A 135,452-nucleotide genomic window follows, 5' to 3' on the forward strand; every position below is an offset into this window, starting at 1 on the left:
TTCTGTAGCAGCAATGTATATGTGAATATCTTGGCTGGGTCTACAGTAATGATACCCAGAGAATGTTGTTTACTTTGAGCTGGATGGTACCTATCTCCTCCCTTGTTTGATGTCTCCTTCTTGAAAAATAGAGGCAATTTTGGTTAGGTCATCTGTAAATTTGGAGTAAAGATAATATGCCATCCAGCCTCAGCAAGAACCCTGCAGTAGACCAGAATATAAGGTAGACAGCAGAGTTCAAGCACCATGTTCTCCTGATCCACTAAAAGTATGGAGGAGGTATCCATGGTTAGCCATAGATGGCCTCCCTCTCCACTTAGCTTCATGAGGAAACCAAAGCAAGAATCAAGGATGCCTACAGGACTAATGGACAAGATGGCAGATCCCTGGAATCTTGCCCTGTCTACCCTCTTCCCAACAATTGGGAGAAAGCAGAGACTCTGGGGGAGACATGAAAGGATGATAAACACGACAATCTAGAGAGAAACATCTATCTCTCCTCCTTTCAGCTGGTACTCTGCCTTAAAAATTCCCCAGACGTGTGTTGGAAAGAAGGGAGGAGAGTCAGCATCATAAGTGTGGGAGCTGCACAGTCGTTGGGGTCCTTGGACTTCAAAAGATGTCATGCTTGGTTTAATCCTCTGCTATCATGATCTTGAAATTGTTACTTATTTCATTTTTCGCTGGACCAGTCCTGGAGGCGGAAGTCAGCAACAATCAGGCTTCATGGAAAGCAAGCTCAAGTCTGACTCTCCTAGGCCTTAACCTGACCTTCTCCCCCAGAGTATAACCACTGTCAGAGCAAAGGGAACCTCAAATTTACTAACCTGGGTCTGAGGGAGGAACACGAAGCAGCTCTTCCCAACTAAGACATTCCTTTGAAGACACATAGTTCAATGTAAAATATATATATATAATGTTCTGTTCTATGATATAACTGTTGATTATATTTCTAATATAAGGTATGTTTTTCTACTAAAAACAATCTGTAAGTAACACGGATGCTTCAAGAAGACACAGTCTTATCCAAAGTCCTTCTGGCCCCCAAAATAACCTCAAATGCTGCAGTGGCGGCGGGGCAGCCGGGCAGAGAAGAAGGTCCAGGTCAGCAAATACTCATGGGATTTCAACTTCCTCTCTCTCCTCACATGGTCTCCCCATGGTGTTCACGGCACATTGTGTAAGTCATGGCATTCAGCTCCCTTTTTTTCTACCCTTCTTCTTCTCCTTTTCTTATAAAGTCATACTGACTTGCTAGAACACAGCCCTAAAGTAGGTTTGTATTTGTGCTCCCAGCCTAGGGGTGCTCTCATGGGAAATCTGGCTGGCTCCTGGTGAGGCCTCCTGGCTCCTGTTGGTGCTCTGCTCTCCCAGGCTCTGCTGTCTCTCAATTACCACCACTTCTCCCTGCTCTGGACATAAGATCCATTGGTGGTGGGAGATGGCATGGCCAGGATTTGCTGGTGCAAATGCTGTGCTGCCTGAACTCTAACAACCATGAGAAACATCAGGCTTTCTTCCCTCTCAGATTGGATTGCACAATGCCCTCTTCCTACAATGAAGGAGGAAGACTCCCACCTGTCCTCAGGTCCCAGACATAAAAGGCCACATATGAATGATTCCATTTGTATGAAATGCCCAGAAGAGGCAAATCCGTGGAGACAAAAAAACAGATTCATCCTTAAGAGCAGCAGAGTTACAATCTGTCCTTGTCCTCAAAAAGCTAACAAGTTGGTCTGTGTGGATAACCACTGTCATTCAACACCTGGATGTAAAAGGTACTCTGTCAATACTAGTGAACAAATGAATCTATTCAAAATAGAGAAAGAAACTGCATGGTGGCTCATGCCTGCAATTCCAGCAGCTTGGGAGGCTGAGGAGAATCACAAGTTTCAAGGCAGCCTCAACAAAAAGTGAGGCGTGAAGCAATTTAGTGAGACCCTGTCTCTTAATAAAATACAAAAAAGGACTAGGGGTGTGGCTTAGTGGTCAAGTGCCCCTGAGTTCAATCTCCAGTACCACCACTACTCTCTGCCAAAAAAAAAATAGACAAAGATAAATTTATCCAATACACAGTAGATGTGTGATAACATTTTAGAGTATGTTACCAAGCAGACAGGAAAATCATGAACAAAAGGATATAAGATGAGGACTGGACTAGACATGGTAGCACATACCTATAATCCCAGCAGTTTAGGAGGCTGAGGCAGGAAGATTGAAATTTCAAAGCCAGCCTAAGCAACTTAGCAAGGCCCTAAGCAATTTAGTGAGAACCTGTCTTAAAATTAAAAATTTTAAAAAGGGCTATGGATGTAGCTCAAGTGTTAAGCATACCTGGGTTCAATCCCAGGTGCAAAAAAAAAAAAAAAAAATGAGGACTATGAGCTTGTTATCCGCCTATGCATGGAGTAGGTGGCATCATAGTTAAATGATTCTTCATGGCCAAGGACCTTTAGGTTTTCCATCTCTGTGTTTGGTGGGACAGGAAACCCAGAGAGTTAGGATAAGTTATTTCTGTCCTCCGGAGTCCCAGAGTCCATTGGGAGTCACACATTCACACATGACAAGTTGGGTCAAGATAGAATGTGACCAAATGCCCAGAGAGAGGCCCAGGGACCACGGGTACTGAAGGCGGTCTGGCAGGATCTGAAGGGGATGCTGCCCCATGCCAACCAGATGAACCAGTAGAGAAGTGACAATGGACACAGCTGCAATGGCTCTGGTGCCCTGCACTGATCTTCTGAGCATAAATAGAATAAGTGCTTCACTCCCATCTTCCAAACTGTGGGTAAAGTGTCTCTCCTGACCCAGTCAACCTGCTGCTATGCAGGGAAAGGAATTCTGGGAAACCAGTTCCAGCTTAGCTAAATCGACACAATGTAAATCTACGTGGCTCCTCTCTGTTGTTTTACTGTTACAAGTTACAAAATAAGATTTCCATTCCCTAAAACCTAATGTTCATAACATGAACATAGGGCATGTTGTAGTACATAAATGCCCCAGAGAATTATTTCCATTACCAATTTTTTCCCCATAAATCTCAAGGGAGAAGGGAGTTTACCTAGGTCAGTTCTCTGATCTTTTGTCTAGTTTTTCTGGGGCCCCTATTCCCAGAAAACAACTTGGAGGAGTTGTTCCAACTGAATTGGCTATCAAAAGCCATTGTCTACGTCCTTGGGAACTTGGATCTTAACAAAGAGGACCATGCCCTCCCTCACAGCCTTGCAATCAGGAATTTGGACTTGTGAAAAGCTAGAGGAAAGTAACAGGCTGCTATCTTTCTCTACACACTAGTTATTTACCTTTTTCTACAATTTGTTCCTCAGTGTGCCCTTCCTCCACTCTTAGTCCATCTGGTTTGGAAATAACTATCCCCTCCATCCACTCTAGGGGTGAACCCAAGCCAGTGAGTGCAGTGCCCCCACGGCCACAGCAATGGGCTCAAGCCCATGCACAGAGTCCCTAGTGTTCAAGCCAGTAAGACCCAGCTCCTGATCACTGAGTTGACCTGGAGGGAAGCAAAACCTTTCATCCAGGTTTTGGGCCTGGGGAGGACAGCTTGCCTAAGAATGAAGCTAACTTACCAAAGGCAGAGCCAGGACTGGAGGTAAAAATAGGAAGATCAGCTGAGCCCCTGGTGAGCTGTCCAGAGCCAGCCTTCCACGGAATTTTCAGGTGCTGTGCTTACCTGTGTTCTTTTGCCTGAGCTCCAGCAGCATGTTCAATAATTAAACAAGTGGATACAATTTTCTTGAGCACTTGCTGCACAAACCCTACTAATAATAGCCAGGCACACTGTTGAGTGCTTCATGTGGACAATTGCATTCAATCCTCACAACATCCTTATGAGACTGATGCTATCAGTTATCTCCTTTTCTACCGGAGAAAACTGAAATGTAGAGGATTAAAATCAAGGTAGCAGATGAAGGTGGAATATGTTTTAAGTGGTAAATATGTAATTACGACTCTATATACTGAACCCACAGTGTGTCCAGGTCTTAGGATTTGAAAACCTTACCTCTTTGACTCTAGAACCTGTACTCACAACTCCCGTAATATCTTCCAGTCTGTGCCCCAAGTGGGGTGCTTTTACCTCCCCTCAAAACTGCCTCTGGCTGCTGCACCATGACTCCAAGGTTTGGCCGTAATATTTGGCCGTAATGTCAGCTTACTTAGTTGTGTGGCAGCAATGAACAGACCCTGAACCAAAAGATGTGAGAGGGGCTGGGGATGTGGCTCAAGCGGTATCGTGCTCGCCTGGCATGCGTGCTGCCCGGGTTCGATCCTCAGCACCACAAACAAACAAAGATGTTGTGTCCGCCAAGAACTAAAAATAAATAAATATTAAAAAAAAAAAAAAGATGTGAGATTTGGGCAATACCATTTTACTTCTGGAGTGACTCCAGGCTTCCCACTCATTCCTGAATTACCCTGCGTTGCAATTCCTCTTGTTACTGAGATGTTGAGAGTCGAATCACTAACACTGTTTGCTACTAGCTCTGCTGCCGCATACCGGGAAACAAAACTTTATTCAGGTTGGGAATTACACTTCCTCAGATTGCAAAGCCAAATTCTGAAGTTCAAGAGAGAAAGTAGAACCGGGGTTGCAGCTCAGTGGTAGCATGCTTGCCTAGCACATGTGAGGTACTGGGTCTGTTCCTCGGCACCACATAAAAAATAAATAAATAAAATAAAGGCTGATATCTTTATTTTAAAAGATACTTTATTTTTAAAGGTATTGTGTCCATCTACAACTAAAAAAAAAATTTAAAGAGAGAAAGTAAACTTGGTAGAGCACCCCCATAGACCCATACACACACAATCCCAAAACATGGAAAATTTTCCCAACTCTCTATATACCCTAAAAGATAGCCATTAGAAACTAAATAATTGGGTGGGCTTGTCAATAATCCACTGGTTTTTTATTCTGAATATTTTCCAGTTCCTTTCTTGTGCCAGCCATTCATGTCAAAAATCTTTTCCAGTGTAGTGGTGAGCCCCAACTACTTGGGGAGGGGGCAAGGCAGAAGGATCCCCTGGGCCCCAGAGTTCAAAGCTGGCTTGGGCAACATGGCAAGACGCTATCTTAAAAGCAAAAAACATTTAAATTCTCATCTTGCTAAGGCCTACAAAATTACCCCATTGGGTTCTCTTCTATCTCCCATACCCTGCTACTTCCATATTCCCCAGTGAAGGATCAATCATTTAAGATCATAAAACAGTTTCACACTTTCTGTGTAAACTCTAGGAAACAAACCTTTACAAGTATCTATGTGATCCCTATATTCTAGCTGTTATAGAGAGATAATAAAATCCAGGGTGCTTGGAAACTCAGTCAAGGGCAAACTCATAAACTTGAGTTTCAAAGTTTCTGTTGATTCTGAAAAGGTGAAACTGAAATAGTTCATCTGTTGTCTGATGATTGTTCCCCAGAAGGAATCAAATTAAGGTCCACCTCAGCAAAGCTTAAAGTCCCTGGAGGGGTTGGTCTGTTAATGCTTTGGGATAGAAGGGCCACGAGATTTGTTTGGAGAATGAGAATGTTAGAAGACAACTAAAAATATTGCATTAGTATAAATCTATTTTAAAATGAAATTATCCCTTGTCTTTATATTGTTTCTAATATGTATGAAGAAATATAACAAAAATTGTATGAATGTATAAAAAAAGCATATTATCTGCTCTGCCTTGATCCTCCATTTCTCCATTCTATAAGTTTTCACTTTCAACAGATACATCTTCAAGAAGCTTCTATGACCTACTCTTAGGCCCACCTGATCCCCTAAGGGCTTTCTGTTAGGGGATCCTAACAGATTCTGTCTCCTGATGTCCTGAAATTCCCTTTCTGTAATGTGTATCAAAATGATACCTGAATGCTTGTGTATCTCAGTCTTCCCACAGAATACTTACTCTATTAGAATGACATCTGTTTCTCTTTTTCACCATCATATCCACAGTGCTTAGTATATTATTAAATGCTCAACAAATAATTTTGAACAGATTGAATGAATCACTCACAATTCATCCAAATTCACAAGAGAATTTGTTTTGAGTGTTATCTAAGTATATTAACAATTTGATATGTCATGATACTGACAATAAGCAAGGTCATTGTTAAATAGACATGATTTAGGCTGTTTTCAAAAGGGTCATTGAAAAGTAAATGATTAGCTGGGTACAGTGGCAGAGCCCTGTAATCCCAGCTACTCAGGAGGCTGAGAAGCAGGAGGATTGCAAGTTTGAGGCCAGACTTGACAATTTAGTAAGACCATGGGTTGGGGATGTAACTCAATGGTAGAGCACTCCCCTAGCATGAGCAAGGGCCCCAGGTTTAATCCCCCGCACTACATACACACACACACACAAAAAAAATTGTAAATGATTAGATGAGTTTACAAATATCAACAATATTCAAATAGTCTGGTTTTTGTCATTCTTCTACCCTAATTTTAAAATGAAATTTTCTTTTCCTTCATTCCTACCCTATTTCTTCTTGCTGTAGGTATGGGATATTAACAAGGTGGTAGATCCTTTCTCAAATTGAGAGATTTGAAAAAAAAATTGCCATTTCTCAACATTTAAGGCAAAGCTAGAGCAGAAATGCAATTCAGTGATTACCTGTTTTCTAAAGAGACAAGGGTATATTTTTTCATACTCTTATGCCAAATAGGTTGATGTCCACATGATCCAGTGATCCTTTATAATGCTGCTAAATATTACTGCCTTGACTTTGCAAATTTGCCTTCTGAAGTTCAGGAAGCTCTCAAATCCATCGTACATATAATGTACAGCAGGAAAAGTGGGAATTACTTTTATACTTGAAGACCATGCATAAAGAGAAAAGGTCACTATTTTAATGTTTGCTTCCTATTGGCAATTTATCACAATTTATTATCAATAATGCTCTATTCCACCTTGGGAATATATTGGAAGGAGCTAGAATATAGAAATAAAATAAATAGAAGCATATACCATCAATTGTATCCCTTTCTGTCTTATTCATTTTCGTTATGTTGTGTTAAAAAAATAATCATTGTATAAGTTTGGGACTTATAAAACATTATGTCAGGCACTATATGTTCTAAGCTTTTCCTATATATTAACTCATTTAATACATTCAGTCCTATATGATTCCTGCAACTCAATAAGTTCTATGCCATGATTTAGTCCTAATTTATAGATAGGACATGAAAGCACAGAGACACTAAGTAACTTGCTCAAGGCCCCTGTGAGTGACAGGTAGGGTTAAAACTATTCCAGTGGAGAACCCTAGACTTTGCTTCCAGCAATATTCTACTTCAGTTTTTATGTATAGTCTATTGAAGTCCCATCATTCCTAGAGTAACAATTTTTTTAGTAATGTGCTTGTTGGCTTAAACACTAATCTGTGCCTAGGAAAGTTTATAGTGAAATAAGAGAACTCTAAAAGAATGTGATAATGAAGGAAATGGAGAGTGGGAGCTGGGCACTTCCCTTATCTCCAATCTGTAGGAGAGGATCTAAACAGAGTCACCTTGGTTATAAAGCAAAAGAATGTACTCATAAAACATCTGAGGAAATCCACCTGCACAGTGCGCATGCAAACTGTATTCACTACTTACTCAGTGATGGTGGGCCACTGAGGAGTAAGTACTAAAGTGTCTAAGACCTCTCCATTGAGTACTCTAAGCTCTTCCTTTGAGATTGGTAAGCAGTATGCTTGGGGCATTTGCAGCCCTGAGGTTACACAGCACTCTTTTAGTATCCATGCTATATCCTTCCCATAGTACAACTATAAACTAGCAAGCTCTGACCTAGAGGTCCTGGGGGAAACAAAACAATATAATGTGATGCTTTACTCAATTTGGGATATCTTCCTGAATGAAATTAAATTTTACATTTGTTTAGATTTTTCCTGGCAGTGGTTTTAGGACTACCTGTCAGATCAAACTTGGATCTGGTGAAACATCAATTTTGCTTCACCATTGGTAGATAGAACGTTGAATTAAGGTCATGCAAGGCAGCCTATAATGTGGTGCAAACCATTGAGAATAGACATAAGAGGCAGAAGGTCATGTTACACCAGCATTCTCCCCACAAGAAAGATTGCAGATGTCTTAGAACATGTGAGATTCTCCAGTGGAGGATTTTGGCTCTTGTGGAATATAAGCCATATGAGGGCAGAGATTTGGCCTCTTTTGTTCACAGTTGTATTGCCTGTGAGCTAGTGCAGAGCCTGCACAGAGTAAGCAATAAATAATGGATTCATGAATGAATGAATAAAAATAAGAGAGTGGGGCACAGCAGAAATAGCATTACTCCCACAGCGACACAGTAACAGAAGAGGGGTAATAGAAAAGTCATAATGACAATTGCTTTTACAGTCACTGATACATACTGTTATTTTCTTCCAGGAACTATGGTTGTGCATTTTGATGACTTCGATAGTATTTTTTTTTTTACCCTCTTTTAATTCTTCCTGTGTGCTATCAAAAATTCTAGGGGGCTGAGGCTGTAGCTCAGTGGTAGAGTGCCCGCCTTGCATGTGTGAGGCACTGGGTTCGATCCTCAGCACCACATAAAAAGAAATAAAGATATAAAATTTTAAAAAATAAATTAGATGTTTAAAAAAATTCTAGGATTTAGTTCATCAAGAGCATGAATGTGAGGGCTGGGGTTGTGGCTCAGCAGTAAAGCACTCACCTCGCACGTGCGAGACCCTGGGTTCAATCCTCAGCACCACATAAAAATAAATAAGTGAAATAAAGGTATTGTGTCCAATTGCAACTAAAAAAAATATATAATTTTTTTTTAAAAAAAAGAGCACAAATGTGTCCATGAATACTTTTTGAATCCCCCAATGGAATGTTAACATAGTTGTAGTTGTAGACCCAAAATAAAAGAACTATTCTGTTTGGATTTTGATGGACAATTTGCAAAACAAACAGAAAATACAGTCGTAGTTTCTAGAGAAAGGCTTATGAAAAAGACATACAATTCTAAGAAACAAGGACTATTAATGTTTTAAAAAAGGACAATTTTTTAAAAGATGTACAAAGTAGACTACAGAGTTCTTGTTTTAAACAAAGAGTGCTTGAGTTGAACCATGTTCTTTAAATTTCTGGGTTCCACTGCTTAGCTATCAGTCTGGAATAGTCTAGAGAAAGGTTAAAATCTTGGACCTTAATGAAAAATTTGTAGCTTTTCACTAACAATTTCCATATCCCTGGCTAAAAAACAGCAATCTTTCCATTATTTAGCATTATGAAATTAATTTCTTCTTTCATCTTTATGAAGAATTAAAAAAAACTAATTTTTGTGGAAGTATAGATCTGACTTGGGAGAACTAGTTTGGAAGAAGTAGATAAAGTAATGAAGGTGGTACCAGGTGAGACAGGCTTAAGATCAATACCCAGCTGCTCTCAGATATGTGGAAGCAGTTGGTGATAGAATTGTTGAGCAAAATTACAGGCATAGTGATCTGCATCTGAAACTTCAAGGCACTTGTCTGTTTTTTAAAAAAAGGAAAATACAACTTTAAAAAGTTTTCTTATTATTCCTGAACAATAGGTTTTAAAATTTGACAAGCCTGGGTTTCCATCCTGACTACCATTTTCTCACTGAGTGATCATGGGCAAGTTATTGAAGCTCTCTGAGCTTCACTTTTTTCATCTGTAGAAGGGAAGTAGTAATCTTTACTTTCTAAGGTTATTAAAAAGATTCTATAAGATACATCTGCAAATCACTTTTCACCTGACATTCATTCAACAAGTACTCATTAAGCACCCAGTGTACATCAGGCACTCTGCTGTATTCTCAACACACAAGAGAGAAGAAGACAGTTAAGTTCCTTTTCTTGCAGGGCTTTGGAATCTAGTAGAACACTGACAAATAAGCAGGCTACTTCTTTGTCATGGCATGAGATTTCACCCTACTTGCAAGCTAGTAAATTTCTGTGTCACAGATGCTGGCAGAAGATATGAGTTTCCTGGGACACCAGACAGAGGACTTTACTAATCATTCCATGATAAGAAGCACGAACTTCATGTTTTCTTTGGCTTCCCTTGGTCCCCAAGACCTGAAGGGGCAACGTGGATGTGCCCACGTGGATATTGCAATGTGGCAGGTTTGTATAGTAGCTGAGAAGCACTGAGCTTGGGAATTCACTGCCTTTATCATAAGCAGAAACTGGATTGTTCTTTGTACTAACCATGTTATCTCATCTCAAGGCTGATCATGCAAATATAACCCTGGCAGTCAGGGCCTTGCATTCTTGACATACTCAGTAAGGACATGCAGTATTATGGTTGGGATATGAGGTGTGCCCCAACAGCTCCTGTGCTAATGCAGGAATGTTCAGAGGTGAAATGATTAGATTATGAGAGTAGTAACCTAACCAGTCAATTCTAGGCCAATTTGTCCCAGACATTGAATATAATAATCAAGCAAAATTTCCTCCTCACCTTCTGAATTCTTGAAATGGGAAACAGCCATAGGGTTTTTACTACCATTTTATTAAATGTGGGCCTCACAACTACTATACTAGTCATTAAAAGTCTCTCTCATACTATATTAGCCAAAGCAATCAATTCAATGTAATCACTATCAAAATCCCAATGGTATTTTTCTTAGAAATAAAAAATTATCTTAAATCCAAATAGGTAAAACAATCTTGCTAAAGAAAAAACAAAGCTGGAGACTTCCTGACTTCAAAACATACTACAAACCTATAATAATCAAAACAGCATGAGACTGGCATAAACACAGACATAGAGATCAATGGAACAGAATAGAGAACTCAGAAAGAAACCCCTGTGTATATGGTCAAATGATCTGTGGCAAGGCTATACAGTTGGAAAAGGAAAGTCCTTTCACAACTGATGTTGGGAAAAATGGATATACACACACACACACACACACAAAAAAAAAAATGAAGTTAAACCCCTATTATGCCATATAAAAAAATTTACTCAAAATGGATTGAAGGCCTAAATCTAAGACCTGAAACTGGAAAGTTAAGGGGAAAAAATAGGGGAAAGCTTCATAGCACTGGATTTGCAAGGATTTCTTGTATAGGACACCAAAAGAATAATCAGCAAAAGCAAACATAGGTGAATGGGCTACATTAAATTTAAGAACTTCTGTGCAGCAAAGGAACAATCATCAGAGTGAAAAGGGACATATGGTACCAGAGGAAAGATTCACAAACCATATATCTGACAGGGGGTCAATATCCACAATATATAAAGAACTTCTACAATTCAACACCGACAAAAAAATAGAAATAAATAACCTGATTAAAATATGGGCAAAGGACTTGACTAGACATTTATTTAAGGAAGATATACAAATAGCCAGCAAACATATGAAATGATATTCAACATAACTAGCTACTGAGAAAATGCAAATCAAAACCATATTGAGATAACATCTCTCAGCCATTAGGATGGCCAGTATTAAAAAACAAAAACAAACAAACAAACAGAAAATAACACGTTTGTGAGGACCTGGAGAATTTGGAAACTGTATGCGCTGTTGGTAGAAATGTAAAATGGCACAGCTATTATAGAAAACAGCATGTAATGTCTTCAAATAATTAAGAATAAAATTATCATATGACCCACCAATCCCACTTTAGCTGTGTGTCCCAAAGAGTTGAAAACAGGATATTAAAAAGGTATTCAGACATGTATGTTCATTGAAACATGAATCACAATTGTCAAGAGGTAGAAACAACCTAAATGTCCATTGGTGGATAAATGGATAAAGAAAATGTGGTATATGCATACAATGGAATAATATCCAGATTTAAAAAGAAGGAACTCCTGTCACATGCTACAATATGGATGAGTCTTTAGGACATCATACTAAACAAAATATTTATCCCCAAAAGACAAAAACTTCATGATCCCACTTATATCAAGTATCTAAGTAGTTAAACTCTTAGAAACAGAAAGCTGACTGATGTCGGCTAGGTACGGGATGGGGGAAGAGAAAAAGAGAAAGATGGGTATACAGTTTCAGTTTTGCAAGAGGTGAAAAAGTTCTGGAGGTCTATTTCAAACAATGCGCATAGAGTTAACATTCTTATACTGTTAAGATAGTAAATTTATGTATTTTATGCCACAATAATCTTAAAACAATATTAAGAAGGGTATGCTTTCAGAATATAGAGCAGACTTTTCTAAGAACAATTTACAATCCAATTTCAACATAGTATTAAAGTGGTCTCCTCTTATTTCATTGTAAACTACTAAAAGTGTCAATCTTAGTGCCTTGAAACGTCTTATATAAGTAAGAAGAACCTCAGAATGCCAACGCCCCCAGCACTGCTCATTTGGGCAATGGTCCACTTGAGGGTTTGGAGATTGAAGTCCCACCGGTAATAAGGAAGCTGTGTTGCCTTGCCTGGTGCTCTGGAACATGTTCTCAGGACAACCTTTAGTGGATAAGGGTCAAGGGTTTGGAATCCTGGATCCCAACAGAAGCATGTCATCACACAAATCACATATACCTTACACACAACATGAAAATAAATTCTAAATGGATTAAGAATAGAAACGTAGCCAGGTGCAGTGGCATGCACCTATAGTTCTAGTCACTTGGGAATCTGAGGCAGGAGGAGTGCTTAAGTTTAGGAGTTCATGGCTAGTCTGGGCAACATAGTAAGACACCCCCCCCATTTAATTAAATAAGTAAATAAATGTTGGGAAGGGAGTGAAAGATGAGCAGGTAGAACACAGGGGATTTTTAGGGCAGTGAAATTATTCTGTATGATATTGTAATGGAGGATACATGTCATTATATATTAACCAAAGCCAATAGCTTATATAACAAAAAGTTAACCATAAACTATGGATTTAGTAAATAATTATAATGGTTAATCTGATTTGGCAACTTGATTGAATTAAGAGATGCCTAAAATTAAATGGCTTCTGGGTGTGTCCGGGAATAAATGTCAAGTGAGATAGTCAACTGAAGTGGAGTCAGTCCCCTGAGTGTGGGCAGCACCATCCAATAAGCTGGAGGCTTAGGTAGAATAAAAGTTGAAAGAACAAGGAAGCAACAGCAGATGAAGGCTCAATTCTTCTTGAAAGGGTTCTTTTTTTGGGAGGGGGGGCAGATTGTAGCTTTATTTTACATAATACAGAATAAAGCATGCAAAGACAATTTTAGGAATGCAATATTTTGTTTTGTGACATCAAAGTCATGTTAGTGGATAAATTACAGTTCTCATGCTTACATGTAGATATTTACTTTGGAGAAAGTACACACACGCACACACATACACACATACACACACATATCCTTAGCTAATTTTTTGTTCTTTTTAATTATACATCACAGTACAATGTATTTTGACATATCATACATACATAGAATACAACTTCTCATTCTTGTGGTTACGCATGATGTGGAATTACACTGGTCATGTATTCACATATGAATATAGGAAAGTTATGTCTAATTCATTCTACTGTCTTTTCCATTCCCACTCCCCTCCTTTCCCCCATTTCCCCCTGTCCAGTCACATGAATATCCACTTCCCACTCCCCACTGTGAGTCACATCTGCTCTCAGAGAGAACATTTGGTCTTTGGTTTTTTGGGATTGGCTTATTTCACTTAGCATGATAGTCTCCAGTTCCATCCATTTACCAGCAAATGCCATAATTTGAAAGGGTTCTTGGCTGCTATGATCCCTTGAGGACATCAGATTCCAGCTCCTTCACTCTTCAAAAGTGGACTCTACCAGTGATTCTCCAGGGAATTTCCAGAAGCCTTTGATCACGCACTGGGGTAACAGTATTGATTCCTCTAGTTCTGAGGCTTCGGCATCTTGTATTGCACAGTTACTGGTTCCTCCAACTCCCCAACCTGCAGAAGGCCATTGTGGGGCTATCCAACTTCTGGTTGTGTAAGCCAAGCTAATAATACCTTTTTTATAATAAATATATAAATATATATACACACACATGCATATATATGTGTGATTTATATATATATGTATATAATCCTATTGGTTCTGTTCCTCTATAGAACCCTAATACAATAATAATGTATCAATATAACAAGTGTACCACACTAATTCAAGATATTAAAAATAGTGGAACCAGTGTGTGAGGATGGGGTTTGTAAAGGGGTATACGGGAACTCTGGACTTTTCACTCAATTTTTCTGCAAACCTAAAAAATTACACTTAAAAAGTTAATTTTTGAGCAAATTTCATCATATGTATATATTGTTATAAGAAATAAGAATTAGAAAAAAAAATGAATATTTAAAATATCTCCTTGTGTGTCTGGAATTTTCTCCAAACAGTTCAATGTTAGGGTATAAAAATAAAGTTAATAATTACTGGGAAAAAAAGTTAACTTAAACAATGAAACAGAGAAGATGTGGGGGAGTAAATGTGAAACATAATGTCAAAGAACTAGAAGGAAATATAGACTAATAAATACAAAATTAAGTAAGAATGAAGTTTATACAATATATTTAAAAACTATAAGAAGGAAGAAACTATACACTGCTAGAAAAATGAGCAAAAACTATAGACTATTTTTTATTTTATTTTTTTAGACTATTTTTTAAAGAAGAGTAACAAATTGTCAATAGACATTTGAGATAATTCATCTTAAAATGATGAGATTCTATCTATCATCTATGAAATTGGCAAATTTTAAAAAAGAGATAATAGGAATGGTGAGGAATCAAACAGGCACTTCCAGATATCACTGTAAGGACTATAAAGGAGATAAACTTCAATAAGAAAAAATGATCCAGACCTCGGCAAACCAAAACATAATTTCGAAGTTTTTGTTTTCATGTTAGGACACCCCCTAACAAGTACACCCAAGGGCCAATTGAAAATAAATAAAATAAACAAAACTTGAACTTGCTAGTTATTATTGATTTACATATTTTTACCAGATTAAATGTAGACATTAACTTGTATAAAATTGATAATACTCTTGTTCAAGAGAATATAAATAATTTTTGTCTTGCATAGTTGAAAATTTTTTCTGCTCTGCAAATAAGATAGCACCAAAGGCTATGGTTTATTGTCCTATAGGACATTAACCAGGTTTACACCTAGTTTAACAATGGTTTAGAATAATTATGGTATTCTCTTTTTTCCTTATACTTTTTCATATCTTTCTTTGAACCAGTTTCTTATTCTAGTTTCTTCATTATAAATAAAATAAAAACTTAACCTGGGTTTACTCAGGGTTTGTATGAGAATTATTTGTTAAAAATCTGAATATTACACAGGAGTATGATTTGGCCAGTTATTTTAAGTCTTTAAAATGTACATCTTGTGGCTGGGGTTGTTGCTCAGTGGTGGAGTACTTGGCTAGCACATGTGAGGTACTGGATTCTATCCTCAGCACCACACAAAAAATAAATAAATAAATAAATAAAGGTATTGTGTCCATCTACAACTAAAGAATATACATTAAAAAATGTACATGCTCTTTTACAAGTGGATTTTATATGTAAGAATTGCTTGGGTTAGGGCTGTGGCTCAGAGGTAGAATGCTCGCCTATCATGCATGAGGCACTGGGTTCAATCCCCAGCACCACATATAAATAAAATAAAGATATTGTATCCACCTATAACTAAAAAATAAATATTGAAAAAAAAAAAAGAATTGCTCCTAATGGGCTGGGCTATAACTTAGTGGTAGAGTGCTTTCCTTGCACAAATGAGGCATTGGGTTTGATCCTCAGCATCACATAAAAATAAATAAATAAAGATATTGTGTCTATCTACAACTTAAAAAAAATAATAAAAAAAGAATTGCTCCTAAGAAGATAAAAATGTACTCAAAAATTTAGCTCTAAGAATGTTAATGAACACACTATATCCATTAATAGTGAAAAAAATCAGAAAGAAATGTGCAACATTAGGGGATCACTTAATCCCTAAATGTGATCTTGGAAATGACTTTGTTTCCAAGTAAGTAAAATTTTTAGATTTTTAAATTTCCTTTCATCTTTCATATTTCTTGTGACACTTTTGAAAGAAATAAAACAGAGTTTGAAAGTTACAAAGCCTAGTAATGTTGTTTTTTCCATTCTTGTTAAAGTCTGTAGAGATAATTTTTAGCCTCTGGCTGTAGAATTTCCCTCTGTTGCTATCTCAGGGAACTTCAGAGTCTTTAAGCAGAAGTTAACAATGCAACACCTTACTTTTCAATGACCTAATATCCCATTTTTCCATTAAAAAGAAATGGGGTCACTTCCAAATGTTTTAGATTCTGTCTTCATTCATAACTTTGCATCTCCAATGGTTCTGTGGCTTTTGCTCTGCTTTGCTTTTAGATTAGAATGCCTTCATTGCTTTTTCTTTCATTTTTTTTATTAAAAAGTAACATATTTATTGGAAAAACTATTCAGAAAATACATAAATATTTCTTAATTGCAAACCAAAGATTGACACTCAGCATTTTTATAACTTTTGAAACTTTATGCTGGGAATATTTTTTTTATCTGCTGTACCTAAATGGGATCCCGCTATTCATTTTACTTTCTTTTTATATACCTTTACTTTATTTGTTTATTTTTATATAGTGCTGAGGATCAAAACCAGGACCTCACACGTGCTAGATGTGTGCACTACCACTGAGCCACAACCCCAGCCCTACTCATTTTACTTTTATTATCTGTTTTTTTTACCAAATGATTTATCTTACCAAGTTGATTAATACCATTCTTATAGGGTATTGATTTAACATTTAGCCATCTTATAAGATAAGTTTTTACTTTCCTGTACTTTCTCCAAACTCTCCCCACCCCTTAGTGACCTGCCCCATGGTACCATAATCCTAAACCAAACCCATGCTATTCCCCACCCACCTATGTCTGCCACAAGCACCCACGAAGCTATCCCATAGCACCACAACTATAACTCAAACCCTTACCAAACAAAAGCTGAACACCCGAATATCTCAGGCGCCTCTCTCCAAATAAGTCTTTGTGTGGATCTCTGCCTGTCTCTGTCCTTCATTTCTCACTCGCCCGTCTCTCACTTTCTCATTTTCCTTTCAATTCTACATCATCATTATTATAGCTGAAAAACAACGTATTATATGGCTACAATTTTTTTTTTATCTAATTCAGGATGTGTCAACATTGACGACGGACATTTTGGGCTGGATAATTCTTTGTTGTGGGAAGCAATGTTATACTTTGTAGGGTGTTTAGTAGCCTCTCTGTCCTCTGTATCTGTACTAGATACCAGCAGCACCTTCTCCCAAGTCCTGACAATGGAAAGTATCTCCAGATGTCTCACAGTGGACAATATTTCCCCAGCTGAGAACCAATGATCTAACCGATCTGCTACTGTTTGACTTTTAGGTTTTTATCTATTTTGTTGCAATTTAAAACAGCAACACTTGAAGTTCCTGACATAAAGAGCATAAACCCAGCACATCTTTCAATGATTTCTATACTTATTCTTATTAAAGAATAGGACATTTAAAATTTTTATGTCTATTCCCAGATTGCCCACCAGAAAGATTGTATCAATTTACAGTACCACTGAAAGAACATAAATGTCATTTCTCCTGTTTTAGTCAGCTTTTTCGATAGTGTGACTAAAGGATCTGGCCAGCACTACAGAGGAGGAAGAGTTTATTTGAGGGCTCGTGGTTTCAGAGGTCTTAGTCCATAGAAGGCTGGCTCCATTTCTCAGGGCTCAAGGTGAGGCTGAACATCATGGTAGCATGTGTGGCAGAGGGAAGCAGCTCATATCACCGTGATCAAGAAGCAGTCTCTACTCACCAGAAAATTTATATACCCAAAAGCCACACCTCACTTTCCATCTCCTCTAGCCACACTCTACCACTTCAGTTAATCCCATCAGAGATTAATTCACTGATTAAGTTAAAGGTATGACCCAATCATTTCTCCTCCAAATCTTCTTGCATTGTCTCACACATGAGCTTTTGGGGGATACCACATCTAAACCATAACACCCTGATCCTATAAATCTAGGTATTATCAATCTTTTTAATCATTCTTAGTAATAAAACAAAATATTACTTTGCCCTTTCAATTTGCAATTCTTTAATTGCTATCAAGGTTGATAACTTTTACTATGTTTATTGGCTATTTATATTACTGCACTTATGAACTAATAATGTCCTTTGCCCATTCTTGATTTCTAAGAGCTATTAATTCTGTCCTTCAATTTATTTTCTTGTAACTTTCATGCTGTGTTTTCCTGTGCAGAAAGCATACATTTTTATGTTGTCAGATTATTAGCCTTTTGTTATGGTTTTACCTTTAATGGTGTAATATTTAGAAAGAACACCTCTGAAATCTTAAACTTATGTTTCACTCTATTGGCCCTCTATTTTCCTATGTCTTCCACACTCTGACATTGAACCTTTTTTTTTCTATTTCCTTTTCCCATAATATCTAGACAAGAGCATCCTAACTGTATGGATGCATCTTCTGAAAAATCTTTTGGAGATGCAGGCTTGGAAGGGAAAAAAGAGATTTTGCATTTCCAACAAGGTATTGTCAATATCCCTGGACCCCAGTTTGGGTCACAAGGTCCTAAATCTTCAGATCTCAATCTTCTGTTTTCCTTATTCCATTCTTTGTCTGTCTCTGAATTTGCTTCCCTTTCTACCTATTATGTGCAACCCAAGGGCAACAATATCAACTCTAATTCACCCCTTTGTTTTTCTGGAACAACAATTCTGGCACTCTCTACCCCAGTGAAGCCATCATATCTCCTAGTTGCTAGTCACAGCAAGTCACAGAGGTTCCACTTGCTTCTGTTATAAACATATGATTTCTAAAGTCCATCAGCAACCCTTTCCTGTGTTCCCAGCCACTTCCCTTTCTCATTCTTTATAGTAACTTTGCCTAAATAACTAATCTCTTCAAGACCTATGCCCCCTCTCAGGGCTCTTAGTCAATGAACAATGAAAAGGGAACTTCTTCAAATCATCTGGTGAAAGTCATAAGCATACTAAGTACTGCATATCCCAAAAAGTCCACTCAAAAACAGTGTCATATAAGATTTTCCAACAATTAGAAAATTACTTTTAAAAAAAAGAAAATTACCTTTAAAGATTTATGAACTAAACTGGATTATTTATTTAATAAACACCTATATTTTTACAATGGGCCTGCCAACCTTATTTAGGTAATTACAATTTCCATTTTACAGACCAGGAAACCAAGACACAGTGAGTTGACAATGCCACTGAGGTGTCAGAGCAAGGACCTGTATCAGCCTGAGACTCCATGGTTTTAGTTCTTAAAACTACTTGTGTTGCCTCAGAAGAGTACCAGGGGAGCTCAGGGATCCCTAGAGCTCAGTTCCAGGAACAGCCTCTTTATCTGCAACAAAGGGCCAGGCAATCACTCTGGCAGTTCTCAACTCTGGAAGGCACATTGGACTCACTCATCACTGTCTTAAATTATCGTTTCTTAAGCCTCCCCAAGAGAGATTCTGCTCATCCAATTGAGGTGGGACCCTAGGATCTTCATTTTAACCTCTTAGAGAGGAACGTTATCTCAAATCAGTGGCTTTCAAACTTTCTGCATTCCCCTGACCCTTCCACATGTCCATAATACCCTAACAGGGCTCCTAAGATCCATCAGATACATTGTGAAGTCTGTGGCCCCTGCCACAAACCACCTCTCAGGTTCCAGTGGCCTTTATTTTCCTTAGTGCAAAAAGATCACCCCCCATCCTTCTAGAAAGCAGAGTTTTTAGAAAGAGAGAACTGAAAACAGCCTAAGGAATACAGGGGAGTCGGATTTGTGACAGTGGCTCTATATTTTTCAATGCGCGTTTTAAACTTAACTCTGATTTGGTCAGACCCCATCCAAATAAATTTGTCCGAAACTTCTGTATTCCACACTTGATGGCACTTCAAACTCCTACACACATACAAACTAGTTCTTCCTTTTTACAGTCTAGGCACTTGCAGAACCGGGCTGGAGAGCCTGGCGCGATTTCCGGCCGCGGTCCGGATTCCAGGTGGGCCGAGCGCCGCTAACCCCAGGGAAACTCGCCACAGCCGTCTACACTGGATGGAGCGCCCTGGGACCTGCCCTGAGGCGCAGCCATGGCCGAGGACCGGGCAGACTTCCAGCCCTGGCGCGGGAAAGGGCGAGTCCGCGAGCCGGAGCTGGGTTTCCAGCTGCCCTGCGACGCCCACCTGCGCTAGTCGCCGCGCCTTAAAAGCCCAAGAGGTTCGGGAACCGGCTCTCCGAGGTGCGAAGGCGCCCAGGCCCCGCCCAGGAGAGACCTGCGCGGCACCCAAGTGGGCCGGCGGGACGTCCGGGGGGCGGGTCCCGGGTGCGACCGCCCCCTGACCGCGCTATAACTTCGGGCCCCGCCGGGCCACCGCGGGAGGTTGGAGATGTGCGCCTGAGCCCTGGTGAGACACGGTGCGCGGGGCTGAGCGCAGCTGCTGCAGCTGCTGGACGGCGGCGGGAGGTGGAGACGCCCGGAGGAGGAGCGGGAGGGGCGGGCGATTGGGTGGAAGGCAGCGGGGGGCTGTCTGTGCTCCCGGTCACCGGTTGCACTGCTAAGCCGGAGGGTGTTGCTTCCAACTTTTACCTCCCTAGGAAGCAGGGAGCGTGTCAGGAGCCCCTGAGAGTAGGAGGCTGAGCCGGGGCTCTTCATCTGTTCTCAGCTTTATTCTTATTCATCTCTAGAACATGGACTTCGCGTGCCTGTGGCTAGGGCTTCTGCTGCCTTTGGTAGCTGCGCTGGATTTCAGCTACCACCACCAGGAAAGGATGGAAGCGTTTTTGAAGAGCGTTGCCCAAAACTACAGTTCTATCACTTACTTACACAGTATTGGGAAATCTGTGAAAGGTATGACTCGTCTCCTGCACACTTTCCCAAACCCTCAGCCCTCCCTTTTATTCATTAAATATGCCTCCCCTTCCTGTCCCCTCTCTACGAAGTTACTCGGATGGGCTCCCAACAGGTAAACCAGTGCCTTGCAAGTTGGTGGGTTTCTGGTTTCGGTTTTTTTTTTTTTTTTTTTTTTTTGGTCGATGGAGTAGTGGGAAGAACTGAATGTTACTGAGCTTCTTCATTGTAATTTAGTGTCATTGAGTCCTTTGCATTTTTGGTGCTACGTCGTTTTGAATCATTCAGACATTGTTTATCTAGAATATCTAGGTTATGGGTTTTATTTATATATGGGTCTTAGTTCCTTTTCAGGATAAAACGTCCGCCATAGGAGTCCGTTTATTCATCCCCGTTTTCCTTTTTGTTGGGTTCTTTAAATATGATTTGGACTGTTAGTACTATTTCTTCAAATCCCTTAAATTAAATTAGTGCAGTTTACTGATGAGATTTCTATGTTATGTATAATTAGCCCTATGGCTTAAAGTTCTGCCAAAAAAAAAAAAAAAGGGTGGTTCTTTGACTATAGGCTGTATTTAAAATGTATCCATTTGAGGAAGACAATTGCTAGATAATAACTGTTAGCAGTGACTGAACTCTTCCTAGCATTTTCATTTGTTTTCTCGTTTTCATTTAGAAAGTATATGTAGTTTCATTTTTTTGTAAACCGCGAATTCGAATTCATAGAAAAAGATTAAATTTTTTGTTGAAACTCACCCAGATGATGTGGATTTTATAGCCTGAACTAACTTCTGGACAAGACAAGTAATTTTATGAGATGTTATTTTCTAATCTTTTGTTACATTGATGCCCCCAAAGAGATTACCAGAAAACTTAAATTCTTTAGTTAAAAGTTTTTTAAGGCTTATAGAGATCCCAACTCTGTAAGGTGTGTTCAAATTCTATCTGGATTTTAGCTCTGAATTTTTGAGTCAGTTGGGAATGTGTATATATATTAGATGGACAAATATCTTTATTTTATTTATTTGTATGTGGTGCTGAGGATCGAACCCAGGGCCTCACACATGCTAGGCAAGCATTCTACTGCTGAGCCCCAGCCCCAGCCCTTAATTACCATATTCTTAAGTAATTATTTTCCCAAAACATTGAAGTCATGGTTCTCATATTAAAGAAAAAGTATTAACATGCAATGCAGAATGAAAAATCCTTGGTTGTGTGTACTAGTGCCTATATTTTTAAACAGCATTGCCAAAGAGTTGATGCCAAAATTACACTATATTGCTCTATAATCCAAAATTATAGAGGCTGTATGTGTGAGAAATCATATCTTGAATCAGCATATGTATTTAACCTTTTGAAACCATTTCCCCCTCAGGCTAGATTAAAACAATTTAAAAAGATCTAAGATTGCTAATTATGTTAATAAAGGAAATATAGAGCACAACTAGTTTGGGTTATTGTTCAGTCATCATTTAAACCACTAAATGATGAGGGTGTTGTTATTTTTTAAGTACTAAATGAATTAGTAAGTTTTTAAATTTTCAAACACAAAGTGCTTATGAAAGACCGTTAGGAACCCTTTCCAAATGTGAACCAGCCATTCGATCTATCCATCAAGAAATCAAACCACAGGAATGGTGGAAAGCCAACAGGCTTAATTTTTGTTTACCTTATAGGCACTCATGTGGTTAAAGGCTGGAGGGGTTATCATGTAAGAATAAAATCGACACTAGCAGTCAAATGTTTATATATGTTGCTCAGAATAATTATTCGGATTAAGAAAAATCCCAAATCTGCCATTAGGTTCCAAGTGATCCATGAGTCAGTTGCCAAAGTGTTGGCATATTAACGTGGCAGTTGAGATGATGTTCCTTTGTTGTGTTTTTTCATTCTATCTTCTGGTGTAGTATAAGTTTGTGAGCAAATGGGATTTACTATGTGTGTCATTTGTTTTTATTATTAAAATGGACAACCATACCCAGAAGAGAAAGTAATAGTCTTACCTGGCCAAGTACATTTTTTTGTGTTTGTAAAACCTATTACACATACTTTTATTGCTATAACTATGGATCATATTCTACCTTTTCCCCCATTTCCCATTATTTCATTAATGTATTTCCAGGAATTGACAAGGTCTGTAAATGTGAAATAGTTGTTCTGTAGTATTTTATCTTTTTAATGGTGTGAATTTTTTTAGTCATTTACCCATTAAGGGCATCAGTGTGATTTCTGATTATCTCTTATAAACAATGATGATAGAAAACCATCGATATATGGTTACATGATACATGATAATTGTCTTCTATTCTAATTGGTGATTTTTTTTCCACCTTTCATTTTGGAAATTTTGAAACCCATACACAAGTTGAGCACACTTAGTCTTTTTTGCCTAGATTTAGTCGGAGTAGATGGGCCATGTTTTTTAACCTTTTGGAGGAATTCCCTCTACCTGGTGACATTGTAAATAAAATCTTAAGTGAAGCAAGAGAAGCAGCTCAAGAAAGAGACTGATGATTGAGTTGAGAAAAATCAGAAAAGGTACATTGTTCATCAGTTCGTTCATTCCTTCCTTCATTCAGCCACAGGAGCACCCACCTTTTATTATCAACTCTTCTGTCTAGCAGAATGCCTGGAATATAATCAGTAGTCTATATCTGATTATTTAATGGATTGAATATTTGCTGAACAAAAGTGGTGGGAAGCAAAGAAAGTGGTCTGTTCCCTGCCGTCAGGTAGCCTCCCCTTTCAAATACAAATGTAATTATGATGAATTTCTCAGACTGGCTCTCTACACACACTCAAAACTCTGCTTAGGACTAGGTTTTTTGTTTGTTTGTTTGTTTTTGGTTTTTGGTTGTTTTTTTTTTTTTCCCCTCCTCTCTCTTAAACTTGTTTTGAGGGTTGACTTTCAATAGATTGCCATGAGAAAGCTGCTGCACTACATGTGAAATGAGATTTCCTCCCATCTCTTTTATAAGAATCTTGTCTTGCCTCCTGCTGGGTCTAATCTTCATTTTATCTGATTAAGGAAGAATAAGGGAAAGGGATAAGTGATAACAATCTTTGTTATCTTGTGCTTTCCGTGCATTAGGTGTTTAATAGATCATTTCAATCTCAACAACTCAAATCAGGCATTATCCTCATTTTCAGACTTGTCAAATGAGGCCTGGAGAAATTAATTAATCTGCTGAACCTGACACAGTTAATAAGATTTAGGGGGAAGATTCACACTTAGGTCTGCCAGTCTTCCAAGCTTCAGAGAAACAACCTGCTACCAATGGAGATGGTTACATTACATTTTGTTTGTTTCTAAACGTTTCCTGTGTTGAGCAATGCTGTGGTGAACATCCTCCTATATAAAACAGCAGAAGTTGTCTGAGCATTGGCTTTGGAACCACCGTGCCCAAGTTCTAGATACTTAGCTTTGAGCTGTGTGACCCTGAGCCTTTAGAGCAATGTTGAGGACATAGCAAGTGTTATGTGACACCTGCTGTTAATATTTTCATTGTTGCAATAGTTCTAAAAGGAAAATATTGAGTTTAAAGCAGTTTTAGGAACTTGATGCATATACCAAATCCTCTAAAAAGATTGTATTGATTTGTAATCTCTCAGGAAATTCAGGAGAGATATAAAACTTCTAAAACTTATACTAGTTATATGCTCAATAAAACTAGCATTCTAGTTGTAATATCTAATTTTGTTATTAGTGATTTGAAAGATTACTTTTTGCTGTTAGGTTTATAGTATAAGGGAGAATGTATTCTTTAAGCTTCTTTCTCCAAGAATGTTCCCTTTCACATTCATTCAACAGCCAATTATTGAATTTCTCTTCTAGGAGTCTTCATACTGTCTCAGCTGTTCAGAAATCTCCCTAGAATTGACTTAGATTCTTGCCCCTAAAAGGCATTTACTGTGTTCACATACATGGATCTTTTATAGTCTCTGGCCCTTAACTGGGTAGATTTTAGCTAGTGGTTTACCCTCAAAAAATCACGCTGTATATAAAATTTAGGTACAATTCTTGGTTTTCTGTCATACTCTGCTCATTTCCCAGATATGGTCCTAATACCAATTTCTTGAGATCCTGTAGAAAATGCTTAATGTAATGCAGATATTAAGAAAACCATTAAAATCTAGGAATCTCAGTCATAATATACCAGTTTGTGTTGTGAAGTTATATAAGGTTAGCAAACCTTTCCTTTTTGATATGAAATATAAAGCCCCTGAAACATCTAACAGATTTTTATTCCAAATTTTAAATCTCTCTAAACGGCAATACTCTAAAGCCAAGTAACCTTTGAAGCTTTTATGAAATAATGGTGACAGCCAGCATTAAGTGAATTTTACTTTTTCCCTTATGCTTTACATGTTACAATCATCCTAACAATAGTATGAAATACCATTATTATCACCCTAATATATATGTAAAGAACTGAGAGTAAATAAATTATCTATTGTTAGTAGGTCACAGAGATTGGACTGGAACCACAACCCATCTTGTGACAAAGACTGAACCTTAAGCCCCTTTCTGTAAAGTTTCTCCAGCTACCTTTTTCTCTGTTCTTGTCTCCCTTGACTTGTCTTCTGCTCCTCCATCTGTACCCCCTCACCCCTGAGAAAGGGTCTGTATTAAATGTTCTTTTTGAGCTGATACTCTCCCATAGAATTTTGTGGTCCTTTCTCAATAAATTAAAAGTAGTTTGAATTTCCTCTTTTGATGTAGAATTAGGATTCCCTCTCCCCCCTCCTCCCCGTTCTATGTGCAAAAGCTCTTTGATTATGAAGCAAAAGGAGAAAGCTTGCTATTTGCACAGGTGTGTCACTCCCCCAACCCGACTGCCATGTTGAGTTTAAGATATTGAGCTAAGAATGGAGCATCTCATTAAGGGCATACTGCCCCCTAGGGGGAATTTAGGTGAAAGACCTAAAACCAAGCTGTTTTGTGCACAAACATGAAACAGTTTATATATATATATATTGAACTTTCCAGAAAAACAACTGTATATAACCTGAGGGAAAATTAAATTTTGTTTGCTCTTAACTTGATTTTGAGATATTTTATGTTCTGAAAATACTGATGCCATTGTTCAGAGCTAAACCACTCTTCATTTGTGACCTATGCCTTTACTGTGACTCTTGATGGAAAGATAAGCATCTGACTTTCTCATTATGTCTATGGTGGAGTCATCCCCAGATTTTTACATTCTGATGCTATATTTTATGTAAATTGCTCTATACATAGTTTGAATGTTATATTGATCTTCTAAATAGAGTATAAATAAATGTGTTGTACTTTCTATGAATCATATCCTAGCAGTGGTAAAGTGGAAGTTACAAAAAAAGAGGCATTGTCTTTAGGGTTAAGAACTATCAATCTAAAATCACAAACAGCTGATAAAGACCCACTTCAAGTTAATGTAGCCAACATCCCAAAGGTGCTTATTCCTGTTCTTAATCCACGAACATGTGTGTCAATAACATTGGTGACAACCGTATCTGCCGTTAGCGCTGTTTTCTCCTTTCAGTTTGCTTATTTAGAGTGTCCTCTGAGATCACAAAGAAAGTTGGAAAGAATCTTTAAAGTGGAATGTTTCTAAAGTTATCTCAAATGCCAACATGTATTTGGGGAAAGAAATTAAATCTAATCAAATTTTTATATCTAGTGATTTAAAGTAATTGACATTCTTTCTTCCTCCCTAGCAAATAAATATAACAGCAGTTTGCTAAGAGGCTAGTAAGGCCTAATTTGAGTTTGTGTTAAAATAAAACACAAGTTGCACATTAAAAAAGGTTTTTCTCATCTCTGCTTTCCTTCTTTCTTTTTCTTTTCTTTCTATCTTTTTTTTTTTTTTCCTTTTGATACTGGGGATTGAACCCAGGGAGCCACTGAGCTATATCCGCAGTCCTTTTTACTTTGTATTTTGAGACAGGGTCTCATTAAATTACTGAGGGAATAACTAAGTTGCCCAGCCTGACCTCTAACTTGTGATCCTCCTGCCTCAGCCTCCCAAGTCACTGGGATCTCAGGTATTTGCCACTGTTCCTGTCCTCATCTCTGTTTTCTGAGGACTACTTCTTGTCAGATGTTTTAAAAGTACAAATACCTTTATCAGTCTCAACTGGAGGGCTTAATCCCCATTGCATCCAAAAAAAAAGCAAAAAAGCAATCAACTTTGAAAAGCTGCTTCCTCAGTACCTATCCAGAGGTGAATATGGCAGCCTCCATGTGGGGAGGCCAAGGCGTTGCCAAAGCCCTCACCCTATCCCAGAATTCAGAAGAAGCTAACTAAATCATCCTTCTGTTGGTTTAAATAAAGAGCTTTCCATTAGTTGCTTATCCAGTTTGTAAACTTTCCTGATAGGAAATTCTCTATGAAAACAGAACCAAATTGAAAGATTACAACTAAGGTCAAATGAACTGATAAGTATCCAAACAAGTAACTGAGACTCCTTTCCTAAAAAATGCACAGGTATGTTTATGACTACAAACAGGAGAAATTTAGTTTAATACCACATTTTTGGAGCAGAAGTCTTTTTCTATTCCCTGGAGCTGTCAGAATCTTCTGGTACTCCTCTTCCTGAGCATTCTCCCATAGCTCTGTCTGGAAGCCAGTGATCAGCTTTGTCCTGCTTTGTATTGGGTCCTAATGTGCTTATGATATGGAATAGGCACTCTAAGGGACAAACTGGAAGAGTTTTCCATGCTGATTAAAGGAAACATAGGAGTTTAAAGATAAGTTATGTGTCATTATAAAGTGTGTAAGTATAAAGTACATGTTTTATGTACTTTGTTTTAGGAATATATATACCCCTTTATCATACTCCTATTTTTTAATTTTTTTTTTAGTTGTAGATGGACACAATTCCTTTATTTGTTTATTTTTATGTGGTTCTGGGGATGGAACCCAGCACCTCATGCCTTCTAGGCAAGCCCTCTACCACTGAGCCACAGCCCTGGCCCCATATGCTTCTATTTATAATTACATGTATATAAGGACTTCATTCTCTCAGGAAATGAAATTGTTTTCTTGCACTGTAACCTGTTTTTCTAAAACTCATTTTTATGGTAAGTAGTATGTTAACTTAGGTAGAGTTGGAATACCACAGTTATGTCTCACTCCAAGATGAGTCACTGAAACACAGATGGAGGCCTCAGAAATTAGTGTCCTTCAGGGGCTGAAGGACGAACTGAATTATTCACTGACAGGCCTAAGGTGGTTCTACCTGCCTCCTTTGCCCTCAGCCCCCCAAACATTAACCAAATGTGTGTTAGGAGAAGAGAGAGTCAATATTTACAAATCCTCTCATGGCAGGGTAAGTACTCCTATAAAATGAAGACATCTAGAGACATTTAGGAACACAGAATCATCTTAACATGAAATTCCACAGGCGTTTTCTCATTATTTTTAAATAAGATTTATTTTTACCTTACTAATAGTACCAAATGTGCATAGAGTTAGATTGCAGATACTGGTTACTCCGTTGGGGAAAATATTTTTTTTTCTATTACTCTTGGAGACTCTGGTGAATACTTTCCTGTGATAGAGATAACATAGGCATACACGTAGTTGGTTTATCTTTTGTTATGGGAAAGTGCTTTTCTACATGTGAAGAAACAAAGATGAGTTGGGAAGGGAACATTCTAGCCTTTTAAGAATATGTTCTTCTATGTTCTTCTAAATGTAAAAATGTGTTTTCAGAGTCCATGCTATACAGTTCCAGCATGCAGCACTATGTGAGTTGCAGAGACTTTCAAACATTTAAAATAGAGCTCTTTGGTCAAATGATCCTACCTGGGAAGTAAACAGCATTCTCTATGCCAGGCTGTGTATTAGGCTAGGGCTGTAGCACTGAACAGCCTCTGCACTGACATTTCTTACACATGCTAATAGGGGCAACTGACAAAACAGAATGAGTACAGATTTTTAATTGCTATGAAGCACATAAATAATTTAATGGAGAGTAACAGTCCCCCTACAACATAACTTCCGTGAAGACAGGGAGTTTATCTTGTTTATTGCTGTGTAGTAGTCCCTTCGTATCCATGGTTTCAGCTTCATCTGTGGTCTGAAGATACTAAAATGGAAAATTCTAGAAGTAAACAACTCATAAGTCTCATAGTGACTTTAAGTGTTCACACCACTCTGAGCAGTATGATGAAATCTCACGCTGTCCCTCTTTGGCCAGCATGGGGTGTACCTCATCCCTTTGTTTGTCATCTCCATAGTATGTACTATGCGTCCTGTTATCACTTAGTAGCCATCTCCGTTATCAAATCAAGTGTCATGGTATTGCTGTGCTTGTGTTTAACTCTTACGTTACTTAATTACAACCCCAAAGCACAATTGTAGTGATGTGTAAGAGTACGATAATAAATTACCACCTCGCAGATAAGGGGGAACTACTGTATTCTCAGTGCCTCGAACATAGCAGTTATTGTTTTGAGAGAATGTTGTATGGAAAGACCATGATACTGAAAAGATGATAGATTTGAGCTGAGATCTGAAGGGTGAGAGAGAGCTAGTCCTTACAGCCTAATTCAGATTGCATGAGGTACAGAGGCTTGAAGTGCAGTAGGTTGGTTGTATTCTACAGAAAGATGTGAGGGCAGCATAGTGAGCCCGCCCAGGAGAGTGTTGTCTGAGGAAGTTGAAGAAATATTCAGGGGACAAGTCATAGAGAGCCTTAAAATCCAACTCTAACATGAAAGTTTGAATTTTGAAAATAATGGGAAACCATCAAAGTGTTTTAGGCAGAGAATGATGTCATCTGCCGTAGGTTTAAAAAAAATTTTTTTTGACTGCTAAACAGAGAATTCATTAAAAATGGACAGGTATAGAAGCAGGGAGAATAATCCAGTTATGGAAGTCCAGGCAAATATTGATGATGGTGATTTGGATTAAAATGTTGTATTAGAAATGGAGAGAAACAGAGAGATTAGAGATTTGTTCTGGAAATAGAACCAACCATTATTGGATCATAGATTAGATTCAGGAGGAGATGGGTGTGAGGAAAACAGAAAAATCTAAGATGGCTGGGAGTGTGGCCCAGTTGTAGAAGTGCTTGCCTTGCACACGTGAGGCCCTGGATTCAATCCCCAGAACCACATTAAAAAAAAAAGTCAAAGATGTTCCTTAGGTTTTTATGTTTCGGAAGCTCAGTCTATGAAGTGTTGTTAACCAAGGTGGAGAAAACTGGAAAAGGACTCAGTTGGGGTAAAATCAAGAGCTCTGATTAGGATGATTTTCTTAAAATTTTGAAATCTTGAGTTGATATCCAGTTGGGATGTTTAGTAGGCAGTTGGGTATATAAGTGGAGTATGGGGGTAGAAATGAACTTGGGAACCATCAACATATAGATGGCATTGAAACCCATGCAACTATAAAAATAATCTAACTAGATTGGAGGTAAAGAAAAGGTGGAAATGAAATTGGCAATGAAGGAGGAGGAGAACAGGGAGTGGTATCCTTGGAGAGGGAATAGCTCAAGGAGGATGTTTCAGGCGTTTCACAACCACCACTAGTGATTTGCTGGAAGGACAACTCAACATAAAGTTATACGCAAGACTGAGCACAGCAAAGGATACAGTGCAAGAATAAGAGGCTAAAGATGTTTTGAGAGAATGCACAATGTCAGAAAGTAGAGGGGGCAGTGTAGGCTTCTTGTTCTCCCTCTGTAAGGATCTGTCCCACATTTTTCTTGGGGATACATATTTCTATGAACTGCAGAGACACATGCAAAATACCTCACCTAGGGAAGCCTGCTTGAGTCTTGGGAGTTCAAAGTTCTACAAAGGAACTGGTCACATATCCATTTGACCAGCCAGAGTGCAGACTCCTAACTGGATACGAAGTGCACATGAAATGATGCATCATGCTTACTTTGAACAGATTTTTTGGCTTGGTACATCCTGACCCACTGTCTTGAGGTACAAAAAAAAAAAAATACTAATTAGTATACATTTCAAGAGTTTAGTGCTCAGAATTTTGTTCAGGGTCATTGCCACGACTGTAGATGTCCCCAGAGATAAGCAAGGGCTGAGGAAAGTAGATTGGCTATGGTCATTCTTTCCTCTCAAGATCATGGTTAATGTTGCGTGTTGGCTGAAAGTCAAAACTGAGAGCCACAAAGTTAAGTGGTCTATCCCAAAGAATAATTTATGAAACTCTTGTTTCTCTGTAGATTCATTTCTTTTCTTTTCTTTTCTTTTTAACATTTATTTGAATGCCTAACATAGTTTTTGGCATGTGCTAGCACAGGAACATGAAGGTAAAGAAGTTAGGCATGGCCCCTGCCCCAGCAGAATTGAGGCGAACAGATCTGGGTTAATGAACCCGATTTATCAGATAAATACAGATGCAGTTAGCACCGTGGGGGTGAATGGCAGAGAACTAGAAACATGGAAGACCTGAAGAGAAAAGAGAAGTCAGCCGTGTGAAGAAGAGGAGGCAAGGCAATAAATAGCATCTTCAAAGGCCTGAAGGTGAAGGAGCGCCATGAACTTGAGGAACACGGGGAAGGAGGATGAGACGGGAGGGGAACTGAGGAGGTAAGAGGGACGTGGAGGACTTGTCCACTTCACCTCGTTTGTTTTTTTTCTTCTCCCTAGAGGAGGCACAAACATCCTCGGGGATACATGCCTGATAGAAAAATGACAGGTTTATTTTCTTGATTGGGAATTTTCTGGTAGTTTTACGATTTCCTTTATATTACAGTAGAGGTTCCTTTTAAGAAAGGTGGCCAAGGCAGGCCTGTAATCTCAGCAACCCAAGAGGCTGAGACAGGAGGATCACCAGTTCAAGACCAGCCTGGGACACTTAGCAAGACCCTGTCTCAAAATAAAAAATCAAAAGGGCTGGGAAGGTAGCTCAACAGTAGAGCACCCCTGGATTCAATCCCCAGTACCACCAAAAAAAAAAAAAAAAACCCTCTATGATTAAGTTATTTACATTCCCATTTGACAGGTGAGCAAACAGATTTTATTTTTCCCCTGCCCATCCTCCCACCTTTTAGACTTTACAAATGAAGAAACTGATGACCCCAAATTATATCTTTTTTTTTTAAAGATTGAACTCAGGGGTATTCGGCCACTGAGCCATATCCCCAGCCCTATTTTATTTTTTTTGTTTGTTTGTTTTTAGAGACAGGGTCTCACTGAGTTGCTTAGTGCCTTGCTGTTGCTGAGGCTGGCTTTGAACTCCCAATCCTCCTGTCTCAGACTCCCAAGCCGCTGGGATTACAGGCATGTGCCACCACACCCAACCCAAAATTATTTTTTTATTGGTTGTTCAAAACATTACAAAGCTCTTGACATATCATATTTCATACATTAGAATCAAGTTGGTTATGAACTCCCAATTTTACCCGAAATACAGATTGCAGAATCACATCGGTTACACATCCACATTTTTACATAATGCCATATTAGTAACTGTTGTATTCTGCTACCTTTCATATCCTCTACTATCCCCCCTCCCCTCCCCTCTCATCTTCTCTCTCTACCCCTCCTACTGTAATTCATTTTTCTCCTTGTTTATTTTCCCTTTCCCCTCACAACCTCTTATATGTAATTTTGTATAACAATGAGGGTCTCCCTCCATTACCATGCAATTTCCCTTTTCTCTCCCTTTCCCTCCCACCTCATGTATCTGTTTAATGTTAATCTTTTCCTCCTGCTCTTCCTCCCTGCTCTGTTCTTAGTTGCTCTCATTATATCAAAGAAGACATTTGGCATTTGTTTTTTAGGGATTGGCTAGATTCACTAAGCATAATCTGCTCTAGTGCCATCCATTTCCCTGCAAATTCCATGATTTTGTCATTTTTTAGTGCTGCGTAATACTCCATGGTGTATAAATGCCACATTTTTTTTTATCCATTCATCTATTGAAGGGCATCTGGGTTGGTTCCACAGTCTAGCAACTGTGAATTGTGCTGCTATGAACATCGATGTGGCAGTATCCCTGTAGTACGTTCTTTTAAGGTCTTCAGGGAATAGTCCGAGAAGGGCCATAGCTGGATCAAATGGTGGTTCCATTCCCAGCTTTCCCAGGAATCTCCATACTGCTTTCCAAATTTGCAGTCCCACCAGCAATGTAGAAGAGTACCCTTTTCCCCACATCCTCACCAGCACTTTTTGTTGTTTGACTTCATAATGGCTGCCAATCTTACTGGAGTGAGATGGTATCTTAGGGTGGTTTTGATTTGCATTTCTCTGACTGCTAGAGATGGTGAGCATTTTTTCATGTACTTGTTGATTGATTGTATGTCCTCCTCTGAGAAGTGTCTGTTCAGGTCCTTGGCCCATTTGTTGATTGGGTTATTTGTTATCTTATTGTCTAATTTTTTGAGTTCTTTGTATACTCTGGATATTAGGCTCTATCTGAAGTGTGAGGAGTAAAGTAAGTCCCATTCCCAACCCAAAATTATATCTTAGGAACCAATAGATTTGGTTCATTAACCTATATCTTTTAGAAATTCATTTATGTATTCATTCAACAAATATTTGTTTATTGAGCTCCTACTGCCTACCAGAACTTTTGTGGGGGTATGCAAGGAACAGGACATGGAACTTCCCCTGAGAAACTAGATCATGTGCCCTTAATACACGGTCCCCATAATGGGAGAGACATTGCAATAGGGCTGTGCTCCCCCATCTGGCCTCCAGAGTGCTTGGTAAAGTTGGCAAAGGCTCATCAGGGAAGTTGGTGCTTGAACAGTTTCAGCATTTTACCAGACACGCAGGTGAGAGGGACAGAATTCCAGGTAAAGTGAGTGGGAAAACACCTCACTTGCTTGTACACCAGGGGCCATCCACAGAGACTGGAGTGAGATGGGTCTGCACTGGCAGAGGCAGCAGAACCTCATAGTATATATTCATAATATATGTGAATATATGATCCAGGATAAAAACTTGGTGGCAATTTATTCTAATGCACTTTTTAGCATTAGAATAGTTTTAGAAGGCCCCTGTCATTGCGGGTTTTTGTTTTTGAAAATGAACTATTCACAGAACAGTGATAAACAAACTATTCAAAGAACAGTGATAAGTAAGGAAAATATTTGGACTCACGTAATTTCTCACTGAAATTGGCAATATTTGTAGTCCCAGGGGAACTATGTTTCCATAGGACATTCTGTTCTCTGTCTTTGGGAAACTGTCCTTTAAAAAAAAAAAACAAGTTATAAAGAGAGGTATTTGAGGATTAGTAATAAAAGTTATATGCTTCATTGAATGCTTTCTGTGAACTGGTCCTTTTCTATATTATTTTAAATTCTGACACCAGCAAGGTGTCAAGTCATGTTCTGCCCGTTTTACAGATGGGGAAACCAAGACCAGGAGAAATGACTTGCTTGAAGCAACTTGGCTATTAAGGAACAGAGCTGGCAGTTCAGACCCACTTCTGAAAGGATTCAAAGCCCCCGTTCCAGTTTCTAAAAGGGTCTTTAGGGCTCTGAGGCTTCTGTGGAGGTGGCCTTGGGTCCTTCCCAGGTGAGGAGAGAGTTGACTCTTGAGGTCCCCTTTCTTAACCTAGAGTAGCTCAGCTTCAACTGTTTTCCTTGGGTTTCCACATAAGATCATATTGGAATAAATTTCCATTCCTGGGTTGAGTAATATGAAATACCTGGTTGACCCTGGTACCTTTGCAAGAGTAAAGTGAGGATGTGCCATGAGCCAGCTAAAGGGCTAGACTCTGCAGGGTGTCAAGGAGGATTCGTCCCTTCTTTTGGAATGTAGCATTCTAGTTGAGTCCTTCACATAGGTGATACTTCACAAAGGTTCAGAGCCCTCTGAAACAGATCAAAACATCATTAGAGAATATTAAACGAATTCTGTTTATCAAGCCAAATGCTATGAGCTTGTGTAAATAACATGGTGTCTTGGCTGATGACCTGCACATTGGGTTAGGCAAAGGATCTCGCTCCTGACCTCCTCTACTCCCATTGTGACTATGTCCTGGCAGACAGCCTCTGAATGCTCAGGAACATTAACCACCTGTCCTGGTTTATGCAGACTCAGAAGCCACCTCACAGTCATTTATGATTCAGATTTATGCTGATTCCTTGGAGAGACAAGGTGGAATGAGAGGGTAGGGGTAGGAGAGAAGGAACAGAATCTGGCTTTCAGGAGCTCTGGATTTTCCACTGAGCACCACCAAGATCCCTTATCCGCTACAGGCCTCTGGGAGAAGACTGCATAGACCAAGGAGGAGTCTAATGGATAGGAAAGAGCCCACTCAGCATCCTTCCCATCTTGGAGGAAGAGATGCCATAGCAACATAGTACACTTGAGCCTGCCCTGAGCAGCCTCAGCTCCTATGCATTTTGCAAAGAAGGTGGTAGGATCACACAAGTAGCTATGTCATTATTCACCACAGGGGTCCCATTTACTAGAGAAGAAGGCTTTTCCCATTTGCTAGATGAAGACAGGAAGGAAGGAAAACAAAATAACCTTGTGTTGGGTAGATTAACAGAATCCCAGGCGGCTGTAACACTGAGGCTTGTGCAGTCAGAAGCCCAAACTCTATTTCCTCTAAGGGACATGTTATGAGCTGGCGTATGGGTACATGCAATCTAGTGAGAAACCATTTGATTTTGAGATAGAAACTCGAGGGAAATAGAGTGAGCTAACGGAGTGGAGCATTGCCCTGTATGAAAACCAAGTATTTGGGTTCTAAAACCCATTAGGCTCAGAGGGCACAGTATGATCCTAGAGGTTGTAAGTGACCCATGAGAACTTTAATAATGGCTTTTCTTATGCCCTCTGTTTTTTGAATATCCTTTATAACATCTTATCAATTGGTCATTTTAAAAACAGGCTAGGGATATAGCTCAGTGGGTAGAGTGCTTGTCTCGCATACACAAGGCCCTAGGTTTAATCCCCAGCACCACACACACACACACACACACACACACAAAAAAAAAAAAAAAAAAGATTTCCAGGTGCTGAGTGTGGTGGTACATGCCTGCTGGCCCACCTACTTGAGAGGCTTGAACCCAGGAATTTGAGTCCAGCCTGAATAACATAGATGCTGTCTCCTAAAATAAGAAATAAATAAATAATTTTTAAAAAGATTTCTATGTTCAGTGGTATGGTTAAAATGAAGTGTTTGGCAAAATCATCTCGATTTTTAAAAACAGTAAAAAAGAGATCTTCGTATCAGATACTGAAATCAAGGAGCTATCAGAATAGGGAAAATATCATATTTATACCCTTACCCACAAATACACAGATATTTATAAGCAATAATAGGCAGTTTAATAGTGGTTAACAACACAGACCCCGAAAAGCATAAAGTGCCTGAGTTAAAATCCTAGCTCTGCTATTGAGTAGTCATGATCTTAAACCAGAATCTTACCTTCTCTGTGCCCACTGCCTCTTTTGTAAAATGGAAAGATGGTATCCTCCTCCTGGATTGTTGAGAAGCCTACATAGGTTAATAAATGTAAAGTGCTCAGAATATAATGGTCACATAGCAAATGCTGGATAAGAATATGCTACTACTATTACTGCTACATAGAGGGTGATATTCGACAACTTGAACGTGGCACTGACGTAAGTTTTAGGTGCGTGACACCGACGTAAGTTTTAGGTGCGTGACACCCTTCAGCCTTGAGTTTGCTGAACAGCTGCGTAGCATTCCTGCTTTCTGTCACTGAGTGTGCACAGCCCATCTGAGGCAGGCAGCCATTTGCAGCTTTAGAGATCCACTTGCCAGTGGTTAAGTAATTTGCCCTGGGCCAAGGCAAGTACCCAGCCCATTCAGGAGCTCCCAGCCTTCACAGCTTGGCTCCTGCCACAGTTGCAGGTGGAGCTGACCTTGTTCCTGCCCCAGAGGGCAGCACACTAGTTATAGCACCCTAGCCAGACCCCATGGTATAGAGAGGAACCTGAGGGCACAGGATTAATTGAATTGCCAGAGGTCGGTCTCCAATCAGACTGTGACATCCAGATAGGAAACCAGATCTAATACCAGGACTCTGTCTCTCTCTGTAGGGTCTAAATGTCTGTGGTATGTTTGACAAAAAGGACTCAGGATAAGTTGTCAGATCCTGGATGACACATTCTATTGGCATCTAGCCTATGTATATTCAGACACCCGGTAACAAAGCTTCCTTTGCTTTAATTAGCTTGTACTTAGATATTTGGTAGTGTGAATGAACATTAAAAAAAAAGTTCTGTGGGGTGTTTTCCCACAACTTTTGCATTTGCTTTGGGAAATCTCCTCTTCTAAAGGGTTTAAAATTATGTTTAACAGTAATGTAGTAATTTTGGGTTAAGACCAGCCCATTTTTCTCTTATCACCCTTTATATTTGTCACTATCTCTCTAAAAGGAGCTCTCTATCCTATGATAACATTTGCATCAAGTATATATGATTTGCAGCATTATTTCTAATAAAATGAAAATGATGCAGCCATCTAATTAATGCCTGATTTGTGTACTTACAATGGCTAAAATAACAAATTTAGTAATATGGTTTAACATAGTGTTTAAAAGTAGTAATGTCTACTGCCATGTTGCGGGAGTGCTTGCCTATCATAAATTGCCTACCATGTGTAAGGCCCTGGGTTTGAAATTAAAAAAAAAAATAGTAATGTAGTGTACCAAAAAACAGTGAACTGGGAATTGTATTAAACAAGTGAATTGAATGGCATATGAATTATATCTCAAAGATTTAAAAAAAAACACATGCATTCATCAATAGGGAATTGGTTAGATTATTCCAAATCTGGTCAATGGAATATTATACAACCTTTATAAAAGAATAAGGTAAATTTGTATATTTTGTCATGGGACGATGTCCAGAATCTATAGTGGATAAAATAAGTTCATAGTCAAATATTTTTCTGTTCATTTATAGGTATACACAGATCTAGTTTTGAGTTTCATTCTTTTTTTTTTAATAATACCTTTATTTATTTATTTTTATGTGGTGCTGAAGATCTAATCCGGTGCCTCATGCGTACGAGGCAAGCGCTTTACCACTGAGTTACAACCCCAGCCCACAGGTTGTGTTTCATTCTCACAAGTATTTTTGTGCAACTTGCCTTTTTCACTTATGTATGTTAGAGGCCAGTAAGTGTCGAGATGCCTCTTTGTTTTAAACTACTTCATACTATTCTGTGGTATGATTGCGGGTGGGGAGTGGTACTGGAAGTCAAACTCAGGGCCTTACACATGCTAGGCAAGCTCTCCTCCTGTAGAGGTATGCCCCTAGCTTTACGGTATGATTTTTTTTTTTTAATATTTGTTTTTTAGTTTTAGGTGGATACATTATCTTTTTTTTAAATTATTTTTATGTGGTGCTGAAGATCAAATCCAATGCCTCACACATGCTATGCAAGCACCACTTGAGCCACAACCCAAGCCCTTATGATGTGATTTTTATCATAGTTTATTTAATCATTTTTATATTGCTCAATATTTAGGTCACTTACAACTTTTAGATATTTTGAATGATAGTGCAATGGATACTGTTGAACGAGCACCTCAGCTCAACAATTTCCCAAGCTAGGGGTTGTTAAATCAAAAGGTACATGCATTTTTGTGCTTGATAGATACTGACAAATTTCCCTTCATAATAAGGTATATTTTTGAACTTCCAGCATCACATGAGTATGTGCATTTCCTCACATTATAACCAACACTTTAAATTTTTTTCTAATCTGCATGGTAAAAAAAAAAAAATCCCCATTTTAAGTTGAATTTCATGATTACAAGTGAGAATGAGTGTGTTTTCACACTTACTCAACATTAAATAAACATTGATGTTCCGGAGGCAGGATCAGACAACAGTGAACAAACAGGTCCCTGCCCCTGTGGACCTTGAATTCACAGTTTATTGGCAGCTTATATTTTCTCGAGACTTTTGCCTATTTTTTTTTAACTTACTCACAGACCTTCTTAGATATTTTGTTATCTATGTGGCAAGTGTTTTCACCTGTTCTGTAACTTATCTATGAAACTTTGTTTCCAATGTTCTTTTCCTACAGAAGTTTTTAATTTGCATGAGGTCACGTCCATGAGACTTTTCCTTAAAAGCTTTTATGTTTTACGTCTCATTTTAAAAAGCCACCTTTACCCCCAAGGTCATAAATATATTCCATACATTTTCAGTATTTTTATAGTTTTAGTTTTTAGCACCTAAATTCATCTGGAATCTATTTTTGAAAGTGGGGTGTGAGTGGATAGATTTCACATTCTATAGCGTGTATTTTTGAACATTCAAATTTTGAAGTGTGGATGACTTTTGTAAGCAGAAAGAGCCATGAAGAATCTGAAAAGACACTCAGGACGTGATGTCCAGAGGAGAAAAGGGAATGTGATGAGCAGAGCAGGCTGTGGAGTACACTCAGGTCATAATGGGTCGAGGCAGGGACAGAGGCAGGAAACATGAATCAATGCCTGATTTTTGCTGTGATCTGCCTCAGAAGAGCCAGATCACAGCAAATGTGAATCAGACATTGGATTCTTTGACATTTCTACTTATAACAGAATTTTTATTCCATAATTTGGGACAAAATAAGTTTGAGATAATGCCCTAAAAAAATAATAACTCATCCCTGGATTAATGATTCACTTTTTCCATTCATTCTAATAGCAAAGGTAGTGGACTATTAAACTGTATAGGCATGTTAATTAACATGTTTTTAGTTTCAAGAGATAATATCTTGTGACTGAAGTATGGTTAACAAATGAGCATGCTTTTGTGTTTAATTCTTTGGAAGGGGAGGTGGGTAGGAACTACTCTAAGCTAATCAACCCAAATTGCCACTATATCTTCCTTCCTTTGACATTGGACTTATATGATCCCTTAGTGTCTGTGACACTGTTCGGTTTAGATATATGTTCACCTCACAAGCATGTTTTCTTTTTCTTTTTAATACTTTTTAGTTGGAGATGGACATAATACCTTTATTTTATTTATTTTTATGTGGTGCGGAGGATCAAACCCAGTGCCTCACATGTGCTAGGCAAGGGATTTACCAGTGAGCCACAACCTCAGCCCCAAGCATGTTTTCTTACTGAGTATGTGTAAGCTCTGCACTAAGTGCTTTCTATATTTTAGCTCCTCTGCTCTTTACAGCAACCCATGTGCTACTCTGATGAGCCTTATTTTACACATAAGGAAACTGATGTGTTAAAATCATCAAGTTAAAGTCACACAAAATGTAGCAAAGTTTCCATTTAGACCCAAATCTCTGGTTCCAGATGATCACAAGAGGCTACTTCAGTAAATGCAGTAGTCAGGGAAGAATTAAACTCTGATGAGCCTTCATGAAGCAGAACTGAAAAACCTGTGACAGGAAAATATATTTATAATGCCTCCCTGGTTAATCAGACCACCCTGGAAGTCAAAAAGCAGAATGCTGCTTGGACCACCTGCATTTTCTTCCAGTCCTGTCTCCAGTTACAGTGAGTACTGCAGCTCCGGGTCAAGGTCAGCTTTGGGGTAAAAGCTGAGAAAAATGCCTTCAGGTATGAGACATCTTTTCACGTAGGGACATGCTTGGTTTGTGCTTCATTTGGGAGGATAGTGTTTTTCTGTTTGGTTTGCACTTTATGACAGAATACTATGCAGGCCTGAGAACAAGAGGTTTACTTTCACACTTACTACTGGTAGGAGTGACTCCACAATCCAGGACAGTGCCTACAAGAGGCATAAGGGTGCCTCAAGATACTGACAAGTGTATAGTTTATAAAAATTCACAGTGTACAGTTTGCTATATATCTTATAGTCTGTGTATTCGTTGTATTGCATCCAGTATACAGTGTTCTATGTATATTTTATTTCACTGAAGAGTTTTTAGTTTTTTTGTGTGTGTATGGTGCTAGGATCAAACCTAGGGCCTCCCACATGCTAGTCAAGCTCTGTGCAATTTTAACAAATATCTCAGGCAATTCTGCTATGGGTCATTCAGAGATATACTTGTAAGAAATGCAGGGATGCTGCTGACCTAGTCTTCTGTTGATCTGCTTAACTCTCCACATGAACAGAACCATACACATAGAGCAAACAAAGTATCTGAGAATGACTACACTCCATTGTAGGATATGTCATACACTTTCATTCATGATTAAAAAGAAAAGCACACAAAGATGCAGAGGCATTACATAAAATTCCTGCAACATGATTCCTCGGAATACATATCATGAGAGATGCTTTAAAACCTTCCTGTATTTTAATGCAAGGAGGGTAAATGCCAGGCCTGGTCACATTCTATCAAAGTTTATTTCCATATTGGGCAGAAGTCCTTCCTATATGACTACCACATTGTGCATTTTCCACTCCTGCCTTCCATTCCACCTAAATGCAAAAGCTGTGGTTATAACTGCTCCCCAGCTTGCCCGGGGGCCTCCATCATGCCATTTCATGCCATTTCATGCCTGTGACAAGTGTGCTAAATGAGAGGGTGGCTTGAACAATACCTTATCACTGGTCTTCAAGAGCTCATCTAATTCTGCGTGATGGTTGGGCATGTCTTGAGGTACTGCCCTATTAGTAATTGTTGCTCAGCATGGCTGACTTGTTGAGCAATGAGAAAACCCTAGCAAATCTTGTTGCCCCTCCTCCTGTTAAGAGTGCATCATCCTTTCAGCCCATTTATTGAGCGTGGTGAAGTAGATGACAGCTTATATAAGGTCCCTGTCTACAAATTTCTTAGACTCAACTGAGGTAAGTAGAGGCACATTATCAGAAAGGATAAAGGTTGGCCACCATGTACAGCAGATGATGGGTGCAAAACTATGATTGTCCTGCTATATTTGAGATAAACCAGGGCTCCATTGATCCATTGTGAGAAGACACCTAACAAAGTCAAAAAGTATCTCTGGGCCAGGCCTGGTGGCACAAACCTAAAATCTGAGCTATTCAAGAGGCTGAGGCAGGAGGATCCCAAGTTCAACTTAACCCCTGTCTCCAACATAAAAAAATAAAAAAGGACTAGGGGTATAGCTCAGTGGTAGAGTGTTCCTGGATTCAAAACCCTTCCCCTATATTGAATAATAATAATAATAATAATATCATCATCATCATCTGGATGTGTAGCTCAGTGGTAGATCACTTGCCTAACATGCTCAAGATCCTGATTCCCAGTACCAACAAAAATAAATAAATAAAAGTGTCTCTGGAATGGCTCCTCATACTTATTTGCACATTCTGGTAAGGTTTCTGTGTCACAGCCCATGGAAAAGTAGGTGCCTTGCAAGAGGCCTGACTGGTGTCATTTATGCATGTGCATGAAATTAGTGCTAGACCTTTGAAACTGGCATGTTGCCCACTGTTTATTGAGAATAGTTTGCCATTGAGCAATGTGCTGTGTGACCAAGCTGCCTCCTGTCCTTCATGAAGTTGGCAGGGCATAAATTGTTAATTAAATGAATACAAACTAAGATCAAGATAAGATATGCTTTAAAAGGGTGGATAAACTCAGGTGGTTTATTAACAGCTGCATTTCCTCATGCTCCTTCTGAAATGGGCATTTCTCAACCTGCATTTTAAGGTAGGAGCCGATCTAAAATGCAAGCTAATTATATTGTTTGATGAAGCCACAGTGTTGAGACTGGGAGATTTTCTGATCTTAAAAATTTCTGTGGAGGTAGCCCAGGTAATCTTGGGATTGGCAGACAGTTCAGAGTCTTAACATTCAGTGTGGCTCCTTGAGACATATTGAACAAAAACTGCAATTATGAATACAAGATTTTGTTTGTTTGTTTTTGCAGTGCTGGATTAAACCCAGGGCCTCACACATGCTAGGCAAGAGCTTTGAGATACATCCCAGCCCACAAGGTGGCATCCTTAAATCTACAATCTTCAGTGTTGGAAATACCTGTGATCAGGCAATTGTCAATGTATAGTTGGGAAACTTAACTGATTTCTGAAATAAATTCTCATTTCCATGTAAAGTATGCATAGGCCCACTTTTCAGATAACATTGACTTTCAACTGTAAGCAGCACCTCAAAGCTCTTACAGACACAAAAGAAAAGAAAACACAGGACATTCCAGAAAGCAGCTTCTCATTGGTGAGTCTAATGCCACTGTTGGCAAAGTGACTTACTAATCACTCCATTTGTGAGGTAGAGAGAGGACTGTGAGAAATGAAACTCTTGCTTTGTTTTGGGAGTTAGATGCCCCAAGTTCTCTGTCCTAAGAAAGGTAAACATCAATGACATCTAAGGTGGTAACAGAGGATATTCTGTTATACATGGGAAGGAAAACATGAACTTCACAGTAAACAAAACCCAGCCCAACACCCAGCTGCCTGAACCTGTCCCTTATCTGTAAAATGAGGGTAATAATACCTACCTTCTTTAGAAATTATGTAAAATGTCAGTTTTGGCAGAAAATCTTTGCGTTCCTGAAATCTTTGAGTTCTTCCTCTGACTCCGTGACTATGATCATTTAGATACGTTCACCCCTCTATGATCATAACAGTCAAAGCTCAGTGAAACATTTACTGGACAAGTCCAAAAGCAGTAGAAATTACTAACTAAAGGAGCTCACCCATAATTGGCCCCACGAGTGATCATTGTTGGTGGGTCTTCAGAGAGCATCATTGCCAAATGCTGTGATAAGCTTGAGTAGTCTGTCGAGAATTTCTGAAGGTAGGGTGGTACGGTGGTATGATTGCTTGGGCACAGGTTTTTTGTTTTATTTTAGGAAATATTTGTATTTGTAGTGACTTTGCAAAAGTAGTTACTTAAAATTTACTGCTGTGTTACGGAGACTACTTTGTTACATGTTACATTGTTGCAGAAATTACTCCGCACCACCCAAGTAATCTAGAATTGTCATATAGTGTGTTAAAGTATGCTCATATTCTTCTTGTCTACTTAAAAATACAAATAGAAATAGGAATGTAACTATTTATGCACTCCTTAGAAAGATGTTGAGTAATTGTCATATAGCTTCTTGAGCTTATTGACAAATATATGCTGTGATTTTTGTGAGACGATAAATTGAAACAATTTGTGAAAGTGACAACACAGTTCTGCATTGATGCCCTTTAAAGAAAATTCCTCAGTCTGAGTTCACAGAATGAGTGACATTCAGCAATTCTTGTACTCTCTTCCCAGCAGCCCCTGCCCCAGTACCCCCTTCCCTTCCTCTTCTTTAATGGTCCTGCTACTTTGTTCTACCCAAAGACTAAAGGGGAGTGGTGATTAAATTGAGGCAGAAAATAATAACTTCAGTTATTTACATTTTTTCCCCTTGACTCAAAACCCAATCTTAAGGAAGATGTGGAGGTCATGATTAAAACTGCCCAATAGCCACACTTTACTGATTCCTTTTTCTCTTTCTTTTTAGGGGTGAGGGGATTGAACTCGGGGATGCATTACCACTGAGCTACATCCCTGGCCCTTTTTGTTTTGAGACAGGATCTCTGTAAGTTGCTCAGGCTGGCCTTGAACTTGAGATCTTCCTGCCTCAGCCTCCCATAGTAAAATCTTGATTCCTTATCTAGTATAATTCATATAGTTTTGTGTTTTCATCAGGAAGAGCTGCCTGTGAATTCCTTGCCTTGGGGGCTCCATTCTCCCTCCTTAAGATTTTACCTTTGGATGAACAACCCTGACCTCTTGACCCTATTTACCACCTTCACTAGATGCCAGTGATTTAAGGCCTGGTTTCTTACCATGATCTGTTTTACACTTTTGCCTCCAGGGGCTTTTTTGTTGTTTTTTTAGAGCAGTTTTAAGTTCACAGCAAAATTGAAAGGAAAGTACAGAAAGTTCCCATGTACTCCTGTCCCCATGCATGAACAGTCTCCCCATAATTAACCTTCCTCACCAAAGTGATACATTTGTTACAACTGATGAACCCCTGTGGACACATCAGTCACCCCTCTAGTTTGCATTAGGGTTCATTCTTAGTGTTATGCCTTCTGTGAGTCACTCTTAATGTTAGACAACCTGTATGTTTGGACAAATGCACGATGACATGCCACTACCTTTACTACAGAGTAGTTTCACTGTCCTAAAAATCCTCCTGCACTACCTTTTCATCCCTCTGGAAACCACTGATTTTTGCTTTCTCCATAGTTTGATCTTTTCTGGGATGTTCTACACTTGGAATCATATCTTAGGTAGGATTTTCAGGTTGACTCCTTTCAGTTGGTAACATGTATTATGTTTCCTCCTTGTATTTTCATGGCTTGATAAGTCATTTTTTTAGGATGTTTTGCATTCTTCCATTATTCCGTTGGTTTTCCATTATTTCCAGCATTCCGTTTTCCAGTGTCCTAGTATACCGTAGTTTATCCATTTATCTACTGAGAGACATCTTGTTTGCTTCCAAGTTTTGACAGATATGAGTAAAACTGCTATAAACATTCAGGAGCAGGTTTTTACATGAACATAGTTTTCAGTTCACTTGAGTAACTAACAAAAAGCATGATTGCTGGATCTTATGACAAGAAATTTGTTTTGTAAGAAACTCCCAAACTATCTTTCACAGTGACCACACTATTTTGCCATTCTCATCAGCAATGACTGAGAGTTCCTGTTGCTCCACATCCTTGCAACATTCGGTGATGTCAGTGTCCCAGATTTGGGGCATTCTAATACATATGAAAGGATACCACGTTTTAATTTGCATTTCCTTGGTGATAGGTGACATGGAGTGCCCTTTCATACACTCACTTGGCATTTGCATATCTTCTTTGGTGATGTGTCTGTTAAAGTCTTTGACCCTATTTTTAATTGGGTGATGTATTTTCTTACTGTTGAATTTTAAGAGTTCTCTCTTTACTTTGAGTAATAGTCCTTTATCAGAAGTGTACATACTTTCTCACAGTCTCTGGTTGTCTTTCCACCCTCTCTATTCTTTCAGCTTTGTACTAAACCATTAGAATTGGTAGACAGCATGCCTTATCATCCCTAAGTTCTTCAGCATGCATCTCCTGAGTGTGATTTCTTCCTACCTAGTCACAACACACAATCATTAAACTAAGTAATAAGAATTCCATAACATCAAATAGCATACTGCATTTTTAAAGCTTACCAATAGTTTCAAGAATGTTTTTATAACTCTTTCTCCCAGAATCAAATTAAGGCTTACCTGCTGCATGCTGTGTATATCTTTTTTTCTCATAATCTAGGAAGGTCCCTCTGCTTTTTTTATTTTTTTTTCAACATTGGCCAATTCACATTGAACCAATTTATGTCATTGGTTTATTCCTAATAAACCAGTTCATTTTCTAAAAGCTGTGGTTGTCTCCTAGAATCCTTCTGCCACAGCTGGACTGGAAATTCTTAACATGGCTTTCCAGCTTCATAAGCATTGAAATGGTTAAAATATAGGGGATGGCCACAATCATTTTGAAAACAGGTCAAGTAAGAAAATATTATGAAAGAGGTGTTTATGATCAGTGGTTAGCAGAGGTAACTCGCTTCCTGCCCTGCCCTCGTAGTAATGTGGATATGCTGCTCCCAGGTCGGGCACTGTCCCTCTGGCATCATGCCCTGGGGATTCTGAGTGAGTTGCAGTCCTTGGAATTAAGAAGTAAATTCACCCTGATGCCTGATGGTGTGGATTTTTTTATAATCTAAGATATTTTTGAAAGATGTTATGTCTCCAAATAGCCCTTCCATTTTATGAATCCATATTTCATTTTCTTTTTTAAAAAACTTCAATGAATGTGGTTGACCTATATACTAACTTACAGACCTTCTGGAACCTAAATTTCTACTGACTTTTGGCATAAGTTCTCTATCCACATGTTATGGGCACTTTTATATTTGCGATTTTTCTCCGATTGTTCTGATGCGGCCTCATCTACTAGGGTTTTTCTTTTGTCCTCAGCTAATGGATCCATTTGTGAGACTTGAACATTAGGATGCTGAGGGTGGTGAGAAGTCCACCTTCATTAAGCCATCACATGTCCTAGATTTAGGTCAAGCTCAGTCCTCGAAGGAACCGCGTTCTGGCAACTTCAGGGAAGTTGGATGCCTGAAAGTAAGTCTTTATTCTCCAAAGAAGTTTGTAAGGAAACTAGTGAATTAATTGTCATTGTTCCTTGCCACTAAATGATGAGTTCTAATAGTAGCAATTAAAAAAAAAGTTTTTTGGGTCAATTGTTCAAAATTAACTTCATTATAAATTATAGCTGTGTGATATTTATAGGCACTGGTAAGAAAGAACAACACCAGCTGGGCAAAGTAGTACATGCCTGTATTTCCAGCAACTCAGGAGACAGGGGCAGGAGGATCACAAGTTCAAGGTCAGCCCAGGCAACTTAGCAAGACCTTGTCTCAAAATAAAATATGAAAAGGGCTGGGAATGTTGCTCAGTGGTAGAGCACCCCTGGGTTCAAGTCCCAATACTGGGGGGTGGGAGGATGGGGGAGATGAGGAATAAAAACTCCCATGTAGCAGGAAGAATCATGACCTCGACACTGAACCAGAATGTCCCTGACATCCCATAAAAGAGGAAACCCCAAATGGACAGCAACTATATAGTATAATGATCGTATATTTTAAAATAACATTTACAGGACTGGGGTATACCTCCGTGACAGAGCATGTGGTTAGCATTTACAAGGCTCTGGATTCGAAAAAAAAAAAAATTTATTTTTAGTTTAAAAATTTAAGGAATATTTTAAAGTACTAGTTTGTACTTTAGGGTAATGCTCTATTTTACATTATTATTGTCAAACTGTCCTTCTGAAAAAAAAATGATCTGATTATGTTGACCTCTCCCAAGAGACCAAAAAGGGAAGTTCTCAGCTTTTTATAGTGTGGGTCCTCTGGGGGTTTTCACTTTGGGGATTTAAAAACAAATTTCCTGTCTCTTTATGAAAAAAAAAAAAGGCTAGAAAGGAACATAGAGAAATTAAAAAGATTGGGGGACATGAGAATTATGTCTAGTTTTTAAAACTGTTTTAAAATTGTCTCATACTTTTATAATTTATAGTTTAAAGTACTTAGAGGAAGGAGAACAGATGTATCTGCCTCTGACCTGGGAGTGGAGTAGGAGACATAGAGAAGTAGGGTTGCCAGAGAAGGAGGTGGGGGATTGCCTACGATCTTCCTGTTTGGGTTGATAGTTGGTGATTAATGAGACAGGCTGCTATTTCTCTGGGAGCCTTGAATGTCTTAAAATTTAAAAAGAAAAATAAAATTTCATTCCAACTTGATATATCTTCAGATTTTTTTTTGCTATTTTTTTTTTAAATTAAAAATGGAAATGTCCCTGATTCAGGAATTGAATCCTCAAAGATTCCCCATTCATCTGTTCAGGAAAAAATGAAATAGAACCTTATATCTCCATTTCTCAGGTATGATATCAACACATTAGTGCCATGGGATAAATGTGTAAGCAAATGAAACCCCATCTCCCCATAATATTGGAAGAGTCTAACTTGAAGCCGAATAATTTTGTTTGGATCTAAGCTCTCTCTAGTATGGAAATACTCCAAGAAGGTCCATCTACTCTGGAATTAATCTAAAAAACTGAGTTCTTTCCAGAGCTCACCCAAGATGGCACCTTGTAGACTACTCACAGATTTTTCCATCAATACTCGAAAACAAATTCATCTAATTTCTGAGCCAGGGGTGACTCCAACTGGATTTCCTTTGGTTAGCTTGTTCATTTAGACATTCACTTATTCAGCAAGCATTTTTCGATCATCTACTGTGTGTGTGTGTGCGAGGTCTATACTTAATTCAGCAAGCACAGAGATACACAGTCCTCTGGTTTCAATGAGATTAGGAAAAGGATTGCAGAGGTACTTTGGGAGTTCAAAGGAAGCATCTAAGTTGGGCTGGTAAGGAATGGGGCTGAGCAGAAGAGGAGAAAGTAATGTGTTGGATCCACAAGGAGTTTTACTTGAGCCTAAAAAGGCAAGTGTAAGTTGGCTACTTCGTTCAGCAGGCTAAGGACTATTCAGGTGCAGAATAACCTGCACGGGAGGAGTCGAGACAGAGGGTTGGCTCCTTTGGGAGCTACACACAATGAAGAATGCTCGACCTGGTATGTGGCACTGTGCCGGGAGACCTGTGGCCAGACGGGGCAGATCATGAGATGTCTGATGTACTGCTGAAGGACACAGGTTCTATCTTGATGCCTTGGGGAACCACTGCAGGAACAGCAGTGGAACGTGTGATCCATCTCACGTCAGAGTAACCCCCAAATAACAGAGTCTATCCAACATGCTTCATTTGGACTTCACTTTTTTTAAATGATGAAAACAGTGTCAGAAATAGAAAATTACTGTTTTCCAGGACAGTTTAGTGACTTACATTTGTTTGAGCTGACCAAATGCCAGGCTCAGGATAGGCATCTGTAAATATGGGTGTCAAATGAGTAAATGAAAAGATGACAGGTTGGTTAAGCCTTTGTGCAAGAATGGTTCTTTACACAATAGACATGTATCCGATTTCTTTAAAGCCCGTGACAGTTCTGGTCATCTTTGGCAGCTGCACTTAATGCATCAAGGCTGCAGTGACAGGCCACAGTACAAACTGCTGCTTCAGCTTCGTCTTGTGTCTGTGATTTAGCCAAAGTCTTTGCTGTCCAGTTCCTGATTCGTAAGGTCGGGCCAGCAGGTTATTGACTACCATTTTGCCGATGGCTGTGCTTTCAGTGCATCCTACCAGGACCTCCTCTGCTCGCCTTGCCCTCTTTACTTACCACATGGCAACTATCTGTGCCCTTTTGTTTTCCTCTTTTTCCTCTATTCATGCCCAACTTTGCACTATTAGAATTTCAAAGTGTTACTTCGGTCTGGAATCACATCCATCTACCTACAAATTCTATTTGTTGGCACAGGCAGTATAAGAAGATATAATAAGATAAGGAAACAATCCCAAGAGATGTCTTACTATGGTGTTCCTTTTTGATACAGTGTCTGCAATGCATTGAAATAATATTGATTTTGTTGTTGTTATTGTTTGCTTTGGCTGTCCACCATCAATCAGCAAATATTCAGAGGCATATGACACCTTTCAGTGGTATGAAAGCAAAACTCTATACCATGTTTAGAACTTGATCATTTGGATTGAGTAGTTTTAAAAAAAATGTCTAAACTCTAAGGTCACTTCAACAAAAATCTTATGGTCTGGGGACCCCTGTCTGAAAAGGCAGTGGTATCAGCAGTGGGTATAATGCACATTCAGCAGGGGGCAAGGTTTTGGTTTGGGGCTGGTTAGAGAAAGAATGCCCTATAAGAGAGGTTTGACTGTACTCCATAAATTGAAGACTCCCTCCCTCAAAATCTCAGTGGTTTTTAACAGCAAAATTAAGGTTTAAATCTCACATTATATGTCCATCACTGTTTGGTTGTGGTTCTGTTGGCTATCGTCTTCCCAAGAACCCAAGCTGACAGAGTAGGCTCTATCAAACACCGCCTGTCTTGTGTCAGTGAGAAAGGAGATGGCTATCATGCATTGGCTCTTAAAGCCGCTGCCCAGAAGTGACATGTCATGTCAACTCTCATTTCGTTGATGAAAGCAAGTCACATGACATACCTGAGTTCAAGAAGGCACCAGTAATACAGCCTACCTCGGAGGTCTTTACTAAGATGGTGACCTAAGCCCAGGTGGATGACCATAATACACCATGGGAGGTACCACAGGGGAGCAGAAGAACAGGATGGTTGGGGCAGCGCTGGTAACATGGTTAAAAACCACCAGACTGGCCCACATGAAACCTGAGGAAACTGATCAAAAGGCAGAATGTTTTGCAATGACAGGTCTTGTGATGCCATTTTGTCAAAATGGTCTTATGATGCCATATTTTCCAAATATTCTGGTGAGTCAGAGTACTCTGGGGAGATTTCTTAGAATTAGGTTTGCCTTGAATTTGTAGGATTTGAAAAAAGCAGAAAATCCAGCAGTGGCCATATTAAGCTGAGCAAAGACATAGATAGGACAGCCAGATCCCAGAAATGCAGCCAGCCCAGTTTCTACACCTTTGGGGCAAACAAAAGTCATTAAGAATTGTCTGTCGTCCTTAGGAAAGCAGTTTGGGGACATAACAGATAATCAGAACAGGACCAACAGAGCTAACAATATCTATAACTTCTCAAACTATCCTCAGGTGTCCCCTTACCTTCCTCCTTCCATTTCCAATGCTCCACAGAAAGAAAAATGTCTCCACAACAGAAGTTGGACACACAGCAACCTTGGCTCATAAGTTTATGTTCCTTTGATTCTTCATGATTTCGTGTGTGTGTGTGTGTGTGTATGTGTGTTTCCATTTCTAGGTGATGAGCAGTATAGTACAGTGGTTAGCAACAGAGCAGAGGCATTGTGGGTAGGCATCCCAGGCCTTTTTATGATGGTCTTAAACTTTTGTGTGCATGAGAATCACCTGAAGAGCTAATTAAGACACAGACTGTGGCTCACCATGCCCAGATCAGTACTCACTGATCTGTGCATCTGGGTGGAACCCAAGAATGTGCATTTCCAGTAAGTTCCCAGGTGTTGCGGTTGCTGCTGGTCCTAGGACCACACTATGAGAACCACTGCCTTATGAGGTTAGGGAAGACTGTCTCCTCATGTGTAGAAGCGTGATACTAATACTGCTTAGAGTTCTAGCGTTAAATGACTGAGTATATGCAAAATGCTTTCAGTTGTGGATGGCACTACACAAGCAGAGCCAATCTGGAAACTTGCCTATGCTTTTTGTCTCTGTTTTGTTATTATCTACTAGAATTTATGTTAGTTTTTTGTTTGGTTTTTGTAATGACCTGCTTTATGGGGACCTCTTTTCCTCTATTTCACATCCAGAGGGTGTTTGAACTGTGGAGACTGAGTGATTAAACCAACATGATTAGCATATGATTTCCACTCTTCTGTGGACTCATACATTATTTCTGTGCCATACGTGATCAACTTCTCGTTTGTGGGGGAGCAGGGGTAAGGGGAATATGCATAAGGGAAACCAAAGGTTTGGTGTCAGATCTGTGGATTATTCTTTGGGAAGGTAAAAGGAACTCACACTGTTGATAAACCCTTGCCGGGACAGTCTTAAAAGGACAGCCCTTCCCAAGAGGGCTGTTATTCTCACTGATCTTTGAAATGGAAACTCAGTCATTGGGCAAGCTCTCTCAAGCTCTCACTTAGGTCAAAGGTTACGGGTAAGAAAACACAGAGAAGTGCATATCTGAGAAACCTGCAGCTGATCCAGCACTCTGGGTACAAGTTCATGTGTCAGGCCATGTATACAAGTCCCATGACAAATGACCGTGGCTCTGCTCCAGTGTCAGGGCCACCCAGGGTCTCTGCACACTTTCTACTGAAACTGTCAAGGTAGAGGTAGATGGACGGTGGTGTTACATCAGCACCCTGCGTGGATTGTACCCATAAGTTAGCCTTGGATTTGGTTGTTTTGTCTTAGACCAAGCAGTCCAGAGCCAGGTAGCAGGCAGGACCCTGTTCCAGGTGCAAACCATAGCAACACAACACTGAAAAAGCTGCCTGGAGATTTCTTCCTGAGACCAGGGTTCCAGCCTATCCAGTACTTCCAGGAAGATTGGGGCTGTGTGGTGGTATCGAGGTGCACAAATCTTGGGCTTAGTCATGCCTGGATTTGAACCTGGTTTTGCCATTTCACTCAGCTATGAAGTGTGGCTATCACCCCCTACACAGAGGTGTTATGAACATCCAGTAGCAGACAGCATTTACTTAGCATAGTGCCTGCCCATAATACCCAGACTTAATGAATGATAAATTTTGATATTTTAATTGTTCTGTTCTTATTAAAGAAAAAAACTAAGAAAGAATTTATTTTTTTAATTTTAAAAACTGCAAACATGAAAAAGAAAAAAGAAGTCACTTGGTTTTTATCACCCTCTCAGCTCCTTATCACTGACATGTGCTATTTCCATCTCGTATAGGGATTCCTCCATTATTTTAGGCTTTATATACTGTGGTGCTGTATGTTTTTAATGAACAACCTATTTTACACGTTTTTTTTTAAATATTTTTTAATTGTTCATAGACCTTTATTTATTTATTTAATATGTGGTGCTGAGAATTGAACCTAGTGCCTCACACATGCTAGGCAAGTGCGCTACCACTGATCCACAGCCCCAGCCCACATTTTGATGTTACATAATTTTTCATTGATTTTTCTCACAATATAAATAGTTCTATTTATTTGTTTGTTTGTACTGAGGATTGAACCCCAGGCACTTAACCACTGAGCCACATCTCCAGCCCTTTTTACTTTTTATTTTGAGACAGGGTCTCACTTAGTTGCTTAGAGCCTCACTAAATTGCTGAGACTGCTTTGAACTTGCAATCCTCCTGCTTCAGCCTTCCAAGCCTATCTTAGAAATCTTTTTAATGTTAGATTCTGTACTTAATTTTAGTGAACATGGCACAATTTGCATAAAATTACTTCTTGGTGGACCCCTAACAAGAAAGAACTGGTAGAATAAATGGAAGTGTGCTCATATAACAAAACATTTAGCAGCCATCCTAAAAGGTACAGTAGAAGTATATCTCTTAACATAGAAACAGGTTCATCATTATATGTAAAATGAGATGGTTTTACCTAAATTGGCTCCCAAATCTATCTGGACCATTCAGTTTCTTTTAAACTGTAATAACAATAATCAGCAGGGAGGAGAATAGACGTTCACTGGATTAGACAAAGGGGAATGAAGGGAAGGGAATGGGGTATGGGAATGGGAAAGACGGTAGAGTGAATCAGACATAACTTTCCTATGCGTGTTTATGAATACATGACTAGTGTAACTCCACATCATACACAACCACAAAAATGGGGTTATACTCCATGTATGTATGACATGTCAAAATACATTCTGTTATCATGTGTAACTAAAAAGAGCAAATAAAAAGATTTTTTAAAAAACACAGTAATAGGCCTCAGAATCACCAAAGGGACTTGTTAAATGTCTTAGACTTTACCCATGGAATTCGATTTAGTAGATGGAGGTTGAAGCTCAGGAATTGGTATTTTGAGGAGACAAGGGATGTGGCTCAATGGTAGTGTGTCTGTTTGGCATAGTGCAAGGGCTTGATCCCTTGATCCCAAAAAGAGAGAACTTAGGAAATGGCCTTTTTTTTTTTTTCTTTAACAAGGATCTCAGAAGATTCTAATGTGGGAATCCCTGATCCAAGCTTCCCCTCTCTTGTCTTGAATTACCCTAGTACATTGTAGCACTTCTTGTCTCCTTTCTTGTCTTGTGTGTCTTTGTGAATCCTAAACTGTAAACCTTTTCCTGATATTCTGAGCAACTCAATTTGGCACCCATGGCCCAGGGTTTGTGTTAAACCCTGAGTGAGTGAGTAAGTGTAAATTCTGAAGTATCTGGAATCCAAATTTAATTTACTTTGTAATGAAGAGAAAAAGGCAGAACACTTCAGAACTCTTTATCACACCTGATACTAGCTCGAACTTGGGAGAATAAAGGTAGTCTTTCCAACTTAAGAAGAAAAAATCTTGCTTACATTGCCCTTGTTTTGACTACCAGGTTGTTGGAGGTAAGTGGTTTGTCTTTTGTGTGCTTCCTCTGGTCTTAGCCAGAGATGGCCAATGTTGGTTGGAGGGGGAGGTGAAAGCCCTTCGAGAGTCAGGTCACTGCAAAAGGATTGTGTGTATCCTTCAAGGTTGTGGGTTGATTTCACTCTCAGGCTTACTGCCAATGAAGTCATTCAAGGTAAGTTTCTCATCTTGCAGTTCACTTAGAGGTCATTTGTGCTAAAGTTGGGATTGAATTACCCACCAAAGGATGTCTTCATTCGGTTTGATCAGTTTCTTTCCTTAAACTAAGTGATATTGGATGTCCACATCAGGTTAGGGTTTTGCTGTCTACTCCTATGATTTGTGTAAAAAAAAAAAAAAAAAAAAAAAAAGGCTGTTGTAGACTCAGAATTATATATTACAATTGAGAAATATTATGTTAAGATAATATTGAATTTTTCTCTTGCCCAAAAGGGAACAAAACTATACTCTGTACAAATCTGTGATTATGATAGCTTTAAAAGCATTAATAGTTACAGAAAAGAATTCCCCAGAAACAAACCCAAAGAGCCAAGTTTAACAGCTCACTTATAAAAAGTTCTTCCTTGTTTCATATGAAATGTTAGCTTTGTAGGACTGAGTTCCAGATGAGCAGAGAATTAATGCCATTGGTGAATGAAGGGTTCTAATTAATCAAATGCTTCTGGTGGGGAATGACTAGATGGAATGGACATGTCTACATGGCAAACTCAGAATGGTTGCTTTTTTCCCCCTTTAGTGGTGGGGATTTAACAAAGTGATGTTTTACCACTGAGCCACACCCCCAGGTCTCTTTCTTTTTGAGATGGAATCTCACTAAGTTGCTTAGGGTCTCACTGATTCTGAGGCTGGCCTTGAACGAACTTTCTTTTTTTTTTTTTTTGTAGTGATAATGAGCATCTTTATTTATTTCCAATCTTTTTGTTTTCAAATCCCTAATCTTTTTTTAAATTCTGATTTGTTATGCATGACAGCAGAATGCATTATAATTCATATTACACATATAGAGCACAATTTTTCAAGTCTCTTACTGTATACAAAGTAGAGTCACACCATTCGTATCTTCATACATGTACTTAGGGTAATGATGTCCATCTCATTCCACTGTTTTTCCTACCCCCATGCCTCCTCCTTACCCTTTCCTCCCCTTTGCTCTATCTAGAGTTTGTCTATTCCTCCCATGCTCCCCACCACCACCCCACTATGAATAAGCCTCCTTATAGCAGAGAAAACATTTGGCATTTCATTTTTGGGGATTGGCTAACGTCACTTAGCATTATCTTCTCCAACTCCATCCATTACCTGCAAATGCCATGATTTTGTTCTCTTTAATGCTGAATAGTATTCCATTGTGTTTATATACCACATGTTCATTATCCAATCATCAACTGAAGGGCATCTAGGTTGGATCCACAGTTTAGCTATTATGAATAAATAAATAAAACAAAGAAATTGTGTCCATCTACAACTAAAAAAAAAAAACATGTTAAAAAAATCATTGGGCATGGAGCATGTCACTGATCCAGGCTGAATGTCTAGATGTAGTAATCAAATAAATAAATGGAGGTGAACTCTATACTGAACAGGGAGCCATCAATCAGACAAACTGCATTTTGTGAACATTTTCTGAAAATTCCTAGTTACTGAATTTAAAGCATCAACTTGTTCATGACAAATTTCCCTAAAAAATCATTCTAATAATATTATGAGTAAATGTTGAAAAAGACAATCCAATATCTGCTTCTCCTTCAGCTACTCATTGCAACTGAGTGTTCCCCAGCCTGTAAGATCCCTGATTTGAGGAACCAAATCAGCAATTCTGCAGAAACCCTCTCAACATTAGCCTATTAGTTGCTGTTAAATTCCTTTCCTGGACTCTTAAATTCCACATACAGCTGAGTTATCACAGATAATTTGAACTTTGTATATACCTGATAAAGATCAAACATAATCCCAATCTCCAACTTTAAACTGTTTGTATTAAAAGCACCAGACAATTTTAGAATTGAAAAGGACTTCTTTGCTCTTACTGGTTGGGAAACCAAGCCTTCTGAGAGATGGATAGTTTTTGTTAGTGAAAGGAGCACTAGAATTGAAATCAAATAGACCAGGGTTGAAGGCATGGCTCTGGGGCTTAAGTTGTGGTCTCTTTTATGATCATAAGAAGTTTACTTAATATTTTTGGTAATCAGTTTTCTCACTTGGGAAGTTTGATTAATAATCCATCTCAGAGGGTCCTGACAGGATTGCTTGAGGTGAGGTGAACCAGGTACCAGCTGTGATATAGGCACAGACACAGTCCTGGCAGTTCTTGATGATCTTGTTTCTGCCCTTCCAGTCTAAGGCAGAGCTGGGATTTAGAAGTTTTCCTTGGTATTGTTAGCACAGGTTGTGGTTTCTAATTTACTTTGCAGAACTCATGCACATCAAAAACACAGCCACAGGGGGCTTGTCGCTTTAGCATTTGAATACAGGATTCAGGAGTTCTTACTTTAAAAACAATCTCCCTCCTGAGTTACATGTTTTATTACTGTTGCTTTTTTCATTTTGTTTGTGCTGCAAGTGATGGCCCCCCTTCCAGTCAACCATCAACTGTAATTTAACTTTGTTAAATTGCGTGCCTTCCCAAGATTGTTTCTGTGAGGCTCCAGGTTCTTAAAGTGAGGTATATAAACATTTTAGAAAAGTAAGATCTATGTAACCTAATAAGTGTTCAATTTCTAAAAATCACATCCTAGAATAATAAATATTTGTGTTGAATTGAAAGGGTTTCCCTAAATTCTGACAATAAACAAGAATATTTTAAGCACTTAAAATGTTAATTATATGAACTGAAGTCACCATGAAATGTTAAAAGTAAGGTGGGAAAAACAACATCGCTGGTCTATTCTCATTCTCCCAGAGTTCATTTGTCATTTTAAGAGATGAACTTACTTTTCTCTTTTTTCTTCCCAATAAAGGTAGAAACCTATGGGTTCTTGTCGTGGGACGGTTTCCTAAGGAACACAGAGTTGGGATTCCAGAATTCAAATACGTAGGAAATATGCATGGAGATGAGGTATGGACATGGCGTGAATTTCTGCAAAGTCACCAGACACACTTCCCCTCAGGTCTCTTGAGCTCCATGTAAATGCTAAAGAGGAAACATAAAGAAGACTCACATATTGCAACAAAGAAGTAAGGCCCTGCAAGGTCTTTCTGTGAGACCTTCTGAAGGAGTTTAAGGAATCGGGGTCCAGCAGCAGCACAGCCATTCGGTCATAGACCTAGTGCCCTGTGAGAGTAACCTGGCCTGTTTTTGTTCTTGAAGCTGCAAACAGTGCTCTAGCTCTCAACTCCTCCCAGCCAAGGCCTTCCATCCTTCCCGGGTTGATTGTGCCCCCATCCAAGTCAGCATAAAGGTCACCCAGCAAAGGAGCTCTATTTATTTGAACTCAGAACAATCAGAAAATTCCAAATAGCTATCCAGATTCCTAACATCTGGCTTTTGAATACTTTTGTGGCTCTTAATCCAATACTCAGTATTTTCTTTCTTTCCCTCCCTTCCTTCCTTTCTTTCTTTCTTGGTTTGAACCCAGGGGTGCTTAACCACTGACCTATATCCCAGTCCTTTTTACTTTTTCATTTTGAGACAAGATCTTGCTAAGTTGCTAATGGCCTTGCTAAGTTGCTGAGGCTGGTCTTGAACTTGCGAACCTCCTGCCTCAGTCTTGGATTACAGGACTGCACCACTACCCCTGACATACTCAATGGTTTCAATGTTCACTTTGAGGTAGGCACACTTAGGGTTCTCTCAGACCCATCATTCCACAGATACTGTTGAATGCCTTCATAACGTCTGACCTCTTTTTCAAGTTAGAAGAAATAAATTCTTTTTGTTTCACAAAATATCCTTTTGCCACTCTTACCTGCCCAGCCATCTGGCACACAGTTGAAGATGTTCATCTCCCTTTCTCACCTTACTTCCTTAGACTTTTGAGAACATGACAACTGCAGTATTTTCCACTTACCAGGATTCAATAAGACTGGGCAGTCAAGTGTAGAAAGGTAGTTTCCTGACATCACCATAAAAAAAAAAAAAAAATATGCACAGGAATGTGCAGAATGCATTATTAAACATGTAATTTAAAAATGTCAGTGTAAATGCATATTCCAATAAGTACAACCTGCTCACTTGTTGGAACACTACAGATTTGCAATAGCCTGGGTGGCTTGCTCTCATCAGTGCTAAGCTTCCTGACCTGGCTTCACCCTCTCCAAGCCCAGGCTCCTGGGGAACTGGCTCCACCCTTCATGACGCACACAGCCTGCCCTTGCCAGGCATGCTGACCAACCTGCCCAGCTTAGAGAAGGTACTTTTCTTGCAGCCAGAGCAAAGATGCAAACATCTGCCTCTCAGAAAAGAGTAGGTATCTTGGGGGCCAGTGAAGTTTGATCTATCTGTGGCTTTCTGAACATAATGCACTGTTTCTTTAAAAAAAACAAACAAACAAACAAAAAACTTGAGATTGCTGGGAGTCCAACCAAAGTTGCTTTTAATAAAACAACGATTAGAGTAGCCCAGATGTCTTTCCCTTTTGCTGCCCAGTCTATTGATCAAGGTCCCTTGGAATCCATTTTTAATAAGAGACAGGTGGCACTCTTTGCCTTCAGTAGTTTATTTATTGAATTCCTGGTGCTTCAGGAGTTGCAGTCTGCAACTCAGAAATTAACCCTCAGAACTGAAACTTCCAAAGATAAGAAGAAACATTGCCCCCCCACACACACACACACACACTAATTGGCTATTCTTTCCATGCAGTTTCCCAATTTTCTGGTGTAGTTAGTGTGTCCATAATGTCAAGTCTCTCTAGTTCACCCTGCTTATTTAAGGAATAGTGAGGACTGAGATTCGGCAGAGGAAAAAGTCTTGGTGTGTTTTGAGGTGAGGATCTGAAACATGTAAACCCCTTTCATGTCCCAGCTGGTAGAAGCATCTGTGGGCTCCATGGGACTGCTAAGAAAGTTATTATTTTTAACTTGAAGACTTCAATAGTCAGCCATCCTGGTGCCACTGGGAGTTAGAAAAAGCAATGGCCTAACCTAGGAGCAAAAAAGTCACTTGGCACAGGGTCTAACCACCACCTTGTTCCTTACTTAAATCTTTTGGCACTGAAAGCATTCTCTGTTTTCCTATCTTATTAAAAAGCAATGTAGCTTGGCCAAGTGGTACACTCCTGTAATCTCAGCAGCTAGGGAGGCTGAGAAAGGAGGATCACAAGTTCAAAGCCAGCCTCAGCAATTTAGTGAGGCCCTAAGCAACTCAGAGAGATCTTGTCTCTAATAAAATATAAAAAGGACTGTGGATGTGGCTCAGTAGTTAAGCACCCCTGGGTTTGATCCCTGGTGACAAAGAAAAAAAGAAAAGCAAGATAAGGGGCTGGGGGATAACTCAGTGGCAGAGCACTTGCCTAACTGTTCAAGGCCCTGGGTTCAATCTCCAGCACTGAAAAGAGAAAAGAGAAGAAGAAAAAGTAATGTAGTTAGTATTTTAGGGCAGTGATCCTTAACCTTCTCTGGAGGTATTCCTTGTTACATTGGTACAAAGTTTGACCTCCAACCTCAGGATCTTTGGATCTTCTGGGAGATTATGGACCTGATGTGGACAGTCCCTATAGGAGGTACATATATGCTGAGGGGCATGATGTACAAGATTGGCCACATTATTTTTGAAATGTTTTCTCTCTCCTATGTGCATGTATGTGGGCATGTGTTGTTACCACTTGATATGGTGACTCTATGACAGTGGGAGCAGCAGCATCAGGAGTACCCAGTTTGGCCATTTTCCCCCATGAATCTCCACCTCTTTATACCTTGTTTTAGAATTAGGTCTTTTCCTTATTAAAAATAATCTGTTAAGTTTTCTACTACATATCCAAGAAAAAAAAAAAGCAACTTGAACTTTCTGTCTGATTATGGCAGCCAGGATTGAGTAAAGGAAAGCACAGAGAGAATTTTTGCAATTCAGAATAAACCATGAAGAACCTACAATTTGAGTGTATATGAGCAGTGTTGGAAAATGACTCCTTCTATCTCACCTGGTTATTATGTTTTTAAAATAAAGATTAAAACTTAAAAAAAAAATAGTACTGGAGATTGAACCCAGGGATGCTGTACTACTGGGCTACATTCCCAGACCTTTTCATTTTTATTTTGAGATAGGGTCTCACTAGTTGCCCAGGCTGGCCTCAAACTCTCTATCCTCCTGCCTCAGCCTCCCAGTAACTGGGATTACAACTACACATGACCACATTGGCCCAGTTCCAATCTATTTTTTAAAAAAACTAAAGGCAAGACAGTAACTTAAAAGAAAAGAAAGAAAGAAAGAAAAGATGTTATTGTGGACACAGTGGTACAGGCCCAAAGCCCCAGCTACTCGGGAGGCTGAGGCAGGAAGAGGCAGGTTTGAGGCCAGCCTGGCAATTTAGCAAGGCTCTAAGTGATCCAGGTTTGGGTTTTACCACAAAACCATCTGAATCTGGAGCCTGAGCATTAAGCCTTATCCAGTGGATCTGCCTTTTTAACTGTCTTTGGAATGTTCTGATTTTATTGTTTTAGTTGTTGTATATAGATCTTTGGTCTCCCTCAAACTAATTTTGTTTGGATGGATACTCAGTTGTTCCAGAATCATTTAATGAGAACACTTTGGCTTATTGATCATACAAAACAGTAACAAGCTTTTAGAAGGAGCAACACTGAAAGAGATTTTCCCAGTTGCCTGTCTTGGAACCTTTTGTCTTCCAAATTCCTGCTTGCTTCTCCTGACTGCAGAGGAGTCACCCCTGGGAGCTTGCAGACAAAGCATCCAGAGGAGCCTTTGTCCCCTGATGTGCCCGTACTTTATAAAAAAGCATGGGAGGAACATTTCTGAGATTTCATCTTCCTCATTTTAGTAAGTCTAGCAGGTGTTTTTCTAGTTCCTCCAGGCCCTGGTTTATATACACATTGGAACTTAAAATTGTAGAAACCCCAATTCTAGGTTTAATATATGCAGCCTCCTAATGACACACCTGAAGTTTAGTTAGACTTTTCTAACTGGAAGGATCGATGCCAGTACACACTGAATGGAGTCCTACTCTTCCCTTATTCCATAGGTATTCAGATTGTTTGGGGTTGAGATCTATCCCCCTTGCCTTCCCCCACCCCCTCATTCGGCTATTGTCTCGATTTGTGGACACTAAAATCAATAATCTAAAATTGAGCTTTACTTAAAGCTCTGGTCATGTCCTGACGCTGGGAACATAACATCCTTGGCCTCAGTGTGGTTGCAGGAGAGCCACCCAGGAGGGTCTCCATACCTCCTTCCTTCCTAAAGCTCTCTGTGCTGTTCTGTGCTTTTTATCTCCCCACCCAGTGCTTTTATTTTGTTATTTTTATTTTTAGAAAAAAAAAACTATTTTACTTGGGCAATTGCTGGTTGGTTAAGACCTCTCTAATTCTTCTCTAGTGGAAATAATGAAGTGAGGTATGACTGTGTTTTAAGAATTGAGTGTCTAGAGTTTTAAGCTCACCCAGCAACAGGTAAAGTATAGGTCAGACCTTGGATTCCAGCCCCAGTGGCCTTGACCTTGGGGCCACATCTTGATTACTGTGAGAGTAGGTATTTGAATTTTTTCTTAAGTTCAACTAAACTACAATTCTGACTTGGGGGAGGAGGTAGCACCCTGGGAATTTAAGTTTCTGTTTCTTAAATGTCAGTTTTTACTATGATTGTTTATTTGGGTTTAGACTTTTGAAAAACCCATATCACATTTAGAATCTTACATTTAGTAACATTTGTTTATACTTTATTGTATTCCAGATATATAGGTTGAAAGAAAAAACATTTCCTACAAATAATGAGCATATTTTCAACCTAAAAATAAAGCACATTTGACTTTTACACATCTCAGTATAGAAACAGTTTATGTGATGCAATTTGTATATCTAAATGTTTGTACTTAGAGGGTATTTTAATGGTTTATGCAGACAATAAGACATAATATCTGAAATTGTGCCTGTCTTAGAAAGTCTGGGATGTGTAGTCACCATGAGATAGAGGTGCCAAATTTGTTCGAACAAAAATGTAAAAGCTTGTTCTTCCAAAACTTTTTTCCACCACTTTCTAGATAGCAAACTGTTCTCAATTATACCACATGAATTTAAATAGTTCTTTCTTTTTAGGTTTAGACAGAGCTAATGGTTATTCCAGGTGAAGTGTCAAGTTCATTTTTAGCATGTAGAAGATTCCTCAAATAGTGATCTGTTTCTCCATCTCTTTTTGGTGAGGCTGAGCCAGTGTGACCAGATATTTAGATTTCTTGTCATAAGCAGAAATGTCAGCCCCCCCGCCACATCCCTGTAAATTTTGTTCAGTACTGAAAATCCTTCAAACAAAATAACTATCATTTTGAACATCTCTTCTTCCTAAGTACTGTGGGTCTTCGTGTTTTCCAAAAGTTCTTTCTCAGGGTTGTCTTGATCTTGTACTGGATTTGTCAACAGTAAGTAATTAACAATTACCAAATTCATGATACACCAGGAAATGTGCAAGATATACCAGGGATACAGAGGGAAATGGTTCAGATCCTTACTCTCAAGGCTTAGATGGTGAAGTAGGGAAGGGGTGCCCAGCTAGGTTAACTGTAACCTATGTGAGTGGCATTAGATAGCGTAGTGGTAGGATGTGCAGGGGCCACACAGGCAGGTCGCTGAACCCAGATGTGGGAGGCTAGGGACTGTATGTTAGATAATGGAATCTGTAGGCTCGATATTTGACCAAGGAGGATTAGCTAGACCATCAGGCAAATGAATTAAATCTGTAACACACCATTGTGGAACCCCAGAACTGAAGTTTCTGTCTGTCTGTGTCTGTCTGCCTGTCTGCCTTTCCCACTCTCTCTTGCCCCCTACTAACGGTGTTGTGGATTGTTCCTTCAAATTTTCCCCATTGTGTTATAAACATGCTTTGAAGATCTAGACTCGTTTTTATCTGTCTGGCAAATTCCAAGTTGGCTGAATTGAACTAAACCTGATGGAGACTTTATTTTCTGCCTTCTGGGTTATTGCCATTTTAACGACCGTCTGAATCACCAGTGAAAGGCTCCCCACGCAGTGTGTGTGCTCCAGGCCTCCCAGGCTCTTACTGGGGGTCCTTTCATGAAGTCCATACTCTCACAGAAAGGAAGTGAGTGTGCTGGATGAAAGGCCGGGTAAGCTAAGGGACACTGTTTTCACCACATTCTTTCTTAAAATTTGAACTCTCCAAGGTTTCATAGTCAAAGGCTTAATTCTAAAGTTTTAAAATTGGGAAGGGAAGGAGGTTTATACATAAAACATGAGTGAATGTTTGAGACATTTATATTAAAGTTGGGAGGAATTAATTTGAATAATATTTGGTTGAACTCTGCTGTTACAGAGGCAGCAAGTATGGACCAACCGAAAAAAGAGATTTTAACTCCCTCTGAAATTTCATCTGTTTGCCTCAGCATTTTTCAAATTATCTGAAAATTATTCTTTGTCATATTCCCAAGGTTTTTATATACCCTCTCCAGTTGAGCACTTGTGACTTCTTGTGGTATGTTGAGACAAACAGAAAATACTTTGATTACACACTTTTGTACCTGAAAGAATCATGACTTTATTGTTTTTATAAAAATGACAAAAAGATACTAGAAAGTAATACTAGAAAAATAAGAGGGAACAAGTTATCAGAATACTTTCACCCAGAATAACCTTTATTACTATTTCCCAGACACTTGTATATTTCTATTTTATATTATGAGTTGGTACTTTTAAGATGTATAAAATGTAATCATATTCAAATTGACCTAAGTATGATTATATTTAAATCTTTAAACTTAATCCTACTAAAATTTATTAACAGAAGAATAAAACTGAAGTAAAACTAAAAATAACTGGTTACATTTTGACTGTAAATAGAACTGATGACTAGTTCTACTGTTAACTGAATTCACACTCAACCCAAGCCTTTTAAACCTGGCTTTCTTTGCCTTTGGCTGGTGAATCTCATTGTCAGCTCTTGGCTTGAGTTCTTTTCTTTTCTTTCTTTCTTTTTAAAAATATCTCCTGTGTTTTATTTTTTATTTGTTCTTTTTAGATATACAGGACAGTAGAGTGTATTTTGACATATTATACATATATGGAATAGAGCTTATTCTAAGTAGGATCCCAGTCTTGTGGTGGTACATGATGTGGAGTTTCACTAATGGTGTATTCATATATGAACATAGGAAAGTTATGACTCATTCATTCCACTGTCTCTCCTATTCCTGTCCTCCCTCCCTTCTCTTCATTTCCCTTTGTCTAATCCACCTGAACTTCTGTTTCTCCTTCCCACCCTCCCTAGCATCTGCATATCAGAGAGAACATTTGTCCTTTGGTTTTGGGGCATTGGTTTATTTCACTTAGCATGGTAGTCTCCAGATCCACCCATTTACCAGCAGATTTCATGAAGTCATAATAATATTCCATTGTATATACATATCACATTTTCTTTATCCATTCATCTGTTGAAGGGCACCTAGTTGGGTACACCCACTGCCCTTTTTAAAAGTTTTTTATGAGGCATGGTCTCCTTGCTAAGTTGCCCAGGATGCCCTCGAACTTGCCATTCTCCTTCCTTAGTCTTCTGAATAGCTGGGATGACAGGTATGCACTACTGAACCTGGCTGTAATTCTTTTTAAAAAATAATTATTCTTGTTTCAATCCCTATCCCCAAGATAAAAAGTAAACTATTTACAACAGAGTAATTTTGAGTAACAAATACTTTGCAGCACATCCAGGGATTGATTATCACTTGCCTGATTGCCCTGTGCTGGAGGAATTAGTGGTCCTATGGACTAGTTTTGGTCCAATATATCATGCATTCAGGCCCCTGCTGAGGGATTTGTCCTCCAGGAATAATTTTCCTTATTGCTTCTGACCTAAAACACCCCCTTTCTCTTCCACCACACAGACTGTCGGGAGGGAGCTGCTGCTCCATCTGATTGACTATCTCGTCACCAGCTATGGGAAAGACCCTGAAATCACGAATCTGATCAATAGTACCCGGATACACATCATGCCATCAATGAACCCAGATGGATTCGAAGCTGTCAAAAAGCCTGACTGTTTCTACAGTAATGGAAGGTGAGATGGACTGGTCTAACTTTATTTTAAAACAAGAAAAAACGGAAAGGCTCCCATCAGGTACCTGTTGGCCCTGGAAAGAGGAGTTAGATGACAGTGAAGCATCTCCCAGCCAGCACTCTGCCTCAGTGTGCTGGAGCTCCTGCCTGCTGCTTGCAGGATGAATCTTGAAATCCTCATTACCGGTACCGCCTCCACTGGCCACCCCCCCTGCGCCCTGGGCTCCTGCCTCTCTGGTCCTTCTCCCTCTTCTCCCAGTACTTTCTGGGCACAGGCGTCTGGCACCTCCACTCTCTCTTTACCTCCTCCCGCTGCTGACATAGCATTTCCTCAAAGACTCCTTCCCTGACCTGTATCATATATTAGGCACCCTGGTAAGTATACTCTTAGGTCACCCAGCTCTTTACCTTCATATCCCAATTTGTAGGGTCCAATTTTTTGTGTAATCTCTCTCTCCCCACTAAAAAGCAAGCTCCCTGAGGGCAGGGATCATGTCTGGTATGTTCATTGCGGTGAGCTCCTGGTTGCCTGGGGTAGTGCACACCCTCAATCATTAGTGGTTGATTTATTAAGCCAGTGATCTAACCACAAAGAAGAATCAGTCTTATAGTAGTTCTGGTTTAAACAGTTTCTGTTTCAAGCTGTCTTGGAAGGTTTAGAAATTTTCAAATGTTTAACGTATATTTATATTTGCACAATTTAGAAATATTTTGCTTTACTAAAAATAAAATCTCACCACTGGATTCTCTTCAGTTTTAGGGGTTTTTTTAGCATATTTAAACATTCCACTTTTTATAAATATAAAATAGCTCACTCCTCCTGTTGTTTCTGCTACATAAGGAACCATTCTTAAACTGGTGAGTTGAAACAATAGCTTTTTTTTTTTTCCCCTGTAAATCAGGAGTTTGGGCAGAGCAGAACAAGGCTGGAATGGCCAGTCCAAGTGCCTCACCTGGGTCCTCATTCTGGCTGTCCCCGGGACTCTTCATTTCTCCATGTGGACTCTCCATGTATCTACCACTGGAGTCTCAAGCTCCAAAAGAAAGTTTTCTAAGGGCAAAAGTCCCAGAATGCAAAGACTTACCAAAAGCTTCTGCTTAGGTTACAATAGTTAATGTTCTATTGGTAAGAGCAGGTCAGACAGGAGGAGGAGACCACGTAGGGTGTAAATGTGTGTGGTTTGTTGGAGGCACCAAGGCTGCCATCTACCACATTTGGGAAACACCTGGAGCCTAATCCAAAGGTCTTTGCACTGCAAGAATCTTTTCCCTTGTAACAACATCAATGAGCCCTAAAAAGTTCTTTCTTTTAAAGGGAAAATTATAACCAGTATGACCTGAATAGAAATTTCCCTGATGCCTTTGAATATAATAATGTATCAAGGCAGCCTGAAACTCTGGCAATCATGAAGTGGCTAAAATCGGAGACATTTGTCCTCTCTGCAAACCTCCACGGTGGTGCATTGGTGGCCAGTTACCCATTTGATAATGGTGTTCAAGGTAAGCAAATGTGGGACCCACTCTGGCTTTCTAAGTGCAGAGCAGAGCTACAAATGTAGTGCCTCTATGTGAGGAGGAACCCTTCTCCCATTGCTTAACATCTCTGGCTGGGTTAGAAGGAGCTTTAATTTCCCAACCCTAAGCCATCCTTCCTATAAATTCTGAAGCAGTGGATGTGCAGTGTGGCTGAACTGAAGCCAGTAGTGTGATATTCATGAGTAAAATAGTAAAATCAGACTTAGATCACCTCACAAGAGGCTACATGGCTGAAACAAAATAAAACTAGAACAAATTACATTTCTTTGCTAATCATATGAATGGTAATTGCTGACTCCTTTTAAAACTCAAGGACTTAAAATATTACTGGCTTCCTTCAACCCCCTGAATACCTAAGGAAAGTTTGCCAACCTTCAGAAATCAGCAAGAGTACCAAGAGGATGTCTAATTTTTAAGCTGATTTAGGAGAAATCTGGATATGTATCTGACTTATTTTGTGAGATATCACCTTGTATTTGTTTATGAAAAAGTGGAAAAAAGAATAGAGGGAGCATTGATGGAAATGGGTGGATCTCTCCGTGGAAATGAGAGCATTTATGTGCAACGTGAGTATGTATTTGCTAACATCTTACTATAAGTTAATTGAAAGGTCTTGATGTGTCTTTCAAATGCAGCAACTGGAACATTGCTCTCCCGAAGCTTAACTCCTGATGATGATGTTTTTCAACATCTTGCACATACCTATGCTTCAAGAAATCCCAACATGACTAAAGGAGATCAGTGTAAAAATAAAATGAACTTTCCCAATGGAGTTACAAATGGTTACTCTTGGTATCCACTTCAAGGTGAGTTTCTCTTCATTTCTTCCATTCTCCTTATTGTCATCACCCAAGGGCACCAGCTGGTTTGTGTCTCTCAATCTTCTCTCCATTAGCTAATACCACAGAAGCAGTGGAGGTGAGAGATGCTCAGACATGTCCCTCACTGCCAATGGCCTTTTTTATTCATTCAGGTATTCATTCAATATCCGCATGCTCTGAGCCAGAACTGTACCAAGAAAGATGAACAAGACACAGCAGATCTTACCCTCAAGGTTAAGGCAAATAAGTAATTGTGATTGTGTAATTAGAATAAGAATGAAGATTTAGAAAAGATACCTGTGTACCATAGGGATATACAAACCAGTAGATACACAATAGCTACACAAAAGCCAAAAGACAATAGGGAAATTGTGAAGACCTTAGAGAATTGCAATGCTTATGTCCCATTTCACAGGGACAGTTGTTGATACTTAGATCCAGCTTATTATTGTCATGCAGTAGTGGAGAACCAATAATGGCTAGACATTCCAGGTTATGAAAAGCTGGATATCAGGAAGAAGTACCCTTCTTAGAAAGCTACTTTGCAGGCTCAATAAAAGGGCTTTTCAGTCTCTCTCTCTCTCTCACTTTAAAAAAAAAAAAAAAGAGAACATCTATGGCATAAAGAAATTAAGAAAAAAAAAAAAAGGGCTTTTCAGGCAGGACACAGCAGACAGGGTCCTCCAGTTTCCACCCTTGGAATAGGATGGCAAGAAGGAAGGGAGAGAGATTACCATGTGGGGAACATGGAAGGAAGATATTCTTGCAAGAAGGAGTACTGTAAACAGAAGCCCAGGAGTATCTGGGAACTCACACTAGTATGAGAACTGAAAAATATTAGGAGGGACAAAGGGCAGAAGGCCAGAAGGGGATACAGTGAGCTGGAACTGGAAAGTATTCCCTTCCAGCCTGGCCAGCTGGCCCTCAAGCTGCAATTCTGCACACAGGCCACTTCCAAAGGTGCCTTCACAAGTTATCACTTTAGATGCACAGGCTGTCAGTAATCTTGCACAAGCTAGTACTTTGTGTCTGGACAGCTCGTTGACAGCTTTCCAGATAATGTAAATAAGCATAGATGATGATTGAGGGCATGCAGCCAGAAGGTCCAGCTAGACAGCACAACACCCCAAACTCTCCCTGCTAAGATAGGCCCCACATTCCCACCCTAGGTCTCTACCCTAGTCTTGTTCTTCCCTCTTTGGAGCTAGGAGAGGACCTCACTCCTGCTCAGTGGCAGAGTCGTCCTTAATGTTCACTGTCTATAACTGAAGACAAATTCAAATGTATAGGAAATCAGCTAAAAACCCAATAGTTACTATTGGAAATTTCCCAAGTATGTATGTATGAGCTGTGTATCCTTCTCAAAAAAAAAAAAAGGCAAAGCCATTTGCGTTGGAGTAGAGAGCAAAGCCTTCTGGCCCTCCTACAGGTTTTGTTGCCAAGCATGACTGGCTTTATCCAGAGCTTTGATCACTCTCCATGCTTGGCATTTTCAATTGGGAATACTTTGCTAGGGATCCTTAAAGCACTTTAAATTCTTTCTACCTGAGACATATCCATCCAAAAATATTGTTTTCTTTTCTCTCTTTTCCTTATTGTTTTGTTTTTGTGAAAATAAGTTCAGAGAGAAATATAAAAATCTATTAGATAGGCTTTTCCTGGCTAGAATCTGGGCCTACACAGTTATTACTTGATATCTAGTATTTTTCATATTTTTTTAATTGTTGATGGACCTTTACTTTTATTTATTTATTTGTTTGTTTATTTGCAGTGCTGTGAATCAAACCCAGTGCCTCACACATGCTAAGCAAGCGCTCTACCATGGAGCTACAATACCAGCCCAATATATCTAGTATTTATTTTTTCGAAATAATTTGATTTATTCAATCACATGCCACCACCAGGTGTCCAGTATATTATTATTATTACTACTAGGGATTGAATTCGGACGCACTCAGTCACTGAGCCACACCCGCGGCCCTTTTTTGTATTTTATTTAGAGACAAGATCTCACCAAGTTTGTTTAATGGCTTTCAAAGTTGCTGAGACTGGCTTTGAACTCACAATCCTCCTGCCTCAGCCTCCCAAGCCACTGAGATTATAGGCATGTGCCACCGCGCCCAGCTACCTATATATAGTAGTAGTAGTATGTATCAGTATTCTGATATACTCTTTTAATCATTTTCTTGAAATCAAACTGTTTTTCTACTTCAGTGCTTCCAAATATCCTGATGGAATTGAGAATACATATTTTCTTGTGCAGATATCAAGTGTAGCAAATTAAAATCTACTTCCTTTAAAGTTACTGTTATTCCATCAAATCCAAGATGACATTGATTGTAAAATATGATAAACCACCAGGAAAGGAATAAAGTGTTTTCAGTTAAAGCCATAATTTTTTCAAGCATGACATTTAAGATATCTCAATTCAGAGAGATTAAAATATGAAAATATTTTTATCTTAGAAAATAAAATTGTAATAACTCTTTGAAAATAGGGTTTTCAGAAGGTTAAAAACAAAAAGATGATGTAAGCACTGGCAGCACCAGAAGCCACAGAGCTCTGCGTTGTTTTCCTCCTGAGAGTCAGTGGCATTCTTTCTCTGACCCCCACAAGCACCTTGGCATAATAGGTAAGAGCATGGGAACTCAGGCTGAGTGCTGTGGCACCCAACTATATTCCCAGTGACTTAGAGGCCAAGGCAGGAGGATCACAATTTTGAGGCCAACCTTAGCAACTTAGTGAGAGGTCCTGTCTCAAAATTAAGGGGGGGAAAAAAACAGCTGGGGTAGGGGGACTGCAGATATAGTGATAAATTCCCCTGGGTTCAATCCCCAGGAGCTAGGGCAAGGTGGCCTACACCCTAGTCTCTGTTGTCCACAGGCAGGAATTTCTGGACACATGACCTAACATCTGGGATTATATCTCCTGCTCTGTATAAGGCAGTAATAATTGTCATAAGGATTCAATGAGTTGACCTAACGCACTTTGAACAGTACCTAGCAATAGTGAACACTAAGTAAATGTTGGCCATTATTATTCCCTTAAAACTAGTGTTCTTTGCTTCTTATAAATGAGTTTACAAATGAATGGTTTGTAGATATATTCGAAATTCTATTCTAGTTTACATCCATTTAAAATGTAATTTAAGGAAGAAGTGGAATTTGAAGAATCCTTTCATAATATAGAACTTTTAAAAATAAAAATAAAAAAGGAGCCTTCCTCCACCCCTCATTTAATTTTGATGCACAACTGAACTTTAGTCAACTCTGATCCAGTTTTGCATATGGAAATATTTAAGATGCCTAGTCATGACTCGTCATGTCAATCCTTGATTTTTCATGCTAATATGTCAAATTCGTCTTTTCCTGTTTACATTCATTTCCCCTGCAACTGTCTCATCCACTCATCCCCAAGGTCTGTGATACTTGGCTTCACTCCAATTTTAGGCCTTAACGAAAACTAAATATGCTTGTTTGTAGGTGGAATGCAAGACTACAACTACATCTGGGCCCAGTGTTTTGAAATCACACTGGAGCTGTCATGCTGTAAATATCCTCGTGAGGAAAAGCTGCCATACTTTTGGAATGATAACAAGGCCTCATTAATTGAATATATAAAACAGGTGCACCTAGGTTTGTAAGATTTTATTATTCCCTGTTAACACAAAATAGAGCATCTGGCAGGACCTTTGGGCTGAGCAAATACAAGTCTTTAATTATGTGTTCCAGGTACAGCCTCATTTCAGTACCAGAATTCATACAGAATTCTCTCTGTACGGGTATCTGCAGTGTGAGAATACAGTGTTCCTCCAGCAAACAGGATGTTACTCTTTTACATGATCTCCCAAGGAGGAAAAAGCCAGGTTTGCTTGTTACTTGCCACACAACATTGGACATTACAATTTTGCATTTTTTCCCAGAAACCGGGTGGTGATCTAGCACGTTTACTTTCACCCCTCCCACCCCTCACCTCTACCAAATGACCAGGCACTAGAACCCAGCCTGTTTTCTGAAGGCTGTTCAGCCTCTATCACAGATGAACAAAATAAATGTGGCAAAAGAAAAGTAGCTCCCAAACATAAACATCAGGCGTACGGGGAGATAGACTACCGGGCCTCAACAGAGTTTCTGATTTTGTGGCACTCGAATTGTTAACATCTTCCCAGGTGATACTGATATCCAGGGATATGCTGAGAAAACTCTTGCACTAGAGAAACATGTTATGTGTGATGATGGAATCATGTGCAATCCAAGTTTGCTAACCAGTTGGTGTCTCTTTGGGTGGAATGTGGAAGACTCTTCTGTATGGCCAGGGCCAAGGTTATTTTTCTCAGTTCAGAAAGGCTTGGGGGAAGAAGCATATTAGGGATTGTCATAATAGCTGTGGCACAACATCAGTCCCAAGTTAAGGGTGAGTTTGTGTGAAGAGGTTCGCTGCACGGCCCTACTGGAATCTCCTGCATGCTTCCCATGCAGGGAGCTGAATACAAGCATCATTAAGACTATCCCTTGGCTGGCTGCACATCCCTAAAAATGCATGCCTCCATCCACTTCCTTACCTTTGTCCCCAACCTCCAACCCCAAACTGAACAGAAATACACAAACATTGTTGGTGAACTCTCAGGGCCCTAACTGCTGAATCAGATGATTCCCTATGTAGGGAATGTTACAAAATGTCACCTTTTCACCAGCATCTTCATCAAGGTTATAAGCAGATCACTAGATTTTTCTCCTTTATTATGTCATAAAACTTGGTTTGGGGTCTTGTTTTGCATTCTGGCATTTCATTCTCCACTAGCTTTGCCTCATGAAGCATGGATTAGTTTAACTTTGGTATTATATTTCCACCCATGTGACCCTTCGTGTGTTACGGTGTATTCTTTTCTGAAATTCATCTTTTATTAGTATCAACATGGGAATGAAACTGAATTGAAATATACTCTTATAAATGTACTACTGTTTTCAGAACCTAGTTGTAAAGATGATTCACCAAGCGCTGAATTAAGGTAGGCTTCCAAGCGTCATGCTGACAGGATACTGCCAGTGAAGGAGCTTTGTAAACCAATAACATACAAATTGCACTACAGTCATCGTTATTAATTTGGAGGACTTGCAAGTCCATTTACACCTGGTCATATGAGGAATATTTATCTACCTGTCACTGTAATCAGATGTGAACAACTCACTTTTAAAAAGACATGGGTTAAGAAATTGTGCTGGAAACATACACAATGGCATTCTACTCATCCATAAAAAAGAATGAAAGTATGGCATTTGCCTGTAAATGGATGGAAATGGAGAATATGCTAAGTGAAATTAGCCAAACTCAGAAACTCAGAAGTTGAATGTTTTCTCTCATGTGGAGGCTAGAGTAAAATAAAGGAAAGCGGGAAAGGTCAGGATAACATAAAGAACCAAATAAATACAAATTAATAGGTGAGCAAAGGGAAGTCTAGTAGAGAAAGGAGAAGTGGAGAGGGGAGGGAGCATAGAGTGGAAAGTGGGGTGGAGTGTCATGAACTGAAATCGACCCCCATGCACATGTGAGTTTATCAGATGAACTCAACTACTTTGTGTAACTATAAAGCTCTAATTTAAAAAAAAAAAGAAAGAAATTATTTGTGTATGTGTGTGTGAGTGTGTGTGTGTGTGTGTGTGTGTGTGTATGTGTGTATGTATGTACAAGCACATCAAACCTGCCCCCTTGTAGTTTAAGACAGAGGCATTTTCTCTCCTACTTTAGTAATGAAACCATATTTCAAAATACTGATACAGTGTGACTATTACTACTTCATAGAAAGTCTCTTTCTATAAGGGCACCAATGGAGAGAACATTTTTGTTTGTAGATGATGGGAGCTAACACCCTCTGTTGGTACTGCTCTGGTTTAAGGAAATTAATGGTATTTGTCAAGCTGTGCTGCATTCTTACTAGCTAGGATGCTTCTGAGACTAAGATTTTTGACCCTTCTCTGGAAGTCTCTGACCTGCCTTATCTGGAAAAGAAAGGTCTTTTTTTCCCCACCCGCCTTGCTGGGGCTGGAATCCAGGACCTCTGCACACTAAGGCCTTCTGCTTTAATGAAAGGTCTGCCACCAGGGCAGGAGCCTGGGTAGATTCCCCAGGTATTTTGTCATCTGGCTTATTTGAAACCTTGAGCAAGCCCTTCTCAGGACCTCAGCGAAGTCAAATGAACTGGGAGTAATAATGCTGGCCTTGCCTCGCACCAGCATCTTCTAAAGCTCCAGCGCAGTTTTCTTTCAGCAACTCCCTCTAGACTTCAGTCTAAACTGGGCCCAGTGGTACCATGTGGTCATGTTTGGAGGTGTGGCTTGGGATAAAGGTGTCTGCAGACCTATTGAGGCCAAGATAGCAAAGGAGGACAAATCTGAATTCTAGGCCCAGATTGTCCTGCTTGGTCCCCATCCCCTGGGGAGAAGCCAAGATGCACAAGATGCAGTGTCACCTTCTGCGGCCCTGTCTCTTCCCTAGACTCTTAAGGCAGATCCAGACCAAGAGGTCTGGGGAGTGACTCACAGCATCCAGACACCTAAGCAACTGCAGCATCTGGCATGTGCTGAGTTCCAGAAACCTATGGGACACACACAGGGATCTTTCACCAGATCTCAAACAGGTGGTAACTGTGATCTTTAGGTGGGGACATGGCACAAACAAGCAGTCTCCCAAGTGCTGTCCCAGCTTTCACTCTGGATTGTGGCCAGCAGAGTCCCCATTCTCACCCAGCAAGGACTTATCATTCATGAAGCTAATACCCAAGGGAGGAGAGCCTTTCCTTTCTCCTCACATCTCCAGCTGTGTCCACAGAATTTGAGTCTCGGGTTTTATCTCCATCTTTTGTTTATTATCTGAGCTTTTTTCAAAATCTTATTTTTGTTCCTGATATGATATCTTTCTCTGATTTCTTTGGGTCTACTGGTCTTTTGGCAATGTTTCCACTTCAGCATACCAAATAATAGGAATAAACAAAAGTGAGATTTTTAAAGGGGATGCGGGAAGGCAAGCTGGGCATGGTGGTACACTCCTGTAATCCCAGTTACTTGGAAGACTGAGTCAGGAGGATTGCAAGTTTGAGGCCAGCCTCTGCAACTTAGCAAGACATTGTCTCAAAATGAAAGATGAAAATGGATGGGGCTGAGGCTCTGTGGTAGAGCACCCCTGGGGTTCAATCCCCAATATAGCAAAAATAAGTAAATAAAAAATGAGAAGATGGTCTAGGGTATGCTCAGTGGTAGAACACTTGCCTAGAATATGAAGGACCCTGTGTTCAATTCCCAGCAACACAAAAAAATTGTACTCCTAAAATTTTGAAGTTTGTATGTGGTGGGGGTAGGTAATGCTATCATGGATTCATTGTGGGCTCAGGAGATTACAATTATGCTTACATCTGTATTATGCCACATAGTTGGCTGTGTGAGACTGCAAGTTATTTTAATCACCCAAAACCTTACTGTTCTCATCTATAAAATTGTGATTATTGTATTTGTTTTTGTTTTGTGCTGTTGAGTGAGAATCAGATGCAGGGTCTTGCACCTGGTAGGCAAGTTCTCTACCACTGATCCACACCCCAGCCCTACAAAATTGTGATAATAATATTGTCTGCCTTGTAGAATTGATGTGAGGATTCTATAAGAAAATGCATATTGAACACTTAGCATAGAACCTGGAATATACTAAGCACTCAATAGTGTTGGCTGCTAGTATTAGTAATAAGAAATCATTAATCAATTCCATGCTTCAAGCAGATTTTTGTTTGCAATTTTGCTACTTACATAGTTTTCCTGATCATAAGACAAAACTGTTAATTCCTTGTATAGATATACATCTTCTAAGTTAATACACTAACATTGTTTTGTTTAGGATTTTATGGAATCCACTGATTTGGATTATAGTTTAGCGATTGAGTTAACAGTTTGGAAATGACAGGAATGGATTTTAGATTATGTCATATGTGTTCTCTCATTTTGATATGTGTTATAAATGGAATATTTAGCAACCAACAATCTACAAGCTATAAGTCAGATTAGTAATTTGACTGTAATTGGTAGTCATTGATTTTTGCAATGTGCCATAAAATGGTATTTACATTTGATTGTCTTTTTGTCCTACAGGTGTAAAGGGTCAAGTTTTTGATCAGAATGGAAATCCATTACCCAATGTAATTGTGGAAGTCGAAGACAGAAAACACATCTGCCCATTTAGAACCAACAAATTTGGAGAGTACTATCTACTTCTCTTGCCTGGGTCCTATACAATAAATGTAAGTACGCAATCCTGGTTGTTATGAAGATACTACAGAGCTCATAGTACTCACCCAGAAGGAATCTAGAATAAATCTGGAAAAAGCCAAGAGTAAAATACATCAGGGCAGAAAGAAATGTAATCATGCCTGCAAATGACAGGGGTGTGGAGGAGGTAAGAACAATAGGAACTAACCAAAAGAAAAAAAAATCATGTTTTCTTGAGTGGCAATCTTCCTTTTGTGTCATACTGGGGATTGAACCCAGGAGCCTCACACATGCTAGGGCAAGTGCTCTCTGCCACTGAGTTACATCCCCAACCCTTAATTTTTAAAGTAAAGCCAAATCCTATTTTGGTGAGAATCTTTATAATTTAAGAAAAAAAAATGCAACTTTATTAGTAAGAATAAAAGGGAGCCAAGATGGCTGAAGAGAGGTGCCTTGTGCCCTCTGCCACAGGATCAAGCCAGCAAAGGAGCAACTATTTCAAGGAATGTGAGGGAGAACTCTGGAAATCTGCAAGGCAGTGAAGCCTACACAGCATAGGTCTCCAATCTAGAGAAAAGAAAGCAATGCAGAGCTCCCAGCAGGCAGTGAGGAACCAGCATGGTGGGAAGGAGGTGAGCTGGAAGTACCAGCAACCCTGACTGTAGCAGCAGACCAGCAGTCCTAACTGCAGAATTCCACAACCCTTACAAGCTTTAAATCTAGTCTGGGGAACTGACTGGTCTAAAAGTGACTCTTCTGCTCCAAAGAAAGTGCACCTTTTGGACCTCCTTCAACCCCCAGAACTCAAACTACAACAACCACTACTAGATGCCATATTGTTTTGGGGCTGGCATCCAAACCCTTGACCAGTTAGAAGCCTTGGTGTAAACTTCACTGGGAATCAGGCAGCATCCTGCAGCTTCAGGACCACCCACTGACTATAGCCAAGAGCCTGAGCCCTACTCACATTTGCCCTGCAGGATCAAGGGAATATGTCCTCCCAGTCCACAGCCTTGGGACTGTAGCCACTGTTGCAAAATCCCAACTTCACTCATGCCTGTGGGTGCAGGGGTTTCTGCAGCTCCAGAAATACAGCTGTGGTAGCCTGAATACCTGCTTGACATCTGCTCACCTGCTAATCTAGGAAAAGTCTCCTTCTCAGCTCAAGTCCTTGGGACTGCAACTGCAGATGCAAAAAGCCTCTACTTCACTCAAGGGTACAGCTGGATGGGGGAAGGACCCATCTTCAGGACTGTAATTGCTAACTCTGCAAGCTTTGTTCCTACCAGAGCTTGCCCCAGGGACATTCTCACTCATATCCTGAAACTCCAAGATTGCAGATAACAAAGCCACAGGCCCCATCATCACTTGTGCTCAACCTGAAGGACCTAGGGAAGATCTCCCATGGATACCGTACCACTAGCCCAATTGCACAGGCCCCAGGAAACCTAAGGAACATCTGTGTAACCCACAGACTTCAGACCTTAGTTCTGGTGCCAAAAGCCCTGGATGACTCTGTGCTTATCCTCTGGGCTGTAAAGAAAGTAACATCTGGGTCACACAACTCTAAAAAGCACCTCATAGCACTACAAGCCCCAGCATCAACTATAAATCACCTCATGGGACCTAGGGGAAGGGCCCTTTGTGTTCCCAAATCTAAATTTCATGGTTTCCAGTGCCACAGACCCACCTGTGCTCATTATATAAGACTTCAGAACTGTGGCTGCTGGTACTGCAGACCCAGACATTTCCTCCATTCATCTTGAGAATCCTAAGGAAGGCTTCCTAACATGTCCTAGGCTCAGGGACCATGGGTGCTGAGGCTACAACCTTTGATGTCACTTGTGCTTTCCCTGAGGGCCAGAGGGTAGGTCTCTCCATATTCTACATCACCAGAACTGTTGTCAGTTGCCACCACTAGTTACAGTGCCATCAGGGCTCAACTCTGTAGAGCCCAAAGTCACATACCTTTGGAAGTCATGTCCCCTGCAGTCATACAACTACCCTTTACAAACCTCTACAGTCTAGACTATTGAGGTGCCCATGGACTCATAAAGCACACAGAAACTATACTTTTGAGCTCCCCTATATCCAAACCCAAAGCCCCTATCCAAATGACAGCCTTTACCCCATCTAAGCAGAAAAGAATCTTTTTCTACTGAAGTTATTTCATAAAATTGGAAGAAATGAACATTATACCAGATGAGCAGACATCAACACAAGGACACAAGAAACATGAAGGGAAACATCACAATTCCAAAGGAGAATGACAATTCTCCAGAAATAGACCCCAATTTGAAGGAAATATATGAGGTACCTGATAAAGAATTAAAATGATGATCCTGAGGAAATGCAATGAGATGCAAGAGATGATATATAAGAAAAACAATTCAGGATATGAATGAGAAATTCACTGAAAAGAAAGAAAAAAATGAATAGTCAGATATCTTGGAACTAAAAATTTCAACTAATGAAATGAAAAATAACTTTCACAAGAGACTAGAACAAGCAGAAGAAAGAATTCTTAAATCTAGGGACAGATCTCTTGAATTTAGTTAGCGAGACAAAAAAGAGAAAAAAGAAGAATTTAAAAGAATGAGGAAAGTCTACAGTATTATGGGATACCATTAAGTGAATAAGCATTCTCATTTTGAGAATTTAGGTGAAGAGGAGAGGAATTGAAAATTTATTTCACAAAATAATAGCTGAAAATTTCCCAAACCTTCAATAAGATATGGACATCCTGATTTAAGAAATTCAAAGGATCCCAACAGACTTCCATGTTTGGCATATTATAGCCCAAATATCAAAAATGTAAGACAGAAGCCTAAAAACAGCAAGAGAAAAAGCATCAAGTCACATCCAGGATACATATACAGCAGATTTCAAAGAAATCTTATGGTTCAGAAAACAATGGGAGGATGTATTCAAAATACTGAATGATAAAAACTGCCAACCATGATTTTATTATACCCAAAATCATCCTTCCAAACTGAGGGAGAAATAAAGTCTATTCCAGATAAACAGAAACTAAGGGAATTCATCACCACTGAACCAGCCCTATAAGAAATACTGAAGAGTCCTACAATAGAAATAAAAGGATGAAAACTACCATCGTGAAAACATACAAATATACACCACTAACTAGAAGAACAGATACACAAAATGGACCAAAACCCTAAATGTTAAATAGAAACTGAAATTACTAAAAGAAAATGGGAAACAATTCAAGACTTTGGTGTAGGCAATGGAGTTAAATCAAACCAAGGAGCTATTGCACAGCAAAGGGGAAAATCAGCAGAATTAAGAAACAGCCTACAGAATGGGAGAAAGTATTTGCAGACTCTTCATCTGACAAGATATTGATATTCAGAATATTCAAAGCTGAATATTCAAACAACAGCCTAGTTTTTAAAATGGGCTAAAGAACTAAGCAGACTTCTAAGATGATCTACAAATGGCCAACAAGTATGGGGAAAAATACTCAATCTCACTAATCATCAGGGAAATGCAAATCAAAACCACAAAATGTTATCTCACCCCAGTTGAAAGGGCTATCACCCAAAACTGACAAATGCTGGAAAGGATGTGGGAAAAAAGGAACTCCTACATCTACTGACAGGAATATAAATGAACAGTCATTATGGAAAACACTATAGATCTAAAGGAGGTGAAATCATTATACCAAAAAGATACTTGCATTTCCATGTTTATTGCAGTACTATTCACAACAGCTAAAATGTGGGATCAGCCCAGATGCCCTTCAGTGGATGAATGGATAAAGAAAAATATATATATATACACAGTGGAATATTATTTGACCATAATAAAATCTTTTCATCTGCAGCAATTCAGAGAGAACTGGAGGTCATTATATCCAGTGAAATAAGTCAGACACAAACTCTAACGCCACATGTTCTCACTCTTTCGCAGAAACTGACAAGTCAGCCTTGTAGAAAGGAAAGGAATAGTGATCACTGAAGACTGAGAAGTCAGGAGTTGAATGGGAAACAGAAGTTCAGTTAAGAGGCACCAAAACAATGGAGGAATCAATTCTGGTTCTTCTTTAGCACAGTAGGGTAACTATAGGTTGAAACAATCTATGATATATTTCAAAATGTCTAGAAGAGTACAAAATCCCCTACACATAAAAGTGATTGATGTTTAAAAAGATGAAAATGCATACTACTCTTGATTTGATTATTATTCCATATACATATATCAAATTATCTTAATATATCCCATAAATATATACAAATATCATATCTAAATTTATAAAAACAAATAATGTAGCAAAAGTACTTCTGAACTTCATGGAATACCATTTAACACCTATTCCATCAGATACAATTTCTATCATTACAAAAATAATTGAGAGGGGAGGTGTAAGTCAGTAATCAAGTGCTTGCATAGTAAGCACAGCCCTAGGTTCAATCCCCAGCACTACGGGGTAGGGGGCAAATAGATTATGATAGTTTTCTTAGAACAAGTAAAATTTGATCCACAAATTTTGAAAGTATATTAAGCAAGTGATAGGCATAGTTTGCAGCCGTTTTTCCAATCAATTGAAGTAAAATCTCGATTTTTAATTCCATTACAATGTATGTTTCTGAGTCATTTCTTCCTAGGACAAGAAAGCATTATCTCATTTGAGTCTGGGTAGGCTTATGTGAGTGAACTAAATAAGTACCTGATTTTGTTGGCTCAATGGTATTTTTACGTCTTTGATTTTCTCCAAAAAAAACTTCAGGATTCTGCTTTGCTTAGTGGGACCAAGGCCAACCGTAGCAGTCCCATTCTGTAAAGAGCTATTCCTAGAAGAAGGTAGTCATCTCTTCTGTAGTAGAAAGTGGCTTTGTATTTCATTATTTCATCTTTAGGACATAATGAGAGACATGGTTTTTAGTTTGTGAAACTGTAGAATTGAAAGCCTTTCTGCTCCATGTTATCCCCATAGTGCCCAACAGTGGGGCTCTGTGGAGCTAATCCTCTTCCTGTGAATCCCTGCTGCCACTGTGAAAATGAAAAGAGCCTGAGAAAAACTTCCACTAACTGTGAATCTTTGTCTTAAAAGGCCCTTTATTTTCCTTCTATTTACTATTTTCCATCCTATGAAAGAGTTTCTCTTATAGTGAATTTTATTTTTATGCAGTCTCATTAATAAGCCATATCTTTTTTTTTAAAGAGAGAGAGAGAGAGAGAGAATTTTTAATATTTATTTTTTAGTTCTTGGCAGACACAACATCTTTGTTGGTATGTGGTGCTGAGGATCGAACCGGGGCCGCACACATGCCAGGCGAGCGCGCTACCGCTTGAGCCACATCCCCAGCCCCCAATAAGCCATATCTTTATAGAATAGTTATGAATTGCTCATTTTCCATTAGGCAAATACAGTACATGTTACCTATAGGTATTATTAGTTCTAAGACAAGATTGGAAGACAAGACTTTGGAAGTTGAAATAAATAGTAAAATACATCCCAATTAGTGGTTCTACAAATGACTATGTTCACCATTCTTTGCCTTCTCCATCATATACAATTAAAGTATTTCTCAGTAGATATAGCCTATAGTTAGTTTAGCATTTGTCATGTTAGTTTAGCATTTTTCCTGGGTTTTTGTTTTTGTTTTGGTTTGTTTGGTACCAGGGGTTCTTAACCACTGAGTCACATCCCCAGCCCTTTTTTATACTGAGTTGCTTAGGCTTCGATAAGTTGCTGAGGCTGACTTTGAACTCATGATCCTTCTACCTCAGCCTCCTTGAGCTGCTTGGCTTACAGGCATGAGCCACAGCACCTGACCTTTCCTAGTCATTTATTTCATCAAAAAAGCAAATCTAGCTAAAGATTCAGACTTGTGAACAAAGTCAAGTAAAATCAAACCTTTTTGAGAAAGCAGTATACGTGTACACGTAGATCAGCTGCAAAAAAAAAAAAGGAACGAATTGAGAGATTAATTTTAATAATATTAATATCCTGTAAGGACATAAGTATAGACTCAGGACAAAGTGAAACAATCAACTCTCTTTCCACACCATGAAAATGAGAATTGGTCTACAGCTTTGTTCTTTCTCCTGATTTACATCACCAGATAAAGTACCTGTCTCTGCTTTTATTTCATTTTGTAACTCTTGGCAACAGCATTAACTATGACCTGTGTCAATACGCATTGGATAACTCATCAATTACTGGCCTGGAAGTTCAGTGGATTGTTACCTGCATTGCACAAAGGCTGCATTTTAGGGGTGGCTATCAGTGTTTTTCTCAGTATTGGCACCACAAAACATCTGAAATCACTCATACAATTATTTCTTGTTTCCTCTCAGGTTACAGTCCCTGGACATGATCCACATCTCACAAAGGTGGTTATTCCAGAGAAATCCCAGAACTTCAGTGCTCTTAAAAAAGATTTTCTACTTTCATTCCAAGGGCAAGTGGATTCTATCCTAGTATCAAATCTTTCATGCCCAATGATTCCTCTATACAAAACATTGCAGAGCCTCTCAGCTGCAACAAAGCCTAGTTTGTTCTTGTTTTTGGTGACTCTTTTGCACATATTTTTCAAATAAAGTAAAATGTGAAACTCAACCCCCATCACCACCTGGAATCAGGGATTACTCACTCCAGGTGACTGCAACTCTAACTCCCTCATGGGATCTCCACTGGATAAGCTCCAGTCTTCCCTAAGAAGAGAAATGGATATTTCCAAATCCTGCAATAAGTAACATGTGGTGATAATGAAAGGAATGATTCAGTCTTGAATGACAGATGGAAGATACCTGCCTATCAAGTACTGCCCATTTACAAATTAATCTTGAAGTCATTTTAGAAATGTGTAATTTAAACTTGAGAAGTAAAACAGAAGTTCCTGCAAGGGGTGGGTGGGTGGTGGGGGGAAGAGCTAGTCATCTATTGCAAGAGCCAGCTGACTATAAATAACAAAGATGAACATTTATTGATCACTTACTGTATAACAGACCTTGCCATGAGTACTGTTTGTGGAGACAGTAATAATTACGGAAGAAATAAGACAATAGTTTTGCTGATGTTCTAAGAAGATATGAGAGAAAACAGGTAAACATGTCTCAGTGGTCCAAGAAATATAGCCCTGGTGGAATAAAAGATTGTGTCTACAGAGTCCCAAAGAAACATGTCAATTAAGGAAGTGTCTCTCCTTCCAGAGTTGGTGTCCCTGCCTTTCTGTACCAAGATGCCACAATCCTGTGATGATGACTACCCCCAAATGTGTAACTCCTGAGCTTCAGGTGCACATCCAACTAACTGCCCACTAGACTTATTCACCTGGATGTGACCTAGAGATGCCTCACATTCGTCATGTTGAAAATTGAGCATAATTTTCCCCCTAGTGCTTTTCTTCCTACTACCTTCTGTGTCTCATTTAATGGTATCGCCATGCCAAGAATCTGAGAGTCATCCTTCATACTTCCTCTTTCTTCCTCATCTCCTACATTCTGTCACTAAAATTGTAAACTATCAACACTGATTCCACCCTCTCCTCTCCGTGGCAGTTAGTATTGACGTGTAAGCCCTCTCAGCTCATTTGCACCCCTGCAACACTTTCCCATTCTAGGATCTATCCTATGCATAGCACTAGAGAAGGGGGATACTTCAACAATCAGCTGTTTCTATTTCCTAAACATGTCACATACTGTATTGTTTGTATTCCCTGTATCTGGAATATCATTCTGACTCAATACATCTTATTTCCCACTCCTCCATTAAAACTCCAATTATCAACTTCACCAGGAACCTGTTAGTGACCAGGATCTCACAAAATTCCTTTCTACCCCTTCCCAGGCAATCTGGGGATAGAGACCCTTCCTCTTTGTGCCCCAGAATAAACTAGTTATCTCTATTATTGGATTTACACCACTGTAATATGATCTTCTACTTAATGTATGCCCCTCAAGTAGAGTATGTTTTCTACTTGTTTAAAAAATTCATTTTTATATCCTCAGAGCTCAGCACAAGATAGAATAATAAATGAACAAAGGGTTCCAGTAACCTGCTATTCCCAGACCCTTCCAGAAACTATAAGGCTTTTCATCCTTTTATGAAACTACGTCTGTGGCAATCTCCAGCTCACTGGTAACAATGACAAAAATGTTTTCATGTGTATTTCAAGAAAAATTCCAAATACAGGACTTTTACTTGTATTTATTGTAAGATTTGTAGGAAGAGTATTTTACTTATTAATGATACCACAATCTATATTTTCTTACCAGAAGAAAAATTTTTTGCCATTAGCAAACAATTTGAAGCTACTGTCCTTTACATAAAAAATAAGGGGGAAGAAAAGGATCCACCAAAATGCAATCACAACTCTGGTGGGCAGAATTCTTAAGAGTTGTGTATTGCTCATGAAAAATGAGTTCCCTTGTTTTAAATTAAAAATTTTGCAGGATCTGAAAATAAAACCACACTGCACTTGGTACATGATGAAGGCCTGAGAACCACAAGAATTGAGGTGCTACATGGTCATTTAGGTGCCAAGCTTATTCTACATGCACAAAACTGCACAGGCTGATATCAGTAGTACTTGTGAACTTTTAACCACTTAGGTAATAACCTGAATATTTTAATCATTTTTTATCTAAATAAGCAGTAATTTATTATATACTTAAAGGTATGGATTAACAGTACCAAAACTGTTTTTGGTATGTTACATATAAAAGCATATATGACCAAACTTGATTTATCATCAAACCTTAAAGGTTTTCTAGATAGTTTTTAAAGGAGCATAAACTAAAATCTGAATTAGTTCATGACCCTTAATATAAATTTCTTCTGAAATGTTTAAATCAAAGATTTCTACCAAAATCAAATTTTAAATCATTAAAAGATAAACAGGGTGTGGCTCAATGTGCTTAACATGCATAAACCCCTGGGTTCAATCTCCAGCACACCTTCCCCCACAAAAAGACAAAACACAACCTGCTATTCTGTGATCAGACCAGCTCCCCAAACCTCCCTAACGCCTTTCCCACTTTGCGCATACTCACAGATGCATAGATATGCTCCTCAGGCTCAAGTTCAACTGTAATCCTTCTAAGGTAAAAAATGTGGTAAAGGTTCTGAAGATAGGAGAAAAATGCAGGAGTTATAGGAGCCCTAATCCACCACACATTTAGTTAAAAAACTAGACCCCTGCTGGACTGCAAACTGGTAGGAGAAATCATACTGTGGTGCCATTTTTGATGCTTGTCCAGGTGAAGGATGGATAATTAATATTCAGGTTGACAAATATTTTGAAGGCAGCATAATACACCTTATTAAAGGCCAAATATTTGACCTGAAAACCAAAATATTGGTTACCAAGAATGATCATCTAGTAATATTAAGGAAGCTTTCATGAAGTGTTTAGCTTTCTCATGAGCCTACTCAAATGGTGATCAACATTAATATAAACCTAGATGGTAGGGAGTATTTTAGAGAAATGTTAAGTCTTGCAGACAAATGTCAGTGTTGATTTTGGTGCTTAATTTATTATATGCAGAATAGCTGCTGAATGTATCAGAAATGTTAAAAGCCTCTTCTCAACATTTCTGAAAGTATTTCTAAGAAATACATTGTGTTTTGGTCCAAAAGCAAATTTGTATTTGTAATGTTTCTAAAATGATGTAAATTAGCTTTAGGTTTAGAAAGTATAAATATCTTATGAATTGAAAATATATTTTCCTAGGGAATCCAGTGTATTCTCATTACAACAGGGTAAGTTGCTCAAGTTTGGTTCTTATTCTGCATAGTAACAATACAGTTGATGTTTATGACAAATCACATTTGTATCTTCCTTGTGACTTTAGGTGTGGGGAGGGGAAGAAAATTATGATGGCCAGATTAGATAAAGAGCACCAAGAGTTCCTAATACCTAAAATAGAAGCCTAGGTTTGCTGTAGACTTTACATTTATCACTAATAAGCAGATACTATATGTATTGTTCAAACTTTTATCATATTTTAGCTTATGAAACTGCAGTCTTCTATATACGTTTCATAGCTGTTTTATAAGCTTCCTCAGTGACTTTCTTTTATACTATAATTAAGAATTTATTAAGGGCTGGGGATGTGGCTCAAGCGGTAGCGTGCTCGCCTGGCATGTGTGCGGCCCGGGTTGGATCCTCAGCACCACATACAAAGATGTTGTGTCCGCCGAAAAACTAAAAAATAAATGAATATTAAAGAAAAGAATTTATTAAAATGCACAAATTGTCTAAGACTGTAAAGTTTACTGGGGAGGAGACATGACTACCTCTAAGTTTAGTAAATTTAGAATATTTGATTCTCAATAAAGGATATTCACTCAGTGATTGTCGTTTTTTTCCACTATCTTATTAACAAATTGCAAGTGTAACAAAGTCCACATACTAGAGAAAACTGATTACCAGCAAATAAACCCTTTGGAAAATCAAATTTAATGCACTTTTATGTGGCAACAATATTGTAATAACTTCAAAAGTCCACATGGTCATTCTGGAAAAAATTTGTATGTTGTTTATATTATATTCCCAATTAGCTTATTAGAATAAGGCAATGTATTCCACCAATAAAATGATGGGTGAAAAGTGCAACTTCTGGTCAAAAATTGGGGGGCTGGGAAGTAGCTCAGGTTAGAAGCACTTACAGGGCCCTGAGTTCAAACCCCAGTACAAAAGATAAAAAATCAGAATTCTAATACATTAATGTAGTAAAGAATCTGAGAAATCATGCAGAAAAAGAAATGGGACTTCCCAAATATACGTAAGCATGAAACCATTTCTTAAATGATGTATCCTACTACTAACTCCTTGAACAACCATTCCTAGATTTCCAAACATTTTAGGAAAGGCTGATACAAAGACTTTTGTTCTGAATAACAGATTTGATTTTCAAGTGCTTTTGAAACACAGAGCATAATTGTAAACAAAAAAAAATGGCCTCCAATAGGAATTGGAAAACAGCTTAACCTCAATACAAAGCCTATTAATATGGACTTTACTCATATGACAGAGGTTGGGTTCAAGTGCACATCTGCCCTACAAAACATGCTAAACAAATAGTTTATGAGAGAGATGACTGAGTAAAAACGGCTAAATTAGTTACCAACTTCTAAAAAGTGGTATCTTAATTTAGAAAATAAACTGGGAAAAATTTTTTCCATTTTCAAAAGAGAATCCATTATGGTGTATTAGGAAACCCTTAGGCAGAAGTTCCCTGAAAGATTTTTGCTAGATTTGAATATTTAAACTGATGAATATGAACCATCAGCCCAGGAATGTTTAATATCCATATTTTAGTAGTGACAAAAAGTCCTATTTGTGAAAAAAGTTTGCAGCTATTTATATTACAAAACCCTCTCCCCCAAAAGCAGAGTAGAGTTTAAAATGAAATACAATTTTAAAATATTAAACACGAAGGAAAAAGTTAAAAGTCTAAGTACCTCATTCATTTTGGGATGGTAGACTTGATTTAATTTTCCCATCATTACTTTTTCTTTTTTGTGGTGCTAGGTTTGAACCCTGGGTGTCATGCATGCTAGGGCAAGCACTCAGAGCTACATTCACCGTCAGTCCCAAGGTTTTCCATACATTACTGCTTCTGTAAGAAAAGCAACTGATTTACATAGAACCTCAAATTTTATACCCATCAGTTTATATAAATGACCATTAGCCTTCTCACATATTATTCCCAGAGTATACTAAAATAACACTTTGGTTGAAATTTATATTTTTCCTAATTGTCCTTCGACATTGAAGAGTAGTATTTTTATGCAATTTTTTTTAAACTGACAACTCACACATTACTTGGTTTTTCTTTTTTTAATATTTATATTTTACTTGGACACAACCCCTTTATTTTATTTTTATGTGGTGCTGAGGATCGAATCCAGGGCCTCGCACGTGCTAGGCAAGTGCTCTACTGCTGAGCCACAACCCCAGCCCCATTACTTTGATTTCTAAGCTAGCAATTTCTCTTCTTGATCTATTCTCTCAGCACTTTCAGGATTCTGTGATTAGTGACTACCTGAATTCAGTCTTCTAAATATGATGCTTCTGCCTTGCCATGAAGTCCTCAACTCTGGAGATCTGCTCTTCTCCTATGCAGTATTTAAAAAACAAGGGCTGGGATTGTGGCTCAGCGGTAGGTAGAGCACTCACCTCACATAGGTGAGACCCTGGGTTCGATTCTCAGCACCATATAAAAAAGTGAAATAAAGACATATGAAGGTATAAAAAGAAAAAGAAATGGCAAAAAGATTGTATTTTTCTATATATAGATTTTTTTAAAAAGCTTTTTTGGTTAGAATTCTGACACATTATGAACTCTTAAAGATCAGTTTCCTTAGAATGCAATTATTTGTTACAAAGCCTTTTTTTTTTTTGGACTAGATATGAAAAAATCTTCCTCTTCAAAATCAGAAAACTGAGGTATGTTTTCAATGCAAATCAAAATTCTCTACTGAATGCTTAGGTTTACAGTGCATTTTATCTAGCAGTTAGGGTAAGGTCACAAAATGATGTCACAATCTGTTATGGAGAGAAAATACAAAGGAACATATTGTGAACAAAGCTGAGTTAAGAGAATGTATAAAAACTGGTTAATTCAAAGCTACCTCAACTGGGTTTTGGGAACTAGAGTCAGGAATGGATGCAAGAGAATACTATTAATCCACAATTTATCATAAATGCCTATTACCTGCCAGAACCTATTCTAGGTCTATATGTGTATCATACTTGCTTAGGTTGCTAAGCAAGCACAACATCTGTGATTTTGAATTCAGCTTTCCCATTAAAAGAGGCTTAGGAGTAGCGTTGGAGCAAAAAGTATTGAAGAGAGAGCACCAATTTCAGAGTCTAAAATAATCAAGCAGAACATCACATATATTACCCAACAAGCAGTCTTTCTCAGTAATTATATCAAGGATGGGATACTACAGTATCTGTAAAATTATCTACTTTTAAAAATGGGAAAGATAAAAGGCATTGAAGTAGCCTGGGAGCATACCAGTGGTAGAGTGACTGCTTAGCATATATGGCCCCTGAATTAATTTTCAGCTCAGGCGCGCATAAGTGCACGTACACACACACACACACAGAGGCATTGAAGACAATTTAGGGAGATGTTACTATGACCTTGAAGGAAGGCCCACAATTAACAATGGGTGGCAGCCTGAGAAGATGTATACCAAAAATAAACCCACACAAGTATTAAAATTTAAGTAATAAATAAAATTCATCCAATATGATGGTAATTTTAAAAATTAAAAAGATGAAGTTTTGAAGCTAGGAAGGTGAAAGACATCACTTTGATAAGTTGACATTAAGTTTTTAGGATATTTAAGTAGCACTCTGAAAGCCATATCGATGAGGGATTGAAACAAGAGGAAAATCTTGTTTTTCTAAAATACCAATTTTTTAAAAAGTTAATCTTTAAATGAGATTTTTTAAAAAAGCATAGAATTTAAGTATGTTTCAGTATCACCTCTTCCCTAAAAAAATTGCTCTCATTTGCCCAAAATACTATTCCTAACAATATTAAAATACATCATTTCAAATGTATTACCTGTAATAAAATATTGAACCCTCATCTGCTTATTGCTTCAGTTTTTGCTTATTTGTTGCTTTCCATTAGTCTACAATTTATTAACATATGCTTCCATACACCTTCTCTAGCAAGTGCTTCCAAATATTTATAAAGCCTTATTTATAAAAGCAAAAATTCCCTATCATAAGGGCTGCAGGTGTAATTCGGAGGCCCTGATATTCATCCCCACCACCACACACACACACACAATCCATATTAAATAATTGAAAGCAAGCAAAATGATAGAAAATATGGACACAAACTTTTAATTTATTCCCCCCAGTGCTGGGAATCAAACTTAACCTCACACCTCACACGTTAGGCAAGTGCTCTACCACTAAACACAGCCCCAGGCTGCATGAACCGGTATTTTTTAAACTGAGGACATTTTTTGTAAACACTAAAAACCAAATTAGCATCCAACCATAAGCTTTAACTATAAACTTTTCACAATACAATGCTATGATTAACTTGATAGACCCACACACTAATTAAAACACTTTAAACACTTATTAGAAATTGCAAAAACCTAAGCTAAATATTGCCAAGAGTTACCCCTCTGGGTGGAGGGCCCACACACTCTTGCCAGCTTCAAGATTCAGGTCCCAAGGCATTTAATAAATTTGTACTAAACACCTACATCAACACATCACCATTAAAAAGTTCCTGGCATTGTGGACTTTAGTTCCAAAAATAACCACAGAAAGCCTATGGTAGTCAGTGGTAGAGCACTTGACTCACATGCACAAGGTCCTGGGTTCAATCCCAGCAGAGAACATGTTTACATAGTCATACATGACCAGATAAGTAAAAAGGCAACTATAATTGTTAGAACATTCACTATTATTTATTAGAAACCACTTAAGCCAGACTGCCATATGCTGACCCAAGTGTGCAGCACTAAAGAAAACAGCAGTTTCTACCCCTACTAACCTGCAATGTTTGATCTGTCTCAGAGACTCCAAACTGCAGTATACTTTCAAAGTAGGATGGCATGGTGACTCCAAAAAGAACATTGAGATCTGTGCTTCTGATTACCCATACAGGCTATTATGAAAAAATTGCATGCACAATCCAATAATTACATTCTTGAAACCATTTAATAAATTGTTTATTTGTAAATCAATAAATAGTATACTAAACATAAAAATGTAGAGATATTAGTAATTAATCTAGTCTTATAAATTCCAAATTACTAAAGCTTTCTTGTGTTTTGGAACTGCCCTAAAGCTAAAGTAGACATCTGTTTGCTACTTATATATGTATACAGATGGGTAAGTCATGGAGGTACAAGTGATTTTGTTTTTGAAGTTTAAATGAATAATGTATTGTTAGTAGTTGGCTGTACAAAATTATCCATTGGTTCCATTCTAAATTTACAATCAGGTTTTTTAATGCCCTCCTTTGAGTATGTACAATTGTCACACATGGGGTAAAAATAAGTACTTAAGACTTTAAATTAAATTAAGGTGATTATTTTTGCTTAAGATTAATTATAATCAAGTTACTTAACATAGACTGAGGGACAACCTAGTCCAAAAGGTGTTTCAAAGTTTCTCAGAATCACTTTTCAGCTTATAGGAAACAATAACAATTTTCTCAGGACAATTGTACATCTTACTGACCTCATTACTACCTACCTCTTACTACATATAACAGAGGCTGTAGAATAAGTTTATTTTTATTTACATAGCACCAAATATAACTATTAACTTATTTTTTGGTGCCAGGGACTGAACCCAGGTACTTAACCACTGAGCTACATCCCCAGCCCTTTTTATTTTTAATTTCAAAACAGAATCTTGCTAAATTGGTGAAGCTGGCCTCGAACTTGCAATCCTTCTGCCTCAGCTTCAGTTACTAGGATTACAGGTGTGGATCACCACATCCAGCACAGAGTATCTAAAATTTAAATATTATGTTTCTTATACATATTTTTCTCCTTACATGAAAAGTACTAATTTCATTTAAATGTCTTATATTTTTTTAAAAAAAGAAAATTAGGTACTTCACTTAAGAGAGTTGAAATTATTTAAAATGAGGGGTGAGGGTAAAAAAATGAGCTATATATATCTAATGTAAATTGTATTAAAAACCCAAATATAAAATATAAACAGAAGGGAAACTTTCCTAGAAGGGAATACATACTAATTTTCCTCCTAAGGTTGGTAAATTACATTACAAAGAAATCTAAGCAGTTTGAGTTTCTTGCTCTTATAAACGTAATAAGTAAAAATAAAATCCATAGGGTCAAAATATTTAGGGTTATAACTAGAAATATATAATTCTACTTTTATGACAAGGCAGTTAGTTGAAATAAGTTAACACAATCATTTGAATTGGTTGTCTGCACACTGGACAAGGCTTATTCCTTTTCTTCAGCTTCTTTGCACATGTGAAGCATGACATAAGATGTCCTGTTTTACCATGAACAATGCAACCATTTTTAGGTCGACCTTGGCAAATCACACAAGGTTCAATGGCATTAAGGGGGAAACTAGATTCCATACTTTCTTCTTTGTCTTGTGTTTCTTCCTTCTCAAACTCTTTGACATCTTCTTGACTGCTATAAATAATGCTATTTGAAGTTGATGGCTGAGAATAGTCCTCACTTTCTTGTGACTGGGAGGCTTGTGTGATCTTATCATTTTCCTCAAAACATGATTCTTTGGAATCATTTGCTGTAATTTTTTTACCATCAGGCACATCCAAGCCCTCTTCTGCCTGTTTTGAGCTTTCTAATTTGGCTTTCTCAGAAATTTCCCCTTTATCTTTCCCTTTATCTTCAGGAAGCCAGTTCTCACGAAGGGTCCAACATCTATTGCAATGTGGTGGAAGGGGAGGATTCATTTCATTGCATGAAGTACATTTCCAATAGTCCTTCAATGAAAAAATACAAAGTTAATTTCTGTAACCCTTTAATTACTAATCATAACAATGCTGGTGGTGACTGATATAATTAAGGTAAAATGTAGCATAGTTCAATTTTCAGCATTTGTTTTACATAAAATAGTAAATATGTGCAAGATAAATATAGTTATTATCAAATATTGGAAATTCACTGAGAGATTTTAGGTACTTTTTCCCAACCATGTAATTGAGATGATGAATGTTCATGTTTTACTACAGACCCTGGGTTTGACCCCCAGCACCAGGAACAAACAAACAAACATGTTGTACACCTCAGAGAGACAACAATTTAAAAAAGAAAAAGAGTCAACACTGAGATGAGGATGTAGCTCAATGGGAGTACTTGCCTAACATGTACAAAGTACTGGGTTCAATACCCAGCACTGTGGGGTGGCAGGGAATGTCATATGTGTTCTCTCTTCATGTACTTAATAAGTACTTTTTTTAGCCTTATCATGCTGAAAAACCCCAAAATTAAAAATATGCTTATTATATTTTAGAGTACCTAAAATATATATTATATTAACTGTGTATCTATGAAGTTAGTTTTTTTTTTTTTTTTTTTTTTTTTTGGTACCAGGAGTGAACTCAGGGGCCCTTGACCACTAAGCCACATCCCCAACCCTTTTTAATTTAGAGACAGGGTCTCACTGAGTTGCTTAAGCACCTAGCTTTTGCTGAAGCTGGCTTTGAACTCGGGATCTTCCTGCCTCAGCCTCCTGGAACCACTGGAATTACAGGTGTGCACCACCACTCCCAGCTATGCCTAACTCATTTTACAAGGCCAGCAATACCTTTTTGAAGACAGTCACAGCGGTTCATTTAGTTAAGGATGTTTTCTTCTGTACTGAGGCCTGTATCCACTCCCTTAAAGGCTCAATCCTGGACACTGTTGTACCTAGTCTACCTAATCAATCTACATGAAATTTGCCTTTCCTAAAGAAAAGTCACCCAATCCATCAGTGACTAGGACTCTAAGATGTGCTCTAAAACCATGGTTCAACTGAGTGTTCCCTAACTCCATTCACAAAGGAAATGCTAAAAACCATTCTTGTCAGCAGCCACTGCCAGGTAAAGCCTACCATCCTTGGATACAACCCCAAATGTATACCCTGTACTTGTCTACCCTCTCCTGTATTCTCTTCTCTCTTAACTGCTCAGTGCTTCTCCCTTACCCTAACTTCTTGTGGCACGACTCACTTGGGATAAGCTCCCCTTCACCACACCTCTTACTGAATAATGAATAACTCCTTGTTCTCCTTGCCTTAACTGAAGCATGGTCTTGCCTAAGGACATTTTACATGTGAAATTTGCTTTAAGAAGTCCTTCCTATTGGACGTGAATAATATAACAAGTTAGATTGCCTGTCAAATGACCTAACACAGTAGCAACAAGAGTGGAGATTATTCATTCTCCTACATTGGTTCTGTTGTCAAAGGTGGCTACTGTTACCTCCTAAACTAAAACTAAAGGTCTTGCTGGATGCAATGGTACATGCCTATAACCCCAGTCACTGCAGAGGCTGGGGCAAAGAATTGCAAGTTTGAGGTCAGCCTTGGAAATTTTGCAAGACCCTGTCTCACCAAAAAAAAAAAAAAAAACAACGTTGGGAACATAACTCATGATAGAGTGCTCCTGGGTTCAATTTCCAGTACTGCAAAAACAAAAAGCAAAATAAAACTAAAGGTCTTGCAAAAGCAGGGTGGTGCTTCAAAGAGTTCAAAATATTAAAAAGTTCTAACTCCCCAGATAAAACTAAACAAATGTAGTACCGGAGTTCACCATAACAAATTAAACAAAAATACTTTAAACCATTAGACTTTAAGTTTTAACTTAAATCACCCCATTTCATGAAGTAGGTTAGATATATTCTTCTAATTTTGACCTTGGTATATATTTTTTTAATTCCTTAAAGAAGCAGATATATACTTACAGCTAAGGAAATTTCAGGATCTTCTTCAAATGAATCTGTATCACTTTCCCCTGCCTGATACACTGTAACTCGATACACCTAATAAAGTAAATTCATTAGCATCAAATCACCTTTTCTATTCAACCAGGAAAGTTTCTTAGTAAGTCCTAAACAGATAGTATACACTACTACTATATATAAAAATTCTGAGACTGAGGGTATAGCTCAACAGTAAAGCACATGCCTAGCACATGTAATGCCTTGGGTTGAATCCACAGAATGCATACATGCATGTGCGCGTGCGCACACACACACACACACACACACACACACAGGCAAGAAATTCTGAGACAAACAAAGGTCAAATGCAGCAAGTACAAATAAGAAAAACAGTTTCCTAAACTGGTTTTGACTCACTCACTCTCCTTAACTAGAAATAATTTCATAGCAATTAAATCCTCACCCACCATGGAAAAAGTCAATAGATAAATATAGGGGTAACCCTGGACTCTGTGATGTTTTATTTTTATAAAAAGTAAGTTAGAATTAAAAAGTAGGAAATTAATTCAATATTTTAAAATATAGACCATTACAAGAATGCTTATTACGGTCTATTGAGTTCTTGGCATTAGTAATTCAAAAATGAGACAATAAGGAAATACGTAAGCTCAAGTCCACAAACCAATATTCTAATTTGAACAAATCAAGAGACAAAGATTTTAAGGATAAGGATTTCAATCTAAATGTATTACATCTTTTAGTAAAGTCAATTAATATGCAAAATATTTAACAACTTTCTAATATAATTAAAGAAAATACCTCATCATCTTCATCAGAGAGTTCTTGTCCTTCTTCACTAAGGCTATAATCCTCGGAATCAAGAGATTCAACTTCAAATTCTACACTAAATTGGTCTGAAACTGAGTCCTGATCCAACCAATCACTGGAATGTTCACTCACACCATCTTCAATATCCTAAGGGGAGAAAACAAAATTAATATACGTATCTTGGCCTCTGTAACAACTTCCTGACTCATCCCTGTGCTTTATTTCCTCCTCAGATCCATCCTGTATATCCAACATAATCTAGACTAAGGTTCAAAGGTATGAGTATTATTTTCCCTGTTCAAAAGCCCATTACTAGGCTGAGGTTGTAGCTAAGTGGTACAGCACTTGCCTAGCATGTGTGAAGCACTGGGTCTGATTCTCAGCACCACATATAAATAAAATAAAGGTCTATCAACAACCTTAAAAAAAAAAATCAGAGAAAAAAGGCATTTAAAATCCCTTTGCAGTGAAGGTACATCTAGTATGATATTAACATTTCATTCTTCTCCAACTAGGCACTCCTCCTCCTTTACTAAATAAGGACACTCAGATCTAGACTGTTTCCTAAACTGGTCTTGACTTACTCACTCTCCTTAACTAGAAATAATTTCATAGTTTCTAAATCATACTCATCCTTCTTTGGCTAAATCTCTGTCAACTGAAAGAGCTCTGTCACTCTGAATTATCTTTACTACTTGTGTATTACTGATACACGTAAATTATACAAAACAACTGCATGTTTGTCATCTGAATTATAGCGATTTTGAGAGCTAGACCTGTCTTAATCATCTTTATATATTCAGATTGGTAGAATGCTAGACAGACATATTTACACAAATACAAACTTAGTATTGGTGTTTTTTAATGAACTTTGAAAATAATTTGTTTTGAAGAGCTTCCAGATTTAATTTTTTAAATTTATTTTTTAAAATTATGTATCTGTATTTAATTCCTCATTTAAGTTAATTTTTCTTCTTCTTTCTTTGGTACCAGAGAGTAAACCCATGTGAACTGAGCAGCATCCCAAGCCCTTTTTATTTTGAGATAGAGTCTAAGTTGCTTAGGGCTTTGCTAAGCTGCTGAGGCTGGCCTCAAATTTTTGATCCTCTGCCTTGGCCTCCAGAGTTGCTGGGACTACAAGTGTATACCACTTGCCAGGCTCATTCATGTTTTAATAAATTATGTAACCTAATAAGACCTTCAGGCCCTTAATATTTGCTGTCCATGGCTGAGGGTAGCAACACACTAAGCAGAGGGCTACAAATTTTAAAAGTATATTGGTCTAGGAAGCCAGGATATAGATATTCTTTTTTTTTTTTAAAGAGATGAGAGAGAGTGAGTTTTTTTTTTTTAATATTTATTTTAGTTCTCGGCGGACACAACATCTTTGTTTTGTATGTGGTGCTGAGGATCGAACCCGAGCCGCACGCATGCCAGCCGAGCGCACTACCACTTGAGCCACATCCCCAGCCCTAGATATTATTCGTGATTTGCCACCAAGTAGCCATTTAACCTTGATGCATCATTTAACTCCTAAAGGCTACAGCTACTCTAAAAGGAGTTTAAACTAAATGATCTTTAATAGCTCTGTCATTTCTTTTTGTTTTTCCCCTGAAGTACCAGGGACTGAACCTAGGGCCTCATGAATGCTGGGCAAGCACTTTACTATTGAGCTACATCCCCAGTCCTTTTTTATTTTAAGACAAGATCTTATTAAGTTGGCCTAGAACTTGGGATCCTCCTGCCCCAGCCTCCTATGAATAACTAGCATTACAGGACTGAGACCATTTTTTAAAACAAAACTAAACAGTGGATATTATTTTATAATCTCTAAGGTCAAAATATTTTTTAATGTCATGTTAGAAAAATAGTAGAAAAAGTAACATTCATCAGCTTGATGCATCTTAAAGAGATCTAAAGAGAATCAGGTTAGAGTATATTTATCTAATAAAGTGACCCCCTTCAATTAACTAGTCTTCAATTAACTAATCTTTAGTGAACAATTATTATAAGGGAGTAAATCACAAGAAAAAAATTAAATCTTAGAAAGCACATTCTGTGGCAACAGTCTGCACTGTGGGATATTACAAATCTATTTTAACAAATAAAGTTTTAACAAACATGGTTTGCCAATTTGTTTACCTGTTATCTAAGGCCACTTTTTGTTATGGTAAGAGTTTAGAAACTATGATAGAAACCAATGGCCCTTAAAAACTTGCTTCTCATACTGAGCAGGAGCTCATGCCACCTAGTGGCTGACATGAGTAACAGCTTTGTTAAATACTCTGGAGGACACAAACATACTCCTATAATCACTGTTTTGGAAGAAAAAAAGCTAATACAGAAGTAACAAGAACACATAAAATGTAAGAATAGGATTATTATCATAACTGGTTCAATCTCCTATATCTTCTAAAATAAGCCAGGCACAGTGGCTCATGTGTATATAATCCCAGCTACTTTGGAGGCTAAGGCAAGAGGATTGCACATCTGAGGTCAGTCTAGGCAATTTAACAAGCAAGACCCTGTCTCAAAATTTTAAAAATTCCATTTATCAAAATGCTTAACAAATGGAACATTGGAATTTTCTATCAGTCTCAGAAAGTACTGATACTCTTACCAACCAGGCACAGTGGCACACCACCAAGGGACTCGGGAAGCTAAGGCAGGAGGACTAAAAGTTCAAAGCCAGCCTCAGCAACCAAAAGGTCTTAATCAACTTAGTGAGACCCTGATCAAAATAAAAAAGATTGGGGATGTGGCTCAGTGGTTAAGTGCCCCTGGGTTCAATCCCCAGTACCAAAAAAAAAAAAAAAAAAAAAAAATACTGACACTCTAATCATCCATGCAAAACTGAACCCACACTTCATGGATCTGACAGACATTCCCTGATGTCTAGATCTATGTATATAGCAAATATTAAGCTCAGACTATGCTAACTTATTTGTTAATGGCTATAATGAAAGTTTAAGGCTTTGTTTTGTTTGCAGTGCTGGGGATTGAATATATGGCCTTGCACACGAGGCAAGCACTGTACCACTGAGAATAAAAAACATATTAACTCTAAATATTCAAGATAAATTTGCCTTAGAAACCCAAGAAACATAATTGAACTAAACTTATAGTCTTGTTTCCTTATTTTTTTAAAAAAAGTACAACTTTCAAATTCTTAGACTATACTCCAACATATACGAATTTACTATTAGGGTAGTAGTTCACAAAGACTCTCTAATATAGGGCAACATTAAAAACTATGAATATTTGTACTACTTCACCCTTACCAGAGTTATTCCACTATCTTTCACCCTCTCCCCAAACCTGGAGTTAGAGGTGGGAAATCTATGTAATAATTATATTTGAAAGTTAAATTTCCCCGTGTTCAGTAGCAACATCACACCATACATGTGCATTCTATCTGTATGCTTATTATGATTGTCAGGCCTATATTTAAAATACAAGAACTTTATTTTATTTGAAACAAGAGTATTACCGGATTTGATGGAGTCTCTATTGATTCACTGCTACTGCTTCTTTCACAACATATTTCCCTTATTACACACAGAGCCAGGCTTTCATCAAAGGAAAGGGAAATACTATCAGATTTGTGGCGCTTTCGTCGTTCACCAGATAATTCATCTGAATTATCTTCTGGATATGGAAAGAAAAAGAGGATGATTAAATTTATGTACTGTAGGATTGATTTAAAATTGAAATGTCTTTAGCATGTCTGTCATATAGTATTGATGAAATTAAACAGAAAAAAATGATAAATTACTATTAATGTTTCAATAGTCAACATTTTCACTAGATCTGTCCACCTAAAAAGTTATAGCAGGGCATTTTTTAAAAATATTTTTTAGTTACACATGGACATAATATCTTTATTTTGTTTATTTTTATATGGTGCTGAGGATTAAACCCAATACCTCACATGTGTAAGGCAAGCGCTCTGCCACTGAGCCACAGCCCCAGCCCAGGGCATATTTTTATAAGTTTTCCCATCTTCAAGAAATTTGCCTCCGCAAATCACAATAACTTTAATCCATCAAGAGCATTTACTAATAAAGCAATCTATGATTTTTCTGTCTAAACTTTAGGAAAATTTCTTTTCTTTCTTTTTCTTAAAAAACCAATAATGTCTAATTTGCATAAAAGGCATTTGGGAGTTTTTGTTGGTAGTGGCCTTTTGCAGTATTAGGGATTGAACGCAAGTGCTCTATTACTCAGCACAGAAGAGTTTTTTTGTTTGTTTTTGTAGTGCTGAGGATCCAGAAGGTATTCTTCATAGTTCAGTTTCATCAATACCCTGCTTTATTCTGTATTTAAGAGAGAGAGTCTCACTACATTGCTCAGGCTAGCACCAAATTCCCCAACTCAAGCAATTCTCCTGCCTCAATCTCCAGAGCAGCTGGGACTACAGACACAACAGCATGTCAGGTACCCTGTATTTTCAACACAAGTCAAAACCAGTGAAAACTTTCACTTTAAATAATAAATTTTCTCTAACTTAAAAATAAAAAGTCAGAGTGCTAGTCAAATCTGCCAGACATGAATGAGATATCAGATATAGAAATAGTATAGGTCACTGGTAGAGCACTTGCCTAGCACATGTTAGGGCTTGAGTTCCATACCCAGCCTAGCAAAAGAGAAAAAAAAAAATCTAAATAGATCAAAAAGCCAAACATATACAACAAAACTATTTAAAAACCTAAGAAAACATTTTGTTTCCCATCAAGCATGCTAATAGCACTCTGCACTGAGCTTCATCTCCAGCCCAAGAAAATATTCTTTTAATATAGGATGGGGAAGTATAACACTGCAAAGCACTCAAGAAAGTATCAATATCAAGAGCAGACCACAGGGCTGGAGTTGTGGCTTAGTGGTGAGCACTTGCTTTACACATGTAACATTGGGTTCAATCCTCAGTACCACATAAAAATAAGTAAACAAAAATAAAGATAGTGTGTCCATATATAACTGAAAAAATACACACACAAAAAAAAAAAAAAAAAAAGGAAAAAAAAGGAGACCAGAGGAGCTGAGGTGTAGCTCAATGGAAAAATATCCAAGGAGAGTGCACAAGTCCCTGGTCCCTGGGTTCAGTATCCCCAGCACCAAAAAAAAGGAAAAAAAAAAAGAAAAAAGACAAAGCAGAGTGGCGGCATACACCTATAATCGCAGCAACTCAGGAGGCTGAGGCAAGAGGATTGCAAGTTCAAAGCCAGCCTTAGCAACTTAGCAAGACCCTAAGTAACCTAGTGAGACCCTGTCTCAAACTAAAAAATAAAAAGGTCTGGGGATGTGGCTCAGTGGTTAAGCACCTCTAGGTACAATCCCCAGTACAAAAAAAAACTAAACCATATTAACGTTGCCATGGCAAAATAAAATACCATCAATATAAGCTAGAGGGCAACTAGAAGAAAATAACTACAACATACACAATAGAAAATGGTTAATACAGCCACATGCCACATTATACAAAGTCCTCCTTCCAAAGACTTGATTTTTTCAAAAAAAATTCAGAAATAGGAAAAATAAAGTCATAGAGATGCAAATGACTAAGAAACTTTGAAAAATCTCCTACCTCCTATTGAGCAAGAAAATGTAAATTGAAATAAGACACCATTTTTTGCCCATGAGAAGAACACAAATTAAAAATGTTAAGATTTGAGAGGAAAGATTTTTATACACTGTTCATAGGAATATAAAATGGTACAACAATCTGCAATTTATCTTACAGAAATGCCTACATAATTATTTAAGTTTATATATGAAACTATGTTCAATGCAATCTTACATCATATAGGATTAACTAAAATGTAATCTATGTGCCTGGCCGAATGTGGTGGCGCACACCTGTAATTCCCGTGGCTTGGGAAGCTAAGGCAGGAGGATTTCAAATTCAAAGCCAGCCTCAGCAACAATGAGGTACTAAGCAACTCAGTGAGACCTTGTCTTTATATAAAATACAAAAAGGGCAAGGGATGTAGCTCAGTGGTCGAGTGCCCCTGACTGAGTTCAATTCCTGATACCTTAAAAAATTAAAAAAAAAAAATACACAGACACACACACCATTTTATATATATTGCCCAGGCTGGCCTTAAACTTTCAAATCTCCAGCTTTAGCATCCCAAGTAGCTGGAATTATAGGCATGCAACAACACTAAGTCCAGTTAGTTATGAATTTTGATCAGGCAACAGCCCCTTCCTCCAATGGTATATTTTTTACTTATTAAAAATAATTATTAAAAAAATTTAACTGCTGCCAGGTGTGGTGGTGATGGTATATACCTGTAACTCAGCTACCTGGGAAGCTGAGGCAGGAGGACCAGAAATTTGAGGGCAATCCGGACAACTCAGCAAGGCCCTGTCTCAAAATAAAATTTGAAAAAGGACGGGAGATACAGCTCAGTGATAGAACACTTGCCTTCTATGTGCAAGATTCAATCTACTGTGTACATGTCTGTCTGTCTGTCTGTCTGTCTGTCTCTCTCTCTCTCTCTCACACACACACACACACACACACACACAATTAACCACAATGGTAACTAAGAATTTTGGCTACAATAAAGTTTATCTTTGTCCCCATTATAGAGTAAACTGTGCCCATTGTCAACCAGAAAAAAAAAATGTTACTAAATGCTACTAAAACTGCTATCCTATAGACCAAATAAAGTAATAGAAAAAATTCATTCAACTAAACCAAAAGCAGCAAAATAATTTCACTAATCCTAAAAGTACTAATTTCATTAGAGAAAACACCACACAGCTGTTTACTATACCAAATAAATATTCATGAATACCTGTCTCACTAATTGCTCTCCTTCTAGATGAGGTAGATGGTCTAGAAACCAAACAGGAAGAGGAAGGCTTCTCTTCTTGTAGTTCTTGCACAAGATCCTAAGCATTCAAGAAAAAATAAAATATGTCAATTTAAACTTATAATGCCAGGAAGCTAAAAATTCTGTTTTGTATAAGTATCTGTGCAGTTTTCAAGAAACATTTTACTAAAATGAATTTATTTAAAATTACCTTCTGATCACTCCCACCTTCAAGGTGACACCTGTTCTCTCTCACTAATGTGCTGGAATCTGATGGTTCTAAGACAAAATAAAAACGGAAATCACAAACTAGGAAAGAAAGAGCTATCCAACATAAAGCCCATATACAATTTAACCTTTCAATAAACATTAAACAAATGCTTTCCAAGTGCCATCCACATGCTATGTAGTTATATGAGAACTCAATTTTAATATAAGATACCTGAAAGAGTAATTATAAACACATTAAAAGAAGATACAACAGCAAAGAAGATAAAGTCATGATTATTTGATAGGGGTGGGGGAGGGGTGTCTGAGGAGCAAACAATCAGGAAGGATTTCATAATAGAGTAGGTGAAATAGGACTGGCTGGGAAGGACATTCCAGATTGAGGAATAATGTGAAAAATCATTCAGATGCAAACTAACTGTTGCTATTTTAGGAAATTAAGGACAGTTTTACTAGAAATCAAACAATCAGAAATGTAAAGGGTCCTAATGTCAGACCAACAGCACAAGGATGTCAACAAGCAGTGCATCATTGCATTCCTCCCAGTAGACACTTCAGAATCTTACCTTAAGACAGTATCGCAGCCACTCATCACTAAGGGGACTTAGTTCAAGAAATAAAACTGATTTCCTAGCTCACAGATCCATTATCTCCAGAGAACAATCAAACCCCTCAATTACAGTGATAAACTGCTCTGACAAAACAGTAAAAAAAGAGAATAGAGGCAGGGAAACCACTGTTAAACAGCAGCCTAATAATTACTTTTATTCTTGGATCAGATGGTGATGTTCTTTTCTGGATTTTAAATCCTGACTATGGTATAGTAAGTATTCAATTCTTCACAAACTAACACCATATTAATAAAATACTATCCTGTATGATGCAGAATGCAAACCTTAATGAGATAGGAAAGAGTAAAGTGCAATACAACAAAATAACCAGAGCAACAGAAAACAAAAGAAACTGAATATAGAGTAGTGGGATCACAGGGGAATGGTCAATTCATTCTGAAAACCTAGCTACTTAGAGCTTTTCTTAATTGTAATTCAAGGATGGACATTTGGAAAGCTATAGCATATTGGAGCCAACTTCTAACAACACTCAAAAAAAGCACAGTACATTTCTTCCCAACTCAACGTTTGTAATCTGAAAACGAGAGTGTTTACACCATGGAATCAGCAACCACTTCAAATCAAGAGATTCTCCCATGGAAAATGGGTTAAATATTTATCAGCATACTCCTGTATATTTATTTACATATGCATCTTTCTGAAACAAAACCCCAGGGCCTTCATCAGATTCTCAAAGGAAGATGCAACCCAAATATGACCAGTTAAAAACTTCAATTAAGGAATTAAAATGCCATTTACCTACCAAAAAAAAAGGGGGAGGAAACAAAGCTTTTGTCTATTATAAAAAGGAAAATACAAAAAAGAAGACTTATCCTTTCAAAGAGTTCAAAATAAGTAACTATATTACTTTCCAAAGCATCTTTTTTTTTAAAATATTTATTTATTTTTTAGTTATTGGCGGACACAACATCTTTGTTTGTATGTGGTGCTGGAGGATCGAACCCGGGCCGCACGCATGCCAGGCGAGCGCGCTACCGCTTGAGCCACATCCCCAGCCCTCCAAAGCATCTTAACACGATTCTCAAGGTTTGACACACCTCTTCACTGAGCAGAACTTTTGAAATTATCTACCTCTCAAAATAAATCCTGATATCCCAAGACTTAAACAAGAGAATCAGGTCTAGGAGTATAGCTCAGTGCTAGTGTTTGCCTACATACATGAGGACCATGGGTTTGATCTCTGCCATAACAAAAAAAAAAAGCCAGATGCAGTGATGCACACATGTAATCCCAGATAATTGGGAGGCTGAAGCAGGAAGACAGTGACTTTGGGGGTATCCTGGGTACCTCAGGAAGACCCCATTTCAAAAGTTAAATGAATATATAATGAGAATCACAATTATAAAATATAAGCACAGAGAAGTATCTTCAAATTTTTTTTTTTTTTTTTGCCATGCTAGGGATCAAACGCAGTGCCTCACATATGTTAGGCAAGTGTTCCCCCATTGAGCCATACTCTCAGCTCTTTTTTTTTTTTTTTAAGAGAGAGTGGGAGAGAGAGAGAATTTTTTTTTAAGAGAGAGTAAGAGAGGAGAGAGAGAGATAGAGAGAGAGAATTTTTTTTTTAATATTTATTTTTTAGTTCTCAGCGGACACAACATCTTTGTTGGTTTGTGGTGCTGAGGATCGAACCCGGGCCGCACACACGCATGCCAGGCGAGCGCGCTACCACTTGAGCCACATCCCCAGCCCAAGAGAGAGAATTTTTTAATATTTATTTTTTAGTTCTCAGCGGACACAACATCTTTGTATGTGGTGCTGAGGATCCAACCCGGGCCGCACACACGCATGCCAGGCAAGTGCCCTACCGCTTGAGCCACATCCCCATACTCTCAGCTCTTAAAACAAAATATTATATTTATGATGTTCAAAATTAACTTACCCTGCTGATTGACTACCACCAAATTTTTGTAGATCATTGTATATATTTTCCTTGTAAGAAGAAAAAAAATCAAGAGATATACATTTTAAAATTTAAGTACAGATTTTGTATAAACTACTACACATACTCAAAATGGCACTTTTCAAATTATATTACAGGCAGGCTTTTAGATTTTAAAAAACAACTAAATAATTAGTAATAGTGATGACAGCTATTTTCAACAATCACAAAGGTTTCTCTAGCTTAAAGATTCACATCTCCATTTCCTGACATGAGTTTTGTTTAGACTTTATCACCCCAGCAACTTATGCAAGCAGAAGGTAGGTTAGCATATTTTTTTTAAATTTTATTTTAGTTGTAGATGGACACAATACCTTTATTTTATGTGGTGCTGAGGATCAAACCCAGTGCCGTACCATATGCAAGGCGAGCACTCTACCACTGGGCTAAAACCCCAGCCCAGCATACTTATTTTCAAATTTCTAGCACTCTGCTTAGAAAGTAATAGGTTGTATAAAACCCATTTATAAGCTGGGCATACTGGCACACACCTATCATTCAGTTACTTAGGAGGCTGAAGCAGGACGATTACAAGTTTGAGGTCAGCTTGGGCAACATAGCAAGGCCGTAACTCAAAAAAATAAAAAGAGCTACAGATGTAGCTCAATGGTATAACACCCCTGGGTTAAATTCCCAGTACCATAATTTTTTTTAAAAAAAAATTTTAATTATATAGGAATTGGATTATAATCCTGACTGTATGTTACTCAGGACTGAACCCAGGATCTCATACCTGCTAAGCAAGTGTTCCACCGCTGAGCTATCCCCAACCCTATAATCCCAACTCTTACCAAACTTAGACAATTAATGGATTTTCTTTCTTGATTTAAAATTTATTTAAAAATAGAGCCTCCTCTTCACTCAAATACAGACTGAGAACATACTATGAACTAGTCACTGCGGAAAACTAAGAATGAGAAATCTCTGCCCTCATGGAGATTATACCCAAGAGAAAGACAACTCTTATTCTAGTATTCATTGATGTCATGATTCAGTCTTCTCTTTCGTTTTTAATCTAATGATCAGACTGTGTTATTTGTTGCAAAATACCACTGAGCTACATCTCCAGTTCCTGAAACAGCAATTTAAACCAACAACAACCAAAAAAAGTCAATATTCTTATTCATATTCAAGTATTTTTTTTCAAGTCAGTAATTTCCCCATTTTCTGACCTTTCAACCTATCAGAATTTAAATCAAGCATAACCTTAAGATTATACTTTCAATATCAGATACATCCTCAAACATTATCTGAAGATTTAATACTGAAAATGGTACAAAATCATCAAGTTATTTCTTAAACATACAAAGTTTCATATCCCAAGGCCAAGGACAAAATAACCATGAATGGATATTAAACAGAGTTTACCAATGGAAAGATGGTTCTATAATATTAAAGAGATTAAGGGGTAGGGTTGTGGCTCGCACATGTGAGGCACTAGGTTCGATCCTCAGCACCACAGGAAAATAAACAAACAAAAAAAAGATATTGTGTCCATGTTTAACTAAAAAAAAAAAAAACCAAAGATGAAAGCTGGGGATATAACCCAGTGGTAGAGCACATTCTTAGCATGCACAAGGCCTTGGGTTCAATCCCCTACTCTTTTTGAGCTATGTCTTTTTCTAGTGTTCAATAATGAATATATACATTATGCTTACAATGAAATTGTTTTAATGACACAAATATTCTATTCAGTTTCCATCTTTGTAGCTACTTTTTTCTTGTGATGCTAGAGATCAAACCTAGAATCTTATGCAAGGGAGGTAAGTTCTCTACAATTGAATATACCCCCAATCATTATGATGTTAATGAGCATTAAATACTAGTAGAATCTAGTGAATTGTTGCAAATGAAAAGCATCTATCCCACTTACTAAGACATAAATGCTAAGGCTCAACACAGACCAACTAGGCTAAACCAACTGCGACAAATTTGAAAGGTAAGAATGACTAAAAAAGTAGTTTTCAGTTCCCAGAATAATTCTGGAAATGTTAATTGCCATAATGGTAGTATGTGACAAAAAACAAACACAAAATAAAACTGATTTCCAAAGTAACTGAGATTCAAATTTAAGCTTTATTAACATGATGGCATAAAGACTACCTTTGGCCTGGCATGATGGCACACACCTGTAACCCCAGCAATTTGGGATGCTAAGGCAAAAGGATCACAAGTTTGAGACCAGCCTGGGAAACTTAAGATTGTAATTCAAAATAAAATTTAAAAAATTTTAAAGAGCTGAGAAAAAATTTAAATGGCAGCTCAGTCTCCAGTAATACTGAAAGAATAAATAAGCAGATTATAAAGACTGGCTTTGGAAGTGATCAGAATAATAATTTAAAATATATAATCGTAGCTAACAATCTGAATGCTTTCCATGTGTCAAACAGTATTTTTTTTTTTGATAACATGTCTCTTCATGAGTTATTTATAACCTCTACACAAGGTATTTACTTATCCCTATTTTAAAAATGAAAAAACTAAGGCTTAGAGAAGTTAGATCAATTTACCTATTCACACTGCTAGTAAATGACCAGGCTAGGTCTCAAATACAGATTTATAAGAGTCCAGAGTTCATGTTCCCCAACAATATGCTGTAGAACTAAGAAACCAATTTCAGGGCTGGTGCTGTAGCTCAGTGATAGAGTACTTGCCTAGACATGAAAAGCCCTCGTTTGATACCCAGCATGACACCAAAATAATTAAAAATTAAAAAAAGAAAAAGGAAAAACTCAATTCTAGCATCTTTTTTTTTCTTATTTGTTTGTTTATTTATTTATTTATTGGTACCTGGTATTGAACTTAGGGGCACTGGACCACTGAGCCACATCCCCAGCCTTGTTTTTTGTTTTTTTTTTTTAATTTAGAGATAGGGTCTCACTGAGTTGCTTACTGCCTTTCCATTGCTGAGGATGGCTTTGAATTCGCTTTCCTCTTATCTCAGCCTCGGGCACCGCTGGGATTACAAGCATACACCACCGCACCCAGCTTAGTATCTTTTTATATAAAAAAGCATTGATTATTTATTACTGACAATAGGAAGTAAGAGTGGAGGTCAGCTGAAATGTTTGCCCAGCTGGCTTTTTATAATTTCTAGAGAGAAGAATTTACCTGTGCTCTTTCACAGAGAAGCTTGGCACTCCAAACAAATCTCCTAGAAGATCATTTGAACAATATACAATATGTTGTTGCTTCTCATCATATAATCGTTTAGTCATAATATACTGGCCAAGATAAAATATTACCTGAAATAGAAATACGATATCTGAGCATTAAAGAAAACTAAAAGTTGGTTTAAAATATATTCAACTAATATCCCATTTATTCAAACAGGATTAAACTACTAGCAACCACATCCATAACCATGTAGAATAACCACTATCTTGAACTTAAATGTGTTTTTTTTTCCTTGCAAATCTTAACTCTGCTCAGCTATCGAGGTTCTAACACTTAAGAATAGAAAAAACAGCAAAAGTTGTAGAAACCAATTACCTCCCACCCCCCCAAATCAACTGAAATATGGCAGTGACCTAGTGCCATTTAGTAAATAGTCACAAACAACATACACCTCAATAGCCTCTGAGGTCATCACAGAAAAGAAAGACAGGAAAATGACCAATGACATCAACTCAACAGTTTGGGAGAATTCAATTAAATAAATCCAGATATATTAATATACACTATAATAAATAATAAAAATGACCCTGAACCATTATTATATTATATTCTATGTGCTCTATTAAGACAAAATAGGCAACATACTTTTCAATTATCCCAACAACCACCTAAATATGTACAGCGTTTTACAGTTTACAATGTACTTTAAACAAGTATAGTCTCATCCTTCTGGTATTTCACAGAATGATTATTACTGTATTAGAAATGAAGAAGGGTCTGGAGCACAGCTCAGTAATACAGTATATGGCTAGCACGCCCAAGGCCCTGGGGTTCAATCCCAGCATCAAAAAAAAAAAAAGGAACAAAGTGAGGAAACTGATCCCTCTTCTGACTTGAAGCCTTGTGCACTTTCTACTACCCCATCTGGCTTCCACCACTTCCCAATATGATCCTAGACAAAGATCCTTTACCTGAAAACTGCATCAGACAACATAAAATCAGCCCTCTATATGTGTATGTTTTGCAACCATAGATCCAACTAACCATAGGTTAAAATTATTCTAAAATAAAAATTATCAAACCTAAGTAGACATTTCTTATTCCCTTAACAATACCACATGGGCTGGGGATGTGGCTCAAGCGGTAGCGCGCTCGCCTGGCATGCGTGCGGCCCGGGTTCGATCCTCAGCACCACATACCAACAAAGATGTTGTGTCTGCCGAGAACTAAAAAATAAATAAAAAATTCTCTCTCTCTCTCTCCTCTCTCACTCTCTTTAAAAAAAAAAAACACAATACCACATAATACCAAGATATGAGGTATTATAGGTCATCTAGAGATGTTTTATGTATATGGGGGATTTGCATAACTTATATGCAAAAAACACACTATTCTGTATAAGAGACTTGAACATGGGTGATGGGGGCGGGTTACCTAGAATCAACTCCCTGTAGATGGCAGAGAAGGATTATACTATGTTACTGTTAAACAGTTTTGCACATGTATTCTATGTCTTAATGAGGATCTAGAGTCCTAGCAAATATCCCTTGAGGTAATTTATAAGTGTGGCTGGAAAGAAATTATTAAACACTATGTTTAATAATTTCAAAAAGCTTAGGACCTCCAGAAGCAGGAGTGGGGGCCAGGCGTGGTAGTGCATGGAATCTCTTCCTGCCCTACTATCTATCCTGTCATAAGAAAAGAATCTTTAGTGTTTTGAGTAATTCATGTCCCACAAACTAAAAGGAAAAGATGGGGAATGGAAACATTTCATTCACAGTGAAATTTTGCCCAAAATGGCCCAATCTCTCACTGAAAACCTTACTTCTATAAACTTCAAGAGAATACATTGAAATGCTGTAGCCATTAAAGAGGACATATATTCATGAATCAGCTCACCTCCAGCCCAGAATTTCAGTACAGTATATTGTACTTGTGTATCTCTGGTGCATAAGTTCTTAACCTGGGATCCAGGGATGCCCAAGAAGTCCTTGGATAAAATTCAGGGTATATATATATATATATATATATATTTTTTTTTTTTTACATTATATATGTATTTCTATCTTTACTTTCACTAAATTCAAACTGAAATTTAGTTTTTAATTATGAATACAGGCAACAAATCACAACACTATTAGCAGTACCTGTGATTTTTGTCACCAATAAAAACCACAGTATCAAGCTATGCTTATGGCAAACACATCAAAATATCACTTCTTTTCCTCATTATACTCTAATCATATTTATTAGGTCTGATGCTATATGTCAGTATTTAATGTGTTAATTACACAGTATGTCAAAGGACCATAAAACAATGATGGCCAATTTCTCCCAAGGGCTTGAAAACTGTAAAGAAGGCCATATATTAAAACATTCCTTATATCTTAAATCAGCTTACCTCTTTCATAGTGTAAGTATCTTTTTGTGCACCAACAGACTTTAACAACTTCAAAAGCAATGGCTTTGGTCTAACCTACAAAGAAAAAGAAAACTATAAGCCTTGCAGCAAACACATGCAGAATAAAGTTGTCAGTAAAGGTGGTAGCAAATAACAACAATAAGGTAACAAACACTATGTTTAATGATTTCACAAAGTTTAGGACCTCAAAAAGTGGGGGTGGGGGCCAGACATGGTGGTACATGCCTATAATCCGAGCAACTCAGGAGGCTAAGGCAGGAAGATCATGAGTTCAAAGCCAGCCTCAGCAATTTAGCAAGGCTCTAAGTAACTTAGCAAGTTCCTCTCTAAATAATATATAAAAAGGGCTGGAGATGTGGCTCAGTGTTTAAACACCCCTGGGTTCAATCCCTGGTACCAACAATAACAACAACAACAAAAAAAAAAAAAAAAAGAAAGAAAAAAGCAGTGGGGCTGTGATGTGTTTGAGTGGTAGAGCATTAGAGCATTTGCCTAGCATGTGTGAGGCCCAGATTTCCAGCCCTGATTTAAAAAAAAAAGGTAGCAAATAACAATAAAGGTAGCAAACACTATAAGGTTTTACTAAATAAAATAGACTATATAAATTGAGTAACACATACCATGGTTAAGGGGATTAGAAAAAAATGTTAGAGAGACTAATTATTATGCTAATTATCATGGAATCATCAAATTTTTAAGTTGTGAATCCAATCCCAAGTGCATGCTATCTTTTCTTCTCTAGCTATTTCTAGCATTTGCTGCTTGCCTTACAATCATAAATAGTAGAGATCCAATGAGCTTACTGTAAGCAAATTTACACAATCTAAGAGAAAAAACTCCATCTTTGAGGTGATTCCTAAAGATGTGTGTTCAACAACTGTTTGTCAAATAGATACTTGAAATGTAAACCACTGAGGAAGAAAATGCTAAGTTGTGGTTGAGGGACAAGAGTTACATTCTCAGATCTGCTCTTAATTATCCTTGTCAGCTTGGGTTAGTTATTTTAAATTCTCCAGTATTAAGGAACCTAATCCATAGAAGATTTATTTATTGTAGTACTAGAAATTTAACCCAGGAATTTTGCTCTATCACTGAGCTATACTCCCAGCCCTTTATTTTTATTTTGTGACAGGGGCTAGATAAGTTGCTGAGCCTGGCCTGAATTATGATCCTCCTGCCTTGGCCTCCCAAGTGGTTGGGATTACAAGCAAGTGTCACCACACTCAGACCAATAAACTTTTATTTATAAAAACAGGCAGCAGCACAAATTTAGTCCAAAGGCTATAGTTTGCCTGACTCTAGAGTTTTTTCAAGTATTATTAATAATTGACATGGGGGAGAATATGCTTATGTTCTTTCTCCTTTCCTATTGCTATATCCAACTCTGCAAAACTCAATCTTTACAATTTGCCACCACCATACAAACCGGTGTCTCTGCACCTCTCTTCAATATGGCCTGTCCTGATTCTGAAATCTGACAGCATGCTCAATTAAGATATAATGCTAAAAACCAGATTTAAGAAAACTGCCTATTTCCAGCTAATCAGTAAAACAAATTACTTAATAATTGAAAAACTTAAAAGTACCCAGGGCCTCAAGCATACAAGGCAAGCACTCAACCTTCTGAGCTATATCCCCTACCCCATAATCTTGTATTTAAGAATAAAAGATAAATCCCAGGTGGTGATCTAGATGTAAAAATTAAAATTACAGGTGATACATTCATAATCTTAGGACAAGAATGATATAAAAATTCAAAAGCCAACAATAATTAACAAATAAAACTTCAAAAAACGTTCTCAATGGGAAAAAGATAACATCAAATTAAATGGACTATTTTTAAACAACAAAAATTCAATACTCTAGAAATGCTGAAAACTACTCAAATTAAAAAAAAAAAAAAAAAAATGGACAGACCAGACCAGTCAAATCCCAGAATAAGCAAGTGATTCAACAAATGAAAAGATGCCCCACCTCCTTAGAGACTTGGGACATATAAATCTAAACAACAGCTTCATACTTTTTACACACACAAAAAAAGGCAATAGTAATTAGACTAGGTCACAATTTATTTTACAAACAACAATTTTTAAATGTTTAAGGACCTGGAAATGCTAATTATCTTGATTTGATCATTACATGTATATGTATCAAATTATTACACTATATCCCACAAACACTGTACAACTGCATGTAAGTTTAAAAAAAAAAAAAACTGGTAAAATTTAGTGTACGCAGGTGTAAAAACTGTCACAATCTTTTGGTGAACAAGTTACCAGTCAGCCATCAAATATATGTATAATTCAAGACTCAGAGTTCTATTTCTATCTTACAAAGAAGAATCACATAATAGTCGCACACACAGAGCAGTACTATTTGTAATACTCAAAATTGAAAGGCAATTTTAAAGTCTATCAGTAATGCTAGAAATGTAGCTCAGTGGTAGAGCACTTGCATAGCATGCATAAGGTCCTGGCTTTAATCACCAATACCCCCACCCCCTCAAAAAAAAAACTCTATTGGTAAAAGTACTGGTATACCATCAACTATAGAATAATATGTAGCCACTAAAAAGAATTCTATAGATTTTACAAGTTATAGAACAACTCTGGTTTAATCCTGTTTCAGTAGAACAAACAGTAACAGCTTCAAATTCACACATTAATATATGCACATAAAAAAATTTTAAAGGAGACATGGAGAAAAGACTGCAATTTTCAAATATTACTTTATATATTTCTCTAATGCTTAAAACCTTTACAAATAGTATGAATTATTTTTGTGACTTTCAGAAATCATAAAGTTAAATACAACAGGTCAAACTAAAAAAACAGTAGGTCACATAAACACAATGTCAATACCCATGCTTAAGAATGGAAGTCACTCCATTTTGTGAAAGTCTAAGAAAATTCTGATTCTTTTGGTTCACTTTTACTCCAGACAATTATCCAGGAGAAAGAATTTAAGTTACATACCTAAAATTTTACCTTAAAAGCCTGGCTATAACTTGGGTTTATATCATTTACTTGATCATCTCAAAAAGTAAGTTATTTTTAAAAGTTAACACTTTAGACAAAAATACCAACCAGGGTCTCTTGTTCCGAAGCTGGAATCTGTGAGGTGCTTACAGCACCATCAGTAGACACAGACATGTTGGTATTGCACATTGGCCTACAAGTAGGGGAAAAAAAAATACACACACGATAAAAACTTGAAATAAAACATGTGAAAAAAAACCCGAAATCATATATAAAGGAGACAACATCTTTAAACAATACCTTATGAACCAAAATTATTAGCAAGTCGATCCTTACCTGGATCAGTACATAAAATGTGCCGCACGTCTGTGAACACGGGTGTCTATCTTCAATCGCCAGTGAATACAACTGAGAAAAGGAATGGTTTAAATAGCCTCAGCCGTAGGACAAGTCAGGACTTAGCTCCTCCAACGACAGTCTCGGAACGTGTCCGAACTTGACCAGCCTAAGAGGAAAAGCTGAGTCAACCAGCCCAGTCTCGCCCAGATTAGGAGCTGGGTCCACACAGGCAACCCAAGAGGCACCTGTCACCCTCCCGACCCCCAGCCGGGAGCAGTCGGGGGCCCGGAAGCCCCCAGTGGCTGCGGCCTCTACCCAGGGCTCCAGAGCAGACCCCCACCCCCAACCCCACCCCCACCCCAGTGCGCGCCCGAAACCCCGCCCACTTCGCCGGCGGCGACAAACAGGCTTCTTTCCAACAAAAACTCCAGGAAGCCACGTGCCCCCCACCACGAATAGCACAAAGGGTGCGCGCGGGAAGGGGTTGGACTCCAAAGCCAGCTAACCGACCCGTTCACCGCCCACTACTAGAACTGAACCCTCCTTTCCAGGCCTATACCTGCTCAACACTGGGGCTTTTGCTTGGAGGTGGGGGGTGCGCGGAGGGTCCTCCAAGGCGCCCCAGTTTCCTTCACCCGGAGCGCTTGGGCCTCGGCGACGATCCCACTCGCGGCCCAGACCAGTGGGCGCTTGAACGCACTAAGTCCCGCGAGAAATATAGTTCCTGGCGGCGGAAGCGACAGGAACTCGGCTAGAGGGGATAGGGCTGCCCCTCGAGTTAAATTTTTGGCTCCATTTTCTCCTCGGTACACAGGGCCGCAGAGGCCGGCGCAGACGCCAAGGGCCGCAGAAGCTAAGCTCCGCGGTGAGCGCCCCCTACCGCCCGCGGGGAGTGCGCCGGAAGCGGCGGCCCATCCGGGCTTTTGCGCGCGCGCGCGCGCGTCCGGCTCCACCGCCTCGACCAATTGGGGACGGGGTTGGCGGCGCGGCCTTGTGGCGGGTCTACAGGTGGGGATCCGGCTAGTTGGCGCAGCGCCCGCTCCCCTCCCGGTTTGGCGCGGGACGCTGGGAAGACTCTTTTAGTTGTGCTGTTTTTTTATTTCATGTGTTATTCCTCCCGACTGCAATGGAAACTAGGCAAATGCGTATCTAAGTGTCGCTGCCACCAAAAAGAAACCAAGATTAACAGATGCCACGCCGGCAGCCGCTGGAGGTGTATACAAATTTCAAGACTTAAAAAAAAAAAAAAAGATGCAAATCAGCTTATGACATAGACTTATACACCAGTGAATACCAGTGTTCTTAGTGGGGGGATGGGGGGTGATTACATAGCACGCTGAGCTATGGAAAGGAATAGGGGCTTGGGGCCTTTACGGGTGGCAGTGACTGCAAGTTATGGAAGGAAGGGTGAGAGAAGGAAACGCTTAGTGAAAAGGGCTTGCTGTACAGATGGCCTCAGGTAATAAAATTAAGTAGATCAGCCCTAGCAACTGGTACTTTACAAGCATATTATAAATTTCCTTTATAAATCTAAATTTCTTTTACAAAAGGACATTTCAGAGCCATACCTGCAGTTTCTCAAATAATGATAGAACAGTATATTATGCATTCAGTTCTGACTCACCTGTTTTCCTTCATAGGTGTGGCAACTGTTATTGGTGCAGTCTCATGAAGAACTGAGTTGGTTCAAGCCAGCAAGCAGACTTTGCAGACCAGCTTCACAGGCCAGAATGTGATTAGTCTGTGAACAAATACTTTTTTTTTTTAATAAAATTGTATCCTTTCCTTCCACTCCCTAATCTATTAGAACAGAATCTTCTTAAGCATTGTTAAAACCAAACTCTGAAGAAGGAGAGATCTCTGAAATAAAAGGTTTTATTGAGCCATTACAGATGCTAGCCAAAAAGAAAGGACCAATCCTGGGACAAGCTCCCTCAGCCACCCACAGCTAGGCCAGGTAGTGGAGCCAGAATTAGTGTAGATTAGGTAAATGGAGTCAGGTGGGATCAAGGAAGCCAATTTTGAGTGAGTCCCAAATTGGAGACTGGTCCCTGAGGAATTGAAATATTAATTCCTTTAGAGCCCTTCCTCCAACTTTATCAAGAACCTGCCCTAGCTCCCTGTTGCTGAGGTAACCTGTCCCAGGAGTTGCCCTTCTCTACAGGGAGCTATTGTTAATTAACATGTCTTGGGCTGCTCCATCCTGCCCTTCCTCCTTCAGCCCACCTGTTTCCCACCTTTTCACCATCCCACGGAGCATTTTCTAGGCCTAGTCACATATGCAAGAAGGAGAAAGAGGAAGAGAGCCGAACAAAGGAAGCCTAGGACTTATAAAAAGAGCAGAACGCCTCACGTCATGGGATACCTGAATACCAGCTATGGCCTCCTTCCCTGTCCTGGGAGAAGTCTGTTACCCCTATTAAATAAACCCTGCTTTATATGCTTGCCTCAGCATGTTTCTCTAATGTTCAACTTCAACATGCAAGGAATCAGAACTCGTTGCTGATAACAAGTGGTATCAGTAGCATTCTGAAAAATCCAAGAATCCGGAGTACTTTTATAATGAAAACCTGAGAAAAACAGGCATAAGTTATTTACATTGCATCTACATTGACTATGGATAAGAGGAACAGGATTGCATAAAGTAGGGAGACAGTCTACCAGAAGAAGCAGGCTTGCTTCTGGATGGATTGGGGCTGCAGGAAGGATGCTGTAGCATCTAGGGGGTTGCCAAAGGATTTGAGTAAAACAAGGGGGTTGAGGTTTATTTGAGATGGAGTCTTAGTATTTTGCTTAGGCCTGTCTCCAACTCATGCTTTAAGCAGCCCTCCTGTCTTAGCCTCCTGAGTTGCTGAAACTATAGGCATAAGCCATCCCACCCAGCTGAGTTAAGGTTTTAATGCACACTAAAGAATGGAGAGCTGGGGGTGCAGTTCAGTGGTAGAACATGTGCTTAGCATGTGGGTTCAATCGCCAGCAATTAAAAAAAAAAAAATCTCAAAGTCAAAAACTTAAATCCAGCAAAGTGGCATGTGCAGCATCTCACTGGGAGGCTGATGAGGGAGGATTGCTTGTGCCTAGTTCAAGACTAGTCTGGGCAACATAAAGACATCCCATCTCAGAAGAAAACAGAGAGAAAGAATGTAAAATGGTCTTCAGGGTCTGTAACATTTTTCTGATTAAACTTCCTCCATCTCCTTTCTATCTCCTTCCAGCTTTGTAGTTAAACTTAGAATATCTCAGAATTTTTTTCCTGAACAGCCAAGTCATCACTCGATTTAATTGACCACATTATTAACTTCAGAGGTTTAGTGTGGCTTATAAAGATACCATCTTTTGTTGGGCGAGGTGGCACATGCCTGTAATCCCTGTAATCCCAGCAGGTCAGGAGACTGAGACAGGAGCATCTCAGGTTCAAAGCCAGCCTCAGAAAGTTAATGAGGCTCTGTGTCTAAATAAAATACAAAAAAGAGATGGGAATGTGGCTTAGTGGGTGAGTGTCCCTGGGTTCAATCCCCAGTACCAAAACAAACAAAACAGAGATCTTTATCAGATCAACTATATTGAGATTTCTGTTTATGAGACCCAATGCTTGACTCTGGTGAAAGAAAACCTCAAGCAGGGGAGAAAATATATAAGCTTAAGAAGATAAGTGATCATATTAAGTACCAAGTGAATGAACTAGTATGCATAGCCATAAGAGTTCAAAGACAAGGCTAGGGATGTAGTTTAGTGGTAGAGCACTTTGTCTTGTATGCACAAGGGTTTATCTTCATTTGGTCCCTAGCACCACAAAAAGAGTTGAAAGGCAAAATTCTTAGAAAATGCTGGGGGCAGTGACCTCAGTGACCATCCACACATATTTTATGCCTTAAAGAAAGACTTAAAAATGGAGCAGAATATTCCAGGGCACAAGAAAAATTTTATCAAAAAAAAGCTGGAAGCAAAGATATAAGAAGACTGTTTGAGAGACAATAAACAAATCAATTTGACTTGCATATGAATAAAAAAAAAGTCCTAAGAATCTTGAGTCTCCTTAAACGTCAGGCAAGAGAATCTGGGCTTTGAACCAAATAGTGTGCAGAGTTTGATAGCATATAAGCAGGTGGTTTGTTTCAAACTGTCTTAACAGGACCACTTAGAGCAGATTTAAACCAGGCCAGCCTCTTTCTGGGCTAACTTTTCTCCCCTTCTCGTTGGCCCTGTTTTCAAAAAATTATCTTGGCAGAATTATTAGAGCAGAAACTAAGGGCAGAAATTATAGAATCTATCCTTTTTCTAATAGAACCAGGAAAGAGGAGGCAGAAGTGAATAAAATGGTAAGATTTAAGGTGTTAGAGAAAGACGAAATAAGGGTTTAATCTTTCAAGGACTTGGTAATCAACATTTACCATGTGTACTATGGGAATTGAAAATATGCCACTCCCCATTATACTTCTTTGGCATATTTTGAGATGGATTTTAGAGGAAGGGCAGATACAGGAATAATTCTGCAAAGTTGTTCCTTTGGAAAAAAAAAATTACGCCTATCTACATGAATATAGTATACAGTTTGTGGCAAACAGTGGCATTCTCTGAGACCTCCTTATCTGCCTAAAGGTGACCTAAGGAAGCTCATTTCACAGGATAAGAGACTAGAGATCCAAAACCCTGCCCAGATGGAGATTGCTACAGTCTGTCATCTATTCTTTTGAATGCAGTTCTGAGATTACCAGAGAGTCATCTTTATCTGCATGATACAACAACCTTTTATTCATTGTACATTCTTCCCCTCACCCTCCCATAAGCTGTATCTATATGTTCCCAGAATTCACAAGCATCTATTCCTCTCTGTAGCTCAGGATATTTTATAAGCTTCAATCATTTGATCTTTCTTTGAGTCTTATATTTCATGAGGCTCCCATGCATATGCATGTAATAAGTAGTACACATTTTTTCCTGGCAACCGACCTACTGTCTGTTTATTCCAGAGACTCAGATTATTGAGGTTTTAAAGACTAGAAGGGAATTTTTAACTCCATTTCACTACCAAGCACTACCATAGGCCCAAAGAGGGGAACAACAGTCATACTCCTTGCTGGCATGGAACCTAGCAGAATAAGAGTACAGGAATAAAAAGTTGTGTGATTGTTGAATTTTAGGTGATGCACCAACAGAGAAATTGAGATAGAGAACATGGTTATGAAGCTCAGGCTGGAGGCAGAGCTTGGAACAGCAAAGGAATCAGAGGAACCACCAGAAAGTCAACCACCTCAAGGCCATGTAGTGTTGTCTAAAAACCAGAATCAAGTAATGATATTGAATACTTCAGGAATTAAAGAAAATAAGGAATGAGGGCTGGGGATGTGGCTCAAGCAGTAGCGCGCTCGCCTGGCATTCGTGCAGCCCGGGTTCGATCCTCAGCACCACATACAAACAAACAAAGATGTTGTGTCCGCCAAGAACTAAAAAATAAATATTAAAAAATTCTCTCTCTCTCTCTCTCTCTCTCTCTCTCTCTCTCTCTCTCTCTCTCTCTCTCTCTCTCCACTCTTTCTTTAAAAAAAAAATAAAATAAAATAAGGAATGAGAAAGCAAACTGTATCTAGTAGAAAAAGCAATTTCCACTGCTTGTAATTTAACATTAATAACAGAAATGTAGCCCAGCTGCTGCTGTGTTCCTGCATTCTGTGATTATCCTGTATTTTTTCCCCTTCATTGTGCTCACCTGAGGCTCTTCTGGAGGCAAACTTAGATTTATTTTAGTAGTGCTGCTTTTGAGGCCCATCTTCCTGCCAAAAGATGGGAATAACTTGAATGTCTTTATAGTCTCCAGGATATAAATTCTACAACTTTCTGCACTATAGACTTATCCTGGACTTTATACCTGTATTTATTAATGACAGCTGACTAATCTTTAAAGCATGGTGACAAACAAGATTTCTCAGAATGCTGAGAGTTTTGCAATATTTATGAGACCATCTAAAATTACAGAAGTAGTTCAAATTCCACATTTTCCTAACATCTGGAACTAAGTAGTGCCCATTAAAAAACAAATTCCCAGCAAATGATGGAATATAAACACGGGGGGTTTTTTGGTTCTATATTGAGAATTAATCAACTAGCTTTTTATGTTGACAAGTTTAAATATGCAGTAACATCCACAGAACAATTACTACCATCAAATATATTTTAAAAATAAAACATTCCTCCAAAAGTTGAAATTCCCTTGTTCTTAATCCCATTTTTCTATTTTCTCGTTTATTTGTTTGTTTGGTTGCTTTTTTGGGGGGGTGGGGGTTTTGTTTTGTTTTTTTTTTTTTTTTTGCAGTGCTGCGGATAGAGCCAGGGCCTCTTTGTACATTCTAGGCACTCTATGCTTCAGCTATGTCCCTAGCCCCTATTCTTCTCTCTTGAAACAATCATAATGATCAATTTGATTGATCATATCTGCTGAGCCCATGTTTTATATGCATTGACTATAAATTTATGAATTTATAAACAGTAGAGGCAGTAGGCTATATATATACAAGAGGAAATGATGGATTACAGGGTCCATCTACAGATAAACCTCATAGTTAGATGCAATGTCTAACAGGGTAAGCTCACCTTATCTTTTTCAGTATTGTTTGTCTCTCAATGTGTCTAATTCATAAAAAGAACCTTATTGTTTTGGACTGATTGCTTTGACACCTTTTTAGTGTGAATTCTTCCCAGATAGGAACATGATATATTGCTCCATCCTTTTAAAAAAGATTTTTTAGGGAAAGTACTGAGAATTGAACTCAGTGGCACAGAACTACTCCACAGCCCTATTTTTTTAATTTTTTAATATTTATTTTTTAGTTTCCGGTGGAGACACCATCTTTGTTTGTATGTGGTGCTGAGGATGGAACCCGGACCACACCCATGCCAGGCGAGCTCACTACCCCTTGAGCCACATCCCCAGCCCCCCCTTTTCTTTAATTTTTTAATATTTATTTTTTAGTCCAGCCCTATTTTGTATTTTATTTAGAGACAGGGTCTCACAGGGTCTCACTGAGTTGCTTAGCGCCTCACTTTTGCTGAGACTGGCTTTGAACTCAGTGATCTTCCTGCCTCTACATCCCAAGCCACTGGGATTATAGACATGTACCACTGCACCTGGCTTCATTGCTATTTTAAATTATCTTTTTTTTTTCTATTTTATTTTCAATTTGATAATTGTAGACCTATGGGACATTTATTGGCTTTTATTTTTTTTAATCATATCACCACCAATACTGCTGAATGTTGTTTTATACATAAGCTTTTCAGTAGATGCTCTTGGATTTTCTATGTAAATAATAATATCATATGCAAAAACTTTAAACCTGGTCTCTTCTTATACCCCTTATTTTCATTTTCTTATGACCATTAAAAACAATTATTACTTTGTAGAATAGTAGCAATGACTGCAGGCATCCTTGTCTTACTCTTGACTTTAATAAAAATGCTTTTTAGCTGTGCACATGCCTATAATCCCAGTGACTCAAGAGGCTGAGACAGGAGGATCTCAAGTTCAAGGCCTGCCTATTCAACTTACTGAGACCTGTCTCAGAATTAAATAGGCTGGAGATGTAGCTCAGTGGTAGAGTGCCACTGGGCTTAATTTCTAGTATCAAAAAAGAAAAGGTTTTTAAAAGCTTTTCTAGTTTGATGTTGCCCTTTTCAGCAGGAAGCACTTTGGAGATGTCATTGTACATTTTTCCAAAGAAATGGAATATAGAAATCAACAGTGGGGAAATGTAATAGTGGTCCACTTTTTTTTTCTTTTTTTTTTTTTAACAGTGGTCCACTTTATGCTCTGAATTCAACCCTTGCTGCTGTGCCACTGCAGTTTATTTTTTAAATGGACATGTTTCTTTCTTCTTCTCCCCTTCCTCCTCTCTAATCTCTCCCCTTCCTTAATCTCAAGGGAAACAGGATTATTTTTCTTCCCCATCCTAGGCAGAGTTATCTGTCTCTGCATACACACCCACGTAGGAATGAAGTAATCCAGACTTTGGGGATGGTGCCAGAAAACACCATCAGAAATTACTATCTCCCAAATTAACAAGTGAATTACATCTGGAGAACACGTGGAATGTAGTCTTTGAGTCATCTAAAAGCTCTCTGTTCCTCCTGATGGGTAGAATCACAGCTTCTGGGACAGGAGTCCCCTGTGTTTCTTCTTTGCTAGCAAAGCAATAAACCTTCTTTTTCCTTTTTCTCAAAAAAAAAAAAAAAAAAAGTTTGATGTTAACTGAAGTTTTAGGTAGATGTCTTTTATCACATTATATAAATTTTCTTCTATTCCTTTCTTTTTTGAGTTTTTTTTAAAGAAAATATGAATGAGTATTCAATTTTATCTATTGCTTTTTCATGCACTTAGAGATGTTCATGTGGCTTTTCTAGTTTAATCTGAAAATTGACAAGATTATATTGATAGACAAATTAAAACTACACTGAGATTCCATCTCACTCCAGTCAGAATGGCAATTAACAAGAATACAAGTAACAATAAATGTTGGTGAGGTTGTGGGGAAAAAGGTACACTCATACATTGCTGGTGGGCCTGCACATTGGTGTAACTACTCTGTAAAGCAGTATGGAGATTCCTCAGAAACTTGGAATGGAACCACCATTTGACCCAGCTATCCCACTCCTCATTATATAGCCAAATGGACTTAAAATCAGCATACCACAGTGATGCAGCCACATCAGTGTTTATAGCAGCTCAATTCACAATAACTAAGCTATGGAACCAACCTAGGTGCCCTTCAACAGATGAATGGATAAAGAAAATGTGATATATATACACAATGGAATATTACTCAGCCATAAAAAAGAATGACTTTATGACTTTTGCTTGTAAATGAATGAATCTGGAGACTATTATGCTAACTGAAATAAGTCAATCCCCCAAAACCAAAGATCGAATGTTCTTTTTGATATGCAGATGCTAATACACAAGGGAAGGGGGAGAATAGAAATTCAATGGATTAATAAACAAAGGGCAATGAAAGGAAAGCATGTGGAGAGGGGATAAGAATAGGAAAGACAGTAGTATGAATGAGTTGAACATAACTTTCTTTTGTTCATATATGAAAATACCACCAGTGAAACTCTACATCATGTACAACCTCAGAATGGGACTCTTGTTTAGAATAAGTTATACTCAGGGCTGGGGATGTGGCTCAAGCTGTAGCGCGCTCGCCTGGCATTCGTGCAGCCCGGGTTCGATCCTCAGCACCACATACAAACAAAGATGTTGTGTCCGCCGAAAACTAAAAAAAATATATATATATTAAAAAAAAATTCTCTCTCTCTCTCTGTCTCTCTCACTCTCTCTTTAAAAAAAATAGAATAAGTTATACTCCAAGTATGCACAGTATGTCAAAATATACTCTACTGTCATGTATATCTAAAAAAACAAGAAAAAAAGATTATATTGATAGAATCTAATATGGATCATCTTTATATTACTCAAATAAACCCTAAATGGTTATAATAAGTCTTTTTCCCCCAGGACACAGAAGAATTGAACTTGTAACAGTAACAGTATAATAGGATGACATCAGCATAACTGACATCTGATCCTGCTCTTAGAAGATACCAAATATCTCAGATACTATTCTGTTTAGAGCAGTTCCTCAATTATCTAAGACTAAGTTCAAATAGGTCCCAGTTCTTTTTTCTTTTTTTCTTTCTTTTGTGTGTATGTGTGCATGCTGCGCACACTAATGATTGAACCCAGGGCCTCACACACGCTAAGCACAAACTCTACCCCTGAGCTACAGCACCAGCCCTAAGACCCAATCCTTGGCCTGAGATTCTGGTTCTCACTGGGGCAATACAAGCTAAACAAGTTTGATAACTTTTAACATAGAGAGTTTTGAGGGAGGACTCAGGAACAACATAAATTGGCTTTTGGAGAATGAAGAGTTTATAATCTCCCACATGCCTCAAGCAAATATGAGATTTATAGTCTTATCTGAAAGTTGCTAAGCCACTCAGCTGCCAAAAGATAACATATTGAGAGTGAGCAAAAAAAGTCCTTACCCCACTCTATACTGCTGTTGGAAAAGTTGCTGGTGCTGGAGTTTTCCCAGATTAAGGGGTCCCTGGAGAAAAAGGCAAAGGCTATATAGTAGAAAATGTTAAAGTAGCTGGTGCCTATAGTCCCAGCTACTCTGGATGCTGAGGCAGGAGGATCACTTGAGCCCAGGAGTTCAAAGCCACCCCATGAGCAACAACTCACATTTTAGGATTCTAGTGCCTACCTGAATAATACAGGTAATGAACATACTTTGGAGTGGACATTTGTTATTCCTTTTGGCTGCTTAGCCTCTAAATCCCTTCCCTGTTTGAAGAATTTTCTCTATGTGTATTGGTGGAAGGCAGCACCTTCTTCTTCCCACTTCTGAAGCAAAAACTCCAGATACTTGTTTTCCTAGCTACCAGAGCAGCTAGGACACAGACTTTAGCAGACCTAGATTTAACTTGGGAGCTACTGATAGAAAAGTCAAAATCTTGGAAATCCATTCTTGGGTTTGGTGGCTGAAAATAGTTGGAAGTGGCAGCATTTGAACTGTGAGATTGTGGGGCAGTGCAGGCCGTGGTGTCCAGTGTCCTGCACAGGTCAGGATGGGCTGGTCAGGGCATGCCTTTGGCTGTGTTCTGGCTGTGCTGAGCCTCCCCTGTACTTGCCATTTCCCAAGCTGGTTTATCCGTCTCCTAAATAGATCTCTTAAATCACATAAATTTAGTGTTATGAGGTGAATTGTGTCCTCCTGCTGAAATCCTCTTAGTGTCTCAGAATGTGAGCTTATTTGGGTTGTTGCAGAAGTATTAGTTAAATTGAAATGAAGTCATATACAAGTAGAGCAGGCCCCTAGTCCAGTATAACTGGTGTCCTCATCAAAGAGGGAAATTTGGAGAGAGAGAGAGAGAGAGAGAGAGAGAGAGAGAGAGAGAGAGAGAGAGGAGAGAGAGAGAGGAGAGAGAGAAACAGAATGTGGGAAATGGAGTTATAACTATAGTATTGACCAGTTTGGAGAGAGACCTGAAACAGATTCATCCCTAGCACTCTAGAGGAACCATTGGCTCTGCCAACACATTAATTTTAGACCTTGCCTCCAGAACTGTGAGACAATAAATTCTGTTATTCCAACAACTCAAGTTTGTGGTACTGTTACAGTAGTCCTAGCCAACTAATACAGTGGGTTCTGCTATTTACCACTGAGGATCGTGACTAATTTTGAATTAAGTGAATAGATATGGCACAACCCAGAACCTGATAGTCTGATAGTCTAAGCATAGATGGGTGTCTTTGAATGACAGATTGGCCTGAGCTTCAAATTAAAATCTCACAAAAGTAATACTGCCTTTGCAGTACCGTAGAGCAGTCTCTGGGAGCACTAAAGTCCCCCTCCCACAGCAGGCTGCAGTAGTTGTTGCTGTGCTCAACCTGGCCTGAGGGTCAGCAGTCTTTGCACCCCATCCTATACTGCTGTTGGTTGAGGGGTTTGAAACTCTCTAACCTCTACAACTGGCTCCAGCTGTCTCAGCATTTGAGCTGAGACAATGTGGCTTTTCCATGACAGTGTGGCTTTTCTGCCTTATAGGCATATGGAGTTAAATTTTTTTGTACCCTGGTAATCACCCAATCAGGTCACCATATATTTGCTTCTTTCAAAAATAACATGAGTGTCTGACATAATCTATGTGGTGATAATGTTGGCTCACAATTTAAAAACAAAGAATCTCAGAAATCGCAGAAAGTGAGGCCAAATATGCAGAAGTGACAGGCTTTCTATTATATTATACTGAGCTGAGGGTAGCTCAGGAGAGCACTGAGGAGCTCCTAGTCCTAGCAGCATAGTACGCAGAACTCTCACTGATTAAAGCAAGTAGTACTGTTGCGAGAAACGGACTGGTCCAGGAGCAGCAAGCAACACTTGGAGCAGAGGAGAACTCCAAACTTTATTTTATGCTAGCACGCCCAGAGGGAAAAAAAAAAATTCCAAATTCTAAGCCCTGATCCACAGTTTCTCACAATATTTGTAGGTTATTTGACGTCATCTTAGACCCATCCTATCACTGGGGCTTTTTCTCTTTAAAAATTTTTCCTAATCGGCTGAAAATATAGCTCAGTTGGTGGAATGCTTACCTTGCGTGCACAAGGCCCTGGGTTCAATCCCCAGCACCACAAAAAAAAGAAAAAAAATTTTCCTAATCTATTGAGTTGAAGGCCTTGTTCAGGGTCTCTAACATAAAGCACCTCACAGAAACAGAGAAGAAACTGCTCTTTTCACAGGCCTCTGCCACATTTCAAGAGGGAGTAGTCAGAGACCTAGGGCAGATATTTACAATCCGAAAGGCCCAAGGTTAAGGAGGCTTCCTGGAGAAAGGCTAAGGAAGGGGAGTGGAACTGACCCCTTCCCCAGGCATCAGTTTCTTACCATAATATTTTTGTAATTTCATTTCACAACCACGTCTGGTTTTGCCATCACAGTACAGCTGCCTTACCATCGCTAACTGGCTGTGACCATAGATGGCACTATAAATGATATTGTTATGGATTGATTGTTACATATGTAAGTGGTGGAGTGTACATTTAATTCACTACAACTCTCATACATACATAGAAAACAGCACTTTGAATTTTGGCTACAAGTATTCAAGTATTCTTGAGGTAGTACCTGCAGTTTAATGGGACAACTAATTAAATGTCCAATATTATTTAAATTTAATTGGATCTGATCATTTAACAAGTCAATTTAGGCAGTGTCCAGTGTCTTTTAAAACAGAAATGTTCAGTCTCTCTTTTAGACTTTCCTTACTTCCTGCTTTCCCGTCCAAGCTGGTTTCTGAGGAAAGAGGCCTTCTGACCACAAGTTATTCTCATCAGTACATCTTATATCCACCGCTTTCCAGCTAAGCCCCCTCTCCACCTAATTACTCAGCATTTTGTTAGCTTCTTATGCTGCAGCCTGGAGGTTAAAGCCCAATCCCCAGTAATAAATCATGGTCCCATTTTGCTTGTTCTATAAATTCCTTGGTTTTAGCACCTGCTCACCATTTAGATTTTTAGAGCTCCCTTTTCATTTAGGATACAAACAAACAAAAATCTTACTTGATTTCTAGTTGTTTCTCTCTCTCCACATACATGTATGTGTGAATAGATATATCCATCTATATAATTTGATATTTAATGCAGTTTTCCATTTGTTTAAAGTGAATAGACATATGTCATATACATTAATTACTGACCAGAAAAAGAAGAACTAATTTTTTTTTAATTTTGGGGAGGGTTGTGGGGAGGGCCTTCCAGGGGACTAAATCCAGGGCCTCATGTATACTAGGTAGGTAACCACTCACTCTGTCACTGAGCTACATCCCAGTCCTTAAATTTTCAAGGAGGTTGGTGGGTGGGGCCAAAGTTCTAAACCTCTAACTTTCTAACTACTTTGTCTTTCTGGTAACTCCTAGCTAGCTAGGGACTCAGTCTAAGCCATCCCCATTTGTTTTAGTCAGCTATTTCACAGCTGAGACTAAAAGATCTGAACAGAACAATTTTAGGGGAGGAAAAGGGGCAGAACAGCATAGCTAAGAGTGTGGCAGAGGGAAGCAGCTCATATGGTGATCAGGCAGCAGAGAGAGACTCCACTCTCCAGATACAAAATACCCCACAGCTCCGTCCCCAGTGAACTACTTCCTCCAGCCACACCCCACCTGCCTCCAGATACCACTCAATCAATCCCATGGGGGAGTAATTCACAGATTATGTTAAGGCTACACCCCAATCACTTCTTCTCCAAACCTTCTTGCATCATCTCACGTGTGAGTTTTGGAGGATACCACATCTAAACCATAACACCATTGGCAGAAAATCAGGTGTTATCAAAAGGGTCAAAAAGGGGGACTAGAAAAATATACTTTCATCACTCAGGAATTTCCAAGGGTTTTAGGAGCTCTAAGACAGGCACCAGGGAAAAAGACCAAATACATTTCATATTACACATGTCACAATACGCCACCTCATTCTGTGGTGGCCCTTTATTTTCCTTTTAAAATGTATCATAGTGGGGCTGGGAATGTGGCTCAAGCGGTAGCACGCTCGCCTGGCATGCGTGCGGCCCGGGTTCGATCCTCAGCACCACATACCAACAAAGATGTTGTGTCCGCCAATAACTAAAATAAATAAATAAATATATTAAAAAAAAAATAAAATGTATCATAGTGATACATTTGTGACTTGGTTTTTACCTAGTGGGATGCAGTGAACAGTGATCCAGCTAGCATCTACCTCCCCATTCTATTAACTGCCATATGGCACTGCATATACAGTTTGTACAGTTTATTAGCCATTATTCTATTTATGGAGACTCACAGTATTTCTAGTTTTTCCTAAAGGAACTCTGGAAGGGACCTGATTACATATGTTTTCTCATGCATGATTGTCTTTTTGTTTTGTTTTTTTCTGTGTATAATGTGGTCCTGGGATTGAACCCAGAGCCTTGCACACACTAGACAAGTGCTTTACCATGGAATGCTTTACATTCCCAGCCATTTTAAAATTTCATTTTGAGACAGGATCTTGCTAAGTTGCCCAGGCAGACCTCAAACTTGTGATCCTCCTTGGAGGCTCTTGAATAAGCTGGAATTATAAGTATGCACCACTGTACCCAGATAAGTGTCTTTAAGAGGTAGACATCAATATCTGGAATTACTGACACACAGCATGTGTTTATTTTTATTTTATTCAATATTGCCAAGTTTCCTTTCAAAGTGTTTATATGGAATTTTTGCCCCTTTAGTAGTGTGTATCTGTTTTCTTATACCTATATCGTTCCATTGTATTAATGTGTTTAATTCTGGGTAATATAATGATTTAAAATTATTTGAATGTTATGAATATAATCAATTGTTACATAATTAGTGAGGCTTAGCTTCTATTGCATTGGCCAGTTGCCTTTTTTTTAATGAATAACCTATTCTGTTAGTTTTCATGTTCCTATTTTTTAAATTTATATTTATAAAAGTGCTTTGTAAATCCAGATGACAATCCTTTTTGTGTTATATGTAAGGTGAATATCATCTCCTAACCTGTCATTGTTTTGTTTTGTTTTGTTTTGTTTTGTTTTTCTTTTTTTGGTACTAGGGATTGAACTCAGGGGTGCTTTACCTCTGAGCCACATAACCAGCCCTTTTTATTTTTTATTTTGAGACAGGGTCTCACTAAGTTGCTTAGGGCCTTGCTAAATATCTGAGGCTGGTCTTGTACTGGTGATCCTCCTGCCTCAGCCTCCCAAGTCCCTGGGATTATAGGGGTACACCACCATGTCCCACTATCACTTGTCTTTTACGTTAAACCTGTGCATGTTGTTCAATTTATCAATCCTCCAGCTTTGCTTATAACTTTTGTTGTACAGAACTTTTACATCTGTTCAAATCTATCCATTTTGGTGGAACCAAACTTATCAATCTTATTCCTTTATATATTTTGCATTTGGGGTCTGGCTTAGAATGGCTTCCAGTTTCTCAAAGTCTTTAACCCTCCAGAATTTATTTTTAAGGATATTTTTTATGATGATGAAGATTGAACCCAGAGCCTCATTCACGTTAGGCAAGCACTCTACTACATAGCTATACCCCCAGTCCCCTTTAGAATAGTATGAGGCAAGCATGTAACTTTATTGATATCAGAACAAATGATCAACTGCCCATATAATTTACTGAATTGTTAGTATTTACTTTCTGATAGGAGGGATGCCATCTGCTTTAATTTTGGTTACTGTACCAAAATACCTGAGATAAACCAACTTACAAGGAGGAAAGATTTATTTGGGCTCACAGTTTTGGAAGTTTTAGTCCATGGTCAGTAGGCCTGTTTCTTACTTTCTCCTCCTCCTCCTCCTCCTTCCTCTTCTTCTAACAATTTTAGAGGAAAAGTTTATTTGGGGGCTCATGGTTTCAGAGGCCTCACTCCATCAATGGCTAACTCCATCCCTTGGAGCCTGAGGTGAGGCAGGACATCATGGTGGAAGTTTGTGGAAGAGGAAAGTAGCTAAGGACATGGCCCCAGGAAGCAGAGCTGGCCTCTTGCTTTTGAGGTTGTGATAAGGCAGCAAATCATGGTATGAGTAGGTGGTAGAAGATGCAGCTCACTTCATGACAGGTGGGAAGTAAAAAGAAAAGAGGGGAGGGCTGGGGTTGTGGCTCAAGCGGTAGCGCACTCGCCTGGCCTGCGTGTGGCCCAGTTTCAATCCTCAGCACCACATACAAACAAAGATGTTGTGTCTGCCGAAAACTAAAAAAATAAATATTAAAAAATTCTCTCTCTCTCTCTTTAAAAAAATAATAATAAAAAAAGAAAAGAGGGGAGCTGGGGCCCCCAATTTCCTAACCTCTATTCATTAAACCCACCTCCTAAAGGTCCCACCCCTCCCAACATCTCCACAGGCTGGGGATCAAACCTTCAATACATGAACCTTTGGGGGACACTTATCCATGCTGTAGCACTACCTCTATTGGACATTTCACTCTAATGTGCATGAACCTAGCCATCTGAAGGAATCATCCACACAGAGAAAAGGCTTTCATCTGGGTCGCTGGAATGAGGTGAGCGCTCCAGACTTAACAAAGTGAGCAGGTGCATCTTTATTGTAAAGCTGTTTTGGAATAAAATACAATAAAGGAAGGTTCTATTTTCATAAAAAGAGTATATAAAAAGGGGACTTAAACAGTAAATATTTGATCACAATTGGCATGGGAATAATGCATAAAATTTTTCCTGTCCTTTCCCTGACTTTAAAGAAATAGAAACTAGCTGGGTACAGTGGTGCACACTGTAATTTCAGTGACTAAAGAGGTTGAGGCAGGAGGATCACAAGTTGGAGGGCAGCCTCAGCAATTTAGCAAGATCCTAAGTGACTAAGCAAGACCCTGTCCTGAAATAAAAAATAAAAAAGAACTGGGAATGTAGCTCAGTAGCAAAGTGCTCCTGGGTTTAATCCCTAATACAAAAACAAACTAAAAAACAGACACTAATATATTCCAATTATACGCTCTCTAGAAAACTTTCCGGGGCTGGGTCATGACTTAGTGTTAGAGCACTTGCCTCGCATGCACAATACCCTTGGTTTGATCCCCAATGCCAATAAACAAACTAAAACCTTCTGCTAACTGAACCAGTTCATAGGTATCTATCTTGATACAAAGGAGGGGGTGCACATGGGGGAAACGGATAGGTCAAGTGCACCTACCCTTATGAATTAAGAAATTGATATTCTGGTGTATAACTCAGACCCTTTGATTTATAATTTAAACACTTTAATCCATATATTTTTCTTAATTTCTAATTCTGTGGCTCTATCTCCAGGGCTCACAAAGTGCCTGATACCTGGAAGATACTCAGCATATTTGTTGAATGAATTTGTTTTGTTAGGTTAAAATTTTATTTATTTATTTATTTAGTGCTGGGGATCAAACCCAATCATAGACTTTTTACTGTGGAAATGATTTCTTTCTGTAGAATATGGGCCTACAGCATAAAATAGATTATAAGCATCTCATTCATTTATACATTCATTCAAAAAAATTTTTTTCTTGCTATTGTCTAATAATCATGATGATAAGCTCTGGGAAAAAAAAATAATAATTTTTTAAAAGACCACAGTTCGGGGCTGGGGTTGTGGCTCAGTGGTACAGCACTTGCCTAGCATGTGTGAGGCACTGGGTTCCATTCTCAGCACCACATATAAACAAATAAATAAATAAAGGTCCATCAATAACTGATAAAAAATATTTTTTAAAAAGCCCACAGTTCTTGTACTTAATTAACCACATTGGAAAGTGGAGAAGGGGATTGCAATGGAAATCCAGTAGGTGAAATTTCTAAGTAGTATGCCTAAAAAGGAGAGAAGGCCAAGCTGTTTGTACTTAGAAATGAGAGATAAGCACTCACTAATGGAAGAGATTCATAGACTGCCAGGATCCCACTCGTCTAGTTAAAATTTGGGTGGCAAGTACAGGTTAAAAATCCCAGGTCTTTCCAAAAGGCTGGAGAACCCCACAGATTGGTGAAACAAGAAAATTCAGGACATTTTGGTGCTTTCCATTTTTTTGCTATTATCAACAATTCTGTGTTAAGCTTCCTTCCTGAAAATACTTGTGTACATTTTTACTTCCTTAGTACAAACCCTTGCACATGGATTTTCTGAGTTAGAGGATATATACATTTTTGTGGCCATTGCCAAAATGCTTTCCAGAAAAGTTATGATTGATGCTAGAGGGTACCTTTCCCCCCACACCCTCAGCTAGACTAAATTTGGAAATAAGTGGATTTCTACTAAAATTAAAACAAAGTGTTTGCCAATTTCATATGTTTAAAATTGTAATTTAAGAACAATTTTACAGGATACAAAATCAACACACAAAAATCAATGGCTTTCCTATAGACCAATAATGAACTTGTTGAAAAAGAAATCAGAAAAGCAATTTCATTAACAATAGCCTAAACACACACACACACACACACACACACATACACACACACACACACATACACACACAAACAAACAATAAAAACCTAGGAATAGGGGCTGGAGTGGTGGCTCAGAGGTAGAGTGCTTGCCTGGCACATGTGAGGCCCTGGGTTCAATTCTCAGCACCACATAAAAATAAATAAATTAAATAAAGGTCTATCAATGATTAAAAAATATTTTTTAAAAAACCCTAGGAAAGGTTTTTTTATAATATTTTATAACACTGTTATAGAACAGTGAAGAAAGAAATTGAATAAGACACTACATTATAGTTTGGATGTGAGGGGTTCCCCGAAAAACAATGCAAGAAGGTTCAGAGGAGAAATGATTGGGTTATAAGAATCTTGACCCAATCAGTGATTTAATCCCCTGATAGAGACTAACTGGGTGGTAACTGAAGTGGTGGAGTGGCTGGTGGAGGTGGGAATTGGGATGTGGCTTTAGGGTATATATTTTGCATCTGGAGAGTGCAGACTTTCTCTCTCTGCTTCCTGATTAACATGAGCTGCTTCCCTCTGCCATGCTCTTCTGTCATGAGACCCAAGGAATGGAGTCTGCTATTGTGCGTTGAGACCTCTGAAACTGTGAGCCCCCAATAAACTTTGCCTCCCCTATAGTTTTTCTGGTCAGGTCCTTTAGTTGCAATGGCGAAAAAGCCAACTAAAACACACTAGAAGATAGAAAGTCCTCCCACACTCATGGATGGGCAGAATTAATATTGTTAAAATGGCCGTATTTCCAAAAGCAATCTATAGATTCAATGTAATTCCCATCAAAGTATCAATGATGTTTTTCACAGAACTAGAAAAAACAGTCTTAAATTTATTTTTAAAAAATCAAAAGACCCAGAATAGCTGAAGCAATTTTGAGTCAAAAAGCAATGCTGGGCTGGGGCTGCAGCTCAGTGGTTAGAGCGCTTGCCTTGCACGTGTGAGGCACTGAGTTCAAATCCTCAGCACCATATAAAAATAAATAAATAAAGATATTGTGTCCATCTACAGCTAAAAAAAAAAAATAATAATAATGCTAGAGGCATCACCATACCCAACTTAAAATTATACTACAGAGCTATAGTAACAAGAACTACTTGGAACTGGCATAAAAACAGACACACAGACCAAAGGTAAAGAACAGAAGACAAAGAGACAAACCCACAAAGATATAACTATCTTATCATTGACAAAGTCACCCAAAACATACACTGGAGAAAAGATAGCCTTTTTAACAAATAGTGCTGGGAAAACAGGATATTCATATGTGAAGGAGTGAATCTAGATCCCTATCTCTTACCCTGTATACAAGTCAAGTTAAAATAGATCAAAGACCTAGGAATTAGACCCAAAACTTGCAATGGCTAGAAGAAAATGTAGGGTCAGCACTCCAACATATAGGTCCTGGCAATGACTTATTCAATAGGCCTCCTAATGCTCAGGAAATAATAACAAGAATTAATAAATGGGATGGCATCAACTTAAAAAGCTGTATGGCAAAGGAAACAAGAGTGTGAAGAGAGAACCTACAGAAAGAGGGGAAATCTTTGCTAGCTACTCTTCTGACAGAGGATTGATATCCAGAATATATAAAGAAGCAAAAAAAAAAAAAACATAAAACCCACCAAAAAACACCCCTTAAAAAATCTGACTAAAAAAAACCCCTAATAACTCAATAAACGGGTGAATGAACTAGACAGACACTTCTCAAAATAAACACAAATGGTTAACAAATATATGAAAAAAATGTCCAACATCTTTAACCATTAGAGAAATGCAAACCAAAACTACACTGAGATTTTATCTCATTCCAGTTAGAATGGAAGCCATTAAGAATACAAGTAACAATGTTGGAGAGAATGTGGGGGGGGAGGAATTTTTGGTGGAATTATAAGTTAATACAACCACTGTGGAAATCAGTATAGAATTCCCTAAAAGACTGGGAATGGAACCACCATATGACCCAGCTATAGCAGTGCTCAGTATTTACCCTAAAGAAATAAAGTTAGCATACTATAGTGATACATGCATACCCATGTTTATAGCAGCATGATTCACAATAGCCAAACTATGCTACCAGCCTAGGTATCTGTCAATGGATGAATGGATAAGGAAAATGGGGTACATACACACAATGGAGTTTTATTGAGCCATAAAGAAGAATGAATTTATACCATTTGCTGGAAAATGACAGGAACTGAAGAACATTCTACTAAGTGAAATAAGCCATATTCAGAAAGTCAAGAGTTGTTTATTTTCTCTCATAGGTGGAAGCTACAGAGGAAAGGGGGGGAAAGAAAGGTCGGGGAATCTCCTGAAAACAGAAGGAAGAAAGACCAGTGGAATGGGGTCAGAGGAGGGAGGACAGGAGGGAAAGTGAAGGTACTGGGGAATGAAATTGACCAAATTATACTGTGAGCATGTATGAACATGTAACAATGAGTCCCACAGTTATGTATAACTATAATGCACAGTAAAAAAGGAGGGGGACAATTTAATCTGTTGGAAAGACCTGTATGGTTTTCTTTATAGAAAAGGGAATTTATTTTATAGTATATAGCAATAACTACTGGGGACTTTTTTTTGGTTTTCTTTATTGTTTTTTTAATAGTAGCATTACTGAGTAGAAGTGGAAGTGTTCATCAATGCTTCATCTTGTGAGCTTAATATAGAGGTGTGATAGAAGTAGGGAAGGTGTTGGAAAAAGATTTAAAAAAAAAAAGTAGTATGATACGAAATGAAGATGAAAAAAAGTAAGAAAGTTGAATATGGGCAACAAGAGGGCCCAGACTCTCGGCCACCTTGGGATCTGCCTGGGCCTGTCCATTGCCTAGGCTTGTAGTTCTGTCCTATGTTTTCTTCAATTATTTAACAGTCTCAGCTACCATTATTATTACAGGAGAAAATGAAAGAGCAAGCACAATTATAGACTAAGGAGTAATTACTGAGGTCAAAATGAGAAGTCGGAGCACAATGTTTTCAGTTTTAAAGGGAAAAACGTATGTGTTGCAACTTGCTAAATCACCAGGATTGTTAAGCTCTGACCTTCAGACTTAATCATTCCTTTCTTTTAAACAGCTCCCTCCCTGCTTTTCTGACTGGTCATTGTGATGATAACCACCACAGCGTCCTTCAGAACCTCTCA

At 38.5% G+C, this 135,452-nt stretch overlaps 2 protein-coding genes across 4 annotated transcripts; one reads left to right on the forward strand and one right to left on the reverse strand.

Moving 5' to 3' along the window:
* The first annotated feature begins 20,370 nt into the window (after nt 1-20,370).
* Cpm (carboxypeptidase M) lies at nt 20,371-82,947 on the forward strand. Its single transcript, XM_026386606.2, has 9 exons — nt 20,371-20,388; nt 20,669-20,831; nt 57,269-57,366; nt 65,306-65,478; nt 66,793-66,977; nt 67,649-67,819; nt 71,317-71,469; nt 75,964-76,112; nt 82,405-82,947. The coding sequence occupies exons 2-9, from the start codon at nt 20,672-20,674 to the stop codon at nt 82,645-82,647; spliced, it is 1,332 nt and encodes a 443-aa protein (XP_026242391.1). The 5' UTR covers nt 20,371-20,388; nt 20,669-20,671; the 3' UTR covers nt 82,648-82,947.
* A 6,994-nt stretch (nt 82,948-89,941) lies between these two features.
* Mdm2 (MDM2 proto-oncogene) lies at nt 89,942-114,647 on the reverse strand. 3 transcript variants are annotated; one of them, XM_026386605.2, is made up of 12 exons: nt 114,347-114,647; nt 113,785-113,856; nt 113,557-113,641; nt 110,450-110,524; nt 108,043-108,176; nt 104,872-104,921; nt 102,341-102,408; nt 102,112-102,208; nt 98,799-98,956; nt 95,300-95,455; nt 94,502-94,579; nt 89,942-92,538 (listed from the first exon to the last, which is right to left on the reverse strand). In XM_026386605.2, the coding sequence occupies exons 3-12, from the start codon at nt 113,635-113,637 to the stop codon at nt 91,966-91,968; spliced, it is 1,470 nt and encodes a 489-aa protein (XP_026242390.1). In that variant the 5' UTR covers nt 113,638-113,641; nt 113,785-113,856; nt 114,347-114,647; the 3' UTR covers nt 89,942-91,965. The 3 variants fall into 3 exon arrangements, with proteins under 3 accessions (XP_026242390.1, XP_026242388.1, XP_026242389.1); XM_026386603.2 differs by having other exon boundaries at nt 113,785-113,953; XM_026386604.2 differs by lacking the exon at nt 114,347-114,647 and adding an exon at nt 114,174-114,194 and having other exon boundaries at nt 113,785-113,953.
* Between the last annotated feature and the right edge of the window lie 20,805 nt (nt 114,648-135,452).

Source organism: Urocitellus parryii, chromosome 5 (assembly GCF_045843805.1).
Source record: "Urocitellus parryii isolate mUroPar1 chromosome 5, mUroPar1.hap1, whole genome shotgun sequence".
Lineage (NCBI taxonomy): Eukaryota > Metazoa > Chordata > Mammalia > Rodentia > Sciuridae > Urocitellus > Urocitellus parryii.

What these genes read in the sequence shown, in the direction of transcription:
- Cpm (XM_026386606.2), top strand. Translation starts at nt 20,672, where the DNA reads ATGGACTTCGCGTGCCTGTGGCTAGGGCTTCTGCTGCCTTTGGTAGCT. An exon ending in GAAATATGCATGGAGATGAG is followed by an intron (nt 57,367 to 65,305) that starts GTATGGACATGG and finishes TCCACCACACAG; the next exon opens with ACTGTCGGGAGGGAGCTGCT. An exon ending in TGTTTCTACAGTAATGGAAG is followed by an intron (nt 65,479 to 66,792) that starts GTGAGATGGACT and finishes TTTCTTTTAAAG; the next exon opens with GGAAAATTATAACCAGTATG.
- Mdm2 (XM_026386605.2), bottom strand. Translation starts at nt 113,637, where the DNA reads ATGTGCAATACCAACATGTCTGTGTCTACTGATGGTGCTGTAAGCACC. An exon ending in ATACTTACACTATGAAAGAG is followed by an intron (nt 108,177 to 110,449) that starts GTAAGCTGATTT and finishes TTTCTATTTCAG; the next exon opens with GTAATATTTTATCTTGGCCA. An exon ending in TAGAGACTCCATCAAATCCG is followed by an intron (nt 95,456 to 98,798) that starts GTAATACTCTTG and finishes TTCTCCCCTTAG; the next exon opens with GATATTGAAGATGGTGTGAG.